This window comes from Barbus barbus (genome assembly GCF_936440315.1).
Source record: "Barbus barbus genome assembly, chromosome: 22".
Taxonomy (NCBI): Eukaryota; Metazoa; Chordata; class Actinopteri; order Cypriniformes; family Cyprinidae; genus Barbus; species Barbus barbus.
Genome location: NC_136750.1, coordinates 27,224,390 through 27,356,825, shown reverse-complemented (window position 1 = coordinate 27,356,825; position 132,436 = coordinate 27,224,390). Strand labels below are relative to the sequence as shown.

Here is a 132,436-nt window from a genome sequence, read left to right as displayed (position 1 = left end):
ATAGTGAATAGTGAAGTGACATTCAGCCAAGTATGGTGACCCATACTCGGAATTCGTGCTCTGCATTTAACCCATCCAACGTGCACACACACAGCAGTGAACACACACACACCGTGAACACACACCCGGAGCAGTGGGCAGCCATTTATGCTGCGGCACCCGGGGAGCAGTTGGGGGTTCGGTGCCTTGCTCAAGGGCACCTCAGTCGTGGTATTGAGGGTGGAGAGAGCGCTGGACATTTACTCCCCCCACCTACAATCCCTGCCGGCCCGAGACTCGCACCCGCAACCTTCAGATTACAAGTCCGACTCTCTAACCATTAGGCCACGACTTCCCCTGCAATTATTGTGTTTGTTCAGATTATGTTCTTCTGATTTACTTTTTAAAACCATTTCAGAACAAATGCAGGGTTTCAAACCAACTTTGGGTCAAATAGGGACTAACCCAATTTGGGGTAAAAAAGTATTTAAAAATTTAGGTTAGTCCATATTTGACCCAACGTTGGGTTGAAACAACCAGCATTTTTTAGAGTGTGCACACAGTAAATTGTCATATTACTTGGCTATATTACCCAGCTACTGTGTAATAATATAGGAAAGTACTGACACTAGATCTAGTCTCACAGAACTAGACTTGCAATACATCACCAATTCATTCAAATACACTCTTAAAAGTGCTGGGTTATTTCTGTAAACACATTGTTGGGTTAATTGTGCTGGGTCATAATTCTGGGTTGTTTGAGGTACTAAACACAGTTGGTTTATGCTGGGTCAAATGGACTGCAAGGGGTTCTTTCACCACTGAACACCTGGGTTTGGTTATTTTTCCTCTTCGAATTTTCTGGATTCTTCACTCGTCTCGTCGTCAGACTGTCATGCAACTCGCAGCAAGCAGGATTATTAAGTAAATTAATGTGATGATGTAATTATTTACCTCTATTTTTAATAAGCTGTGGTAAGAGCACACTGATTTCACGTTTAATGTGATATTTGATCTGTCGCTGTGCGGGTTAACGTTAGCGTTATTCTGTGAATGAAGTAGCCGCCTACATTATTTTTTAACGTCTCGTGGAAAAGGTATGAACTACAGAACGCGGTAAAGTTAGTTTTAGGTTCGATATTCCCCGCAGTCACTTTCGCGTGCCACTGTTCTATAGAGTCGGCAGTCCTGCAAAGATACCACTACCATATAAATTATAGGACTCTTTTCAAGTCCTTTTTTTTTTTTTTTGAAATCCAAAATTACATATATATTCACCAAGTTTAGGCAACCTTTCATATATCGTTATTGTAACACATTACAAATATTTCAGTGGACATTTTTTCCACTAGTCACACATTGAGCAATACCACTTGGCCTCCTGTCCAAGTATAATGTCTGGAGACAGTCCAAGGCAGCATGCATGAAACCATCTTTCACAATGTTTCTTCTAAAGTAAACAGAAATGTACCATTAAAAAGTAAGCACATGCACAGTTTTATTACTAGTACATGTTTAATACTATTTTAGTTCAATATACATACCCAAAGAGTGTTGATTTTGGATTTCGCTTTGTTCAATCCACAGTACGAACAATACTCCTCCTTGGATTCTACAGCAGATTATATTTATGTATGTATGTATGTATTTATGTATGTATGTTTAACCATAAGTTACAGAATGTACTAAACTGTTATTTAGTCCTCTTATTTTTAGATTAATACAGTTCAATAAATCTTTTGGAATATTCCAATGGATATTCTGTTGAATTACTGGATGTGTCTTATATTACCTCATCCATGAAGAATATCCTTTGCCATCTGTTGCCTCAGTTTCTTGATGTTGTCTTGATTGGGATCGATGTTGAAAGCATCAGGGATTGATGGGAATTTTTGAATCACCTCTCTTGCCATCTTAAAAGAAGCAAATGTTAAATACAAAATTTTTAAACTTTTGTGTACCTGGTTAAATATACCTTGTAACTGTTTGGGGGGGGGGGGGGGGTTATATGTTATATTGTCTGTAGAAAAAAAAATAACTTATGTCATCATGACAGTGTTATTAGTATAAATAATAAATAATTTGTATTGACTTTACAAATGCATTAACAAAACAATAAAAATCACCTGCATAACAAACATTCCACAACTTGTTGCATCTTCTTGCACTGTGTGGACAATGGTGCTTGGTTTCCGTTTTATATTTAACCAGTCCCTTTTGGCATGTAAATTGAATCATGTCTTGAAATATTGTCTAAAATGAAAACATAAAAAAAAGGGGAAGTAAATGTGACTTATGAGGAAACATGATGTTTTTGTCTCATTTATCTTACCGGAAACGTCTGGCTGCTAGTTTTGAGTCCTTAAGGTCATTCGAGACATCAGCTGGGTCAACAACAAATATTTGCTCTGACATGGCATCTATAGATAACTATAGATTCATTTCCCAGGTTGATCCCATAACAGAGAAGTTAAAAGGAAAAATAAAAGTTAATGTAATTAAAAAAATAAATAAAAAGGAACCACATAATCAATCCTAAACGATACAATATTCACCTGTTCTCTACAGTATTACTGTTAGTATTGAATTAACAATACTAAAACTATGGAATGACTCAAATTACAACTGGTTTTGCTTAACAAAAAAACCCCTTTGGTGATTTACAGTAATTGTTTTCTAAGAATAATTATGCACTGTATGTACAGTAAGGAATATATTGGCAAAATTTCACCTGTAGTAAGTCAGCCTGGCTACTAGGAATGTACTACAACCTTTGGAACATGAAAAAAAAAACCTTTAGGTGAATTACAGTAATAAGTTTTCGAAAAATATTGGTGTACTGTACATACAGTAATGGAGATATTGGCAAAATTTCACATGTAGAAAGTCAGTTTTGTAACTACAAATGTTCTACAACCTTTGGAACATAAAAAAACCATTTTGGTAAATTACAGTAATTGTTTTCTAAGAATAATTATGTACAGTAAGGAAGAAATTGGCAATATTTCACCTGTAGTAAGTCAAACTGGCTACTAGGAATGTACTACAACCTTTGGAACATTAAAAAAAACTTTTGGTGAATTACAGTAATTGTTTCCTAAGAATAATTATGTACTGTATGTACAGTAGGGGTGATATTGGCAAAATTTAATGTGTAGTAAGGCAGTCTTGTAACTACAAACGTACTACAGCATTTGGAAAATGAAAAAACCCTTTTGCTGAATTACAGTAAAAAAAAAATGTAAAAATATTTGTGTACTGTACATACATTAGGGGGGAAAAAAGTAAATTATTAAACTATTTAAATATTTTCAGTCACTTTACCCACAAGGTATTTACTATAGCTTTATAAAAATAATTTGTATTAATTATTTTTCTTCGTTTTGCACTTGGAGGTAAATTTGTAGACGGTCCCTAAAGCAGCCAGGGCGAATATCAAAATATTCTTAAATGGTATGTAATATTATTCTTAAATATTGTTATTTAAATATAATGTTGTCTACAGTATGTAACATGACTTAATCTCTCATGATGTTTGAGGTCCTTTTACTCTTCCTCTATTTTAGTGAATGCTTTTGTTGCTTTAATCAGAACACAATTAATGAGGTTTATCCAGGTTAACAGTAAGTTTGAGAGCCCAAGTAAAGTGTTCTTTATATGGCACTGTTAGAAATAATAATTTGTATTTGAGATTGATGAATAATAGGCAGATCACTGGATTTCCAGGCTGGCATACTGTATGGTTTTGCTAGCTTTTTCATCCTTATTTTACAGAATCTTGTTTTGCCTCCCCCCAAAAAATTTGAGAAATGGTGGATTTGCAGCAATGGGTCTACAAGCCTCCCAGAAATCTTGAAGGAGTTCACCAGGCTTCTAGAAAAACTTGGCATGGTAAGAAATAATTTTGATTTTATGGTTTCTTTACAGAAATTTGAAATGGTTAAATTGTTGGTGGGGTTGTGCAGATAGATGATATAATGTATTGGCGATAGTCAGAGATATCGCTGAGAGCTGATGTCTTTGTCAATAGTCAAGGCGATATTACAGGAGCTGCCCCACATCTTTAAAATTTGAGCACATTGTTTTTCTGTGAGTGTACACAGCAGCAGCACCTCTGCCAGAACGTCACTAACATCTACATATTCCTAATAAATTGCATTATGTTTGTCTCTGGAATCATTAATGTAGGCTGACTAAGTCACACTTCAGCCATGCCATTGGATCGGACTTGTTGCTTGAGGCTGTTTATCTTTTTGAAGTCCTTTTTTGTGCTTGATGATAGCTACACTAACATGTTCCTTCCTGGAAATTTCTCCAGCATGCAGTATATCATATTGATGGACATGAGTCTTCATGTGTGAAGTATTTGAGGGCAAGAGTTTTTTCTGGCCAATTATAAATTTTTTATCACATGTATTGTCTTGTTGTAGGTCTCTTTGTATAGCTTAGGTTTAATGGCACGATGTTTGGACAGATTCTCATGTGGCAATAATCAATTTATTAGTGTTATGATGCTGCAGTGTTGACAAAGAATAGGAATCTATAGTACCTAGTTTACACAGTTTTTTGTTTTAAAGAATCTTATCTACAGAAACCGTTGTTTTATTTGTGTCTGTAGGGGTTGGAGGTAATGTAACAACAGCACCCATTCAAAAATTGTTTTAAAAGGAAATGTGAAAACTCAATAAATTGATATTTCCAGTTGCATTTTTTGTGTTGTGTAATTGTATTACAGAAAAATAATAATTTTACATTCCTTTGTGATTGTTATTTTTTATTATTGGTAATATTGGGTAAATATAAAGGTAGCAAGGCAATGAGACAACAAATAACCCAATGTTTAGGTAATGTTTAACCCAGCAACACAGTTAACCTGACCCACTGGTTGGGTCAAATAAACAACCCAGCGCGTGCTCTGTCCCATAGTTACCCAGCGGTCAATGTTGGGTTATTTTTTAACCCAGCATTTTTAGAGTGTAACGGTGCAAATGTCTCCATGAAAGGTTATAGAGGTGACACCAAACAAATATACCGTCCAAACATGCCAAAATAACCACATTTGTTTGACTATTGAGAGACCTTTGGTTGTTAAACACTGTTAGCATGACTTTGTCTACCACACATGTGAACAAAGCTTATCTTCTGATCTGCCTTTAAAACAAAAACACAATAACTTACTAAAAAAAAATGGTTAGTCAAATGAAACAACCACTACAAGATACTTGTGTTACTTGATAAATCGAAGTACAAGAAACCAAATAAAAGAGCCAGCTTGCAATTAAGTCCTTAATACTCACAATACTGAGATAAAGAAAACAGTAGATTGGGCTTCAGTAAGCTCTGTGTCCTGGACAAAGGTGCAGTGTTATGAACTAAGTCTTCACCTTTTTCCCCCAAGTTCAAGAATTTTGAACTTGACAGTCAGTATGCATTTTAAAACTTTGATTTAAGACAGATTAAAACAGTAATTTGCCTTTTTACAATGTCAGGCAAATGCTTTTTTGTCTGCCAGTCTGGCTAAGATAACTAGATAACTTTCAGACATAGACAATGCAACGCAGGCTCGGCTTCATCCAGCATGTTTGCATTTTAATTGCTAGACAGTTGGCCTCTGCGCATGTTAAATGAGAAGATCACCGAATAGGTCATGATGAATAATACAACCCATGAATCATTAATTATTATTGTGAATTGCAGTGCTACTTGATACTTGGCATGCAATTTATTTTTTAAAAACTATTTTGTTGTTGCTATTAATGTTTTATTTTTTTTCTATGCTGAGTTGGCGCTTTCATCCAAATCAGTTTTTAATATGTCAAGTATAACATTACTACGTTCAACAATTCAGTCAATTTGAATTTGTTGTACAATTTAGTTTCTGCAGTAAAATAAACCAAGTTTTCTGAAAATACTCTTCTTTGGTGTTTTTGGATTGTGTTGTTCCCCCCGGAAACCCTGAATTTGAATAGTCTCTCTAAATCTTTTCTGACCTTACTGTCCAATTTCAGTGATTTTTTGGAATGCAAGCCACTGTTTCACATTGAAACATGTTTTTAAAATGAAGCATACGTGATGACTGAAAGAGAACAGAACTGAAAGAGAAGCTAAAAGAGTTGCTATGTAGCACACCCTCGTGCAAAACATCAACAGCATTCAGTTGAGCCGCAGAAATAGGACACGCAGCAGGTATCAGACAACAAACCTGTTAGATGACAGTGGTTACCAATACATTTCTCCAGCCTGCATTACAAACAAAAATGGCTTTGTTTTCATTTTAAGACAAAACAAATCAATCAAGCAGCTGAGCCCAAATTTTTTGCATTGGTATTTGACACATTCTGTTCCTGTCATTGTATGTTGACCTAGTGTTTGCCTGTTAGTCACTCATTAAGTTCACCTGTTTTTCCATGCTATTTTATTTTTTTTATGCGGTTATGCTTTATTAACGTTCCTGTTATCCCCTGGCTGTTCCAGTTGGATTAAAGACCATTTCTGTTTTGTTCTCTGCATCATGCACTTACTACACGCCTATCCTGACCAACTTTACAATAAGGTGCGATTTGTTTGCATTTAGGCATCATAAATTGCTCTGGAGGGCGAGTTTGACCTTTGACCTCAACATCTTGTTCAAAAAGCTTCCCAAAAGTTCTAATGCATTGAAAAATGACTTCATGATTGTCACAGGTTGCTGGGGCGAGATGTACAAAGGAGGCAGGCAATCAAAACAAACAGAGTCTTTAATAAATTCACAAAGGAAAACCAAGAACCACTTTAAATGACGTTAGACACTACAAAAAGAGATCTGTTAAAAATGATATGTTGTGCAGAATTTTAACACATGTATTGAGTGTGCCCAGGGACAACACGTTGTCAAATTTAACAATTTGTGTGTTAAGATGGATGACACATCTACTGTGTAATGTAATTTAACGCAACGTGTCATTTAAACACATTGTGTAACTGAAAATTAAGGTGTTAATGACAAAAATAAGCATTATCAATTTGTAATTCTACAAAATTGAAATAAAAACAGACAGATGTAAAAATGTTAGCAATTTAATTTGTCAAGTGTTGTCAGGGTAGAGAATGCATGCACAGGAGCACAGCAATGTTCTAAATCTAGATTTCATAAACTTAGATGACACATGCCTTGTAATGCACTACAACTATTAGCTACAATACAGTATTAAGTGTTGCCAACATCAATTACATTTACGGTTAACAGAAACAAGACCAGAGGATAACATGTCTCATAAAATAAGTTCAACTTAAAATCACACAAGTCAGATACTTTTTGAAACAAACAATTTTAGTTCAGACAAACATTGACATATTTTGAAATAGTTCTCAATGACAATCACTCTTATAAATATTGTAAAATTGTAAGTGTGTACTAATTGTGAAGTGATGCTTCTTGTTACATCCACTATAGTTGTCTTTGAATACATTTGGGCCACAAAAGAGGCAACACCGTAAGTAGGAATGTCAGTTTTAAAAGGAAGAGAATGGCGTTTCAATATTAGATGCCCCAGTCTTAGAAAGTGAAGACAGAACTAATCTGTGGAGGACAGAAAGTTTCACACCTAGAATCTTGTCCACAGCACGTCAGGCCGTCATCCACAGAAAAGGTAATTCTGTCAATCCTCGCAATGTATTGTCACGTTGTGCTCTTCAAACTCTCAATGTAGATTGGCTGTGGTCTGGTCTTTGATGCGGTCTGAAAACTGCTGCAGAGGGATACAATATGGCTCCAGGCGTAGAGTTGAGAAAAAAAAAAAAAAAAAAAAAAAAAAAAAAAAAAATTCCTTTCAGGAGTTTAGAAAGCATCAAGACATCATTAAAGGAATAACTGTCCATGCAAAACATACGGTACAAAAGGAAATTGAAGGAATGAAATTTCCTATTGAACACTGCAGCGACTTCCAGGCAACGGTGGCAGAAAATATGCCAGGACATCCAGCATTGGGTGGCACTTTTCATCTGAAAATTAATGAAAACAGATTAGAGATACAATAAATGTTTAAATGCAGGATTAAGGGCAGCCCAAGTAGGGTTGTTGTGATAACCACAACAATATTGCAATCCCACAATACTGACAAGCCAGCTGCATTGGATGGCAAATAATTTTTAAGGCTAAGCCCTTCTCATTTTGCACTAAATGAATGGGTTTTTAAATGTTAAATAAGTTTTTTTTTTTCCTTTAAGACTTTGTGTACCATTGTGATTTACAGCGGCTGCATAGATCTGCACTATAGAAACCTAAACACTCAGAGATAACATGTGCAATTACCTGCATCTGTCCTTCAGGTTGTCATATTAATGAATATTTGTCATAATAAATTATACATAAGATGTGTGTAAGTAAAGAGTTTTTACACATGCATACCATTTGCTTGGTCTTCCATTCCCTCTTTAAGAGATGCAAAATCATTCCTTTCCATGGTAGATTCATCTTGCAATTTCTCAATCTATCCATAAAAATAATAGTGTTAATAACAATCAGAACTTTTGCATTGTCTGTTAAAATATCTTAAAGGGATATTTCACCCAAAAATGAAAGTGATGTTACTGTTGTTGTTACTCCCCCTCATGTTGTTCCACACCTGTATGAGTTTCTTCTGACACTCATGTTCAAGATGGCGGCACACCTTGGCATGCAGCTACTTCTGGGAAAAAAAAAAAAAAAAAAAAAAAAAAAAAAAAGTTAAACTAAGTTGAATTAATATTGTGACACGAAGACAAAAACAAACAAACCAAAATGCCACGAATAAAGTCAGCAGCGTAGTTCAGGATGAGTTGGAAGAGATCAGAAAATCTCTAAACTTTGTCAGACGAGTTGAGCAAAGTTGCTAAACAACAAACTGTGTTACTTGATCTGAAGGATGAAGTTAAACAACTGAAGAACCTTGTGAAGGAGAAGACACGAAAATTGAAGGACTGGAGAGAAGGATTGACGAACTGGAGCAATATACAAGAATGAGGATTTAATTATAAGCGATGAAAGTTACTTGTGGTGTGCCACAAGGTTCGGTGCTAGGCCCCAGGTTGTTTGTACTGTACATAAATGATATTTGTAAAGTGTCTAAAGTATTAAAAAAAGACTTTGTTTGCTGATACTAATTTACTGTATATTGTTCTGGGAAAAGTATGGAACAGCTTCTGAAGATAGTGGAAATAGAATTGAGGGTTTTCAAAAAATGGTTTGATAACAGACTTACTGAATTTAAGAAAAAAAGTTTATAATATTTAGTAAATCGACAAAGTAACAATAAAGTGAAACTAACGATTAATGAGGAAATAGTGTATGAATTTTTTTTGGGGTGTTCTAATTGATCATAAGTTATGTTGAAAATCACATTAAACGGTTTTTTTTTTTTTTTTTTTTTTTTAAACACAAGTCTACATCCATTGCAATATTAAATAGAAAACATTTTTTGAATTAAAAAATAAATAAATTGTTTATTAATTTACATGCATTAAAATTTCTCGTTTTAGTTGATCTATATACTTCACAGTTAATGTACAACGTTTATAATTTACTTCCAAATTGTATTCAGAGGTTGTTCAAAAGTCTGTATAATTTAAGAGGATCATATACGTTCAAAAAAGTAAGGGCAAGAACTAATGCAAAAAGTAGGTGTTTCTGTTAAAGGGGTAAATCTATGGAATAAATAAATTGTAGTTGTATCGTTTAAAAAAATAAAATAAAAAAAAGTGTTTATTTGTTTGTTTTGAATTATGTTTGTACATTTTGGGAGATGTTTGTTATATTGCATTTTGTATGTTATATAATATTTTGTTATTTTTTTTTATGTGTGTGTGTGTGTATATATATATATATATATACACACACAGTGTTATTTAACAGTGAAAAAGTGTTGACCCATTCAGTTAATTATTGTCAGACTGTGTCTCGTGTTTCCCCTCCTCTTGTGCCCATATTTAGTTAATTTGTCCCCAGCCCTGTGTTTAATTACTCCTCACAGGTTTCTGTTCTTCCTCGTTAACTTCCCTGTGTTCTTAAGCCCTGTGTTTCCCTGCCTCAGTGTCCAGTCTGATCGTCAATCCCTAACGTCAACCTGTGTGTCACCGTATCTCCAGCGATCCCTGTACTTTGTAAATAAAGGTCTGAATATTCAAGATGTTTCTCGCCTCCTCGTTTCCCTGCTCCTACGGGTGACGTGACAATTATGTATAAAGGGTAGGCATAATAAGCAAGGCTTCTGCCTACTCCTTTTTCGGTAACAATGCATTTTATTTTGTGAAAATTTGTTTGTGAGGATCGGAACAAAATTATTATTGATTGAATGCTGGTCATCAGACAGTTGACGGTTGTCACCGGTCTGGTTACCAACATTAAGAATATCTTCTTTTGTGTTCAACAGAAGAAAAACTCGTACAGGTTTGGAACAACATGAATGGGAGTAAATGACAGAATTTTTGGTTGAACTATCCCTTTAAGTAATGGAAGAAAATAAGTAAAGACTGAACTATAATGACACCTACCACACTTGGCACATTCAAGAAGCATGGGTACACAAAGATTGTGGAAGTCCCCTTTGATATCCACGACCTGCCTGATGTTCATCTCCACTGCTGATTTAATAAAAGATACAAATAACTGAAGTACTGATCTCAACAATATGCCTTTTAACTAATTTCTAATATCTATCAAAGAGTCAGATGATGTAGTAAACCAAGTTAGTTTATCATGACAAATTTAAAGGCCAACTGACAACAGTCAAGGAATGCAACAACCAAAATGTTCTTTCAGAGTAAAAAAAAAAAAAACACATTTGGCTGTTTGACATTAATTACATATTACTTACAAATCCATCGCCTTTTCCTTTAATCCCACCCAGCAACGATGTGAAAGAAGTGACAAAAACAAGCTTTTCAGCACTTGATGGGTAACTGAAAACAGACCATGTACAATATTAAAATGCTTATCTGACAAGGCAAACACCACTGAGTGAAATAAAGTGTGGGCGAATATTTTTTTGAATTTATATACTTACAATTCACCCTTCTCCACCAAGTGACTGATACAAACTTTGACGAGCAGTCTCCTGGACTTTAACATGAATGATCCTGTTTTCCTGTGTTCCTCAGGTAACACTGCTGCTTTGCTTTGAAGTAGAGCGTGCAGCCCTCCCTGTTCATTTGGCACTGGAACATGCTGCAAACATGATGGCTGTGAATTTTACATTTTAAATGCTATTATGCACAAAATAAATCACATAAAACCACGGGATGGGAATTTAAAAAAAACCTGGATGGGGCCTCCTCTCCAGCATTCGTTTAGGGCTCCTGTGCTTGACGTGAAGACTTGAAATCGGTCTTCATTTCAGTCAACATCAGCAAATTCTTGAAAGCAAGGCCGTGTCACCCGCATCAACTGGTGGTGGTGGTGATGGCGCAGTGGATAAGACACATGCCTTTGGTGTGAGAGACCCGGGTTCGAATCCACTGTGAGACACCAATGTGTCCCTGAGCAAGACACTTAACCCCTAGTTGCTCCAGAGGCGTGCGACCTCTGACATATATAGCAATTGTAAGTCGCTTTGGATAAAAGCGTCAGCTAAATGAATAAATGTAAATCAAACAGCACAAGCACTGTCAACCCCTGATGCAGCGAAGCAAACGCTCCACGTTAAATTGTTCACTTACAATCCTCTTTTAGGTGTTTATAAAATCATCTGGTGCGCTTGACAACTTGTCTGGTCATGTTTTCCTGTTTCATCATCTCGCTTTTTTTCCCCCAGTTACACGCAGCACAGGACAAAGAAACTGGGTGAAAAGCAGGGCTAAAATACAGAACCAAACGAGATAATTAATCAAACACAGGTGGAACAAATAAGGGCATAAACAAGCACAAGGGAAAACTAGGTCAAGGAGCACATGGCACAAAGACAAACACAAAACAGGTCCATAACCTTGACAACGATAACGGAGGAATCAAGAAAAATGTTTATAGAAAATGCAGAAAAAGTACTGATAAAATATTTAATTAAAAATATTTATTTTGAAGAGCATTAAAAAAAGATGGATTTGAAAAATATATTACAAGTATATAGAGAATACACAATTATTTTATGTAAATTTGACGTAACCAGCATGTAGTTATTAATATGCATATAATTCATTTATTTAAACTTCATTGAAAAAAGACAGTGGATGAGTTAAGAAAAATATTGGAATATGGATAAAATAATTTTATTATAATTTGTCTATTTTAAAATTTTTCTTTTTACTGTAATTTATTTATTAGTTATATAGTTTATAAAAATCAAAACATTTCCATCATATGTATTGTTGGTTAATATTAATTTCTTCATATACAGTTTTAAACATTTCAAGTTGTGCAAATTAATATAGATATTATTATAAATAGCATTATGAATGAACAGGAATTAACAAAAGACTATTTAAAGTACAAATTATGATGTGAGGGAAAAATGGTGATTAGTATCAAAATAAAAACCCCAAAATATATGGGTAGTGACAAATAAAAATTGGACTGTGTCCTATGGTGTGACATAGCAAAAATGTAGAAAAAAACTTAACATACAAATAACATGAGAAAAATGAATCTTCGTTCTTAGAGTTACAAATACCATGAGAGAGGTTTATCTTCAATGTAAGGGTTTTTTGGGTTTTTTTATGGGACACATTGATACGTCGACTACCCATATATACATAAGTCATAATAAAGCAAAATTAAACTGTTCTGCTCATGGTTATTCAGTTTACACATGATAACAATAATTGCCTCAGGCAAATGTGGAGGGGTTGGATTTACTAAATATTGCATTGTACTGTGTGCGGTTTTTCAGGATTAATCACACACCATCAAAAATCTGGTTTAACTAGGTGCTATTCTCCGGTAAACGCCCTGCATGCAGCAAGCCTTTTTTATTAAATTATCATCATTCTTTTCCGCATAAACATACTTCCAGTCTATGCATGTAAAACAAATATATCACAGATATTTTTGTTCTAACTGAATTCCCCTTATGGATAACTATCAAGGAAATAATATGAATAATGAATAACCTGAACACATGCAGTTCTTCCTCAAAAGCACTCATCGTTACAACCTGTAAGATATTTTACACAGCATGTTGTCAGCAAATAGACTGCAGCAGTCTGTGAACATGATAACTGAGGTTGAGAACAGAGAAAGTAACACTGACGTTTAAAACAGTCACGTGCAATTATCTTTATGATTTATAATGCTGCAGTTCTATTGTCATGAGAAAGGCTTGGCCCGAGCTGTAGTAATAGGCTTATTATTCTTATGTCAATCAAAATACATTGACTTCATTGTTACTTCATTGTTAATTATGTAAAGAATCAGGTTTGATTTGTGGGCTGTTTGTTAATGCATTATCATAAACTAATCATAAACTGTACTTTTACAGCATTTAAAAATCTTGTTTAAAATTAATCTCTACATACACAGTTTTGTGACTTTTCAAGTTGCATAGATTCTGATATGAACAATGAATAAAGATAGCAATTATGTAAATTCTGTAAAAAAAAAAAGTTTATCGTTAGCTCCTGAAAACTAATGCATCAACTAATGTTAACAAATTGAATGTTATTTAAAATGTAACTGCTATTTTTTTAGAGATCGAATGCATATAAATATATAAACAAATAAATAAATGTTAATATGCCGTGACACTACGATGCTATATGACAACACTGTGCCTGAGCAGGTAATTAACTGAAGTGAAACTAAAGTAAAAATAACTAAACACAATACTCTTATTGTTTAAAAGGTTGGGTAGGACAAAGGACTAGTATTCTTGTTAGGATATATAAGGTTTTATCATCCCTTGGACATTAGTAAAAATTTGTCATCATATGGCATTCATCAGATCTAATTAATTTACCGCTTATACGATAACCTAAATACTCAAAATTACAGCTCTATATTCTGCCATGAACACAGAAATGCTCAAATTTTTTATTTATTTTTTTCCTGCAAGATCCGTGTAATTAAATGTAATTAAATATAGATTAGAAGGATTTGGGACGTCTCATGTAGCCAGATTTTGACTATGGGCATAAATCTGGTCCACTTTGCAACCTATTTTTGGCCCACATAAAACTGCACACATAGATCAAATTTAATAATAGGTGTTAAATTTCATTTAATGTGTGTACACTTCATGAGCATTTATTTCTTTCAAAAAGTATAAAATACCAATTATTTTACTGCTATTAAAGCATAAAACACTGAAAATAGAGATGGATAAATAAGAATTGAAATACTTTGTAAATTTTCACTTCACAAATATTCATGCAAAATACAACATTTTGTTTAGAAATAGTTAGTATGTGTGTTAGTGTGCACTTGACAGTGTCATCCGAGTTTCATTTCTAAATAATAATAGAAACTGGTTATTTCGGTTCTAGATGACTATCAATACATACCCTTGAACCTGTAGTACTTTGATCAAATTCTGAGTAATCGATAGTGAAAGATTCTTTGATCTCTCCGGTCTGAAATGATCAGATTACAGGTTTTACCTGATTGTATTTACAATGTTTTCTGCAATAAGCTTTTGCTGTTTCATCACTGGCACATCCATCACACAAAAACAAAACATATTCTTCCCCTCAAGCTGTATCTTTAATATATGATTTTGATTTTAATACAGTCTTGTCTTTCCAATTTTTATAAATTTATCAGCAAGTACTCTTCACTGCACTGTGGGTAAAGCAGGTGGCGTTTGAGAAAGCAAACAGCTATTGTTTAAATGGATGTATGCCAGGTCATTGTTATGTAGGAGTGCTGGCATTCAAGGGAAAAAATAATAGATAATAATAGAGCTAAAAATATTCAATAAGCTACTCAAATGGTACTTAATAATGGAGAGATGTCCATTTTGTGATGATATTTTATTTTTAACTCAAGGAAAATATTATACAGTATTTGACATTTCAGCTGTGCAATAAAAAATAATTTTCTAGAGCCTCTTGCCCCTAGTGGACACTCATCAATGTCATACTTTACATGTGAATTAAGAGGAATGTGCTTTGTTAAGTAAGTTCTGATCACTGGCTAGTTTCAGATTTGAATCATGTGACTTCTCAGAAGAAGCAAGTAACTACCCTCTCATTTTTTTGTGTGTGATTCAATGCATCGCACGAGAATGCTTTTGAACCCATCCCTGAATTCCTGCTCAGCTGAGATGTATAAAAGCAGGTGCTCCGCTCCATTTCAGCAGCTGAATTGAGATCAGGGGCTCAGGTACCATGATGTCCTTGGCTGTGGTGTTGAATCTTCTGTTTCTGGTGTCCATTGCTTCAGCAGGACACCATTATGGAGGCTCAGTGACCTTCAGCCCTAAAGGAACCAATGCTGATGGGAGCATGAGGGTGAGAATTTATTTCTTGTTTGCATTTCAAATGTGTGTAATTACACAACCCAACACTGCTCTTCATTAATTAGATTAGCAAAAAATTGTTGTCATTTTCTAAACATCTTTTAGAGCTGCTTGTTTGTAAAGGTTTTATATATTTTTTATTTTAAATTGATTTTTTTTAAATATTATTTAATAATTATTCTATTTTTCATATTTTATTATTCGTTTTTTTTTTTTTTACAGCCCGTTGAATTATAAATGTATCTTAATGTATTCTCAACCTACACAGTAAAACTTTAATATCTTTCAAGTTACCAGTCACAATATAATATTTATGATAATAAATTCCACACTTGTTTTTCTCCTCCGCAACCTATATCTATATTAAATTAAATTAAATGCAATAAAATAAAATAAAATATAATATAATAATATTTGGTTATTTCAGGTCAATAAGCTAAAATAACATTTATGAAATAAATTCCACTGTCATTTTGTTCCCCTGCACATATATTTAACTATATTAAAACATGGAAAATTCATTGGTAGGATGAGCTAAAAATAAAATAAAATAATAAAATAACTCTAAAGCTGCATTAAAATGTATCAATGTCAAAAGATGTGGAGAAGCAATCATGGAAATAAATCAGATGGAGAAGGTAATGTCATATTTAAAATTTGAAGAGAGTTGGTTAAAATAATGTTTATTAATTTATTATTTTGGCTGAACTTTGACATTAATTGGCCGAATAGAGATATCGGAGATGACTAATACTCTTAAAAATATATATAATTTGACCAATTTAACTTGTAAAATATTATTTTAATAATGACATATTGTGATTTTTGTTCAGATATAATGTTGTCGTTGTTGTGCATTTATTAATGATTTATCCATATAACACATACATGTAATAAGTGAAATCAAAATAAACTCTACCAACAAGTATTCTAACTCTACAAGTGTTCTACCAACAGGTTGAGTTTCGATTCAAGCGAACCTATGACTGGTGTGATAATAGTTGGTGGTACTGCGCCTCTGGAGATTGTGGCTATGAATCCAGCAGGGAATATGGTCAAATTGATAGCAGCTCTAATGGCAGAAGTGCTTACTACAATAACTGGTGCCAAGCAGAAACTGTTGTCACAAGAAACATCCACGGAAACACACCCTTTGACCTGCGGTGAGTAACTGAATTTGTTTTAAATCAATATTGAAATGATCTTTCAGCATTATCTAAAATACATTATTATATCACAGGGACTCCTCGTGCTGCTGGGTGCCCACAGTGAACGGTGTTGGTTCTTGGTTCCTCCAGACACACGTAGATCTAGGCATAAGAGCTGATACCAATGAACCCAACCGATCACCAGTCACCACTACTTTACAACTTCTACGGTAATACTTATTTTTATTCAGCAGTTTCCTATGAACAAGATTAATCACTAATGAGAATGTATGAACAATTTTTGAATGTTTGTTAAAACATCAGTCTATAAATTATGAAGTATGAAAATATGACTTTTATTTTTTTAGTGTACCCCAAAACTGTCCTCGTACATATCATCTGGTGGCCTATGACCCAGATGGTGACCAGGTCAGATGTAGATATGGAGCTCAGCAGAATGTTGAATGTGCCACATGTAACCAGCCAAGTGGTTTCCACCTAGATCAAGTAAGAAACAGACAAAATATCGCCATAATAATGTGATACTGACATGTTTTCACCAGTGGGAAGACCAGAAATCTGTGGGTGGACCTTTGTGAAATAGGATTATATTAGCGTTGGTTTTTAAATGACAATCCCAATGAGAACGCCATGAAAATAAATAAATAAATAAATAAATAATTATAATAATTATATATATATATATATATATATATATTTGCATAAAATGCATTAGGAAAAAGCTGAATATTTTAAAAATATGTTCATTTAGAACTGTCGGAACGAAACAATTCATCAGAATGATTTGGGTCTCCAGTGCTACAAGAGAGAATGTGAGCTATTTAGGATAAAACAATTCACTAGAATGAATCAAGCTTATACCCTGCATTCCATTCAGAAGGGCTCATCCCTATGCCCTAATCTCTTCAAACGGTTTACCCTCCGGAGTGAGAGCTTCGAAGGGTTGAAGGGTGTAGGGGACCAAACAACTGTTTCTTGAAGTGCCCTTCTATGTCCCGTGCCCACACAGTGGCGCCGTCATCATGCAAAGAATCTGTGCAAAGGATCATGGGGGCCTGGCGTGTCCATCAGTTGTCTTTCATTCCAAAGGGCCCTTTAAAGTGGCCAGTTTTGAGCACTTCAGTTTGGAACAACCCTTCAATATGGCGGCCATGATTGTTTTCACTCCGAAGTGCCCTTTGGAGGGCGATATATCCCATTTGGAACGCACCGATAATCTAAAGCTATGAACGAGCCGTTTAAAACGGACCAGTTCACTAGGATGCGTCAGACATACCATACGAGAGAGAGCAAGTGCGGTTGTTTACCTCCACCTGTTCAGCAGTACAGTAAATGTTGCATAACACCACTAATTGTTCGCTACTCTTGAGCGTTCATTGTCTGCGTGAAATAAAATGATATGGCTATACAAAATGTGTTTACACAACAGATGTGATTATTTTAGTAATTTTATTTTATTTCCACACTATTAGTAACATATTCTGGCAGCTTCTATCTTATATCTAGTGACTACCTAATAAAAGCCTCCAGATAGGTTTTGAAATGAAATGAACATCCACTAATCTGAACATCTCAATTCTTCATTAGCGTGCCTGCACACTGGACTACAGCTATGCCTCCACAACAGGCGTCTACGGATTTGAGCTGATTGTGGAGGACTTCCCAAGGAAACACACCACTCTGGCCTATACTGATGGCTCCAGCTCGTACAGATGCGCTCTGAGCGGTGGAAGACACAGTAGGTCAATTAGCGTGACATCGTACCCATGGTATTACCAAAGTTCCACAACTGTACCATGGTGGCAACAAACTACTCCTTCACCGTGGTGGTGGTGGTGGCAACAACAACAGTCCACCACCACTGCACCTACAACTCCATCATGGTGGTGGCAACATCAACAAACTAGTACCCCTTCACCGTGGTGGTGGTGGCAACAGCAACACACAACCACTGCTCCAACTACACCGGCCCAATGGTGGTGGTGGCTGCAGACTACGACCACAACCACAACAACAGACCCACCTCAAGATTACACAACTTCCATGACTTCACATCAGCGGTCTTATGAACCTTTCAGCAAGCTCCCTCTGCAATTCAGTGTTCTCGGTAAGGCTTTCTCAATGACCAACTAAACAAGATCACAAGGTCATCACATTAGTAGTGTGCCTAATGTTTGTCGTTCTTGAATCATTGCAGTTGATTCAGCTGCTCCTTCCTGCACCGAGGGACATTACATACCTCACTTTGTGTCGCCAACTCCACGCAATGGAGATGAAATCCAAGCTACGCCACTCCATGAAGTGGAAATCCGGGTTAAGGCTGCAGCAGTTTATGCAACGTAATGCACATGTGAATGCTATCAATGCATCCAGTTATTTAATTTTTAGATTGGTGTATAACACGTGTTTATTTTTCATTCTCAGGGTTACTGATGTTATCATCAGCGGTCCTTTGAACATAACTAAGCACGCTTTGAGCACTGGAGAGTACGCCATCAGATGGACACCAATGAGGAATGACCTCGGAGATCATTTCCCCGTGTGTTTCATTGCTGAGAGCGTGAGCGGGTGGGTAAACTATTAATCATATTCAAAATCTAGCAACTAGAAACCTTTCAGGTGAACTGAATTTAAAATATATTACTGTTTATTATTGATTTACAGAAGCAGCGTATATCAGTCTGAAATGAGATGTGTCATTATTACCGTTGGACATCAGACTGGTTAGTAATTTGCTTTTATTTGGATAAATAAAACTATGTTTTGCCAGCACAATTTTGGTAATCAATTCTTATAATTGATCTCATCAACAGTGGAAGCAAATGTGATTTGCACCGCAAACAACATGGTTGTTGAAATTGAGCAGCTGCACTCGGTCGGGCTCCACAAGGACTACCTGCGACTCAACGATCCTGCCTGCACTTTGGACTCAAACGGCACTCATGTGTTGGCAAACATCTCCCTCAATGCTTGTGGTACCATGATTGAGGTAAAACTCTTCTCATGGGCTCAAAAGAAAGGAAGTTTGTCAAATGTTTGTCATCAATTACTCATCCTCGTATCCTTCCAAACCCATTTTGTTTCCCATCTTCCATGAAACACGTCAGAATTTATATTCTCCAAACAATGAAAGCAGAAAAAAGCACCATTAAAGCATCATATATGGTCCATATGACTTAATTTGTGGTGTTTTTTGGTACCATACGCTTTTATTGTATGAAAAACAGAAGCTTAGATATTCCGACTGGAATGGCATTGTGTGTTTAAAAGTTTCATTTAGGCACAGTAAAACCATTAATATTTCATACTCCATTTCCTTCTGCAGGAGGATGAAGAATTCATCATTTTCAAGAATGAAATCTTCTCAACCGATGACCCAAACAGCATCATTACCAGAAAGCACGAGGTGGAGATTGAGTTCTCCTGTCGTTACGAGAAGAAAAACAACATCTCACTGGAGTTCACTGCACGGAGACACATAACCACAATCACCGAGAAAGGCTTTGGTACTCTCACCTACAGCTTCGGACTCTTCACAACAGCAAACTACCACACAGAAATAGACGTGACCGCATTTCCAGCGGAGTATGAGCTTGGGGAGATGATTTACATGCAGATTGAATCCCAGTCTACAATCAATAACACCGAGCTTTTTGTTGAATCGTGTGTCGCAACACCATACAGTGACCCCAACCAACAAACGTCCTACACAATCATCCAAAATGGGTAAGAACAATTAACCATAAGCTGCATACCCATTAGCACAATCAAATTAATTCTATATATAATGTCTACATCAATTATGTTCTTCAGGTGCATCTTGGATGAAACTGTTGAGTTCTACACAAGCCACCAGCCAATGGTCCGCTTCGGCCTGCAAGCCTTCCAGTTCATCGGAATGCATGAGCAGGTAAGAACTAATTGATTGCATCATGATGAAAGCAGTTTAGCAGTCAACATACTGTACAAAAACATAATGTTGCTACTGACCAATCAGAATCGAGTATTCCAGACAGCCATGACTTCATCTCTCTCTTTCTCCCTAGGTGTTCATCAGCTGTTCGGTGATTCTGTGCGAGGCCAACAATCCCAGCACCCGCTGCTCTCAGGGCTGCGTCAGCAGCACAACCGGTCCACCATCCCACCATCATCACAAAAGAGAGGCTCCCATCCAGACCGGCAGTCACTTAGTCTCCCAGGGGCCCCTGCGGCTGAAGAGGAGCGTAGAAGAGCGTGAAGGTAAAACCTCAGAAACAAGACAACATATTAGATTATTTTTTTAAGAATGTAATAATATTTTAAAGTGTTGGGATGAAACGTCTTGTGTTACAGTGATATTTCTGAAGTCTTTTCATTTAAAATAAAATAAAATGTATATTTAAATAAATTCATTTTATAATATATTATATATTTATTATATAAAATATAAATATTATAAATAATATATTTTAAAATAAAAGATATATATATATATATATAATTTATTTTTATTTTATATATATATATATATATATATATATATATATATACATACATTATACATGATGTATTAACCACACCTGTGTGTTTTCCAGTGTCCTCCATGGTCTTGAACCTGAATCTGGTTTTCATTGCCGGATGTGTCCTTGCAGCTGTCGGCATGGTGTGTGGTGTTCTCATCTACAAAACCAGGAAATCAGACGTCAAATATCAGCCTCTTAAGTCAGATGAAATTTAATAGATCTTCTCAAAGACTCCAAAAAATGTGCCCTCTTTGCTCTCTCAGGGAAGATTCTGGCTTTGAAAGACTTGGTTGATCTTTTTTTATTATTTTCTTTCCTTTAAATATTGTATTATAATCCACAATGGTTGTTAGGCTTATTTTTTTATAACTGTCACTGTTTCGGTCTATTAATGTGTATCTCTGTATTGCACTTTGGAGATTGCTGATGCCAATAAAATATATAAAGAAAATAAAATAAGTGTGAGATTGATTTAAAAAGAGTCTACCCACAAAGAGAAACAAATGAACATACCTCTTGTATTGTTATTTTAGTCTATTTGCATTATGGCCATTTTTTGAATGCAAGCAACATTAGAAATGCATGTATAGAATTGTACTCTAGAATTAGAAATGCTTTCACACCAATCGAATGAATCAAAATCAGTACCAAATGGGCTCAACAGATAAATATTCAAACATATAGCATGATGTTTATAGAACGTTGTAGTATTTTAAAGTGTTATGCTGACTGAAATATATTCAATGACCATGAAAATATCCAAAAGAAAATAATATATGTATGTACATATTTAATTCAGTAAGTTACACCATTAGATTGTATGTTACTTTATTTAAAAAGTAATGGCTGTGCAATTTTCAGCACAATGATAGTCTGTTCACTAAGTGTTTAGTATGAGCAGATGTGCTTATGCTATTGAGGCTATATTAAAATATGAAACGTATCATATAAATGATAAATATAAAAAATATATCGCCTATTTCCATATATGTGTATATACTGCATGAGTAAATATATGTTTAATATATTTTACACATGCATTACCATATCTTATCTATATAAAGTGCATTACTGAATATAAAATTACATATATTATGATATATATGTAAATATATTGTCACATATTTTTCAATATATGAAAAGCTGCAATTCCTTATGTATTATTAAATATATTTACACAATTTATTCTAATATATCGTTATGACGTTTAATATATTGATCATTCATATATTAGGAAATATATTGTGTTTGCGTAAGGGTAGTTTTGGGGCAGATCTTCATCAGGTTGAGGCACTGATGTTACACTGAGGCTGCAGAACAATTGTCAAAGCAGCTTCTAGGGTCATGACTGAGAAACTCGAGGTTGTCAGCACAGCATTGTAGGGAATCAATCAACAATTGTTACAGTATGTTTATGTGCCTTGTCTCCATGACGAAACGATCACACCTGATCATACGAGTCCTTAAAATGAAAGCAAAAATGACCAACGACATATTTTTGTTTGTTTGTTTTATTTTAAATTCATGGGTGGAAAGCACAGTCTACTGACAGGCATTCCACTCACTCGCATTCAGGCGTAAAACACTATCAACATGAAGAATCTGTGCACTCTTTTTAACAATATTCACAGATGGTATGATAAAAATAAGTTACTATCAGGGCGAGAACTGCTCGGTAAACTTACACTCGGCTGATAGCAAGTTCTGATGCAGACTGGCAATCTCTGTTCAGTTATTGTTCATGAAAGAGACTTGGCAAACATTTATTAAGCTGTCAGTCAACACTGAAAAGACTGGCACTTACTTTATTACTGTATGTCACAATGGCATTCTGCTTGTGAAACATACTTGTAATGTAATAAATAGAAAAGTAAACTAAATGTTCTGAGATGATGTAAAGCAGGAAGTCCTTTCATCTTATTTTGGATTAATTTCAATACACATCTCAATACGAATCTTAATGCAAAATACAGAGCTGTTTGAAACTGCTTGACATAAGTACAGGGTTTCTTCAGGTTTTATGAAGGTAAATTTCAGACATCCTAAAGAGTTAAGACTAATTATATATAAATTGAAGGCAACACAATACATCAATAGGGTCTCTGTATCTAAGAAGAACACAATGAAGGAACAACTTACAACCAATCTTCATTATTTTTGCATTTTATACAAACAAATAGGTTAACTAGAATATGGAAACAACTTTTTTTTAGAATACGAAATAACTAGAATATGGAAATAATACGGTTGTCTTGTTTGCCAGTTAAAATGTAAAAAGCAATTAAATCAAGGCAGATGCAAAAATGACGCATGATTAAAAAGTCTTGCTTTCTGAGAAATGTATCAAAATGAAGTGAATAATGATTTTAAAAAATATATATCTTTTAAGGCTTTAATTTGTGGAAGGGTAAATTAAGACTTTTCAGGCTCACAGATCCCTGCAAGTAGGGTTATTCAGGTCCTAAGGACTATTAATTGTAGTTAAATCATGTTTGACTTGTGCTAAAAAAAAAAAAAAAAAAAGTTGTGATCTCAATCTTCTCGGTGTGCGATCGATCATGAAAGAATTATCCACCCATCCAGTCTGAAATTCTCGGTTAACATGCTTTACCTGATGTTTCCAATTATCTTTCATTTCCTCACACAGTTCCATCACGTCATGCTGCATCCTTCATGCAAAGCAAAAAAACTAAAGTGTTAGTTTCATCTAGTACTTTTCAAATGCCGTATGATTTCAAGCCTAATGCAATTCTATGCTTCCAACTGTTATGTAAATGCATCAGCAAGTACCTTTCATTGTCTGCAGTCCAGAAAGCATTTCTGCTTGTTTTTTTATTTTCAAGTTTTGAACTCTTGGTAAACCTGGTGGCATTTCAGAAAGCAAACAGGCATTGTCTAAATGGATTTATATCTTATTTCAGATAATTCAGTTTCTCACGTGAGAAACTGAAAAAGAGCAAAGAAAACAGGAAACGTTCTCATATACAATAACCGACTATCAGAGATTGTAGATTTTCCAACCTACAGTGAACTTTGCTGTCAGACACAAGACATTTGGCACTGGACTGCAATAAATGAAAGAAAGAAAGCAGGTAGTAATTCTCTGAACCTGTTAAGCTCTACTGGAGACAATAACATGCTCTGCATGTGTGAGGATTTACACTACCGTTCCAAAGTTTAAGGATGGATAAGATTTATTTATTCATTTTCTTTAATTTTTTTTTTTTTTTTAAGTCATCTATAATTTTAGAAAAGATTTCAATTTCAAATAAATGCTGTTCCTTTTGAATTATATATTCCTCTGAATCCTAAAAACTATATGGTTTCCCTGAAAATATTAAGCAACACAACTTTTTCAACATTGATAATAATAAATATTTCTTAAGCAGCTAATCAGCACTTTAGAAATGATTCTTAAGAATCGTTTTAATCGTATAAATTGTATATGATTTAATTATATTATTGGGCTAATAATGCATGGTTTAATCCCTAAATGAAGCAAGCTATGAGATCTCTATTATGTCTTTGACATTTAACCCAAACTTTTTCTGACAAGCTGAAGTCTGATCCACACCGCAGTTTATTGCGGTAGAGAACTGCCCACTTAGAAAAGAAAAGAGTGCATGACAGACAAATGAAGTGAACTACTTGTTCTTTTTGTTTTCACATGCCACTTAAGGGCAAGTAAATAGCTGTGCTACACAACAATAAACTGGTATGGGGAAACCACGGTTAAATAAACAAATAATGTGACGTGCAAATGTGATCTGAACGTCTGTGCTGATTTCATAGAAGAAGAAAAAAGGCTCAAACATGAACATATCAACATCAATATAGAGACTGCTAGAGACTTTTACTAGAGGAAAAAAAAGCCTTTTCCTTTCAGTGATGATAACTAGCTCTGGAAAATCATTTTTGATTAAAAGATTTATTAAGGTTTCAACAAGTCCTCGTATAAGGAGAGAGTTCAGTTTTTAAAATCACTAGGACACATTTTTCAACAATTAGGTTCAAAACTGAATAAGACAGCTATTTGATACATTTCTACAGTAATATTTAAAATGTAAAAAATGAAAAACTAGCCTATCAAAACAAATAGATGAAGGGTTAGCATGGACAGTGTAAGATATACTGCAGTGAATTCTGAACAGTAGAGAGCTGTCATTCTTGTTTTGTAAATAATCTGTTATAAGTAATTTTAGCTCAGTAGTTTATGAACGACAAACTGTGATTGCTGGGTGAAAACCTTTGCTAGTGTTACTGAAGAGTGACTTGAAACCTGTATGAAGTGATTTGGTAGTTTTAGTGCATTTTCAATGCAAAATGTATTTTGGATAAAGGTTGATAAAAAGATTTAAAAAGTATTTTTTGTATTTTGTATTTGTCCACTAGGTGGCAGGCCAGCATTTTAATGCTTTTGAGACTAACAACAAAAAAAATCTAAAATAAAAGGTTGTCTGTCATAAAAGGCACTGAGCAGCCATCAGTACTTTTTATTAATATTTGATCATTTTAAGTAACTTTCACAAGAGTTATCACACTTGACCAATGGATATCACTCTATGACCTTTCTAGACACATACGTTTCAAATTCATTTGTTAAGAAAAAAAACAAATCATCTAAAAATGTGCTTTTTTTTTCCAGGTCTGACAATCAAAATATTACAACCCTCTAAGATTTCCTGATTTTTCCGCATACATATGACCCTAAATTTAAACATCTTTCAAACCTAAAATTGGATTGATATGGTAACAAAGTCATCGTTAAGAATTATGACATTTAATGCAATCAGAAAGCATGTGTATATTCTGTCCACCTGTTTCAAAAAAAAGTAGGACAGCGGTTTACATAAATGCATATTATCTTTCTATGGAGTTTCAAACTAACCTGATTTGGTATTTCTGCATTGTAAGAGAAATACTGTTCATCTCATATACTGGAAAACAATAAATTGGCAATATCAAACCAGCAGAAGTAGTAAAGACCAAAAATAAGATTTCACTTGATTATCAATTATCATTCTTATTACAAGTGAGTATATAACAAATACAAAGTAAACAAAACCCATGTAATGAATACTTGAATACATAAACTGATGCATCCACGGGGATGCAAAAGATGGAAGCTTGTGCTGCTTATTGTGATCTCAATGTGCACAAATTAAATATTAAAAAATTTGTTGTTTTAATGGTCACTAACAAGAAAACTGCTAAATTTGTTGCAACTCCTATTTGTTGACTTAACACAAAGACAAATAAAGAAATCATCATATATATACGGTATATACCAAATGTTTACAGGCATTGCTGCAGTTTCAATTCTCTCTCAGTCTTTCCTAATGAATGTTTGATACCTGCTGGATATGTAGCTTGGCCTTTAAATGGCATCGATTTTCTTACCTGACGCTCCATTCTAGGGCGCCACTTAACAAGCAGTTGTTCCAATCATTAGGGCTCCTGAGTCACACGGCACGGCGGGAGACTAATTAATCGATCAAACTTGGGTAAAAGCTGGTTATACTGTAGAAAGAGATGCTGATGATGAAATTAAACAGACTGTGAGTTTCATCACTATGGAAAATTTTTAGACAAAGACTACATTTTTCATGCACTTAACAGACATATAATTTAATTTACATGAGGAATGGTTTTATGAACAGAAAACACACAATATTAGCATTAGGCAGTAAAGGATGCATTGTGCACAGCTCAGTACAAATCTTCCTTTGGTTTAAAGAGGACTAACTGCTAATCATATTAAAAGTCAAAAATACAACGTATGGTCTGTGCCGAGGCTACGCTGTAAGACTACGCAAGTTAATTGGATTTTGAATTTTTCTATAAATACCTTTTTAATTAGTTAAGCAAGAAGTACCTGCCAACAATACTTAATCATGAAGTCTGAAAATAGGGGGATCAGAATTTAAAAATAACAATGACTACATAAACTTCACTCAAGATCTGATTGCATAAAATAATCAGCACCAACATGGTTTTCTAAAGTGCATACACCAGAGATCCGTCTATTTGCTTAAATAAGGTTAAAGAAAAGACACGATTTAAGGTACCAGAAGGCCGTATGGGATATGATACCACTCATATTGTGCAAAGTATTCAACATTATAGGTGCTTGATTAACAGAACAGCCTAAAAACCCAAACAAAACACAAGCATCATTTACTTCATTTATTATAATAAATATATTGTATATACACTAATTTAACATGAGTACAATTCATATATACAAATAAACTATTATAGACACACCTAAGGCCCATCTTCAAGAACACAAGCAGTCAAAGATGGGTCATCTTCAGAAACGGACTAATAACAAGAATATCTTGGTGTGAATCCTCAGGAAGTCAGAAACACGATGAGTAACCTTAAATACGTCACCTATAAACTGTGAAACAAATACCTGTTTAATATTCACAGCCCCCTGACAGAGGGTCACAAAAGTTGTATCTTATAGGTATTTGCCAAGTGGTGAAACTGCTATAGCGAGAGTGACAGTGACAAATTTGCTAAAATAAAAGCTTTTATGAGACAATCCCACTTTTGATAGAGATCTGTCCAGTTTTTACATTCACGGGTTGAGGAACCAGTCACGATGGACCACCAGAAGAGTTTTTAATTCTTTTGGCTATTCCCTTTAAACACTGATGCATTTTACTAATACCCATCGAGGTGATCTGCTTATCTATCTCCACACCAAGAGCCTCATAAATTACCTCCACAATTTCACAGGCCTACCGTAGCAACCTGTTGCTTCCTCCATAAGAAAATCTAAAGCGCTGAGCCACAGTCATCCAGATAACTATCTTCATCCATTATAGATTAATCACCAGGTACCCCAGAATTCCAGCTATGAGCAAAACCGCGGTGAAAATGATCCCTGCAAATACTTTCATCAACCCAGTTTCTCCTTCCACCGTTTCTTTGGGTTCCTCCTCGCAGATCGAGATGACACCAACCGATGAATTCCCAACGCTGACGGTGGATTTCAACTCGGCTCCCGCCTCTTGCTTCGCCTCGACTGCCCACGGCGCCACCTGGACCTTCATCTCCATATCCTCCATCATCTGGTCCACCTGAGCGATCTCGGTCTCCAGCTCTTTGAGGTCCACCGTGTCGATGTTCGCGTCGGCTTCGTACTTCATGTTTTGGACGCTCATGGCTCGAGCCGCGACGGTGGTGGTGCTGCCTGTCATTCCCGTCTGGATGAGGTGTCTCGTCGGCACTTTGAGAGGGAAATCCTGCCCGATCTCCAAGGACCGCTTCATGTCCACCTCCAGGAGCTCCATGCTGCTGGTGAAGAGCACCCAGAGGCGCTCGTATTCAGCTCGATCATCTTTGCTGATGTTTTTGTCCTTCAGAAGAGCCGTGAGTTTAGTCCTGTTGGCCACGGCCAGCTCCTGTGCTTTCTTTCGGGTCTTTTTAAGTTCCTCTCGGAGGTTTTGGGAATCAGATGTGCTCCCCAAAGCGATGACCAGATGCCTGTAGCAAGCTGTGACTTTGTTGAGCGCGTCCAACATGGTCTTGCATTCGTCTTTGCCCATGTTTGCAGGGAGATACGGATAAGTTTTCACCAAAAATCCACAAAACTAGTGAAAAACGCGCTGGATCTTTTAGTTTCCACAGGAGCAGAGCGGTCATACGAGTGCACTCACCATCATCATCATCATCGCAAATTCCTCACCATCCATGTTCCCTGTTGATGCAGACAGACAGCAGCAGTCGGGCTTATCACTAAATGGATCCCTAAACGGCTTTAGTTGCGCTGCCGGAGATTAGAAGGCTTCAGTATGCCCGCATCCATTTAATACGTCGCCTCTCTTCTTCTTTTTGCGCAAAGTGCTTGCATTTGAAACATAACAGGTGTTCATTTTAAAACTCCAAACAGAACGTCTACCTCCATGACGTCACAAAGGCATTCCGAGAGAGAGCGCAATGTAAACAAACCCCCGAACGTTCTAAACGCGCCGGAGCTGTTGTCGGTGATGATGCTGATAGTGATGCTGATGAAGATGCCGAGATTTTCAAATGGCAGCGATCCGTTATTCGCCCGTCGTCGTGATACGAGCTAAAATAGGAGTAAGTGCTTGCCAGTGAAATAACCAGTCTAGCACTCACATCCTGGAAGATAAGCCAAACCTGTCACGATTGGTTGGCCGATACCATTTGATACCGTTTTTTAAAGGTCTCTTAAAAGTATTTATAAGCACTGTTTGGAATTTTGTTTTTGATATACTACCAACAGCTTTGTTATAAAACGGGTTAAATTAGGCTATTTAAAAATGCTTTCATATAGAATAGCCTATAATAAACAGTTATTATGCTTTGTGCTTTGCTCGATGCCTCTCCACTGTAAATGTTTTGTATTAGTGAAGGAACAGGTGGCAGTGATACCTTTAAAAAAAGAACATGCAGTCCAATATTTAATCAGAGCTGATATTCATAAACCATTACACTGATGGCATGGCTGACAAGGTCTGAATCAAATATAGTTGTTCCTTTACTAATTTGGATACCTCTCAAGTAGTTTTGGAACACCTTACAACTTTAACCCAGCTTGAAAGTGTTGATGCTGAGTGGCTTATAGGGTTTATGTTGTTAACAAATAAAGCTTACTAGAGCTTAAATTCGGGCTTTAACTGAAATTGTGATTCTTATTTTAGATGCTGCAAACATATCATAATTAGCGCTTTAAGAGCTGTGTGCAACATATCAAATAGACCCTAGATATAGGAAACACATGATTCAATGTTTGTAAAGAGATGCTCAATACATTTTTACAGAGTTCCCCTGTGAAGCAGCTGCCCCATGAGGACTACAGATAGAATACAGTGTAAAAAAAATAAATGTAATTTTAACTGTAAAATTTTAATAGATTAACAGTAAGTTCCTGTACTATATACAGGGAAAAACTGTAAATGATCTAACCAGACATTTCATGTAATTTTACAGTAAAATGCTGTTAATTGTTCAGTTTTTAGAAGTAAAAATAACAAATCAATGTATAATTTACGGTCAAAAACTGTAAGCTGATATTCCCAGAATTCCCTGCGTGACACTCCACATTTGAAAGTATTTTGTTTAAATAATCATGTTTTTTAATAGTTTTTGTTATCAGTTATGCACATTTGGGCTTTATGTTACATCTTCTGTTGTTTAATGAAAGTTTATTGCATTATTTAAGTATCATGTGTGTTACTATGATGGTGTTTTGTGTTTGCATGAATGACTCTGTGCACCTTCTATATATTCGTATATACTTCTGCTTGTGGCGAAGCTACGTGTGATGAGCTTTGATTCTTCATGTGGCTTTCTCTTTTACCACCTGCATTAATATGGTGGTTGTCAGTATGTTAAAGGTACAAAACAAATTTTAATAGCAGTGTGTGTTGTTGAATTTAGTGGTTTGTTGAAGCTGGCAGAATTATTTTGTAAAAACTACAGTTTTTTTTTACAGTGTAGCTTACTTTTAGATACAGGCTGTCCAACAACACTAGTACAACATCAAAGTTTTAAAAAGTCTACATTCAACTTTTGCTGTATTTTAAAATAAAAGCATTTTCAAGCCTATATTTAAGTACTTTCTCTCTTCTAAGGTTTTAGAAGCACTGATTTTATTAACTTAAAGGTATAGTTACCCAAAAACTAAATTTTTGTCATCATTTACTCATCCTCCAAATCTGTATGAGTTTCTTGATTTTGTTGAACACTAAAAGACAATATTTTAATTAATGTTGTTGTTGTTTATGGTATAGTCACTGACTTAGTAATTTTTTTTTCCATACTATGAAAGTCATTATTTTTTTCCAATGTACAATTAAGATTTCTCACACAAAAATGTGATGTTGTGATGTAGCTTTCATTACAATTTCTTTCTGACCCTAGAAAATTATTAATGTTATATGCTAACAGTGTGAGTCATTCATTCCCATCGCAGAATTTGTCATGTTCATTTAGGGTTCTTTAAAATGTAAAAACTGAATTGGACAAATTCTAAGTTTACCGAAACTAGAAATATGATTTTAGATAATCATGTGTTTTATGTGCTCTGTCTGCCATTGAATGATTTTCATGGGTCACTTTCACTTAATCACCATTGGCAACCACTCAGCCATATGCTACTTTCATGTGGAGAGCATGTGGAGTTGAGAATGCCAAATATATTTGAAGGAAGGATTAGTCATGCATTAATAAGAAGGAAATATTGATTTTTGTTCTCATTTTACCCTTGCCTCAGAGCATATGCAGATACAGACCCACACAGGCTGTGCAATGGCAAGAATTGAGTCGTGAGCTGGATCCCAGACTGGGGCAACCCTCAGCTGCAGCTTTGCTTCTGTTATGTCACTGTTGTCCCTGTGAGAAAGACGCCTCACCCCAGGTCTGCTCCAGCGGGACTGTCTCTGCAATTAGCTCACTGGGAGATGCTCTGAATAAAAAGTCACTGCCAAATAACAATTAATTTACAGACTGCCTCTGCCTCGTTTTAATTGATAATCATACTGTCTTTAACATGTTTATAAAATGAATAGATATAGTTCCCTTCCAGTTGAGTTGCATATTGTTTTACTGTACTATAAGAGCCGTGATGAGACTGCACCTGCTGGGAGACCCGGAGGGAAAAACCTCCATGTTACCCTGCTGTGTGAATGCAGAACAGGATATGCCATTGCAACTGCTGCCCCATAGGGTGAAAAACAGCACGTACCTGCAGGCCACTGGCTGAGTCTGCCTCCCATCACATCTGCCAGCTGTGCCACCACAATATGCCCACCCCAAGAGACTTCATATGTAGACTACATATACAGGCCTTCTGCATCATGGTATTCTTTGAAATACCATGCAAACACCATGAATATGGTAATCATTCAGTATTTTACCAGTATGTAGTAGAACAATACAGAAGGACTACACATATGAATATTGGTATAGATTGGTAATAGTGCAATTAAAATTGAAGCTTATCTATCTGCTTAGTATTTAACTCAATTCAAATGTACTTTGTTAGAGGTATGTTTTTATACCTACTTCAAGCAAAATGTTAATTAATATGCTACTGTTCAAAAGTTTGAGGTCAGAAAATTATTTGGAATTATAAAAAGTTTCAGTAAAGACATTTATAATGTTACAAAAGTTTTCTATTTTAAACTAATTAAAAAAAAAAAATGCATCACATTTTCCACAAAATATTAAGCAGCACAGCCTTTTTTTATTATTATTTTTTACATTTATAACAAGAATAAATTTTTCTTGATCAGCAAATCAGCATTTAGAATGATTTCTGAAGGATCGAGACTGGAGTAATGAAGCTGAAAATTCAGCTTTGCATCACAGGAATTAATTCAGTTTTAAAATATATTCAAATAGAAATGAGTTATTTTAAATTATGATAATACTTTGCAATATTATACAGTTTTTAGTGTATTTTCAATCAAAAAAACAGTCTTGAGTAAAATAGATTTTTATTGATTTATTTTAAATCACAGACTAATTTAGATAAAATAAAAATGTATAATGATTTTACAGGCTAAGAGCGTGCATGCATGCACCACCCTGCAGTGCAATTCATATTTCATTTGGGGAACAAGTCTATTTCATTTAATGGTACCTCATTTGTCGCCATCTGTTCAAAACCTAATCATGACATCTGGTGCTGGCAGCTTATTGTTGTTTTCATGAGTACCTTTACAAATTCCATATTCATTTCTGCTTTGAGCTGATTTGATCTGCAACTGAGAAAATCATGTAGAACTGGTGGACTATACCTTTAAGTTTTTTGACCTGATCAGCAACCCTGTAAAGAACTTCTTGTAAATCAACTATGGAAAGAATGGCACATTTGACTGTACCAAGCCGTAGAAGCGAAATAAGTGTGTTTACTGGCCCCTTGGGGCACTTAAACATTTGCAAAGGCTTACATATTAATGAGAAACACAGAGCAGAGGAAGGCATACGGTTGCAAGTGTTTACTCAAGCAGCTTCACAGTAGATCAAATATTGAAATGGTACAGAAAACATGCTAATGCACTATAAAGATGGTCTTTGACTGAGGGGTCACCAGCCCAAACCACAGCATGATCTGGACATGCTGTAATCCAGATTACCAGGTTACTCAGGGCCCCTGGATTAACACTATAATGCTCACTAATGCCCCTTTTAATGGAAGTAGCCTTTTCCTCACTCATCTCCTGACCATGTGAAATGGCTTCTTCAGATCAAAGTTTTCAAAAGGGATAGAGCACTTAATCTGAGGCCAGAGGATATCAGCAACCAGCAAATACATTTACATTCATTTACAGTACATTCAACTACATTGACGTTAGTAATGATATGTAAACACATCATTGTTTTTGTCACGTTCCCTCTCGGGACACAAGGAGCGAGGAGACGTAGGAGTTCCAATAATCACATTTATTTGGAGAGACACACACAAGGAGACGAGGAGCTTGGGGAGAGACGAACATCAATGACGTTTCTGACGATAAACCGGACACAGGGGCTAGGAAACACAGGGCTTATAAACACAGGGAAATAAGGAACAGGTGTGGACTAATCAAAACACAGGGCTAGGGACTAATTAAACTAATGAAGACAAACGAGGACAGGAACAGGAAGGCCAAATATGGGCACGGGAGGAGGGGAAACACAAGACAAGGACTGACATTCCGCCCCCCTCCGGAAGGCGTGTCCTCACGCCTAACACCATCCAATGGGGAGGGGGGGTGGGCGCTCTGGAGGCCTCCAGGGCGGTGCCCGTTCCAGGGGCCATGGCGGGTCAGGGGACTCGGGAGGCCATGGCGGGTCAGGAGACTCGGGAGGCCATGGCGGGTCAGGAGACTCGGGAGGCCATGGCGGGTCAGGAGACTCGGGAGGCCATGGCGGATCTGGAGACTCGGGAGGCCAGGGCGGGTCAGGGGACTCGGGAGGCCACGGCCTATTTTTTTCGGGTCGTGTGGCCTTGGCCCTTGGCCCGGCCACACAGGCTGTGACCCTCTTACCCCCCCCAAAAATTTTCTTGGGGAAGCTCCCCCCTGGGAGCCACAGAGGAGCGGACTCTGTCGGGCGCTCTTGCAGCGCGGACTCTGTCGGGCGCTCTTGCAGCGCGGACTCTGTCGGGCGCTCTTGCAGCGCGGACTCTGTCGGGCGCTCTTGCAGCGCGGACTCTGTCGGGCGCTCTTGCAGCGCGGACTCTGTCGGGCGCTCTTGCAGCGCGGACTCTGTCGGGCGCTCTTGCAGCGCGGGGCTGGATGGAACCAGCAGAAATGCAGGAGGGCACGTGCGAGGAGCCGGCACGGGAGGGCACGTGCGTGGAGCCGGCACTGGGGGGCGCTCGGGAAGCGCGGACACTTGGGGGCGCTCGGGAAGCGCGGACACTTGGGGGCGCTCGGGAAGCGCGGACACTTGGGGGCGCTCGGGAAGCGCGGACACTTGGGGGCGCTCGGGAAGCGCGGGGCTGGACGGAACCAGCGGGAACTCAGGAGGGCTGGACGGAACCAGCGGGAACTCAGGAGGGCTGGACGGAACCAGCGGGAACTCAGGAGGGCTGGACGGAACCAGCGGGAACTCAGGAGGGCTGGACGGAACCAGCGGGAACTCAGGAGGGCTGGACGGAACCAGCGGGAACTCAGGAGGGCTGGACGGAACCAGCGGGAACTCAGGAGGGCTGGACGGAACCAGCGGGAACTCAGGAGGGCTGGACGGAACCAGCGGGAACTCAGGAGGGCTGGACGGAACCAGCGGGAACTCAGGAGGGCTGGACGGAACCAGCGGGAACTCAGGAGGGCTGGACGGAACCAGCGGGAACTCAGGAGGGCTGGACGGAACCAGCGGGAACTCAGGAGGGCTGGACGGAACCAGCGGGAACTCAGGAGGGCTGGACGGAACCAGCGGGAACTCAGGAGGGCTGGACGGAACCAGCGGGAACTCAGGAGGGCTGGACGGAACCAGCGGGAACTCAGGAGGGCTGGACGGAACCAGCGGGAACTCAGGAGGGCTGGACGGAACCAGCGGGAACTCAGGAGGGCTGGACGGAACCAGCGGGAACTCAGGAGGGCTGGACGGAACCAGCGGGAACTCAGGAGGGCTGGACGGAACCAGCGGGAACTCAGGAGGGCTGGACGGAACCAGCGGGAACTCAGGAGGGCTGGACGGAACCAGCGGGAACTCAGGAGGGCTGGACGGAACCAGCGGGAACTCAGGAGGGCTGGACGGAACCAGCGGGAACTCAGGAGGGCTGGACGGAACCAGCGGGAACTCAGGAGGGCTGGACGGAACCAGCGGGAACTCAGGAGGGCTGGACGGAACCAGCGGGAACTCAGGAGGGCTGGACGGAACCAGCGGGAACTCAGGAGGGCTGGACGGAACCAGCGGGAACTCAGGAGGGCTGGACGGAACCAGCGGGAACTCAGGAGGGCTGGACGGAACCAGCGGGAACTCAGGAGGGCTGGACGGAACCAGCGGGAACTCAGGAGGGCTGGACGGAACCAGCGGGAACTCAGGAGGGCTGGACGGAACCAGCGGGAACTCAGGAGGGCTGGACGGAACCAGCGGGAACTCAGGAGGGCTGGACGGAACCAGCGGGAACTCAGGAGGGCTGGACGGAACCAGCGGGAACTCAGGAGGGCTGGACGGAACCAGCGGGAACCCAGGAGGGCTGGACGGAACCAGCGGGAACCCAGGAGGGCTGGACGGAACCAGCGGGAACCCAGGAGGGCTGGACGGAACCAGCGGGAACCCAGGAGGGCTGGACGGAACCAGCGGGAACCCAGGAGGGCTGGACGGAACCAGCGGGAACCCAGGAGGGCTGGACGGAACCAGCGGGAACTCAGGAGGGCTGGACGGAACCAGCGGGAACCCAGGAGGGCTGGACGGAACCAGCGGGAACTCAGGAGGGCTGGACGGAACCAGCGGGAACTCAGGAGGGCGCTCTTGAAGCGCCGGGTTGCGCGGGTGCTCTGGGCTGAGGACAGCAGCAGTGCTGGGAAGAGTTGGGTGGCCGGAACATTTGGCAGGGCATGTGGAGGGTCCTGGCGAGCGGTGAGCTGGTGAGGCCGGGTTGTTCTCGGGTTGGGTTGGACGAAGATCAGTTTGACATTCTTCGACTTCGAAATCAATGCCATGTACATTGAGGACATAATTTATCAGCCCGATAAGAGAAAAACTGGACGTGGGGATATCGCAGCTGATGACATCCTTGTCCAACCCAAACCGAAAACACACACCGAGTGAGGCGTCAATCCAGCTCACCTCGTTGGAAAGCTCAAGGAACTCCTCAACATACTCTACCAACTCCCGACCATCCTGCCGCAGACACCAAAGCCTGTCTTCAGCCATAGTGTTGTTGTCGGGTCCGGTCTTCTGTCACGTTCCCTCTCGGGACACAAGGAGCGAGGAGACGTAGGAGTTCCAATAATCACATTTATTTGGAGAGACACACACAAGGAGACGAGGAGCTTGGGGAGAGACGAACATCAATGACGTTTCTGACGATAAACCGGACACAGGGGCTAGGAAACACAGGGCTTATAAACACAGGGAAATAAGGAACAGGTGTGGACTAATCAAAACACAGGGCTAGGGACTAATTAAACTAATGAAGACAAACGAGGACAGGAACAGGAAGGCCAAATATGGGCACGGGAGGAGGGGAAACACAAGACAAGGACTGACAGTTTTCATGTGGTTGAAAACACTCAAAAAATCTGTCCAAAATATGTATTTAAATATATGCTATAATGCATGTTGTGAACAGTAAAGCTCAATGAAATATATATGAAATATATATATTTATTTTCAACATTCATATGCCAAAATATATTTCAAAATGTATTTCGTGGGCAAGAAAATACAATTTCCAATCATCTAGTAGCCTACATTTAGGTTATTTATTATATGTTATGTGTTAGACAACACGTGTTATAAATGGATATATAGATTTTTATCAATTTGGTGTGAACTCCACTCACTCCACTGAGGGGATATTAAAAATCATGGCTGATATGAATTGTAATTAATTTGTTACATGAAAATATCAAGTTGACTGCATTGTGGGAAATGGAAATGAAAAACCAAGCTGCATTGATACCGCATCTCAAATGCAGTAGTTCTTCCGATTATTTCATGCATACAGAAAATCCACATACTATGCACAGAACGTTATGTTAAACATGTCCATAAAGTGCTTCTAAATATTCTGTTCCGTGTTTCTTCCACTAGATATCCACATAGGCTGCAGTGAATATTTAGAGTTCCTTTTAGAGTTTTTGAGTGTGCATTAAAAAGAGATGAGTGTTTTATCAGCTGAATATGAAGAAAAAATAAAACAGCACACCAGCCAGACGAAAAGAACGGTAAAAGGAGTGCTAGTCTTCTTTATTGAATTATTGATGCCGCACTCCAGAGATTCACAGACTGTGTAGTTCCTGGCAGAGTCCTACACGCAATATCTGACCTGGCGTAACCGGAGATTCACATCACCATACTAGTGCCATGTCTGGATGTCTTAATGACAAGCCTCATCATGGCATTTAAACCCAAGGTAAATCTCGTTTGCTTTTTTAATCTATTGTTAACCCTTCTTGTCTGTTTGCACATACCCTTTATTATACCCCCTTATATTCATACTCTAACTTATACTTGAATGTAAATCTCCTGAGGCTCTCACAGATTACCTTGATGCTACCTGCAGTTGCATTATGAACCATGACTTCTCTCCACTGAAAGTGATCGTCTGGACGGGAGACGAAGCATCTGTCAGTGCCAGTTTTAGAACTAATCCGATCTCATCTTTACCCGCAGATAGCTGAGAACTTGAGGTGAGAGTGAAAAGCCTACTCTGCCTCATTCCATACTATCCAATGTTCGTCTTGCAACAAACGGATATGGTTTTATCCTGCGTCATTCCAATCACACGACAAAAGATTTCAAGAACAACCTGTACTTACACTAAAGATGGGGCATATTAATACCTGGATAGTAGGCCTACATACATTAGTAATTTTTGATAAGGTGCCTCCCAGATTTTGCACTTCTTTTGAGAGAGAGAGTTTAGAAAACATATCTAAAGCCCTAAACACACTGCACGATTGTCGGCTGTCCGAGACGAAAGATTGACATCATGAAACAATCGTGGCGAATGAGAAATCACCGCGATTGCGTCACGATGCCAGTCGAAAATCGTGCAGTGTGTTTCGGGCTTGACACTGTGTGTACTAACCAAATGTGATGCAATAAGACTTCAGCAACAAGCAATATGTTTGTCCACACCAGATGCAAAGTGTCCATGATGCCCATTTCCAGCATAACTGTGACTTTTTATCTTACAGTGCAGACATTTTCTTAGTGTAATTTCATTTTTCTGTGTTTATAACTTTTTTTTTCATAATTCTGAAAAAAAGTCAGAATTGCAACTCAGAAATCACACTTTCTTTCTCACAATTCCGACTTTACGTCTTGCAATTTTGACTTTTCCTCTCTGCATTCTGAGTTTACATCTAAATTTTTGTCCCATTACAGAATAAAAAATAAAATTCAGACTTTTTTTAACTATATAGGCTATCCTTTTTTTCTTGCAAAATAGCTAGAAAAAAGTCTTAACTGTGAAATAAAACATTGTTTGATTTTTTATTACTTCATACAAAATAAGCTACAAAATCAATCAAAAATCACAGCCAATCAGAACTGTGTGTGGGCGGAGTCTCTTTGCAAGCACGCTGCACATGCAACTAAATGGATAATCTAATTCATACATATTAAATCATTTCAACATTATTTAAAAAAAAAAAAATAACTGGGTGATGATGCAATCGTTGTTAAGGAATACATTGGTTTGTTTACTCTGAGTTTATAGTCACCGTTCATATTTCCTTTCATTAACGATCTGAGACCTAGTATATTATCCATTGGTGCTTTCAGTGTAACTATAAAGATTATGCAAAACGATATTCAAACTCACATTAGATATGGTTTTAACAATAAATAAAGTACGTAATCAGTACCTGTAAGACTATCATTATCATAAAGACAATCCGGTCCTGTCTCTCGTCGAGTATTGCTGTCACATCGTGTCTAATTAGAGCGTTGTAAATTTTGTTAAGCTTCCAGAAAAAGGGTTTATCTTAATATTCTTCAAGTCAGCAAGAACAATGATATCCTGTATCCACATCTGAAAGTGTTCATTTAGTCATGACAGATATTCTCAGTGTTTCCACGTGTTCTAATGCTGTTGTTTGAAGACTTTGTGGTGAATTAATGCATTATGGGAAATACAGGCCTCTGCCATGTGGGCAATAAAATTAAGGTTTATTAAATACAAAATACACATTTAAATACTAATTTATTTAGCATTTGATATGATAAGTATAGTGAGTTTAATTCATATTGAACTTAGCAACTCTGAATCTAAAATGGTTTTGGTCAATAGTCAGTTAACTGTTCATTTTGGTTTGAAGCACATTTGCTGATAAAAAACTTAATCATGTTTGGTTGTAAAAATCAGTGTACATATTCAACCTAGCAGTTTGAGAGACCATAACAAAAACTGAAATATTAATTCAGAGGGAAACATGATGTGAGTGTCACATTACTCAAGAACTGTCGCTCAAATTATTCACTGCAAAAATGGCAAGCATCTCAATTACATGAGAGAAAAACTACTGGACCTGAATCTTGTGCGCTTTTGTTTGTGCACGTGCGTTCAGTTCTGTGCACAGAGAATTAACTTTGTCCACAGAGGCTGTTTTTGAGAGGTTTACAAAGGCTTTTAAAAAAAATAATTAGCTCTGACTAGTTCTTCTAAAACCCAGGTTTTTCATGCAGAGCGGCTTGTGGCATTAGTGGGATGTTTAATAATTCAGGTTTAGTCAAAGATGTTTTGTGCAGACTGTTACAGCACTGCCACCTGCCAAGCCTGCTGTATCTGAGTCATTATGAGCAGAAGCACTCACTGCTCACTGCTGCTTCAGTTTGGCCAGGTGACAAAATCATTATCACTTCAATGCACTTTGCATACTACAAGCAGCATGAAACAAAAGAATTATCACATGCCGTTAATTTCACACTTCACAAGTTGTCTCAAGATGGTGCCGTGCATGGCAGCCATTGTGCTTGGCTCTCCAGTTGTTTTAGTGTTTTTTATTAGTTTTTCCTGTTTTTTGTTTATCAAACATGATCAGTTTCACCAGGGAAGACTGCTGAACATTCGGCAGAACACACCAAAAAATCTCCAACCGGTTTTCGATTATTCAAATGTTTTGCTGAACATAGCAGTCGGCGGAGCTACAGCGCTGTTTAAGCTTCAGGATGCAGAGACGGGGGAAACAAGCCGGCGCACTCGTGAAGCTCAGACAGCACGGATTTCGAATGCCGTTGCCTAGCATCCATCTGGCTAATCTCTGCTCTCTACCCAACAAAATGGACGAACTCCTTCTGCTTTCCCGGTTAAACAAGGACTTTTCAAACTCTGCTGTTCTGTTCATTCATTCTCGTGAGTCTCTACATTCCTCCGCAAGCGCACGTGAACACAGCTTTACAGAAACTCAGTGATCAGATCACAGACACAGAACAACAACACCCGGACTCTGTTTTAATCATTCTAGGGGACTTTAATAAAGCAAATCTCTCCTGTGAACTGCCAAAATACAAACAGCTTGTTACATGTCCCACCAGGAACAGTGATATACTGGATCACTGTTACATAACAATAAAGGGCGCATATCACTCTGTCCCACGGGCAGCTTTAGGACTCTCTGATCACTGTTTGGTTCATCTTATTCCAACCTACAGGCAGAAACTGGAGTCAGCTAAACCTGTATTAAGGACTGTAAAGAGATGAACTAATGAGACAGAGCGGGTTTTACAAGCCTGTCTCGACCTCACTGATTGAAGTGTTTTTGAAGCTGCTGCAAACAATCTGGACGAGCTCACAGAGACTGTAACATCTTATATCAGTTTCTGTGAGGATATGTGCATTCCTACCAGGACTCATCTAACTTATAACAATGACAAACCATGGTTCACTGCAAAACTCAGACAGCTCCGTCAGGCCAAAGAAGATGCTTACAGGAATGGGGACAGAGTCTTGTATAAACAGGCCAAATACACACTGGAAAAGGAGATCAGAGTTAAAGAGGAATTATTCCGATAAGCTAAGGATCCAGTTCTCTTCCAGTGACACGGCTTCAGAGTGGAAATGTCTGAAAGACATCACCAATTACAAGACACCATCCCCCAGCACTGTGGAGAATCAACAACTGGCAGACAATCTGAATGAGTTCTATTGTAGGTTTGAAAAAACACCATTCACACCTCCTGCAACCCCCCTCTCCCCCACACCTGCACTGCAGATAAGAGAAGATGTGCGCCAGGTCTTCAAAAAGAACAAGAGAAGGAAGGCACCAGGCCCAGACAGTGTGACACCAGTCTGTCTGAAATCCTGTGCTGACCAGCTGGCCCCCATCTTTTTTAAATTATTTAAAATCATTATAAATTAAAGGCTGTACAACAAATACAACCATCATACTTTACCATTTAAATAAGTATTTTAAACATTAAAATGTTATTTTGAATAGAATAGAATAGAATAGAAGTAAATTCCAATACGGGTGATTTATTTTAGATTTTTTTTAGATTCTAATACTGTATTAAAGAAATTACTTTAATATGATGTCTTTTTTAACAAAATCTGTATAAATTAAATAGTGTACAAATAGTATCATCATGTACAAAATACATTATGATTTAAATTGTAATATAATACTATTTCTTACATTACAGTAACAAGATTTCATAGATAATTAGAATAAATTATCTTTTAATTCGTTTTTATTTATTTTTTAGAGTCTAATTACTGTACTAAAATTATTTTAGATGTTTTAATCTAAAGATGTACAACAAATATTCTACCATCATGTGCAAATACTTCACAACTAAAACAAGTATTGTTTATTTATTATTAAAATATTGTTTTTTTACATTACAAAAGAAACAGGCTACTATATTATACAATAAATTCTAATAAGGATCTTTTATTTGAGAGTTTTATAAATTCTAATTAGAATTTACTTTCATATGATGATTAAAAAAAATAGATCAGTAAATAAAAGGATTTATATCATTTATTAATATTTCACTATCTAAACTTAATATCTAATTGTAAATGTATTTATCTAAAATTGTTTATTTGTTATTAAATTATTTACATTACAGTAACAAGACTGTGTAATACATTTATAATAAAACATAATATAATATAATCATCATTCTTTTGATTTTAGGCTGAATTGTGATTTGGACTGGGCTTGGTTTTAGGCTGAATGATGTTCTGGTCAGGTTTCATAAGATTACTGATAGAACCATTATAAACTTTTACATAAATCCCAGAGGGATATTGCTAATATATGGGGTGTGTTTTAGTAGGTGCATGTCTGTGAGCTGGATGAGCTCTGCTCTGATTTGAAATGCACTGAGGATGATGTTGTGTTAAGCCCAGCTGTTGCTCATGCAGACACTGTCAGACAAGGCCTGACTGTTCCTGAGCAGAAGTGCAGTCTGGGAAACGAAGAGAGCTCCTGTCCTGCTCGCACGCTTCAGCCTCTAATCTGCTTTAGCCTCTGCCAGCGCGTGGCTGTTGACTTTTATTTATTTATTTGGTGCGACAGAGCAGAGGATAACTGTTGGGCCACACAGTTTAGGGGTGGAAGAGGAAACGGTTTACCAGGAAACAAATATTAATAGAAGAACACTAGTGATAAGCCTGATGAGGCATTAACAGCACCAAGAGGCTATAAAGGACATGCATCATAATCATACCCATCACCATTACATGAAATCTCGATGAGGTTATGATTCACTGCCATTTAAGATGATCTTCGAAACTCGAATTAAGTCATTATTTAAATTATACATGGGTTATGCTTGTATATATGTTTCTATCAATACAGTGACTTTTAATTTCGACAAATAAAGGGAAGGTGTATGAGATGATATCTGTAGCGCCACCGCGTGCTGAATCAAGTTCATTCACCCATAGGTCTTCGTCTTTTACCAAGTAGGCCTATAACCAGTGTTAACAGTACAGAGAAAGAGGCAAAATGGGAATACTATGTCAAAAGTGTATTTAATTCAAAGTATATATCTAAAAACATGCTTTAAAAAGTTAAAAGCCAAACCAAACAAAACAAAAACTTACATTTGTGACAATATTTGTATATTATCCTACTAATAATTCTTGTAAATTGCTTATGTTCCATGCATAAATGTACATTTGCATTAAAAATGCATTTTAATACAATTAAGCTTTGATAACTGTAAAACTGTAAAGCACCCAATTTTGCACAATTGTCTCAATTTCCAGTCTTTTACTTAAACTTACTTATTTGACATTTCAGTGACTGTGTTCACGACACACGTCAGTTAAGTTCAGCAGTGTTACGTTTGAGATGGATATATAAATGTATGGATTTCACATAAAAAAAAAGGTCAAATGTACTGGAATTCAAATTAGGTGAGAATAATTCAAACAATGTTATATTGCTGCTCCTTTTGACCAATTTAGTCCCATGCAAATCAATGCTGAAATAATAATGAGCCTTTTACTAATTGTTATCCAGTGGCAGACTATGGTATAAAATGTATTACAGAATTGCATATAGTTGAAAATGTCATAAAGTAACATGCATCAGGTGTTGAATCCATGTTATAACACGTTATATTAATTTGGTCCTCTGCACATTTGTCCCCTTTGAGGCCCTTCACTTAGGGTTAAAAAAAATGGTAGAATTGCCACTGAGACGGAAAGTGAGCAGAGAGCACCTCCCTGGAGGTCCTTATTAAATCAGGAGGCTCCCTGTGCGCTGCAGCGCTCCGTATCCGCCGGTAGAGGTCAGCGGCGAGCGGCGTGTTTTCAAGCCCGTCACTCATCGGACAGCAGAAGCAGCAGAAATGATCGCACTGGACCCCGGAAGTGTCTGTGACCCTCATCAGTATTTCTCACCCAAGAAACCGTTTAAACAGCTCGAGAAATGAAATGATCTCTTTATATCTGCCCATCGCTCATCTGAGAATCGCAACTGGCGGATAAAAGCTGATTTCGCAGGCGGTAAGCGAGAGAAAAAGCTCAGTATTTCGATAAAGAGAGTGAATCATGATGATGTTTGTATGGCTGCGATTTAAATGTGTTTTTAATGAGACTGTCAGAATAATTAAAGAGATTATTGCTAATATATTAGTTATAATTAAGGCAGGTTGTAAATATTATAACCAAACGATGAATTAGATGAAGGGTGTGACGGGAGATTAATCTTAAAGAGAAATAAACACATATATCGGTGTGTTATTATGATGGTTGCTATGGGAGTTTACCAAATAAAAACAAGTAATGATAGCAGACAGGCTGATTTTGTGCCTGTTTATTATTTTTAGCTGCCTGGAACAAGTATTGCAAATCAAAACACATTTCCTCATAACAGGCCAGCATCAATTTGTGTATATTGTAACGTTTATGAATGTTTTGGGCTTTTCAAAAACGTGAAACGTGATATCAGGGCGTATTTTTTTATTTAGTTACATCTGACTGAGGGAAACTGGGTTTTTAGCTTTATCTAATCTGTCAAAGAGGTGCTAAGTGAAATTTATCAGATTATCAAACTAACTTTACTCATGAAGGATCATGAAAATGTCATTATGTTGTGATTTACACACCCTTATATGACTTTTTTCCTTAGCTGGGATGAATATTAAGATTTTTCAGTCAATAACAAGTTTGTTCTGATATAAACCTTCATTGCACATTTACTCAAGTGTAGTTATATATGTATGTATATGTCATTTGTGTTGTCTATATTCATTTAACACTGAAGATAAGCGCAACATATATTTCAGGGCCCTTAGTTAAACGCAGTATTTTTCAAATTAGGTAACCTAGGCCCGGTTTCACAGACGGGGCTTAGACTAAACCAGGATTAGTCCATAGTTCAATTAGGATATTTAAGTAATTTTTATAAACATGCTTAGAAAAAAAACATGACTGGTGTGCATCTTGAGACAAAACAAAGGCACTGATATATTTTAAGATCAATCAGTGCAAGTTTATTTCATTTGAAACGGCTAAGATTTAGATTTTAGTCTAGGATCTGTGAAACCGGGGGCTCTAAACAAAACAAATATGTAATTATGTTTGACTTCACCAAGAACACATGTAATTATTTTGCAAGAAATGATCAGAATTAGTTAGTTAAAATATAAATGGACTATTATTCTGTTAAACCATGACATATAGTTGAGCCCGTGTGCTATTTTAGGTTGCAGATATGACTAAAGCTTGTTTAAATATATATATTTAACTGATTATTAGAGATGAAGGCTAATTATGTGTGAGGCTGAAAATAAGGCTTTGTGCATTGCCCCGCTTTCTGACACACTTTAATTTCTTGCCGTAGGTATAATCCCATGATTCTCTGTATGTGTGTGTCGTCTACAGGCTCCAGACTGTGGATGCCTTTGAGTTCAAACCCAACAGGGTTCAAGAGGATGTCATTGTGAAGGACACTCTGCGTGGTGAGTCATTTTGCATCACTTGAACAAACCCCTCACACTAAGTAACAAAAACATTTTAATTTGTCAGGAAAGCAAATATGTGCAGGTGAGCATTTACTGTAAAGAATTTCTCGATTTGTTTTCTGCTTTGGAATGAGTGTGCATTGTCATTTTTGGCACTGACCAGTCACATCTTACTTTTAGGCTGTTTGGCCTTTTGTTTTGTAAGCGATTTGCATCTCAAAAGTATTTATGTAAATTAGATGCTAAGTTTCAGCCCGAGCTGAAGATTGAAACTTCTTCCTTGTTTCTTTAACAAAAGACACCAGATTGGCAGTGAAGTTCCAGTGATACCAGGATAATAAAGGGTTTCCATAGCATTATAAGAGAGCTTCATTTTGAAGGCGACACACTCCCGAGTCTTTTACACACTGAAATTTTAATTACAAAAATATGAGGCTTCTTAGATCTGTTTCTAGTGGTTGGATTTGGGAATTTTAAATATTTAGTGGGTTATTATATTATTTAGATAGAAGCGCATGCTTGATTCAAAGTAAATTTCTGTTCAAAAGTTTGGCGTTCACCAAGGCTGTGATTATTTGAAAAAAAAATACAGCAAAATTGTGAAAAGCAACTATTACAAGAGTTTTCTATTTGAATATATTTTAAAATGTAATTTATTCCGGTGATGCAAAGCGTAATTTTCAGCATCATTACTCCAGTCTTCAGCGTCTCACAATCTTTCAGAAATCATTGTGAAACAAGGTTATTATAGTTAACTTAACTAAATATACTAAATAAACTAAATATACTAGATACTAAAACCATAAAAAACATTTTTGTTGCTTAAAATAAATAAAAAACTAAAAATATAATGTATAAATAAAATATTTTTAAAAAATATGCTCTCTTTTGCCAGAGCAGTATAACTTGATGTACTGAAACAATTTACTTAAACTTTATCTTAAAAAAAAAAAAAAAAAAAATCTAATTCAAAATATTAAATAAGGTTGCTTACCGACTCAAGTTCGAGCCCACCTCAAGTCACTGTGCTATTCTGGTCTATATATATATGGCTCAAGTCTTTCCTTAAATGGAAGTTGATGGCATTTTTGTACCCATTTTTTATTTTGCCATAAAAATGTACATTCAATCATTTGGAAAAGTAATAACTTATCTTTTTTTAAGACACAATTTGAGGTATAATTGAATGTCTGTAGCAACGTAAATATCAATTTATTTATAAGGCACAGCTACCGTTGACCAGTGTGCTGTACAAAGTAAGTAACCACTAACAGAATTAAAACGAAGACAAGGTCACAAATAAAAATGCAAAGCAATACGCCAGATCAAATAAAAACTATTTTAAGCTAGATTTAAACATGGATAGTGTAGGGGCGGTTCTGGTTTGTGTAGGAAGACTATTCCAAAGTCTCGGAGCAGCTACGGCGAACGCTCGAACACCCCTAGACTTGAGTCTGGTTCTAGGAACCACGAAGAGCCTTAAGTTGGCAGACCTAAGCGCTCTTGCAGGTTGGTGGTCTATCAACAGATCCAAGAGGTATGAGACTTAAAAACCAATAAGAGCACTTTAAAATTAATCCTGTAGCGCACACTGAAGGACAGGGGTAATATGCTCACGCTTTCGAGCTTCCGTCAGCCGCATTTTGAACCATCTGAAGGCAGTTTAAGGGGGATTGACTGATCCCCAAATAGAGAGAGTTACAATAATCAAACCTCGTGGTGATAAAAGCATGGATTACTCCTTCAAAATTAGTAAAAGAAACAAAGGCCTTCTTTTTTACCAGGTTCGCAACTGATAGAAGCTTGACTTGGTTGACTTGTCTATCAAGGTTTAAGGCACTGTCCAACACCACACCCAGATTTTTCACTTACTGCTTTACATAAGGTGCCAGAACACCAAGATTTAGATTTGGTATACCGTGTGTATCAGAAGGTGTAAACACCACAATCTCTGTTTTACTCTCATTCAAAATTTAGGGACATCCATGCTTTAATAACCAAGAAGTCGGCGGCCACCGGGTCTAATCCATTCTTATGTTTCAAAGGAAGATATATTTGTATGTCATCTGCGTAACAATGATAACTTGTACCATACTTCTCAAAGATAGATCCGAGGGGAGCATATACAAGGAAAATAACATGGGAGCTAGAGTAGAGCCTTGAGGGACCCCGCAGGTCAAAGGTACTGAGAAACTCCTGTTCGTAAGATAAGACCCAGGGCTCGCAAAATTTCTAAATCCCTGGTAGCCCTTCAGGCAGGTACTCTTCAGATTTTGGTAGCCCGAAAATTAATTTAACTAGCCCAAATAAAATAAAGACCATAAATGTCAATCAAAAACATTTTCAATACACAAATATCAACGAATATCAAGGAAAGAGTTTTATTTTACTATTTATAATCTGCAGAATTCTTAATTTAAGGCCATTTGAAAAATTATTTCTTATACCATTTAACATATTTAAAACTGTCTAAGGCCTTAAAACTCTTCAGTTTAGTTGTATCAAATTTAAGGACCCATGGGAGCAATGTTCCCTCTAATTTTTCTTCTTGCTGAGCAAAACTTTTCTTTATTGGGTGGACATTTCGGGCACCAGAGCAAAAGCATTCTTTATACCAGACCTGTACAGCACGCACACACATAGTGTATAACTTTTAACTTTAATGTGTTATTTATATTTGATTTGACCCTTGATGTAACTAAATGATGAACATTTTAGGTTACCTGATAATTTTTTTTACTGTACAATACACTGCAGTTCAAAAGTTTGGATAAATAAAGTTTTTTAAAGAAGTTTCTTATGCTCATCAAGGCTGTATCTCTTTGATAAAAATACTGAATATTATTTCACAAAATAATATTGTGAAATATTATTGCAATTTAAAATAAATGTTTTCTATTTTAATATACTTTAAAATTTAATTCAATCCTGTGAAGCAAAGCAGTATTTTCAGAGTCACATGATCCTTTAGAAGTCATTCTAATATGCTGATTTTTAATCAATGTTGGAAACAGTTGTACTGCTTTTTTATTTTATTTTTATACTGTATTTTTTGGGACCTGTGATATTTAAAAAAAAAAAAAAGTTCAAAAGAACAGTGTTTAGTCAAAATAGAGATTTTGTTACAATATAAAATTCTTTCTTTTTTAAACATACTTTAAAGAAAGTTCAATAAACTTTATTCAGCAAGGATGTGTTAAATGGATAAAATTGATGATAAAGACTTCTATTGTTAGAAAATATTTCTATTTTGAATAAATGCTGTTCTTTTAAACTTTTTATTAATCAAAGAATCAAAGAAAAAAGTAACACAGGTTCCAAAAAAAATATGAAGCAGCACAACAGTTTCATCACTGATAATAAATCAGCATATTAGACAGATTTCTGAAAGATCATGTGACACTGAAGACTGGAGTAAGGATGCTGAAAATTCAGCTTTGATCACAGGAATAAATGCTATTTTATAGTATAGGTATTAAAATAGGAAACCAATATTAGAAATTGCAATAATATTTCACTATATCAATGCAATGTTTTTTCTGTATGTTTTAAATGAATACAGCCTTGATGAGCAAGAGACTCAAAGTCAAAGTCTCAAAAACAAGGTCAATTATTTATCAGGTTTATAATATAGCCCTAACATAATATATTATCAAAACAAACTATTTAAACTCATAGAATACAAACTGAATCAAAACTTAAGCTGAGATCTGTAAGTTATATATAAAAAAAACGTGAACATATGAATTCTTCTATAGCTGTCTAAACATGGTTATGAAGTACAGTTTGTACAATACTCTTGTGTGTGACTGTACATGTTTCAGAGTTTTGTTATCGTTCTTTGCTCATCCTCCGCTATTTCCAGCACTTAATCAAGCCACTCTTCTTTAATACATGAGGACGTTTTATTTCACATGTCATTGCGTTTGCGTTGTCTCTCGTGTTGAGCGCACTGCAACCATTGAAGTATTGAGTTTCTACAGCGACTCATTTGGTGCACATCGTTCTCTTTCTATGAAACCTGCAAACCGCATTCACTGGTTCTAACTCTGTCGTGACATAAGCTCTATAGCGGTTTGCCCGAGCATTGCTATTCTTTCCCTTTTACTGGCGGCATTCAATCAAATGGCTTCCCAACTCATTTTTGTGTGCGCAAGGCACATTATTTCTTCTGCGCGTCTGCGGTGGAAGAAGAGCGCGGTCAGCTTAGAGGGAACACTGCGTGGGAGCCCTGTATTTAAGGTAGCCAGTCGGGCAGGGCAGTGATACATTTTGGTAGCCCAACTGGAAAACACAATAGCCCCGGGACGTCGGGCTAGCGATTTTGCGAGCTAAAATCTACTTTATTGCATTGAAGGATATACATTTTATCAGTTCATGCATTCCATGGGTTGTATAGCCTTGGTGTTGCTACAGTGTAAAAATAAACTAAGATAATTGGAGTACGTTTTACAAGAAAAGATTTCAGTTCTTCTACTTCAAAATAGTTTAATATGTTACTTGCAATTTGTAATTGTGAGATTTACTAGCAATGTCAAAAAATGCACATGTTGTGCTTGCCAATGCTTCTCCTTTATCTATACAGCAGCATTATAGACAAGCAAGTGAAACAGTGTTATGTCTGGCTGGAATGGCGATCCAATGGGAGTCTTGCTCCTCCTACTCACCAATCTTCCTCTCTTTGCAGGTGAGAATGCAGTCTTCAGGACACCGGTTGAGGGATGTGGAGCAGCACCAGCCCCTGCTCAGCGGAGGGGAGGAGGAGGTGGCAGCCAGCCGCGTCTGGTTCATTCAGGACAGCTGCGGGATGGTGTGCGCCGTCATTACCTGGTTTCTGGTTATGTACGCCGAATTTGTGGTGAACTTTGTCATGCTGCTCCCTTCCAAAAGCTTCTGCTACTCTCTCATCAATGGCGTGGTGTTTAACTTCCTGGCCATGCTGGCGCTGACATCGCACTTGCGAACCATGCTGACGGATCCGGTAAGAAAGGGCTGTTATTTTAATTAAATGCGGTAATTAACATTTTATGATGGGTGTTATTGATGTGAGGTGTGCCGTGTTTATCAGGGAGCTGTTCCCAAAGGTAACGCCACTAAAGAATACATGGAGAGTCTGCAGCTGAAGCCAGGAGAGGTCATCTACAAGTGTCCAAAATGCTGCAGCATTAAACCAGAGAGGGCACACCATTGCAGGTATCTGATATATCGCAAAGCTTTTGCTAACAGTATTTTATCTGTACATGGTCACATTCTACTGTGCACATTTGTGGCATTTTTTTCCCCCTCTTAAAATGTCAGACCAGGTTCTAGCACCGAAACCAGATAATACATGTCAATTTTGCACCCTCTTTTTGAGACTTTTTACAGTATTTGGGAGACTGCAATCATTTTTTAGGATTGTTTGAATACTAGGAAGTTTTTTTTTTTTTGCCTTGCATATCCCCTTTAAATCAAGCCATTTATATTTAAAGGCAAAGCATCTGTGACTTCTAGACGTTTCTCGTCTTGTTTTATAACTGCCATTGTCTTTTCTCCTGTTTGTTTGTTGTAGTATCTGTAAGAGATGCATCAGGAAGATGGATCATCACTGTCCTTGGGTCAACAACTGTGTGGGCGAGAACAATCAGCGATTCTTTGTCCTCTTCACTGTGAGTGTGTCTGATGCTGCTGTTTCTTCTTCATATTGCTTTATTGTTCTTAATCAGTGACCTTTACTCTGATAAATGTTACAGGCATCAGTGTACAACAATATTTAGAGGTTTTCATCATAAGGAATCAACATTTTAAAGCATTTCACATAATTTTGAACAATATTTAACTTCAGTGTGTTTTTCTTCTTCCCAGATGTACATTGCCTCCATTTCATTGCATGCACTGTGTCTCAGCGGTTTCCACTTCTTCACCTGTGTCAGAGTCCAGTGGAATGGTGGGTAATAGACATTTGAGATTGTCAATCCATTACTGGAGGACAGATGATATCATGTCATAAGAGGTCAAGTGCAAGACTTTGACATTCAGTGTGCTGTGTCATTGTAGGCTTCTTTTGCTCTGACAAGCCACTTTAAGAAAACACTTTGTGATCATTTTTGCTTACTATATGCTGTCTATAATATTACAGTTTAGAATTTATTGTTTCTAAATCTTATTTTCCTTACAGTTATTTACAATAAATGTATTCATAATTAAATTAATAACAGAATAAATAAATATTTATTTATTTTTTCAAATCTTTGCCACCAAGAATGTATATTAGGCTTTTTTTCTAATTGGCCTTTTATTTGCATGTACAGTATCTACCGCATGTAGTTGTTTTTTAATTGCATGTCACTAAGAATGTATTTGATACTTTAAGTTTTTTTTCTTCATTTTCTTTCCACTAGAATAAAATACTGTTTTTTTTTTTTTTGTAATCTGTACTACTGTTCTTTTACTTGAGAATTTGATGTCCAGCATTGGTTTTGACCAGTGTTTGTTCTCCTCTGTTCTGTAGAGTGTAGTGATTTCTCTCCACCTGTGGCGGTGATGCTGCTGATTTTCCTGTGTCTGGAAGCACTGCTGTTTCTCACCTTCACTGCTGTCATGTTCGGCACTCAGCTTCACTCCATCTGTAACGATGAGACGGTAAGTCGACTTCCACAAACCTCCAGAAGTCCTCTGACCTGGTTACTACCATTACTTCTGGTGGAACTGAACTTTGACAGCCATGGTTGTTTTATTATTTAGTGCAATGTATTATACAACCCTGCAGAATTATTTATATTAATATAGTAAATATGTGACCCTGGACCACAAAACAAGTCTTAAGTCGCTGGGGTATATTTGTAGCAATAGCCAAAAATACATTGTATGGGTCAAAATTATTGATTTTCTTTTATGTCAAAAATCATTAGGATATTAAGTAAAGATCATGTTCCATGAAGATATTTTGTAAATTTTCTACTGTAAATATATCAAAACGTCATTTTTGATTAGTAATATGCATAGCTAAGAACTTAATTTGAACAACTTTAAAGGCGATTTTCTCAATATTTAGATTTTTTTGCACCCTCAGATTCCAGATTTTAAAATAGTTGTATCTCGGCCAAATATTGTACAAACCATTCATCAGTGGAAAGCTTATTTATTCAGAATATATATATACACACACACACACACATAAATATAAAATATTTGTTTACTTATTATATTAATCATATAAATAAAAATTACCTATATTTTATGTATAATAAAGCAGTAAAACGATTTTTTCATTTTATGCTACATTTCTCAGATCTACAGTTCAAATTCACTGAAGTTCAAAATTATTTATGCTAATATGTATATATTAAAATATTATATTTGTTATTATAAATCATAAAAATACAAAGGATTTATGTAAAATAAAGCAGTAAAAGTAAGATTTTCACTTTAGGCTACATTATTTCAGTTAAATTTCTCTGCTTTTGAGTTCTGTAACAACGCTCTGACTGTACTAGCCTTAGCTATACATTTCTCGCTTGACCCGCACAGGAAATCGAGCGACTAAAGAACGAGAAGCCCACGTGGGAGCGGCAGGTGCGATGGGAGGGGATGAAGGCTGTTTTCGGCGGGCCGCCCTCTCTGCTCTGGTTCAACCCTTTTGCTGGACTCCGCCTTCAGGTTCTGATGGTTCGCGCCCGGAAGAACGGGGCCGAGTTCTCAGTCTGAGTGAAGAATGCTGTCTATAAGGCACTGCCGTCTGCCTTCATGCCTATTATCCCCCTCACATAGGACATATGACTCCTTCCTTTAATGCTGAAGCAGGTTTGGAGGTACTACGGTGAAAACCTGTTAAATAACTGATGTCGCTCCTGGAACAATGAGGCTACGTCTCGATACAGCCTGTCTGTGTCCACACATTAATACCTCGGATGGCGGATCATACTTAAGCTCATATTGTCTTCATGAACATTCACACTCATGGGTTTTGATTTGTTTTCATTTGTTCAGAAATTTACGGAACATTTGAAGGGTTGATATCCGTTATCCAGCCTGAAGTAATTGCATCTAGACCTACCATGCGGCAAAAATAATGGTTGCAATAGTTGTTTAAGGAAATAGATCATAAACCAAATGGAATGTGTTTTGTATATATAATGTGAATCTCACAAAAACTGTCAGGAAATGCCCATGTGGTCATATATCACCTCAAAATCTTTTACATCAAACTTTTTTTACATTGAAAGTAAATATTTTATTTGCATTATTGTATTGCAAAAATATATAATCTGTTATTTAAAATGTTAAGTATTTATACATGATTTTTTTGTATTGAATATAATTTATGCTAATTAGAATTTCTTTATTATACAAATGACAGTGAGATTTGTTTCACACTACAGTAATGAGAATTTGTTTAGTTGCTTGATGCACAAAAATCTTAATTGCAGATAAAATGAGCTTTTTCTTTGTGAAATATAATAATAAAAAAAATATATATTTTGATTTTAGAGGAACCGGGCATTTCCTTGTGAGATTCACTTTCTTAGGTGTTAAGAGCTTGCGGCTGCTTTAGTCACCTTGTCTTTAGCACATACCCTAAACGATAAAGTCATTTTAAAATAGTCTCATCTTCATGTATTGTAGAGATAATAATAGCCTCATTCTGTAGTCTTGAGATGAACGCCGATCCCACAAAGAACTTGAATGGACGGCGTGACTATATATAATTCTCACATTGACCTTAAGCTGCTCTGTGAGATAAATAAAGACAAATCACATTATGGCATACATAATTAAAGTACATCCTCTGTGCACATGAGGCCCACGGCTGAGCCAGGAACTCTAATTAATGTGTAGATTACAATTTTAACACACAGCAGTAAATGAGCTGACGTGGATGAGTGCCATCCATGTGATGAGACTTGGCGAGCTCGTCAGTTTGCTGCACAATTCAATGAGTCTGACTATCACTTTGTATTTTATACTGTGTTTCTCGTTGCATTGTCGTCTTCACTTTTATCAGATTGCTTTTACCTTTAGCTTAGAGTATCGTTTCATGGTGACCACTAAGTTTTCCCGGTGGAAAATATTTTCATCATATAAAGCTGGAACTTGTTTGGCAGGGTCGAGACGATGTGTGTGTTGCTTTGTCTTTCGAGGGAACCTCACAAAATCTGTCAAAAACAACTTTGTCATATTTGACCCCCAAACTGAATGATAAAAAACAAGAAATTGTATTTTGCATAAAGACAATCAGGCCCTTTCCCACAAATTCTCATTAATATAATATAAATTATGTGCTTATTTATATACAAGTACAAATAAAAAAAATTATAATTGGTGCAGCTCAAAAAATTAGGTGAAAATTAGTTTAAAAATTACTAAAAAATTTTTTTTTTTACTATTTCAAAAAGTGAAACTTTCATATATTCATTACATGTAAAGTTTTAAATTTGATGATTAGAGCTTACTGCTCATGAAAGTCAAAATCCCAGTCTCTCAAAATATTAGTATATAAATATATATATCACTTTTAAATAATAAAATCTATATAGAATATTGCAATATTAAAATAAAATAATAAAAACAAATTACGTCTTGGTATTTTAATTTACTCCCATTAATTTTTGCTGCTTCATTTTAAAAAATCAGTTATCAAAGATAAAAATCATCATCAATCACTTCTGATGTTCCTAAATATAGACTTAATTTTCTTTATGTAATATATAATTAACTTTTTTTTCTTTTGATTTTGGTGTCCTGGATATGTTTTTGACTGGCTTTGCGAGATTCACCTTGCTGGATGATTAGAAGATTAGTTATTTTTACTTTAAAAAAATATATAAAAATTAAATAAATAAATGATGGCAGTTCATGAGAATTATATCACAGCACTAAAAGGCCAGTTTGAATTGGTCTAGATGGATTTTAAGAGGCTTAGAAAACCACTCCATTTACCAAGCAGAACAGATGCATATGTGTATTAATGCTCTTGGATATTATGTTTACAATATTTGAATATGTATTGTGCTTTGGTTCTAGTATCACAGCCATTCAAGAAGTCCCATGTAAAAGATGAAGCCAACTGTGTTTGAACAAAAAAGATCAGAGATAAATGAATTTAAAAATGTGATCCAGTTTGACATTTGATTCTTCGATATCCATAATGCTAGATAAATGATTATAGATCAAGTAAAACTACAGAATTAGTAATACCTTTGTTACTCTGCCATTAATATCAGTGTAATTCCAGCATTTTATTTATGTTACAATGAGTAATGAGTTTTTGTGCCAATTTTGTTATTCAGCATTAATGACGGTCATATGACAATGAAACTTTTAGACATTCCCTTCTTATTATTATGATTGGCTTTCACGCAGGCGGTTCATGCAGCGTAACTCAGACTGAACTAGAATGGCTTGGTGTAATTTATTTTTACTTTAAAGAAGCGTTTTGAGCCTTTCTAAACAAGTCTACGAGTTACTCAGTTTTCTGTAAAGGGAATATGTACTATATGCAATCCCTGAAGATCATGTTTTGAATTTGATAAGAGAAGACTTGCCTTTTATCAGCACATCATTAAGAATGTATCTCATGCTTTTTATACAATGTGTTAATTGGGTAAAAGAGGGAGTTTTCTTTGCATTAGAATAATTTGAGTTCTGCATTCTGTGCTATTATTACTACTGCAACAGTATTTGCCTGACCTAAACTCTATTTTAAAAACATGCTTAGGTAATTTTAGATGATACTTGACTGTAAAGAGGGATGTTTGCTCTTAAATGACCTTCATTAACCTCAGAAGAATAGCATTAGGGAATAAACTCTTACACATGTTATTTCTTGGTGGTTCAACCAAGCGTATTCCCAATCATCAGTCTGATACCATCAACAAAATCTGGAAACTTTGTCTCCAACTTTCACCTTTTCCCCACATTAGAGCTTTCTAGTGCTGCAGGTTTCACCGAGCGGGAAACGGGTCATCAAGCGACGCGTCTCAAAGCTTCAAGCTCATTTTAGCGGTGTCTGAACTTGGAAACGTTGGAAACAGGGTTTACAGCCACAAAGCAAAGATCCTGAAATGATGTCTGTAATGGTGTAAACAAATGTTTTGATACTTTCAAGTGTCATGAAGTTATGTTCTTTCTTATGTAAAGTTCTTTTACATAATAAAGTCATTAGATTTAAAAGCTATTCAAGCCTAAACCTGATTTCTTTAGGTGTTTTTTAAAGAAATCTCTTATGCTCACATATTTATTCAAATAACTTTTAATATTAAGTTTATTCCTGTGATGCAAAGCTGAATTTCCAACACCAGTGTTCAGTGTCACAAGATCCTTCAGAAATCATTCCAATATGCTGATTTGCCGCTCAAGAAACATTTATTATTATAAATGTTGAAAAAGTTCAAAAGAACAGCATTTATTTGAAATATTTTATTGCCTAGAATAACAAACATCTGGGAGGAAAAAGCACTTTTGATTATTTGTTGAATACTGTTTAGCAAATCAGTTTTCTTGTGTTGCTAAACATTAGTTTTTTTAACTACTTTGTATAAGTTTGATCTGGTTTTGTGCCCTGTTTCATTTTAAAGTAATTCATAAAAATCACAAAAAATACTGTTATTTTAAAACCTTGAAGTTTTACTTTTTTGTATTTCTTTGATGCAGAAATAGTCACATACAACATGTTTAAACACAGAAAACTGCTTGGAATTGTAAAGTTGGGAAAGTCTATCAAACTTGTGTAAAAGAACATCCAGTCACCAGAATGTAATGAACTGTCCATGAGCACTGCAGATATTATATCCTCTTATGTGAGCGTGTCTTCACTTCTGATGTACTCGCCAATATCAGCCTGATGGAAAACCACAATGGACATGGGGTCGACCTTCCTACACTCCTGTGTGGTCTTCGCTGCCACTCCAAAGCCCTGAAGAGAGATCAAGGTGTGAGAGCACCATACAAGATCACTCAATACTTTTCTTAAAGGAACAGTTCACATAAATGTACAGTCATGACCAAAAATATCAACACCCTTGGTAAATATGATCAAAGGTGGCTGTGAAAATTAATCTGCATTGTTAATCCTTCTGATCTTTTATTTAACAAATTCACAAAAATCTAACCTTTCACTGGATAAGAATTTAAAATGGGGGGAAATATCATTATGAAATAAAAATTTTTCTCAAATACACGTTGGACAAAATTATTGGCACCCCTAGAAATTCTTATGAGTAAAATATCTCGGAAGTCTATTCCAATTCATTTCACAATTTTGAGCACTCCAGTGATTATGAACATGAAGTTATTCAGCCATAGCTTCCTGTTTCACAGAAATATAAATAGGAGGGAAAACAAAGCCCAAATTTCCTTAATCATCCATCACAATGAGAAAAACCAAAGAATATATTTCTGATGTGCAGCAAAAGATAATTGAGCTTCACAAATTAGTGAAGTGGCTTTAAGAAAAGAGCTAGAGCAGTGAAAATTCCCATTTCCACCATCAGGGCAATAATGAAGAATTTCCAATCAACAGAAAATGTTACGAAACTGCCTGGAAGAGGACGTGCATCGATATCGTCCTAATGCACGGTGAGGAGGAGAGTTTGAGTAGCTAAAGACTCTCCAAGGACCACAGCTGGAGAATTGCAGAAAATAGTTAAGTTTCGGGGTCAGAAAACCTTAAAAATTGTCAAACAGCACCTACATCACCACATGTTGTTTGGGAGTGTTTCAAAAACAATTCTCCTAGCTCATCCAAAAACAAACTCCAGCATATTCAGTTATCAGACACGACTGGAACTATGGTTTCAAAAAGTATTGAATAAAAGGGTGCCATTAATTGTGTCCAATGTGTATTAGAGAAAAACACTTATTTCATAAATTCTTATTGTCCAATGAAAGGTTAGATTTTTGTGAATTTATTAAATAAAAGTTCAAAAGGATTAACAATGCAGATTAATTTTCACAGCATTCTTTGATCATATTTACCAAAGGTGCCGATATTGTTGGTCATGACTGTACATTTGCCACCCCCCAGGTTTGAAGAAATTTAGCATTACATCACTTGCTCACCAATGATCCTCTGCAGTGAATGGGTGCCGTCAGAATGAGAGCCCAAACAGCTGATAAAAACATCACAATAATTTTATTCCAAACATGCAGCTTTTCGCTTCACAGGATGTTAACTGATGGACTGGAGTGGTGTGGATTATTGTGATGTTTTTAATCAGCTGTTTGGACTCTCATTCTGACGGCACCCATTCACTGCAGATGATCAGTTGGTGAGCAAGTGATGTAATGCTACATTTCTCCAAACCTGTTCTGATGAACAAACAAACTACATCTTTGATGGCCTGAGGGTGAGTAAATTTTCATTTTTGGGTAAACTATTTCTTTAGCATGACAACTGTTGCTCCCCCTTCAGTATTTTCAAAATTATCTCACCAGCGGTACATCAGCCATGGAATACACCACCACTCCTTGGTACTGTGTTGTGTTTTCTGTGATTCTCCCCAGGCCGGACTTCATGATGTGGTTTCCATACAGGAATGACTGCTCGGATCCCGGCTTTACCCACACCTTAAACTACAATGGCATACATTAGGTGCATTGCATTATGAAATATGATATACTGTATGCACATAGCCAGTCAAAAGTTTGGATGCACTTGATTATGTCCAAGGTAACTTGATTGAATTAGTTTTCTCCTGATCTTAAAAAAAAAAAACACTGATCTAAAAGCTTCTGCTTAAATTGCGTTTTATTTAATCCCACAGTAAACAAAGAGAAAAAAAGCCAAAAAAATTATATAAATGCATACAGACATAATCAAGTCACATTTACTTATATTGTGCTTTATACAATACAGATCGTTTCAAAGTAGCTTCACACCAATAAAAAAGAAAATAACTGTTAATATTGGAAAACACAAAACCAGAATTAATATGTACCTTAGCATATGGTGCAAGGAAATCGAGAGCAGTGATGTGCAGACGGAACTTCTGTGTTTTTGTGAACTTTCCGAAACACGTGCCAACTGATACCAGTTTATCTCGGGAGATATTTGTAGCCAACTTCAGAATTTTTTCACTAAAATGGAAAAGATGACATAATTAGATTACTATTCAGTTTAATGCACATTCATATTTACATTAAATCAAACTGGATACAAATGAATAGGAAACTTGCACAGGAAATGTTTATGGAGACCATATTTAATAGGAATATTAAAAACAGCTGACAACCTTACCTCATATAATATACTCGATCATTATGAAGTCTGAAACAGTAAGACCCATCTGGTCGATCAATAAGAAGTTTGATATTCTCCCCAATGCTAGAAACACAAAAATTGGCCGTACTTAATGCAATTGCTATTAAAACATACTTTAAGTCTAATTTTAAATAACCCTGGGCTATATTATGCAGCACACATACACAATACTTAATAAATAAGAGCTGTAAATAATATTACAAAACCATGTAAACATAGCCAAACATAACACCTAATAAATATCATACAACAATACATTTAATAAACAAAAACCCTACAAAGATGTTTCCTATTACAATAACATAATAGTACATTTATGATAAAAAAATACATCTTATAATAGTTTAGCTTGTTTTTTTACACATGATGTTAATACATTCCTGGTCTTACCGAAACATGTCACTTACTATTTAGAGAGTTTCTCAAACATCGTTTTTGTCTCTTCGTCTGTTAACGGACGCATGATGAAAGTAATAATGATATTCCTGCTAATGAAGCTCGAAGCGCGTCAGACACGTGAGTTGGGTTCAGTCCGTCGCACACCAGTGACGTCGTGCCGTTTAAATAAAGTTTTTGCAGGGTTTTGAATCATCAACACTTCGATCATGGCTGCCGTAGACGTGGAAGATGAGAGTATCCTGGCCTCGATCTTTAAGGACAGCTTTCCTGAGAACTGGAGGGAGAAGCCGGACTTCGCGGCGTATTTGTCGCAGCTGAGCTCTTGCGGCGTGGATGAGCTGAACCGGGAGCCGGAGCGTCTGGCGGAGGAGCGGGCGCAGATCCTGCAGCAGACCCGAGAACTGGCCTTCACCAACTACAAGACGTTCATCAGGACCGCGGACTGCACACAGCACATATACACCGACTTCAGCACGGTGGAGAACTGCCTCTCCAAGCTACTGCACAAGCTCCCCAGCTTCACTGAGAGATGCAGGTCTGTGCAGGAAACAGTAGATGATTGACAGGTTATAAGGCGTCTTAACATTTAATCTATAAGCCATACCAGTTTGCACGCTACTCGTACTTATTTTTTAGATACTGTTACATTTTCATTAAGTACTAGTACTTATTCATTAGCTACTAGTGTTTATTCTTTAGATACTAGTGTATTTAGTAACGTTACCAGTGTTTATTCATTAGATTAGATACTAGTACTTATTCCAATAGTGAGTTAGTGACCAGTGTTGGGGAAAGTTACTTTTAAAAGTAATGCATTAGAATATTGCGTTATTCCCTGAAAAGTAAGTAATTGCGTTACTTAATGCGTTACGTTACTTTCGCGTTACTTTTAAAATATGATCAGGGCTTGATTGTTTGTTTTTAATATAATAAGTTCTATTTATGGCCCTTTCACACCAAAAAGTGCTGAAGGAAGAGTAAATTCACGTCTGAGAAGAACACTTCAGCAATAAAAAACAATGAAGCACAATTGTTATCAAAGATCATCAATAATAAAATGGGATTAGATACATTTGTGTTGTTTAACATATTTTATTATTGCATGTTTGCGTCATATTCTGAGTTTTAATTCATTTTGATGAATACTAAATCTGTTTTTTGCGAGTGAGATTCACATTAGAACTAACATCATGTTCACACAGCGCACACGACGTCTCTGTACTTCTGATTTCTCCCATGTCAGTCAATAAATGGGAAAACAAAGTAACTGGTGTTACTTTTTTGAAAAAGTAACTCCGATATTTTCTTGTAAATTAAAAAGTAATGCATTACTTTACTAGTTACTTGAAAAAAGTAATCTGATTACGTAACTTGTAATGCGTTATCCCCTACACTGATAGTGACTAGTATTTAAATATAATTTTCTAAAGAAAAATTAGAACTGGTACTTACTATGAAGTAAAGATAGATGATTGACAGGTTATGTATTTATTGATTTGATAACGTATTTATGTTTGATTTTTATTTAATTTTTATTTGTTTTGATTGCGTGAATGGACAATGTTAGTAGTTATCGTTACTTAAAAGGAATAATTTTTTATTTATTAATAAGGATTTAACTTTTATAACGTTCAATAGATCATTATTAGTCTAAATGTATTGCACATTGCAGATGAATCGATATAAATGTATGATAGATTTGGTAAGTCTGATAACTTTCAGTTTATATGCATGATGTCTTTTAAATGTATGTTTCACCCACTGCTTAAAAGATCATAATATACTTTCATATAGTCAGAAAATATATCCATATTTGATCTGTTTTCATATGAATGTACACTGCTTTTCAAGTGTTTGGTAAGATTTTAAAAAAGGTTTTAAAAAAAAGTCTCCAGTGCTAAACAAAACCGCATTTATTTGATCAAAATTACAGTAAAATTATGTAATAATATTACCATTTAAAGGAACCGTTTTCTGTTGCAATATATTTTCAAATGTAATTTATTCCTGTGATTAAAAAGCTGAATTTTCAGCATCATTACTCCAGTCTTAAGTGTCACACGATCCTTCAGAGATCATATTAATATGCTGATTTGCTCAATAAACATTTCACATTATTATCGAAAACTGTGCTGCTCAATATTTTTGTGAAAACTGAAATGTGCATTCTTTGATAAATAGAAAGTTCAAAACAAGACCAGCATTTATTTGAAATAGAAATCTTTAGTAACATTATAAATGTATTTGTCATATTTGATCAATTTAATGCATCCTTGCTGAATAAAGGTATTAATTTATTTTAAAAACAACAAAAATTTTATTGTACATTCATGTTAAGCATTATATAATGTCCATTAATGAAAGTTATTATTATGACTGAATTTTATATTAGTCCCATGAGAAAAAATGCATTGCATCAGCAGCCAAGCAAACACATTAGAGTGCGCACTACTGTATAAAATATGAAGTATACTTGAAGCAACTGGTTTCTGTTTTGTCATTTCTTTGCAGAGGTTTTATAAAGGAGGCAGAGGAGATCAGCATCAGCAGGCGTATGAACAGCCTGACACTGAATCGCCACACTGAGATCTTGGAGATTCTGGAGATCCCTCAGCTGATGGACACGTGCGTGCGTAACGGATACTACGAGGAGGCGCTGGAGCTCGCCGCTTATGTGAAGAGACTGGAGAAAAAACATGCATCACTTCCTGTCATTCAGGTACATCTGATACTGTTCTGCACCAGTAATCCAAGACGATTCATTGTTTTTTTACTATTACCTTATTTTCTGAAAAATCAGTCACACTGGGTAAAAAAAAAAAAGCATAGTTAAGTCTGTCACATTTTAATTCTAGGCTAAGTAATGCAAAATTCTGGTATCTAAAATGTTTATAAACACTAAAAATGTATTTTAGTTTCTTTCACAACAAATGCTTTAAATTTAAAGCGAGAGTTCACCCAAAAATGAAAATTGTCATAATTTGCTCACCCTCATTTATTTCAAACCTGTAAAAGTTTTTCTTTCTTTTGAACACAAAATAAGATATTTTGAAGAATGTTGGCAACCGATTAATTGATGGTAGCCATTGACTTCCAAAGTATACAAAAATAATTCACTGACTTTGACAACATTCTTAAAATATCTTCTTTTATGTTCAACAGAAGAAAGAAATGCATACAGGTTAGGAACAACTTGAGGGTGAATAATTAATTACACTATTAATATTTTGGGGTGAACTATCGCTTTAACCTCTATTCAGAGCAGGATTGAAAAGTATAAAACAAACATGCATTATAGTTACATTATAAACTAAATTGACTCTGAAACTATCAGTTTGTGAGAAATGCACTATACAAATAAACTTGGGCTCACGTATATGGAGGACCAAACCTGCAAAAAATTTAAAGACATAAATAAATGCAACAGTAGGAAAACAAAAAAAATAAAGGAATAAATAGCTAGATAAAACAAACACAATTGATTTTAAAATAAATTTAGATAAAAATGACTGAAAAATTGCAAATATTTCTACTAAATAATATTTCTGTTTGTATGCTATTAGGGAATTGTGCACGAGGTCCGACTATCTGCTCAGCTCATGCTGAACCAACTTCTTCAGCAGCTGCGTAGTAATACACAGCTTCCGGTTTGCCTGCGTGTGATCGGATACTTGCGCAGAATGGATGTTTTCACCGAAGCCGAGCTGCGCGTCAAGTTCCTGCAAGCCCGTGGAAGTTGGCTGCGATCCATTCTTGCCGCCATCCCAGACAAAGACCCGTACTTCCACATTACTAAAACCATCGAAACCTGCCGTGTGCATCTCTTCGACATCATCACCCAGTATCGCGCCATATTCTCCGACGAGGATCCGTTGCTGCCGCCCGGCGGTCAGGCGTTGAACGAGAGCGCTATCTTTCACGGATGGGTGGTGCAGCAGGCGGCGCAGTTCTTGGAGACCCTCGATCGGGACCTCCAGCGTGGGGTGGGAAGCCGTTTGGACTCTCTGCTCGGCCAGTGCATGTACTTCGGGCTTTCCTTTAGCCGGGTCGGGGCAGATTTTCGTGGCCAACTCGCTCCCATATTTCAGCAGGTTGCCATGGAGACGTTCCGGAAGGCTATTCAGGAAGCAGTGGACAAGTTCCAAGAGGATATGAACTTGTATACACTAATTTCTCTGCCGTCGATATTTGGAAGCACCATTCCGCCGGCGGTCCCGAGCACCCAGCCGGGCACACTGCAGCCCCCCATGGCCCTGCTGGATTTCCCACCTCTAGCCTGCTTCCTCAATAACGTCCTGACAGCCTTCAATGACTTACGCCTGTGCTGCCCTATTGGACTCGCACAGGAAGTTAGCAGATGTGTTGAGGAAGCCCTTATTAAGGTAATTAATTACATGAATAATATGTTAGAAATATATATAACAGGTAAGTTTTTTTTTTTTTTTTTTTTAAAGAAGATTCTTATGGTCATCAAGTCTGCATTTATTTGATCAAAAATACAGTAAAAATTAGAAATATTATTCGAATTTAAATATTTGTATATTTTTTCAAATTCAATTTATTTGTGATCAAAGCTGAATATTCACTATCATTACTTCAGTCTTCAGTGTCACGTGATACTTCAGAAATCATTCTAATACAGATTTGGTTATTTATCAAATATTTATTTTCTTATCAATGTTTTCTTTTGGAAACCATGAAATATTTTCTTCAGGATTCTTTGATGAATGGAAAGTTTGAAAGAGCAGCATTTGTTTGAAATAAAAACCTTTTGTAATATTCTTTTACTGGTACTTTTGATCCATTTAATGCATTCTTGATAAATAAAGGCCTATTCACACAAAGAACGCTAACTATAAAAGTGACTTTAACTAACGTTTTAACCGTCATTAGTAACTTTGTTTATTATAAGCATGCTCTGTAGATTTGTAATCTGTAACTTTAAATTCTCAAGTTCTGTAAAGCAGGATTGGATTCTGATTGGCTGTCAATGTTGTTATTATTATTTATTTTTTTTATCATTCATCACTTGGAAAAAAGCACTTTGAAAGTGATTCCAACTTATTGTATTCCAGTATTGTTCTTGTTTGTCGTTATTGTTATAGTTGTGGACTTTTATAGTTACCATCCTTGGTGTGATTTTGAATAATTTCTGTAAAACCAAAAAGATTTAACTGAATTCAAATGGACATTGAAAAGATGTAGACATATTTACTTTGCTTCCTTGAACAATTCTTTTCACATGATCTGATGTAACAATGTTATTCTGTTCTTAGGTGACCAAGCTGATCCTGGTTTTCCATCGAGCTGAGGAATCTGCCTTCAGTAGCCGTGAACGAGAGTTATTCGTCCAGTTCTGCAGTGCATTTGCTGAAGACATGGTGCCTTTCTTGAACCGATGTTTACAAGTTCTCTTTCCTCCAGCCCAACTTGCTCTCATACTGGGTAAATATCCTCAGGATAAAATAATTTTTGTCCCATTCCAGAAATAAAAACCGGTTGCAAACACCATTTGATGTCGACTTAAAAGTTTATCTTGTATTTGTATTGTAGGTGTTCCGCCAACCCAGGTTTATAAATATGGCAGTCTTGGCTGCATTAATGTGAACATGATTCTGGAGCCGCTGGAGTTTGTTCTGCCCCAGAAGGAGCCCGTGACCTCTGTCCTGGATCTCTGCACTGATCTGAGCAGCCTGACCACAGCTGAATCCGATCCCTCGACTGCACTCAAACCCGTAACACCTCAAGAAGAAAAAACTGTATTATCTGAACAACAAGAGCCTGTGTCAGCATCTGATCCTCGTCTTTCTCAAAAAGAGACAATTTCTGCTGAAGCAGTCAGTACCGAGCAAAACAACCCGATCCTGGAGCCTGAAATGAACTTTAATGTACAGGACTTGACAGAACCAGATGATTTGTTTTCAACAGATGTTAATATTGAGATGTCAAAATAAAAAACACTACATGCAGGGTGTGCATGTTTTTAGGGGTCCTAAAAAATGCTTTGTTGATGGCAAATATCTATCTGGACATGGCTGGGTTTGCATTTTTGTTTGCAGCTTTATTTGGAGAAGGTAATAAGTAACAAAATATGGTATAATATATTTAAATTGTAAAAAAAAAAAAGTTTTCTATGACTTAGAGGTCCCAAAATGTATTTGGACACTTAATTTCTGAATGTCATTGCATTAAATAATAAATGCCTTTTCTGTTGATATTTTATTAAAGATGCACTTTAAAGCAATACATTTTACATCATGACATGAATTATTCAGAATGAAGACAAAATAAAAATTCAGTTTGAGGATCACTTTTATTTTTGGGTGAACTGTCCTTTTAAGTTTAACTTGTGTTCATAAACCTTTGTGGCATCTGTATGTTCTAGTAATTGGACTATGTATTGCATTTGACTTCTGTTGTTTTTTGTTTGCTCATATTTTTAGCTTTATTAAAAAAAAACTGGATAAAAATATTAGGCTGCTTGTTTCTGATATTTTGATATTCTTTATATTGAGTCAAAGGTGTTCCATTTTTTTCCCCGTAAAACCTTTAGCAGTCTGCATGGAATCGCAGATAGTCTTTTTATCTACATCACAAACAAGTTGGCACAAAAATAAGATTTCCATATCACAGTTTCAACTGGTACAAGGGTATAATATGGAAAATTATTTGTAATATAGAGTTAAACATAAGGTCAAGAGAACTGAAGTGGATCAAGAATTCAATGATTCAGGCTTCCAGTCCAGATTCTGCAGGTAGTGCGAGTACACAATCACTTCTTAACACATTTTTTGCGTGCTGTGTTAGGATTTGTTCGCCGTCTTCCTCCTCCGGCCTGGGTCTCCCGCAGTTGTAGGCTGGCTGACCTGCTGTAGATATCATGCTCGGAGAACGGAGAGCTGCCGGCCAGGTAATCTGGGTCAAACACATTAATCTTCTGACGAGCCTTTTTAGACAATCTCTGCTGGGGGAAATGCTGATCGTCCACCAGGTGTGGATTGTTGGCGTGTTTTCCTCCTTGCGGCAAAGGCAAAGAGTACTGCAGAGGATGAGAGAAGAGACAAACCATAAGTGCCTGATCAGTAGTATTGATTTATATGACACTATTCATGCAATACCTGCCAAATTTCTAATGCATTCAACTCATAATTTCATAAAAAACATCCAAAGCATAACTCACTCTCTTTCCCTTTGGATTCAGCACTTTGGGATTCCTGGATAAATGCATCTGCATTGTGCCGTCCTCATTGATGCTGACTGCAACCTTCTTCAAGGTGTTGTTCCCACAATTTGGACAGAAAGATTTGTTCATGTTTGTTGTTGTCCTAAAAATATGGAAACAACAGTGTCCATGTAACACACATCACTTATTAGTATAAATGTGTAATTATTCCTGCTCCAAAACATATTATTTTCCGAGGTGAATCCATCACTCACTTGAAGCAGGCATGACAGCGCAGAATGTAACTCCTGGTGTATTTAATAAGCATCCCATTAACAGACAGCACATGCAGTCCAATCTGAATCAGAACATTCTGTCAGGAAAACAATGACACATTAGGTGTTTTTTACAAAATAATGGAAATAATTGACCATATTTGCTTAATGTGCATGAAAAAGGAATCATTTTGCGTTGTTACTTGCTCACGAATGGATCCTCTGAAGTGAATGGGTGCCGTCAGAATGAGAGTCCAAACAGCTGATAAAAACATCACAATAATCCACAAGTAATCCATATGCCTCCAGTACATAAGTTAACATCATGTGAAGTGAAAAGCTGTGCGTTTGTAAGAAACAAATCCATCAAGGCGTTTTTTGAGTTCATAATCTTTAACACTTCCTCCAGTGAAAAAGTCCATCTCCTGTTGTCCTCTCACATCAAAACCATTTGCTTTGAACTGTTTTTGCTTGTAAACACTGCTTGAGCGGTGCACATATCTCTTCTGATTCAGAGGAGTTCACTTTTTGACTGGAGGAAACAATATTATGTATGACTCGTATTCTAGATGGAAGCAATGATTTGAAGTTAAAACTTCTTAATGATAGATTTGTTTCTCACAAACACACAACTTTTTGCTTCACAAGACATTAATTGATGGACTGGATTGGTGTGGATTACTTGTAGATAATTGTGATGTTTTTATCAGCTGTTTAGACTCTCTTTCTGACGGCACCCATTCACTGCAGTGAGCAAGCGATGTAATGCAAAATTTCTCCAAATCTCTTCTGATAAATAAACTCATCTACATCTTGGATGGCTAGAGAGAAGGTACATTTTCAACAAATTTACAGTTTTGGCTGAACTATTCCTTATTAATTCAGTGCACATTGTTTTAATGAACAATAATTGCTTATTTTCATAATCTAGCATCTTTCTTTCACAATTGTGACAATATAATATTATAAAATCTGTGAAAACATGTTTTAATAGATTGTTTCCAAATATGTCTAATCAATGACCACAAGTACCTGCATGGCAAAGTCTGTGGTCACGCAGCCCACTTTGACATCTGCTGTCGGTGCCCAGTTACCAGCATCCATCTGGACTTGCTTTATGTTGCTGGGAGTAATCCAACCTCCACCATCATCACCATCCTCCTCCTCGCTGCTTTCTTCTTCCTCATGTTGGTCTTCATTTGAGCCATCATGTTCTTCAGATTCAGCCAGCTGACTGTCAGCGGACAGGTCAACAGACTCTAGTTTGTCTGTGACTGTGATGGCATCTGCAGCCTAGACAGAAGGAAAATATGATTTTATTTGACTTTTTTGGTCTTAGGTGACTGTGGCAGTGTTTTGGATGTTGTTGGATTCCTCACCAGCAGTTCCAGAAGCTCATTCTCAATGCTGGGCAGAGGACTCCTCCAAAACTGAAAGCTGTTGAATTGTGAACTATCGGGGTCTTGTGGCTCGTTTGATGTAGGTGGGCTTTGGACAACTGTATTTGGATTATTTGATGACTTTTGAAGAAAAGAAGCAGAAATTAATAGGTGCCCTTAAGGTAGATCGACATCATTAATGCATATCTGCGAAGGCATCTGCTGTCTCTGTATATAAAAACACCAGCATCAAACTGGAAAAAACATGGATATTCATTTACAATAACATTACTCAAATACAATACTCGCATTTGCAAGTAATGTCTTACTTTTGATGGAAAATGGAAACCTGCAATGCCAACAGGAGTCTCTGGGTGTCTCGGTGTATTGCATATTTGGACCTGAAATGCAAACATAAATAACAATGTTGAAAAACAGATGTGAATGAATGTGAAAGAAGATCTGTATTAATCAATAATCAGTACCTTTTTCTCAGGTTCTTTCTTCAAATGCTCAGTTCCCACATTCTCGGTTTCCAGTTGATAAGTCAGAGCCAAGACCTTGATGTCTGTGGCTGAAAGACTGGGATAGTCTCCTGTCTTTTTAGCAAATTCTGTAACTGGGATTTAAAGTAAATAAAACATTTTGCGTAAATCACCACCCATAACATACTTTCAGCATTCAAATAAAGACATTCGACATAAGACATATTATTATTACCAAATTTGACGTGCTCTGGAAACGGTTCTTTTAAATTGAGCTTGTATGGCAAAAAAGCCAAACTCCTTTTTGTTGGTTTATCCCGAATTTCATCAACAACATCCTTCAGGGAATAAATGTTCTTTCCAATTTCCTAAAACATACACACACAAAACAATGTGATAACAGACAAATGTTTTAATTTCACAAAAAATATTATACATATTAAATTATAAAATATTATGAATGACTGAAAGAATTGTCTTTAAAATACACCAAGGCACTACAATGGTAGAAAACGTATTTTTTTGGTTAGTGTATTGCCTTTATGTAATCAAAAACACCACAATCTTACATACAATTTATTATTTATTCTAACTCCGCAGTACAGCACACGTGACAGTTCTGTCATTTATCCTGCGTCGTAGACATTAAAACTGACATTTCTGAGCAAAAGTATTAAAATAATCAAATAAGACGGCAACGTCATCAACAATAACTCACTTGCAGAGGAGCCCTTTTGAGAAAAGCGCCTGCGTCTGCCACAACATGCTCCACCATGATCGCCGCCATCTTGCCCAATAGGGTTCTTGCCAGAGCACTGCAGCAGCAGCAGCGAGTTCTCGCGAGATTACTCTGTCGTCCCGTTAGTATCACGTCATTTGTTGACGTTCTGGTGGGTGAAGATGGCGGCCCGCTGGAGCAGTGAGAATGTGGTGGTGGAGTTCCGAGACGCACAGGTACACAATCACTACACCTGCATGCATGCATTAGATGCGTCAGAGGAGTAGTTTTCACGAGCATTAGAGCAATACACGTGCACAGCTGTCATGTCAAAACTGAGCGACGTCTATTAAACTTAGATTTGAATGACATTCTTTGTTTATCAAGGTGTTATCTTATAAACCTACCATGGTAAACATACTATTTTCAGTTATTATGAGTTACAATAAACATGTTGTTAAAAAATAAATGAAAACCTGGGAAATTACATGGGATATCTTTAATAACTGTGGTTTAATGTAGATATATTGGCTTTAGTAAGTATATGGGCACACTTAAAATGTCTGTATACCATTGCATTGATATAAAGTATCAAATCAAGTGTGATTTATTTTTTAAAAAGAGCAGTTTTAAGTATATTTGTAAGAACTGAAGCAGGATATACAGTAACACTAGACAATATCAACGCAATGCAATGGTATACATTACATTTAGAAAGGTAAAAAGAAAATGACACAAGTATATTTGAGGGTGATGTGTTGTGTTTTCAGGCTACAGCGATGTCAGTGGACTGTCTCGGCCAGCACGCTGTTCTCTCTGGGTTTGTGCAGCCTCGGCTAATATCACATCCTCATGTGCAATTATAAACACCATCTGTAGCTTAGCTCTATACGCTGAATCTACATCCTGTTTCTTATCTGTTTATCATTTTGCATGCATTGTTTCACCACACAGTCTATTTACTCTTTCACTTGTGAATGCTTTGAACAGGAGACGATTCTTATATGTTGTAAATTTGGAGACGCCGTCCGAGGCTCCACGCAAAATCAGCCGCCAGAGCAAATGGGATGTTGGGACAGTCCAGTGGAATCCGCACAAAACCGAGGCCCATTTATTTGCAGCATCTGTGCGTAAAGAAGATTTATGACACTGTCATATTTATTGTTTCACATGCATGCATAATATTTATTTAGTAACACCCTACAGTAAGTTTCCATTAGTTAACATTAGTTTATAGTGCTGTCAAGCGATTAATCGCATCCAAAATAAATATTTTTGTTTACATAATATATGTGTGTGTGTATATATATAAAGACACACACATGCATGTATATATATATTTAAGAAAAATATGTTTATATTATATCATATATTTATATATGAATATAAATATACATGTAAATATTTTGAAAATATATGCTGTATGTTTGTGTCTTTATATATACACAGTACAAATAAGTTTTAGCTCTTATTTGTGATCCTAGATGTCCAAATGAAGTTCTTAGCATTGCATATTAATAATCAAAAATTAAGCGTTGATTTATTTACGGTAGGAAATTTTCTAAATATCTTCATGGAACATGATCTTTACTTAATATCCTAATGAGTTTTGGCATAAAAGAAAAAGTATATACAGAAAAATATTTTCTATATATAGAAAAATCGATAGTTTTGACCCATACAATGTATTGTTGGTTATTGCTATAAATATACCTGTGTGAAATATGACGAGTTTTGTGGTCCAGGGTCACATTTTATGAATTTTCTGTATTGTAAAAATACATTTTGTCATCTCCGCAGAGTAACCAGCGCGTCGACCTGTACGTTTGGCGTGATGGATCCGGTGAAGCACATACATCTTTACAAGGCCACACACGTGTTATAAGGTAACAAAGATGAAATGCTACTTAAGAAATCTGATCATTTTGTCTTATCCAAACAATGACAAGAAAATGCATGAGCCAAAAAAGTTTGGTGACTTTATATATTCACCAGATGTAAAATATACTATCGCTCCGCTCTAAGCTGCTAAATTGTGGACAATTAGGCATTAAAGTAATATACTGTAAACACTGAAATTATGAGACTTGGAAAAAGCTGCTTTGAACAAAGTGTGTTGTGAAAAGCAATATATAAGTGAAATTACTTGAATTGATCTGACTTGAGAATGTAAATATTCTCTTCTAATATGACAAAAAATTATAATAAATAACTCTTTTACTATTTCAGTGATTTGGACTGGTCGTGGTTTGAACCAGAGTTTCTTGTCACGAGTTCTGTGGACACTTACATCTACATATGGGACACAAGGTGAGTTTGGACAAAGAGTGCATGATAAAGAGTGCATTCCCCCATATTTTACACTTTTCTATTTTAATTTCCAGGGACACTCGAAAGCCAACCGTGGCGCTGTCTGCTGTGGGTAAGTGGAAAGACTCACTGAGTCCAACTCATCAATCAGTTTATTTATGCAAGGTCCATTCTTTTATTTATTTTTTTCCCCACATTTCCTCTGTATAATAGCTGGAGCCTCTCAGGTGAAGTGGAACAGACGGAATCATTATTGTTTGGCGTCAAGTCATGATGGTGATGTCAGAATCTGGGACAAGAGGGTGATTATTTTACTTGCTGCATCATGATTATAAAATCATCATTGGTATCAGTTATCAATTAAGCAATCTTTGTTTGTCTGTTAATCTGTCTGCTTACTGTTCTGTGCTACAGAAACCAAACACTGCTGTGGAGTATGTAGCCGCCCACCTGTCAAAGATTCATGGTCTGGACTGGCACCCGGATAACGAGTACATCCTGGCTACTTCCAGCCAGGACAACTCTGTTCGGGTGATTATGATCATTATTGATCATATTGTTCACATTCTATTATTCTGCTGCAGTTTAACTTACACTTGATTCTTTGTCTATTATGATTTACTCCAAAAGTTTTGGGACTACAGACAACCCCGGAAGTACCTTGATATCTTGTCATGTCAGGTGCCTGTGTGGAAGGCCAGATACACGGTACAGCAAAAAACTGTAACGCTGCGAAATATTATTACAATTTAAAATAACTGTTTTCTATTTGAATATATTTTAAAATCTAATTTATTCCTGTCAGGCAAATCAGAATTTTCAGCATCATTACTCCAGTCTTCGGTGTCACATGACCCTTTTAGAAATCATTCAAATACGCTGATTTGCTGCTCAGGAAACATTTAGTTTTTACTGTATTAAATTAATACAGATTTAGGGCGTGAGCGACTTCTTACATAAAAAAAATTCATAATTTTTGTCCAGTAGTGTACTTTTCCCCCCTTACACTTGCATCACTGTAATTGAAATATCATGTGTAATTCTAGTAAATATGAATTAGCATATTTTAAAGTACTCACTGCACCCTCTTCCTCTCGTTCTGTTCAGCCCTTCTCTAACGGCCTGGTTACAGTGATGGTTCCTCAGCTCCGGCGAGAGAACAGCCTCCTGCTGTGGAGCACACTGGAACTGAACAGTCCTGTTCACGCGTTCGTGGGCCACGACGATGTTGTGCTTGAGTTTCAGTGGAGGCCGCAGAAAGAAGGTGAGAGGAGAAACCAGTAGGTGCTGATAATTCTGTAAATGAGTGCTTCATTTTGACTTTAAGAACAGACACGTATTATTGCCTTCCACTGGCCATTCTGTATTTTAGGTTCCAAAGACTGCCAGCTGGTCACATGGTCCAGAGATCAAACCCTGAGGATATGGAGAGTAGATCCTCAACTTCAGAAGGTGATGCTCAGGAACTCAATGCTTTCAGTACAGCTGGTGACTTTATGTTTGAGACTGATTGGCTCATGTGATCTGTAGCTGTGCTGTGCCAATGACATTGTGGACGAGTTGATGGAGGGCTTGACTATCACCACAGAGACGGAGAAAACTCTGAGGTCCCCAGACTCCGAACCTCCACTCAGCCCTGGATTCACAGCGGACAACTCACAAGGTGAAAAACTGATAGAATAGAATCACCAATTAGAATAAAATAGACCCAAATCTGCACAGAAAGTAGATTGGATTGTTTATGACGTGAAATGAGTCAAGAATTATGAATTTATAACATATACATAAGTGTGCCTGTCTGTCTATATCTTATACATGTTATAATCTTTTCACTTTTATCTATACTATTATTTTATATAATATAGACAGACATACTGTACAATACCTATCAAAAGTTTGTGGTTAGTTTCTAAATCAGCATATTAGAATGATTTCTGAAGGATCATGTGACACTGAAGACTGGAGTAATGATGCTGAAAATTCAGTTTCGCATCACACAAATAAATTATATTTTAAAATATATTCAAATAGAAAACAGTTATTTTAAATTGTAATAATATTTTTAAAAATTGACACAATTTTTGCCTTCAAAAAACATTACAAAATCATACCGACCCCAAACTTGAATGGTAGAGTGTAGAATGCAATATGAGATGCACGTAAAGTAAATTGTAATCTGAATTTTGTAGATTTTTTAACTAATATTAAAAATGTATTTTGGATTTAAATTATGAACTGAATATTTTTATCATTATAACTGATTATTAAGATTATTTTTCATCCCATTCGTCATATATGGTGATGTGAAAAAAGTGTATGTTCCAGTCAGATCCTAGTTTTATTGAATATAAATTATTGTCTGTTCACAGATCAGTTTGATGGCCCTCAGTCTGGTGGTAAGAATGACGTACCAGGTTTGCCTCAGACTCTGCAGCAAGAGTTTTCTCTAGTCAACTTACAGATTCGTAACGTCAATGTGGAGGTCAGTCACTGTGATTTCTGTAAATCTGGTGCAACAAGGAATGTTTCAACAAAATAATTAGATTAATTGTCTGTTTTGTGGAGTGTCATGTTGCAGAATTCTAATAAATGGCATGCAATGCAACATGGCATGCAACGTAAATAAGACAGTGACGTATTGTTCTTGTAGATGGATGCTGTCAACCGCAGTTGCTTTGTGTCGGCTGACTGCGGAGCCAATCGTGTTCGTCTCGTGGTGAAGTTTCCTGCCCAATATCCCAACAATGCAGCTCCATCTTTCCAGTTCGTCTCTCCGACGAACATCTCGTCTTCCATGAAGACCAAGATAAAGAAGGTTGAAACTCTAACGCCCATCAAGCTATCCTTGACATTTAGTCAAAGCTTTAAACAATGTCATATTGAAGCAGCTTCATCTCTTTTGTAGATCCTGACAGATACGTCACTTCAGAAGGTAAAGAGAAACCAGAACTGCTTAGAGCCATGTGTTCGACAGCTGGTGTCTTGCTTAGAGTCAGATGGAGTCATGGTGAGTGAGATTTACTTTTGTAGTTATTTTATTCAAACACGTTTCCGAATGGTTTCCATGCTCACCGTGAAGAGTTTTTAAATCACCTATTGGATGTCCAGGAGGATGGTACAAACCCTTACGTGCTCACCAATCCGGTGACTCCTGCACTTCCTGCTTTCCCTCGAGTAACCAACACTTACGGCTCGTACCAGGACTCCAACATCCCCTTCCCACGCACCTCAGGGGCGCGCTTCTGTGGGACAGGTAGTCTGGGATAAGACCTTTTGTATTGTTTTAATTGTTGTCCATTATGCATGAAATTTCGTTCATATATAGGCCTAAAATGAAATGTGTAAAACAATACACACATATATATACTGATGATAAAAAGATTGGAATAATAAAAAAATTAAAACATTAACATATTTTTAGTCTCACTTGCTCACCAAGGCTGCATTTGATCAAAAATACAGTAATATTGTGTGAAAAATTATTGCAATTTAAAATATATATTTTTTATTTGAGTATATTTCAGAATGTAATTTATTCCTGTGATGCAAAGCTGAATTTTCAGCATCATTACTCCAGACTTCAGTGTCACGTGATCCTTCAGAAATCATTGTAATATACTGATTTGCTGCTCAAGAAACATTTCTTATTATTATCACTGTTGAAAATGATCATGCTGCTTAATATTTTTGTGGGAACCGGTAAGTTTGGGGTAATTTTTTTTAAAATAAATTAATATTTTTATTAAGAAAGGATGCTTCCAATTAATCAGTAAAATATTTATAATGTCACAGTGATGTCATATTGTTATTTATAATCTTACAATAATGTTTCTATTTCAAATAAATGCTGTTCTTTTGGAAAAAAAAAAAAAGTATCACGGTTTTCACAAATTAAGCAGCAAAAACTGTTTTCAATACTATTAATTATTGAGAACCAATAACAATTAATGATAATTGAGCATATTAGAATGATTTCTGCAGGATCATGTGACACTAAATACTGGAGTAAGGATGCTGAAAAAATGTAGCTTTGCATCACAAGGATTCATTGCATTTTAAAATATATTCAAATAGAAAATTGTTCTTAAATTGTAATGATATTTCACAATATTGCTGTTTTTTTTGGTTACTTTTTTGTTGTTTGTATTGTCGATCAAATAAATGCAGCCTTGATGGCCACAAGAAACCTCTTTTTTAAAAAACATTCCAGACTTTGGTTTTTATATGTAAATGAAAGACATCAATTTCAGCTTAATTTGCTTATTAGGTTCCTTGGTTTATTTCACTCGGCCCATATCTATGCATCGTACGGTCCCTCCGACTGAACCTACTCCCAGGTGAATATTCAGTCCAGTTTGCTTGGTGTGTCTGAAACATGGCACGTTATGCTATATATATTATTATATTATATTATTTGACAGTTTAGCTCGTGTCCTAAGATGAAGTATGTGCAGGTCTCTGTCAGCTCTCTCGGCGTATCACAGCGGAGTGATGACGCCCATGAAGATGCGAACGGAGTCTCAGACCACCCTGAGGTTGTACAGCGGGAGCCCAACACGCACAGACAAAGACCAAGTGTCCATATCGTCCTTTTACTACAAAGAACGGGTGAGACTTGTCATATAGGACTAAAATTAGTCCTGGCGGGAAGCAAATTTATATTCAGCAGCCATGGTCAGATGATTTATTGTATTTTGTTTATTTTTATTCTTCCTGTCTGCAGACAGGTTTACACATTATTTCTAAAATGTGTTTTACTTTCAAGACCTGACTGTATTGTTCCTCCTTGGTTAAATAACATGTTTTTCTACTTTTTGTTCCGTTCTGAGTTGTTATTCTTGCTTTTCACATCCCACCCGCTTGTTCCACCTGTTCAAAAGCACCATTTTCACAGTTCCTTTGCACTGTTGTTCTCTGTGCTGTCTTTCTCCTGTTGAGTTTTGGTGGCATGTGTCCCTCACTCATGTTGCTGTGGTCTGTTTTATCCAATCAGAAGCCCCCTCTGTCTGCTCCCCGCCGCTGGTCTGTGCAGACTATTCATGACTGTCCGGTATTGACCTCCGCCCCTCCCTCCCACTTATTCTCTCTCTCATCTATTTGGTCTAATGCTTGTTGCTTTAAAGCATTTCATTCACTTGCTGTCATACATTTCACATATGGCACATCACAGCTCACCATCTTGCCCTAAATTGTCTCTTTTGAAACAAATCTGTACTAATTTAGCAGACGTTTACAGATCGTAAAAATGAAAGATCATCCCTTTTTTCAATCTTTCTCATGTATTTGATGTTGTGTGTAACACTGTAACCCATCAGTTTGTTAACAAAAAAAAATGTACAGCGGAAAAAAAAATATATATATATTTATAAAGAAAAATATAAGTATATTCGTAAATATAAATATCTATGTCAATTAATATATGATAAATAAAGTATATTATAATTATTTAGTACTTTTTTTATTACTTTATTAAAGTTTTGTTAAATATTTAAATTTTAATTTCATGGCTGCTACTGAATATTTATGGTTAGTGGATATTCTTGATTTACCCACCTTTGGCAAATAATTTTAGACCCTAATGATATTTCAAATGAAGCTTTAATGTCTATGCTGATCTTAACAGTTTAACAGTTTTTTTAGTGCATTTAACAAATATGAAGCATTTAGAAAAAATTATTCAAAATAATCAATAATTATAGTAATTCTAATGATAACATGCATAATAATAATAATTCAATATATAATGATTTCTAATTATATTTTTAAAAGGGTTTTTCTCATTCTGACAACCATAAGGGTTATTTATTTTTTATTTTGATCAGAAAGTGACTGATCCTGTTGTTTGTCATTATTACGGTGTTCAGAAATCCCGCCGCTGGAAAGGCAAGCGAGAGGGAGGAGACTACAGCAGCAGACCCATCAAATTGGCTGGCAAAGTCATCATCCAGGAAGTCTCGTGTCTGCTTCCTGTGCGCAAAGCCCTCGGGGAGACATACGTGTATGTTATGTTTTCTCAGATAGAAATGCATTCCAGGTCATATTTAGATATAGATATCTGTCTGGTTAGTAACAGCGATAACTTACAGCATCATCTGCCGATACTGTGACATTCTTTTGTTCAAATGTCATCTTGATCCTCAGCGTCTTTGTTTTTCTTCACCTTAGGCTAAATGTTAATGACATACAGGACACGTGTCAGAAGAATGGGGCGGCGGCCTTAGCTGTGGGCCGCAGGGATTTAGCAAAGGTATGTAATGTCAGTCAAGTGTTTGGAATAATTACGATTTTTTAAAATGTTTACGCCAGAATGAACAAAATATAAAAAGTATAACAACAATATTTAAACATTATGTGTTACATGAAAGTAGTGTGATAAAATCACCTACATACACAGAAGTGAGTACACCCCTCACATTTTTGTAAATATTTTATTATATATTTTCATGTGACAACACTGAAGAAATGACACTTTGCTACAATGTAAAGTAGTGAGTGTACAACTTGTATAAATATGTAAATTTGCTGTCCCCTCAAAATAACTCAACACACACCCATTCATGCCTAAACCGCTGGCCACAAAAGTGAGTACACCCCAAAGTGAAAATGTCCAAATTGGGCCCAAAGTGTCAATATTTTGTGTGGCCACCATTATTTTCCAACACTGCCTTAAGCCTCTTAGGCATGGAGTTCACCAGAGCTTCACAGGTTGCCACTGGAGTCCTCTTCCACTCCACAATGACGACATCACGGAGCTGGTGGATGGTAGAGACCTTGCACTCCTCCACCTTTCATTTGAGGATGCCCCAAAAATATTGTAAAATCAGTAATATTGTGAAATATGATTACAATTTAAAATAAGTTTTTTTATTTTAATGTATTTAAAAATGTAATTTATTCCAGTCTTCACATGATCCTTTAGAAATATGCTTATTATTATTATTATTATTATTATTAATGTTGAAAACAGTTGTGCTGCATAACACTTTTGTAAAAACTGATAAGTCTGGAGTAATTTTGTTAATTTTTCTGTTAATGTGTTTTTTAACTTTAAACCACATAAACATATTGCATTACACCAAATACACAAAATATTGTTCTTTTTAGTAACATATGACCCCTTTAAAGAAGCATGGACTAGATCAGCGTGCTGAAGAGAGCTTTAAAAAGGTGTTTTTTACACTACCATTGAGAATTTTTAACCAAAGTATGTTATAGACTTTTCATTAAGACCCTAAAGAATCATATCAACTTGTGGAAAATGGGCATCCGATGACCCCTTTAAATATCATTGAAAATATTTATAATGTTAAAAAAAAATTTTTTTTTCAAATAAATGCTGTTCTTTTGAACTTTTATTTATATAATGAAATAAAAAAAATCATGATGTCAACAAAAATATTAAACGGCAAAAAGCTGTTTTCAGCATTGACAATAAGAATGAAAAAAAATCAGATTTGTATCACAGGAATAAATTACATTTGAAAATACATTTATTATAAATTTTACTGTATTTTTAATCAAATATATGCAGTTTTCGAGCATAAGAGACTTCGTTCAAAAGCATTAATAATTCTTAATTATTCCAAGGTTTTGACCTGTAGTGTATGTGTGGGCATGATTTCCATACGAGCCATTTTTAAAGCCATTTCTCCACGCTCTGTCTCTAGGTATGGGCGCTTGCCTCGGCTGCCACGAATCTTGACCTCAGTCCTGACCCTGACCCTGATGCTGGAACTCCCTGGGCCAAACACCCATTTGGGCGGCACCTGCTGGAGACATTGTGAGTTGCAGCTTTCAATCTGTGAAACCATCAGAAGTGCATTATATCCAGCTAGAATTGATGAACATGTCCTTGTTTTCTCATGATCTTTGACTTTGTCTCTTTCCTCCACAGGCTTGAACACTACAGTCAGATGAGTGATGTTCAGAGTCTGGCTATGCTGTGCAGTGTGTTCAGAGGTCACAGCAGTCCTCAGGAATATTTCACTCTATACGGACATCAGCAACCTCGACCGGCGATCTTCACGTCACACCACTCCCGCTACGTATGTTTGAAAACCTAACTCATCAATGTCTGGATTCTGTTGTAATTAATTGTGTCTTTCAGTTAAACTAGGATCAGTTGTATATTTCTTTCTTAAATATGTTGGAAATATTCATGTATATCGAAGATATATTAATATCTGTGACCCGCATCTGTGTTTATTTGTTTGCTTTTGTATTATTAATACTGTATTATTTAGCCCAGTTTCACCTCTAGTTCTGTCACATCCGGATCATGTTCAAGTACCTCAGACTCTGCAAACACTCCGTGGACCATGGGTGAGCGATCATGAGTTTATTCATATAGTCGTTTTTAATAATATTATAGTATTTAAATTTTTTTTTTTTTTTAGAAATGATGATAACAATTATTATTAGCAATTTTAGAATTTTAATAATAATAGTAGCATTGTAAACATTTATTATGATATTAATATTATTATTTATAAATAACAACAATAATAATAATCTGATTGATTAATTTACTAAAATTATATTTTTGCTATTATTCTGTGTAGTCTATATATTTACTGATTTCCTATAATTAATAACATTAATATATTGTTTTCATAATTAATGAAAACATTAGTGCCCAATATGTTACACATTCATATTGCTCACCCATAATGTAATTTCTAAGCTATTTTCAATGGTAAAAATCCACCTTCCCTTACAGCTGTATGTGAAATGTACCAAATTTTTCCGCATCATGACAAAATGTTTTAGTTATGAGTCTGTTAGTAATAGAACTGTTAGAGAAAACAGCTCCATAACTTCTGATCGTTGTGAAAATATGGATCTTTTCTCTTTCAGCTGGACGTGAATCAGAGCATGCTCCTCCCTGGGGAGAATCGTCTCCAGATGACTATCGCTATGCAAACCAGATATACACCGACCCCCGAGAACGAGAAAAAGAACAACACGACATGAACAAAAGGTGAAAGTCAGTGACTTTTCCACTTATCACATTAACACTGCATCCCCAAACTAACACTAAAGAGGTGCTTCTGATCCACAGATTGCTGGACCCCTCCAACTCCTGGCAGTTTGACGACTTCAAGAAGTGTTACGGTGAAATCCTGCACCAATGGGGCATGAAGGACAAGAGGGCAGAGGTGCTCAAATTTGTCTCCTGCCCTCCAGAGCCACACAAAGGCATAGGTATGTTAAAGAAAAAGGATTCCAAACAGCTTCTGGGACAGACTACCAGACCGCCTCAGAAAAAGGTTTCAACTCAGTTTGTTAAAACAAGCAAAAGGTGTGTTTCCTGTAATGCACATATAAGTGAGCGTAGAAGTAGATATGTGCATCTTCTATTGTTATTACAGCACTTATAATTATTTTTCACATAATATGAGATGTAAAGATGTTTAAATTCTTAAATTGTAGACGGTTCTATAAAAGCTTCTGGTTATTTGTATTTGTTTTGTGACCAAAAAAATTTAAATCCTACCTAAACGCTACAATTAAAAACTATTATTATTATTAATATTTATAGTGTAATTAATACAATTGATATACAATTCATTAGACAATTATAGTTATTTATAAACAATAAGAATACTAATAAGAATTAAGAATTTTTATAATACTAATTAATTATTATTATATTAATAATGATTTATAATATAATAATTATAAAAGTAATAATAATAATAATAATTGGAGTTTAATTTCTAATAGTTATTTAATTATGTTGGTTTGCACAAAAATATGAATCAAAACTGTTTTCAACATTCATTATAACAACAATAATAATAATAATTGTATGCAATTAATAGTTAATCAATTTATCAGATTATTATTGTTTTTGTTATTTATAAATAATAGTAATAATACTTATAATAACATTATTATTATCATACTAATCATTTACTAATTGCTTATTATTTTTAATAATACTAATTGTTATTATTAATATTAATAATTATACTAATCATTTACTAATTGCTTATTATTTTTAATAATACTAATTGTTATTATTAATATTAATAATTATACTAATCATTTATTAATTGCTTATTATTTTTAATAATACTAATTGTTATTATTACTATTAATAATGTTAGAATATAATTATTATAGTAAAAATTATTGTTTTATTATTTATTATATTTATATTAACTATGCACAAAAATCTTATAAGCATCACAGCTGTTTTCAACATTGACAATAATAAATGTTTCTTGAGCAGTCATGTGAAGTCTTGTTATATTTTCTAAACTGTATGTTTTACATTTATTCTGGTGCAACCTTCCTTTGATCAAATATAAACTATTTTCTGTGATAATCCATAAGCATTCCTTAAAGGAGCGAAGCATTTCTGGAATGTCGATCAATGTTTAACTCTTGAACAAATGTTTAACACCCACATTTATGAGCCTGCATCGTGTCTTTGCTCTCGTATGCAGAGTTTGGCGTTTACTGCTGCCACTGTCGCAGTCAGGTCCGCGGCACCCAGTGCGCCGTCTGCAAGCGCTTCACCTTCCAGTGCGCCATCTGTCACGTGGCCGTACGCGGCTCTTCTAACTTCTGCCTGAGCTGCGGGCACGGAGGACACACCAGTCACATGATGGACTGGTTTCGCTCTCAAGAGGTCTGTCCCACTGGCTGCGGGTGCCACTGCCTGCTGCAAAGCACTTTCTGAACATTACAAACAATAAAAACGTCAAGATACGCCTCAAAACTCTTAGTACTGTAGCAACTCCTCTGTAGAGAAACGTTGAGGAACATCAGCGTCATTCAGGATGGTTTAACGACTGTTCAAGTGTAGAATTATGTTCTAACGAGGAGCTGCAAATATCAACCTTATAATAGGTCAAAACCAGCCTAGTTAGTAAGTGAAATTGTTATACAGTGCTGTTTTTTGCGCTTTTATACCTGTTGATTTGAGTAGAGCTTATATTTGCCATGGAAATCGATCTGTGAAAGGGAAAAGGGAAACGTTGCTGATTTTTATGGTTATGAAACAATTTTTTTTTTTCAAATGTGTTTTGATTGCTCGTTTCAGTTGAAAAGGAGATTTAAAAAGTTTTGTTTCCCTTCAGAAGAGAACTGCTGTGTTTTGAAGGATTAACAATGTACAGTATGTGTGCCATAAAAATATGAATAAATTTCACAATACAGTGATTATTGGTTCATGTGCCATTGCAGGAACTCTCTTTTATGAAATGTGTTCATAAAAGTGTATTAACTGTCATGACTACCTCATAAATAAATTACATATTACATTTTTTAGCTTAATGAATAAAGCTAGTAAGATTGTAACAAACTAGTTTACTATGAATTTCTGTACTGATTATGGTCAACAGCTAATTTTTGAATAGCTTCTTATCATTTTTTTCATTATAGTAACCCACAGAAATCAAGAGTCAAATGATTTTTAAAAAGTATTTATCCAAAAGGAGTTTTCCTCTCTGGGTTTGAGGAAAAGGGTTTTTCTTTAGCCTCAAGCATGAAGTGCTCCCTGGCAGAGTGTGACATTTTCAGGAATAGAATAGAAAAGTGACATCTGACTCAATATATATATATATATATATATATATATATATATATATATATATATATATATATAATCTTAAATAAGGTTATTAAGGTTAAGGTTATTATAATAATTTTAACTAATATATTTATTATAGTAACAACAAATAAAACAAGTTATATAATATAAAAGCAAAGAAAAACATTTTAAACAAACAAACTTAATGCAGATTAAATTGTTTTATATGTAACACCACAAACAGCACATGATTTCAGTAGTAAAATCTTTTTATGATCCCACTACTGCGAAGGCATAACTGATGAATATTAATTTAGACCAGCAAACGTTGCTTGGTAACCTTCCTGGATTTTCCACTTACTGCACTTACTTAACTTATTTAATATTCATGATCCATGCCTTCCTCACAGTAAGATTCGTTTATTGGACAGGTGTTCGAGGCTTATTTACAAACGTCAGTAGTCCAGCCAATCAATAAAGCGTGCTGGGCTCGCGTCACGTGGCGTCATTAATATTCATGAGCAAAGCCTTCGCCGTGCTAGGTTCGCCCGGTCAGCGCGGAGTCTTCGGAGGCAGAGTGAGTGGAGCTCGGTTCAGCTGTTTGTGGTTGAAGATGGCGGCGTGTGGACGTGTTCAGCTGCTGCTGCTCCTCATGTCTCTCTGCCTGCTAACCGTACAGGCTCTTAAACCTCTTCCAGGTTTCGGGAATGTCCATCCTCCGGCTGCCGCCATGCAGTTCAGAGCCGCGCTACCGAACCCCGGGAATAACGCCGCCGCCGCCGCGTCCTCCGGTGCTCAGTCTAGAAGATCCACCGGCTGGAAGCTGGCAGAAGAACAGGCCTGCCGGGACGACATGACCCGTCTGTGTCCAAAACACACCTGGACAAATAACCTGTCTGTACTGGAATGCCTGCAGGACAAGAAGGAGGTGAGCAGCACCCCTAATGATGTTGAGTGTAGCCTATATAATATAGCTAATAATTAAATAATAATAACAAAAACAACAGTAAAAATAATATATAATAATTGTAATATTTAACTTTATTTATAATTTATATATTTGATGTATAATTTTTATTATATGCATAAATGTATTTTATTTAATTATAATAACTATATTAATATATAACGAATATTTATAATTATAATATTTTAATTTAATTTATTATTTTAATGAATAATAATAATAATAGTATGTATTATTGCAATATAATGTATTATTGATGATAATATAATTTGTGATTGTATTTTTATTATTATTATTATAAATATGAATTCTGGGTAGGTACTTTTACTTCATTAGGCTTTGTGAATTTCAGACTGATAAGTGAAGTAGAGAAGATACAATCTGTCCAGATTTAAACTTTATTGAAACATTTCAGTTTAATTATCATCTATGTATCTATTCATTTTATGAATTTAAAGACTCTGTGAAATGTCTTGTTGTGCATGGAGGTCCATATAGCCTACCTGATGAAAGCTATCTTCGCATTGCTGTTTATCTCAATTTCGGTTTGTCAGGTCTGCTGCCAGGTTGTTTTCAGCCAATCATTTGAGCTGTAAATACCATGTGACTAATTACTGTGGAGCTGCAGGAAAATGACATCCTGACGATGATTGGCTCTCACAAGCTTGACTAGAGTCAGTTTTGTCATGGAGTCTTATTTCAAGCTCGACCACAGCATCTGAATTTAAATGTAAATGTATATATAAGCATGCAAATGTTCTTATGTTTCTCTGCCTTTTATACAGCCGTACATGCACAGACCTTTAATATGGACTAATTTAAGAACAAGCTGAAAATCTTCTAACTACATTTGTCTTTTGTAGTTTTCCGTGCCGTGCTTGTTGACACAGTGACCTAGTTGTGCGGATGAGGAAATTATTATAGGAGTAACTTTTGTTCAGACACAGCAGATGCCCTGTGAGAAGTTTAATTTTTAGAATAAAATTTGATCGGCATGATCAAACTTTCAAATAATCCAATAAAAGAAAAAAAAAAATCCATCTAATATGTAAAAAAAATCTAAAAAAAAAATAAGTTTTAAACACTTTTGAAGGACTCGGTGACCATGGGGAGTGCCTAGCACCAAAAATGAGTGCTTTTCTGAAGCCATATATTTTTGTGTAGTAAACAGACTAAACCAATAATTTTTCACTGAAAATCGGCTACTACACATGCAAAAACCAATGGTTTATTACACATATCACTGACGTGTTTTGATGCAATGTATTTGAATATATGCAAATTAATTTTAATGCGAGAGCTACTTTCTCTTTACACTCTCTTTAATATCTTTACGCTTTATACACTCTTTGCACAAACTATATTTGGCTGCTCGCCTGTAATATAGTCTCGTGCACAAGTCTGATAATATTTGGAGTTGGAATTTGAAGTCCCTGGCATGCATCTTTCTCATTTGTGTTCCACAGAAACAAGAAAGTCTGGCTTTGTCTGTGCAGTAGATCTAAAATGTGTATGCATATTAAACCTGAGCCATATTTCTTAAAGATTAGTTTTCTGCTGTTTTGAGCTGCTCCTCCCTGACTTCTTGGCTCTGACGGTGCACCACTTTTCATCTGGCAATCACAAGGGCCAAGGTTCATTTGCAGCTAGACACAAATTAATTTAGGCTGAAAAACATCTTAGAGCAGCAGTTTTCTTTACTAGACTTTCACAACCTCTTGAGCTTCTGTTTAAATGTCTCTTATATCAGAGTCTCTCCCACAGTATGCTAAAATCCAGCTCTCATTACAGTCACAGCTTTAAACCCGTATTGATGGCACTATGCCTCGCTCTCTTCAGTAATTCACAGACTCCGGCCTCTCATTAGTGTTGAAGCGAGGTCTTGCTCTCTGGTCCGTGATAACTAATTTCAACACCTGAGGGACATTTCAGATAGCGGTCTGTCTGAAGCACGACTATTATGCGTGTCCCATTTAGGGTGTCAAATCTTTGTTTCGTTAGCCTTGAAATGCAATTGGATGTACGCTTTGAGTTCATTTCTTTTTAATCATCCATTCCTGCCTCTGAAAATTAAAATGAGGGTGGCTGAATGTCTTGCTCTGATGTATTCAGTGGTAATATGCTGGTATTAATTGGTCTAAATGCTGTCTAAAATGAGCAGTATGTGCACTTGGTGTGTGTAGCTTGCAGAGAATCTCTGAAATAGTTTCAAATCATTTCAAATTAAGGAAAATACCCTTCATACGTCCACAAATGACAGTGATGAACCTACATTTACAAAAAAATTACAATTGTATTCTTCTTTGGACATAGTGTATATAGATATAATTATAACGAGGTGAAATATATGTATAGTATTTATTTATGTATTATTATTAAGTGTCCAAATACAGTATATACACACACTGCTATTTATTTATTTTTAGAATTGGACAAGTATCATGGTAGTACCAATATGCATAATACTAATTTTATTTTTAATTAACTTTTTTGTGAGTAGAATTATATTGTTATGTTGGTGGTTGTTGTTGTTTTTTTGTTTTTTGGGGGGGGTTGCAATACATTTTTGACAAATATCATGGTAATATATACAGTATGTATACAATTAAATTTTTTTGGGGAGGATTGCAGTATTTTTTACAGTAAGTTTCATGGTAATATATATGTGTAGTATTTTTTATAAAAAAAAAAAAATTGGGGGGGGGGGGTTTCAATACATTTTTGGACACGTATTGCTGTAATATATATGTATAGTATTTATTTATGTTTTACAAAAAATTTTAGGAGGATTGCAATACATTTTTGGACAAGTACATACAGTATGTATAATATTTTTATGTATTTATTTGGAATTATAATAGATTTTTAATGAAATTCAAGTTTATTTGTATTGCGTTTTTCACAATGCGAATTGTTGCAAAGCAGCTATACAGGAAATTTAAGTTTCTACATGATATTTAGTAGTAGTTTATCAGTGGTGACTCAAGTTGATGCCCATATGGCTGAAATGTACAGTAAAAATCAAGCAGTTAGTTAATGACACATAATCAAACAGATGGTGAACACTATTAACAACAGTGATTTTATGTTGCGATCAAACTTATAGCAAAACTTTGTAGTTAGTTTTTTAACAAGGTAATATATAAGTATAATATCATACAATGCAGTGCTATATATACAGAGAATCCACTACAAGCTTTCAAGCCAAAAGCAACCCATTGGTTTTGGCATTGGCAGCAGATAGAAGATGATAATTATTCTAGCATGAATGAAACATCAAGACAAGCTGTATACTCGTCTCGCAGTCTCTCCTCCTGCACCGCATGCCAAGTTCATTTGCCTACAAACGGTTGCTTCAGCAATTCTGACTGCGGCTCTAATTATTGGGATAATTGCTTTGCAGAGGCTCGGTAACAGCTGTGGCCTTCTGAAGAGGTAAATGATGTCCATAAATCTCTTCTCCATCTCCCTGAGGTCAGACCCCTCCGGGTCGGTCTTTTTTGCGAAGGCACCCTTGCAAACGCTCGAAGGCGGGAGGTAAGGTGGTCGTGGCACAGCTGCAGCACGTCTTTAATTTGCATTTTTAGCAGGTTCCTCTACTGGTGGGACGCCGTGGTGGGTTTGTTGTAAACAAAGCAGCTAGCGTGACTGATATGAGACCCTCCCGCAGGGATCCGGGGCTGAGATCCCGATGAAGTAAACCAAAGAGCTTAGCTCTTAGTCAAACATGTTTGATATAACAGAATCGAATGAATGAGGCAGATAAGCTATTGTGTCCTTCCATTTTTTTCAGACTAAATGTAAGATACCATGTTTTTTGTTTGTGTATGTTTAGTTGGCTGTAAAGCTGTTAGTGTGGAAATATCAGTCTGAGACTCTAATGAATCTAAAATGAAGTGGAATGAACTCATTTTGTGCACCGCTGAGGGGGAGACCTCATGTTTTATGGCTTCGACAGCTCTTTAAGACCCCATAGCGTGATGTTGATGTTGGTAGATAGTTACTTATTTAGAAAAAAAGTCATGTGTTAACTGAAAAGAAAGGACTAATAACTTTAAAAATCATAAAGGAAAAAAAAGAAATTATATTTGTGGAAGAAAAGGATGCCTGTTTTGTCATTTTCATGTCAATTGAAAATGTTTTCTGATTTGTCATTAATGCTTATGTGCAAGTTTATTGTATTTTAATTATTATTCTCAATTCTGATTCTTAAAAGATTTTCATTTCTCTAATTCAGTATATTTATTTAAATCAGCCTAAATAAAGGCAATATAACAAATACTGTCCTAATATATTTTACAATTTGTTTACAATTTTTCTCACATTATTGCAATAAGATTTGGTTGGGAAATGTGATTATTTTCCTGCAAAAAATTGGCAAAGATAATTTTTTTCTTTCTTTGTAATTTTGGAATTAATTTATTTAATTAGTTTCATTATTGCAGTTATTGCGATGAGATTTTGTATTTCATAGACATTTTCTTGCATTATTGTAATTGTAATACAAAATAATGGCAATAATGGTTCTAAAATAGGTTTATTTTTCTTTATGCAAAATCCATTTTCCTTTTTCTGTCTTTGGAATTTTGCAAGTTTTTTCCCCCCTTTTTTCATTATTGAAAAGAATTTTCTTGTTTCATAGTTTTTTTGTTTTGTTTTTTCATTATTGCAATAAGAATTGGGTGGAAAAGTTTAATAATTGTAATGCAAAATAGTGTCAATAATGGTTCTAAAAATTGGGCTTAATTTTGAAGAAAAATCTAGTTCCAGTTTTCTTTCTGTGGAATTTTGGGATGAAGTGTGACCCAGACATGTTCTTGACAGGTTTCATAAGATTCACTTTGTAATTGGTCAGGGTCAGTGTTGAATAATTGCTTTAATTTTGATTAATGGTGCAGAAATCCTGTAATGGCTTGAACAAAGGCTGGTCACTGACATCTATTGTCAGAGGAAAATCGTTTTGATTTTGACTGTCAGTTTCAAATGTGGTGCAATCTCAAAAATGAGCTTGCAGGACTGCAATCATGTGGTTGTTCTTCAGCCAGTCTTCAGCCAGTCCTTTTTTGGTTGTCGGTATCAGTCAAAGGCATGACATGTTTTTGACCTCTCAACTGATGTTTGGCCAACTTTTGATGCTTTTTGATGACAGTGAAAAACTTTATAGAATTGCCAGCCAATCTTTGTCTTCCCTGGTAAGGACAAAGAGGTTGCTGCTATTCTCCACCGCAGCTTTGATCCAGTAATTTAACAGACTCAAAAGATTATTAAAATAGAAGTCATGGGCCTTTTCTTTTAAGGGCTAGAATTCTACCTGATGTGAAGATTATTATACAGTGTGACTTCCAATTCTTTGAACTAAGTTGTCACCTAAAAATAAAAATCCTACAGGCTGTTTCCGTCTTGTTAGCTTTGTCACATGAAAGATTTAGCACGCATGGCAATGAGAACATCTGTTTACCTCTGTAGTGTAACAGGTGTAAAGCGTGTAGCACTCAATATTTTTCAGAATTTTTTCATGTCTTATAGTGTATGTGCAATATCAGACAGACAATCCATTTGTGCGCGCGCGTGTGTGTGTTTGTGTACAATATTAATACAAATCAAAAAATGCTGATCGTTAATATATTACACATACACACACACACAAGAAAATGTTAACACAAATTAACATTGCATAATCATGAATAAAAATGCATAAATTACATGCATTTCATAAATTACAATTATATATACACGCATGACACATTTTGATTTATAATGTACTATATACACTATAAATAATTATAAATTCAAAACACAATAAATTACCATAATTTCATATTTTTAGCTTATTTATTGTATTTGTGCATGCATGTTTATGTGCATACGTATGTGACTCTACCAAGTAAATCTGTTTTCTTGAGAAAAAACTATATTATAAATATGCTATATTGATTAATATACTTTTTTTCATTTGAGTCAGTAAAACAAACTTGGTTTTGAAAAAAACAGACAAAATATTAGTGAAGGCTACAACATTTTTTACATAAGAATTTTTATTGTACTATAATTGATAAAACAGTTTTACTAACATGCACATGATTTTATTTTGGGTCTTTATATGCAGTCTCGTTGTCTGTTGGTATTTACAATGGCAAGTTAAACATTTAGTTTTTTTCCTGTCTGATTTTTAGTGTATTAGCATTCAGCAGAGACTTTTTTTATTTGTCGCATAAGCATTCAGCTTGATTAATGGACTACAGACGTAAGTCTTCATTTGAATATTTTAATGTAATGTTTTCTTTTTTTCCTGCAAGTAAATAAAGAGAATGAGGGACCTGCTGTTTCTCACTCCGAATACAGATAAGCTCCCTGTAAAATCACTCACTCTGTTTTCCTGCGTTATCTCCACTTTCACTCTCGCACATGAGGACGGATGTTTTATTCTCTAAAACTGCATTTCAGTGAACAGAAACCAGAGCCCGTTACATAGGCGAACAGGCACTGAGTCATCCTCTCTGGGCTTTTCACATCTTTCAGAGTCGTGCTGTGATTATTGCACTTGGCAGGCTGTTAAGTGATTGTGCTACAGCATATACTGTTAAACGAACGCAATGCCACTGTTCCCGCTGTGTCTGCTTCTCTTCTGACACTGCACACAGTTTTAGATTTGCAGAAATGCTTTCAAATAGTGTAACAAGAATATAACAGGTTCAGTACAAGTTAAGCTCAATTACATAATTTACAGCATATTGTTTTTAACCACAAGAATTTATCTTTCAAAAAGCAAAAATCTGGTTTATAATAATATTATTTTAGTATTATTTATAAAATGTAATAATATTTATACTGTTATGGTTTTTATTACTATTTTGAATTAGCTTTTATTTTTATGTTTTTCGGCTTTTTTTGTTTTATATAATTCTTATAGATTTATCAAATCAATTTTTACATGTTTATTTATATTTTTTTTTATTTCTATTTAAGGTTAATTTCCATTTCAGTTTATATTTTTTATTATTTTCATCTAATATTTAAAATGTATTTTATTTCAGCTTTATTTAAATTAAATGTTTTTAATACATTTAGTTTTAGTTAATGATAATAACTCTGATGTACAGAGTGACATATACAAGTGAATGGAAGTTAGTTTAAAAATATTCATGTTTTAGTGTGAAATCATGTACTAAGCTGAATTATATCCAATTTTACAACTTACAACAGGATTCCATAAACAAAACAATAAAAGGTATGCGAAAACGATGAGAACAACTTAACAGCTCAAAAAAATACACAAGTTTGAAATGCTTTTAGAAAATGATAAATGGCACATTTCTGCTATAAAATCCTTTTGAAATCAGAAATTCACTTCTACTTTAAATGCTTTACTGTAACCTACATTTTTGCTTTTTAAAGGAGACAAGGGATGAGTGAAAATTAATTTATGGTAATCAACATTATAATCACAAAGAGTTTTCATCATAATTTGAATTTCATAATCCAGTGCAAACAATCACTGCTCTGCTCTCCTACAGGTGAAATGACTTTAAAAAGGAGTAACAACATCACTCCTGATCACACAATCACTGTTGATAGATGAATATTTCACGTGAAGCAAGTGCAGGAGGTGGTTTCCTGGGAGGTGAAAAGGTGCTAGAGGTAGTAATGCTAATATGGTAGTAATGCACTTGGGTTTCTCTGGAGGCAGAGATTTCAAGGCTGGTGTCATGAAGTCACTCATCTGTGCATGAATGAGGTGAACGAGTGCTTAATGCGTCTGCTGCTAGCAAATCCCTGACGGAGTGAAACTTCACCTTTTTTATCAGGTCTCAACCTGACTGAAGCTGGGTCTTGTTGATGATGCTTCACCCGTGGCTTGTTTTCGTCTTAATACTTATGACAAATCCAGACCCTGTGCTCTACACAGAGGAGAGAGTTCTGTCCCTCACAGCTGCTTTATTTACCAGAACATTAAAAAAGATGTGAATTAAAGGTACAATACGTGATTGTCTTCACGTATTGTAACATTTTTTTGTTATGCTGGTTGAAAGTCTCTTCACATCCTGATAGCAATCATTAAGTTAAGTGGTCTAAATGTATTTATATATTCTGTGGAAGGTGTAGGACTAAGAAGTGTTCGTCCAATCAAAACGTTCGGTCCGAGCGTTTTAATTGGCTTTCCTACTTGCCTGTCAACGTATGTATTTGCATAACTCAGCGCACCCTGTTTGCGCAGACAGGATACGTCATCAGCACGTTCACGCACGCTGTGCAGACAGAGCAAGAAATGGCAAACATCAACAACCCAATCTTCCTTCCTGGTATTGTAGTACTTTTACTAACTGTGCTATAAAGTTTTCTCACCGGTGAATGACACACGATGTAACCCAGCGGTTCCCAATTCTATTCCTCGCGCCCCCCGCTCTGCACATTTTGCATGTCTGTCTTAGTTAACACACCTGATTCAGATAACCAGCTCGTTAGAAGAGAGCTACACGCATGAACTGTGTTTCGATTGACATGCTCCCTGAGCAGTGTTCATTGCTCCCTACTCCCTGAGCAGGGAAAATTGAAGTTGAAGTTTATTTAACTTCGTAACATTTATTCATGTATTTGCGCTGCGCAGCGTCTTCACACACATACGAAACTTACTAGAGAATTGTGAAATAATATACCTCTGTAAATAAATACAATTTAAATTCACATCTCGCACACTTTATCAGGCTAAAAGTTAGCATTTTTCGAAATCTCCTATTGCACCTTTAAGTGTTATAAACTTTGTCAGAAAATAAATATGTATATTTTAGGCAAGGTTATGAGTATACGGTCGTAAACAGTAAACAGTCGGGGCGGAGTCAGCAGAGCTCATTAACATTTAAAGGAGAATGACACAGTACGGCTTGCTCTGACAAGAGCTGTTTTTGATACGGTAACAAAGTGTTTTTTACACTACCAATGAAAAATTTTAACCAAACTATGTTACAGACTTTTCATTAAGACCCTAAAGAATCATATCAACTTCTAGAAAATGGGCATTATATGACCCCTTTAAAGAAATGGATACCTTTCTTCAGCATGGATGCATTTAAAATTCTCTCAAATAAATGCTGTACTTTTGAACCTTAAAAAAATGTGTAAAAATATATCACAAAAATATTAGGAAATGTTTCTTGAGCAGCGAATCAGCATATTAGAATAATTTCTAAAGGATCATGTGACTCTGAAGACTGGAGTTATGATGTTGAAAATTCAGCTTTGGGTTTTTTTGCTCAAATAATGTAGCCTTGGTGAACATAAGAGACTTCTTTCAAAACTTTTAAATGGCAGTGTAGATGAAGTTAAACATTGTCTTACTAGTTTAAGAAGGAAGTTTGGGAAAAGACTTTGTCCCTATTGTAAAACATTCCTCTTCCCTTTTAATTATTTGTCAGAGCATCTTATTCTGTAGTGCTGCAGTGAAACTTCTTTCATACTTAAGCGCTCTTTGGCTTTTTGAAGACATTTTTATCAGAGCGGAATCTCACCAGGGACTGTGATTGTGAGAAACTGGAATAGAACAGAAAAACCTACATTTGATCCAGAGTTAATAAAGAGCTGAAGAGTTGGTTATTATTTTTCGTTTTTCTTTTCTTGTGAAAGTCATAAGAAACTCGTATTAGGATGTGAGCTGTGTAAAACCTCAGCTATGGCTCTTCATTGATAAGAAGTAAGATGGATGGCCAAAAACAAGCAGACATCTTTGAGAAGCTCCTAAAAAGTTTGCATTCACACACAGATGTTTACAAGCTGAAAATTGATGTGCGTTATGGGCAAAAATGGTCCAGTGGTTTATAATATATTTCCTCCCACTTCTTAATGAAACAGAATGACTTCTAAGGTTTAAAAGATTCTTCGCAGATACATTGACATTTCAACTGTTCCACCCGCCTGACTACCTCTCATTGATGTGTGACTCAAAACACATGCCTTGATATTTTTACTTCTTTAATCTCAGGATGCATGAAACAAATGATCTGAAAAAGAAAAAGTCACTAAAGATTGATGTCGCTAATAAAAACCGTAGTGATTTTACTGTAGGTCCAACAAGCAAATCCCACTTCTGTGAACTCTTGTGAGCGATGATACAAACTCTGAATCGATAATACTTTTTTATTGAGCCGGTTTATTGAACCAAACCGTCCAAATTCAACCTTTATCACATTAATACAGGAAAGCAAGCAATGTGGAATCTCACAGAATCAATAGATGATCCATGTACGCCCCGACTAGCCTGTAATCACAGAGCCCTGACGTACAAATAGAAATATCCTTCTGGCTGGCGACGAGGAACCGGATGATTGATCTGGGTGTGGTTCCTGAGCTCAAATATCGGCCTGTTCCTATTTAGGGCCTGTGCTGTGTTATGTGCTTCTGCTGTGATATCATCTTCTGATCTCCTTCAAGAACACTGACCATGAACCTGTTTAGTCGTTTTATGTGGGGTACTAGTTTTGTCAGCTGTTGCTTTAGAGCTATGAAGATTTACTACACGTTTCTTTATTTTTAATGCATGAATGTCACGAAAACACCCCTAAAATCGAGAGGAAAATCATAAAGAAATGCATTTCTTTTAATGAAATACTGGCATGATAATAATATCTATCTATCTATCTATCTATCTATCTATCTATCTATCTATCTATCTATCTATCTATCTATCTATCTATCTATCTATCTATCTATCTATCTATCTATCTATCTATCTATCTATCTATCATCTAATATAAGTATTATTACCATTTTTGTTGTTTGTGTATATATTTATATTGTATTCATTATAGCTAGAAGGAAATCAATCTATTGTGTGTGTGTGTGTGTGTGTGTGTGTGTGTGTGTGTGTGTTTAATCCATTTAAATCCAGGAGCACATACTCATCAGTCTATGCACCAGACACCTTTACTTAAAAATATTTTTACTTTGTAAGATTAAGATTAATCTAAAAGCACCTGTTCTAATTTCCACTAACTTAATTAAACATGTTTTTGTGTCCACACTAGCAAAATGTCTTTGCTTTGATGTTCGTCTTATCGAGGGCAGCTGAAGGATGATGCATTATTGTCAAGCCATTGTTAGGGCGTTGTATGTGAATGCACATTGATTTTTGCCTGTTTGACTATGTTGTTGTCGTCTCCTGACAATTGCTAATTGCATTTTCATGCTCTATGAGTCACTCAGCAGTTGTTTACTGTGCTCGGTTAGAGACTGTGCTTATTGACAGTTAGCAGTCAGTGGTCTAACCCAGCCAGAATGAGAAGAAACAGACAGGCTGCTGAAAGGATGAGTATCGAGGGAGGAAAACTAAAGGTTTGAGAGGTCACAAGGCATTCTGTTTATCTGCTTGAATTATTAAGAGACTATTCTTTTATCATAGCTGATACTATATTGTGTGCTTCAGAGCGATAGGAACTAATTCCATATACAAACAACAGCATCTTTAAGTGTTTAACTTTTATTTATGCTGTTTTCTGGTATTTGTGCAAGTATGTGGTTTTGTTGGTTTATTTTATTTGTAAAACAAATGTGTTTATATTGGAAGAGATCTAATGAACTGTTTTTGTTTGTTTTTTTTATATTTAATTTTTTTTTTTTTCATAAATTTGGGTTTTAAAAAATTGATCAGTTATCAGTTGATATTCAACAGTGTGCTGGAATGTCATTTCTCCTATTTTTTGTTTTATTTGATCAGTTTTAACATTTATTTTTATGATATTTGTAAATAAAATCAGTCTATTCTTAATAAATTTGGGATTTTACAAAATGTGTAAGTATTGGAAAGTGCCATTATTTCATTTTACTTTATTTTATTTTATTAGTTAAACAAATATATATATATATATTGCACAATGCACTTTTACTAAATCACCAAATTATGAAATATTTTAACAAATTAACAATAAATGTATATGTGTATGTAATATATATATATATATATTTATTTATTTATTTATTTATTTATTATTAAAAAACTTTTTTTTTTGTTAAAACATTTGATAATTTGGTGATTTAGTGCATTGGATTGTGCCATTATTTTATCTAGTTTACTTTTAGTTTTATTTTATTAGTAAAAGCATTTAGATATTTTATTAATTTGGTATTTAAAATGTGTCCATATTGTTTGATATTGGGCAATTTAATGTAATTATTTTATTTTAAAATAATATTTTATTTTATTATCAATTGTATGATTGTTTATATATATATATATATATATATATATATATATATATATATATATATATATATATATATATATATATTGCTAGATTGTTATATGATTGTTTATTATATATATATATATATATATATATATATATATATATATATATATATATATATATATATATATATATATATATATATATATATATATATATATATATTGTTGTTGTTGTTGTTTTTACCTCCATTTACTGCCAGTAATAAAGCTTTATTGGCATGAGTAACAATTACAATTCTCAGAGCGTAAACTTCAGTATTGGAAGTCATACAGAATTAATAAAGAGAAGGAAATGACGGGAAAATGAAAAGATTATAAATTCCCTTTCTCTTTTACAGGACACAGAGATTGCTGCAGACTGCAACCATGTAAGTACTCAAAAATGCCTGACTTAAATAATAATGATCATCAACGTGACTCCTCTTCTTCACAGCTCCACACATCTTATAGGGTGATGATCCGTATTTACAAGACCCTCTGCGCGCACTCCATTCTTTCAGACCGATTCTTTGTAGGTTTACGAGAGATTGCGTCAGTAGGATTTAGAGACCAGTAACATCAGCAAGTCATTTCAGAAGAATAATGGCCTAATCACCATCTAATGATAGCTGCAGCCAGCAATTAATTTGGTGGGGTCCCGAGAGAGGTATCTGTTTCTGATCTCCTTCACTAACATTCGTGGCTTTGATGTTCTCATTAAGGCCGCAGCGTGATACCTGGTCCACAAATCAGAAATGAGGAAAATTTAGGCGTATGATTCAGGCCTCAGTCACCCATCTCATTAAGCAATGCTCATAGTTGAGCAATAATTAAGATAAAGAAATTATTCTGGCATTTTTGGATCTTCCATTTATCAGCACTTTTAGTTAGTGTCACTGTTAATGTGCAATCACATACAGAGAGCTTTCGAGCTGTGGAGTGTGATACAGTAACTACAAGGCCATGTACTTCAACTGACATCTTTTTGTTTTGAAGAGAAAGTTTCATTTTTCTCTCTGAAGTGAAATCAGTTACTTTCTATTGAGCCGTTACTTCATGCTCAAACCATAAAACGAAGAAAGTATTATTTTCTTTTTAACTGCATTGCCAGACTTGACCTTGGTAAATTTTGTTTAGGTTCTTTTGAAAGAACTGACTCGAAGGAACAGTTCACTTGAACATTAAGATTGTCATTATTTACTCATGCTTACGTCATTCCAAACGTGTAATGTGGAACACGAAAGGAAGAAATAGCGGACTGAAGACTGCACTAATATTTTCAGAACAAGGAAAAGGATGCAAAAGCATCATAAAAGTCATGCGTACGACTAGTGTGCTCTATTTGAAGTCTTCTGAAGTCATCCAATAGCTTTGTGTGAAAAATAGATGGAAATGTACATCTTTATTTGCTGATAATCATTCTTCACAGTGAGTTGAAACGGTCTGATTCATAAATGAACCATTTATACTTGTGAACTGAATCAAAAGATCACACTCGAAGGAATTCACAAACACAGGAAAAGTCACTTTATGTATATTTTTAATGTTTCATATTGTTGCCAGCTGTTGTGGAACTACAAGCTGAATCTGACCACAGATCCGAAGTTTGAGTCCGTGGCGCTGGAAGTGTGTACGAGCACCATGTTAGAGGTCAGTTTCTGCTGTTGTTTTGCTGAGTCGATTTTCTTTTGGACCTTTGCTCTTTAATGGGTACTCACAGCATCGGACTGGAATGCTGGAATGTTCAGTTAGCCTGCAGCGTTGCCGATTTAGCCAATTTTATTGCACTACCCTAGTAACTTGTTTTTCAAGCAACTAGCAGCAAATGTGGCGATTTAAAAATTAAAGTGGTGAAATAATGTTTTTTTTGTCCCCAATAGTTTAATCATGCTTTTAACTCGTGTGTGTGTGTGAGAGTGTGTTATTTCAGTTAGGGCTGCACAATATAACAAAATACAGTTGAACTTGCAATATGGCTTAATGATCCGTTGATTATTTAAAGGTGGGGTATGTATTTTTTTCAAAAACGCTTTAGAAAACTGACTCGGGCCCAGTACCAAATCAACGTGTAGCCAATCAGTAGTAAGGGGCGTGTCTTCTCATGATGCAGAGGAGAGAGCGCGCTCAGTGGACATGACGGACATTAGCCAAGCCGAGCGACGACAGAGATGGCGGATAAAAAACAAAAGAGGAAAACGTCTGCGGAACAAAAGAAGGCTTACAAAGGCGACAAAGCGACCGTTGAAAATCATTTGAAATTTGTGTCGATACGTCATAAATAGAACGCGGCAGCAGTTTACTGTCGGGGATTTGTCGTGTCCCGGCTCGGCATGCATTGTAGATAGCATCACTGATTATAATGAGTCCTATAGTTCGCATCCAGTGTAGACATGGTGTTACGATAAGGCAAGAAGTAGGACCCGTGTAAATATCGAATCAGCTTTCCAGCACTGGAGAGAACTCAAGGAGCGGAAGGCCTGCGATCGGACACCGAGGTTGCTTTGTTTCTTCTAGATAGGTGAGTAACATTGGTTTTGCTTGTTTCACAGAACTAATCGTTGCCGTATGTATGTGTGGGGCGGAGCTATCAAAATAGGGGCGAGACCCTTTTGGGGTAGGGGCGTGCTTGTTTTGGTGATTTCAAATGTCAGCATTGGTTACCAGAAACCACTTACCCCACCTTTAAGTGATTCAGAGTGTTTTGGTTCATTTACTGTGAATTAACATACTGAAACACTGTTATCCTGAGCTGTGCGTTTGGTAAATAAAGAGCGTGCCACTGCCACATTTAGTTTTGAAACGCACAGATACAAAGACTGTATTTCTTTGGCGGCAAACAATTAAATTAAAAGCTTGATAGTTTAAACTTTGAAAAGAAATGTATTCAGTTCAATTTTTTTTAAATCCTTTTTTTTGTGTTATTATAATATATTTATTAGTTTAATATTTTATTTAACAATAATCTTAATAAAAATCATAGCCTAATTATAATTTTAGTCATATTGACTCTGTTCACGTTATGGTTACTGAAAGAGGTTTGAGTTGGATTTCATAAGCATGAACTACCACATTTTTCAAGTTATTTCCCAAATAATTGAGTCCTCAAAGGAGAGTTCACACTCAAAAAAGGTTTTATTATTATTAATACATTATTAAAATCAAAAATATATGTTAATGTTATTTAATGGACCTGAGCCAACAAGGACTAACAATAAACAGTTGTATTTTTATTAACTAACCTTAGCAAAGATGAATAAATACTGTAACAAAATGTAACCTTATTATAAAGTGTCTCCAAAAATTCCTGTGTTCTTTTATATATATTTCAGTATATATTGCTGGAAAAATGCCTTTTTTCCAATATCCTGCAGGCCTAATTTCAATGCAGAGGAACCGAAGTCTACATTTGTAATGCAGTGTGATTTTATGTTTGACTGCACTCTGAGCTGCCATAATGTAATTAAAATGAATCTCAATAGACAAAAGTTTCCCACTAACCTCTTCACGAGTGTGTGTGTGTGTGTGTGTGTTTTGATGCACATTTGTGGTTGAATACACAATTTAATTACCATTAATGAAATTGACTTGATATTAAATAAGGAATGTAAATTCTTCATGTCTGCAGCATTGATCAATGACTGCTTCTTCTCACGGATAATGAAAAGAGCCTTAAATCTGTTTCTCAGCTGAAAGAGTGTGCAGATGAAGAGCGGGGGAAAGGCTATCTGATGTCCTGCCTGGTGGACCACCGCACCAACATCACAGAACGCCAGTGCCATCAGTACATCACCAAGATGACCAGCATCATCTTCAGCGACTATCGGCTCATATGTGGCTTTATGGACAAATGCAGAGAAGACATCAACACGCTGCAGTGTGGAAGCATCACTGTCGGAGAAAAAGTAAGCTTACGTTCCAATAATAGCTATGAACGCTTTGACTCTTTGCCCACTTAAAACCGCAAAGCTCTAGAATATCCCTTTGGGAAACCATAGGATGTTGGCTTGGTACCAGATGGCTCTGTGATGTAGTGACTCTGCCGTTCCCGAAATGTCCACATTCCTCCGGGCGTGCTGGAACATGGGCACCCGTTCACCGCACTTGCTTCCTTCCCCCGGGTGCACTCTGCTGAAATTAAAAAAGTTAACTTTAGACTTGTCTGCTTGTTGACTGAAAATAGCCTAAGTAGGCTCAGACTGCCAAACACACAAGATGGCAAGTGAGGAATGAAGATTATATTTGGCTGCTTAGTTGGTTTAGGCATCTTTTAGATGTCTTTTAGATCACGGGTTATGCAGTAATTAAGTACTATTATGTGGGTAACTGACAGCTCCCTTTCTGTAGTGCCTTTTGCCTTTAAATATCACAAAGTAATTTTGTGTCAAAATTTAAGGCATGCAACTTAATGACAAAATAATTAGCATGGGTATTTGAATATCATCATCAACGCTATTTTACGGCGTTATTTGTTTACAGTCGCCTTGGATGGTGTTTTCTCCCGGACCTCAGGAAGTGTAGGTTAAACGCGTGGCTGTCACTTAAATTCACAGACCAATGATCTAAAATTGGCAACATTTTTTAAACTTTTAACTTAATAAAAAAAAAACGAAAAAAAAAAAAAACGTTTTTTTAATTTTGTTTTGATATAATTTAGTTTTGATTTGTATTTATTTACTGTATTTATTTATATATTTTCCTCATTCTAACAGTATTGTTATATTGTTATTAACTAAAACTATTAGTTTTAAATAAAAATAAAATAAAAAATAATCGGATGAAAAGAATTTATATTAGAAATGTTAGAATTGTTTCCTTGGAAACTAGCTGAAATAATTTTTAGGGATGCACCGAATGTTCAGCAACCGAAATAGTTGAAAATAGCAAAAAAAAAAAAAAAACACTTTCGATGTTCGGCCGAATAAACAAAAAGACCGAAGACCAATTTACAACATAAATTGTACCGAACAATGACGTGATGTGATCAAACGTGTCTGCAGTGTGAAAGTATTTAAAACTGTTTGCGAAATGGCCTCAAATGATTAGTAAATAAACTGCAGAATGTTTTGTTTTCTAATACACGTACAAATTGCATTTATTTGTAAAGCCTATTTATTTTAAGTCCTCGTGATTTGTAAAAGTTCAAAGTCCAAATCACGAGGAAAATCTGCGCTGAAACGCTGTAGCTCAGTAACATTTTTACTATTTTTTTTAAAGGCATGTGACAATGCGATGCGTGCGACAAACATCTTCCTAAATTCGTAATGAGAATCATTTAAATACAGTTGAAGTCAAAACTTTACATACACCTTTCAAAATCTGCATAATGTTAATTATTTTACCAAAATAAGAGGGATCATACAAAATGCATGTTATTGTTTATTTAGTACTGACCTGAATAAGATATTACACATAAAAGATGTTTACATAGTTATTTTCTCACAAGAGAAAATAATAGTTGAATTTATAAAAATGACCCCGTTCAAAAGTTTACATCCCCTTGATTCTTAATACTGTGTTGTTACCTGAACGATCCATAGCTGTGTTTTTTTAGTTTCGTGATAGTTGTTCATGAGTCCCTTGTTTGTCCTGAACAGTTAAACTGCCTGCTGTTCTTCAGAAAAATCCTTCAGGTCCCACAAATTCTTTGGTTTTCCAGCATTTTTGTGTATATGAACCCTTTCCAACTATGACTGTATGAGTTTGAGATTCATCTTTCCACGCTGAGGACAACTGAGGGACTCATATGTAACTATTACAGAAGGTTCAAACGCTCACTGATGCTCCAGAAGGAAAAACCATGCATTAAGAGCCGGGGCCTGAAAACGCCATCAACATTCATAAATGTTAGTTTTTTTAATTTTACTGTTGTTCTGTAAAATTAAATAAAAAAGACAATGATAATGATAATTACCCTACAACAGCTCTATACATTTATTATAACATTCACACATAGTGTTTAAATTGGGATCTGTAATATATTCTAATGTTTTAAATGAAGTCTCTTCTGCTCAGCAAGGCTGCGTTTATTTGAACAGTAAAAAATACATGCCTGATTCAAGAAGGGGGTCTCCAAAAAATATTATTTTAGTAACTTAATTTTAAGTTAAATTGTGCTTTGTTGGTATAATGTCTGATAGAATGTTAAAAAAATGTTCAGTGTTAAGTAAATATTTTTTAATTGTTGATTTGTAATTATTTTTTTTTTTTTATATATATATTTTTGAAAAGCAGGACAAAACAGTAAAAAGCACATTTTGGCAATTTAATTTATGCAATGGTGAAAAAAAAAATGCCAAAATAGGCCTACATGGGGGGAAAAATGCAAAAAAACGTGTTTGGTATTCGGCCCAGTGTTTCATTTTGTTCGGCTTCGGCCAAGAATTTTCATTTCGATGCATCCGTCATAATTTTATACTTTTAATTTATAAAATTAAAATTATAATTTAATAAAATTACACCGTCTAATTAGTACTTCATAATTGGTTGAAGTACTAATATTACTAAAACGGAAATTAAAAATAAATAAAAGATAAATGGAAAAAAACTAATAAAATTAACAAAAGCATTTAAGACATTACAAAACCGAAATTATAGTTAAAACAAACTATAAAAATATAAAACCATATTATTACTAATTTAATCATATTTTAAATTTGATCAAAAATGTAACAATTAAAATTTGAAATAATAATAATAAATACTATAATAGTATATAAATAATACTAAAATAGCACTGCTCTTTTCTGTCTTTTCTATATAAAAAAGCTAAAAAGCTCATAAAAAATTTTTAACCAAAAATTGTAATAACACAATTTTTTACTTATACACATATAAGGAATTTGTCATTTCCTCTTTTGTCTTGCATGCAAAAGCATCATTGTTATTCTATTTGGTTTTCACATTCTTTGTTATATATCTTACTAGTTGACATTTTTCCTTTGTGATTCATTTTTACTTCCTCCCTTTTATCCCTTGAGTCTAACATATCTGTTGTCCCAAAATAAACTCTAAGCCAAGCTGTCCCGAGTTCCGAGGCCAAATATTTTGTCTTATTTTTTTTCTTCTGGTTAGGACCTGCATTCTCAGGGTGAGGTGATTGCGTGTCTGGAGAGGGCTCTGGTCAGGGAAGCAGAGCAGCAGGATAAGGCTCATCAAATCAAGGATGTCTGCAAAAAGTCCATCATGAGAGTGGCTGAACTGTCAGCCGATGACTTCCACCTCGACCGCTACCTCTACTTCTCCTGCCGAGATGACCGGGAGCGCTTTTGTGAAAATGTATGTCAGCTTCTCTAACAGTTTCCTCTCATCCATCACGATAACTGCAGCCTAATTTGCATACTTTTACTACTTACTACAAGTATATACCTTACTGGAAGGGGGCAGGCTGGTTTGATTGACAGCTGCCTCTGATGTGCTGTGAGTCAGAACGATAGGATTAAACCACACAGCTGCTTCGTAGAGGAGGGGCCGATGTGTTGATGTGCGAACATGAAGCATTGAATATCTCCCGATTGACCTGAATTGATCTGTCAATGCTTAACATTTTATACATGTTCTTTTTTTTGTGGTTGCAGACCCAGGTGGGAGAGGGCAGAGTGTACAAATGCTTGTTCAACCATAAATTTGAGGAAGCAATGTCAGAAAAGGTGCGGCACATTTTAGTTACCAATATATTGAATTTAATACCACGGATTATGGGAAATAAACTCAAATTGAATGTAAACGTAAGCAGTTTTTTGTTTCTCAACCAAATCCATGCAACATTATGTGCATAAAATGTCCGTTTCTGATCCAAAGTCAGAAGAAGCCACAGGAATGTTGGTGGTCAGTTTAGTGTATGTGTTTGTCCTGTCTGAGTGTCTGTGTACTTAATAAGCATCTCTGTCCACAGTGCAGAAACGCCCTGACCACTCGGCAAAAGCTCATTGCTCAAGATTATAAAGTCAGTTACTCCCTTGCAAAGGCCTGTAAAGCCGACCTACGCAAATACCGTTGTAACCCAGACACCAGCATGCCTCGCGCACGAGAAGCCAGACTCTCCTACCTCCTCCTCTGCCTGGAGTCTGCTGTTCACAGAGGTCTGTTCGTGTCATTCAGTATCATACTACAGTTGTACTCTGATATTGGCCAATCCACGTGTGTGTGTGTGTGTGTGTGTGTGTGTGTGTGTTCACTACTCACTGCTGTGTGTGTGCACAAATTCTGAGTATGGGTCACCATACTTGGCCACATGTCACATCCTTTCCTTTTCCTTATCTTTTTATTTTTCAGTATTATTTGATATTGGATATATCATTATGCATGTTAATTTTTAATTCTAAATTGATTATTACTCATTATTATCATTCATGTAAATATCAATTATTATAAATTTTAACATTTGAATTAGTTCCAGATCTTTATCTGCCAATATAATTTTTTAAAATATTTTTCAGTATTGTTTGATTTTGTTATTATTATTATTATTAATCATTATTTTTTACATTTATAATAGTACCCTATCGGTTGTCTGCTACTAATAATTTTTTTTTTTTTTTTACTTTATTATTATTTATTATTCATATTATTATCCTAAGATTATCATTCATATTTACATTTAGAATAGTACAATATTGCTTATGGGCCAATATTAAAGATTTAGTTTGGTTTTAGTGTCGTTTAATATTGGATATTTAATTGTGCATTTTTAAATTTAAATTTGATTATTATTCATATTATTATTGTTATCATGTGAATACTGTTCATATTTTTTACATTTAAATTAGTACCATATCAGTTATAGGCAAATACACTAAAGATTTTTGTTTGTTTGTTTTTCCAATATAGTTTGGTATTGGGATTTAATTGTGCATGTTTTTTTTTTTTTCATTAGTAGTAGTATTACCATTTGATTATTACTCATATTTACATTTAGACTAGTACCATATTAGTAGAAGTACTAAATTCACTTGTAGTATTAAATTATTTTAGTTATTTTCCTTTTTTTTTTTTTTTTTTTTTTTTTACAAAATGGTATGGAATTTTAATATCCGCCATAAAAATAATAAATAATAATCAGCACCATAGGCCAAAATATTAAACCAATATCAATCATTATAAATTATGAATCTAAAGTAATTAAATATTTAGTGACTATCACACAAATACGTTTGAATTGGGTTTTTTTTAAACATGAAATGCAGTATACTGTATATTCTGTGCAGTAAATAACACGCTTGTATTCTGTTCCAGCCATAGGCTTTGCTCTCATTCATGCATGTTGTCCTCTTCAGGGCTGTTTACTGATTTGCTGCAACCTAATAAGTTTGTTCATTGTTACGTTCCTTCCCGTGGGTTTTACCGCTGTCATCTCAGGCCGTACGGTGACCGGAGACTGTCAGGGTGAGATGCTGGACTACAGACGCATGCTAATGGAGGATTTCTCTCTGAGCCCTGAGATCGTGTTGCATTGTCGAGGAGAGATCGAGGCACACTGCTCAGGACTGCACCGCAAGGGACGAACCCTACACTGCCTCATGAGAGTCACCCGCGGGGACAAGGGCACGGTGGACAACCTCTGCCAGACAGCAGTAAGAACCCTTGGGAATGTGGGAAAGGGTATTGGATGTTTAATTGAAGTTTGTACTTTTTAAAAATAAGTTTAAGTTTTTGTACTGCTTTTAACAATTTAAAATAACTGTTTACATTTTGAAATGTAATTTATTCCTGGAATGCAAAGCTGAATTTTCAGCATCATTACTCCAGTCTTCAATGTCACATGATCCTTCAGAAGTCATTCTAATATGTTGATTTGCTGCTCTAGAAATCAGTTTTTTTGGGGGGTCTCTTGTAGCTCCAGACTCTTATCCAGTCAGCAGACCCCGGCGCTGATTACCGGATTGATCGTGCTTTGAATGAAGCCTGTGAGTCTGTGATCCAGACGGCCTGCAAACACATCCGCAGCGGAGATCCTATGTGAGTTATGTCCATATAGTGTAAATACTTGCATGGAAGCTTCAATGAGCGTGTTGTATTGTACTCTGTTAGTGGAAACTACTAAGCAGTAGGTAACTGTAGTCTGTCACAGGATTTATTTGGGTGAGATAACACTCCTGTAGAGATTTAGACTCTTTGTTTAAAGCACCAATACTGTCTTTCTCTCACAGGCACCATATAAAACTGCAGTGGATTTAGAGGAGAGGGTGAAATCCAATTAAGTGTGTGTGGAGTGTAAATGTGTCACTCTTTTTCTAAGAGGACGAAAGATGAACAGGGATTCAAGCTGTAGAATGCAATTCAGTCAAGTTTACACAGTGTCTGCATTGGAAAAGGCTATGTAATACAAAAAAAAAATATTTAATTTATTATTAATAATTTTTTTTTTTTTTTTTTATGAAAAATTCTTAGTTTTTGAAAATTATTTATTAAATGTTTTTTTTCTAATTTATTTAATTTCTAATTGGTTGTTTTAAAATTATTATTCATTTTTCATTGATTTTTATAATATTTGTCAAATAAAATATTAAAAATGGTCCTGCATCGGAAGAGACTCAAATAAGGGATTTGTTTGTTTGTTTATTGATTAATTTTATTTATTTGGATCTATTTTGAAAAGGTTATATTTATTAAATATTTTTTTCTTATTTGTTTTATTTAATGTATTATTATTTTTAATAACATGTTTCATGTAGTGGAAATATTGTAGTATGTGCCAGCTTATTGTATAATCATATAATGCCATCCGTGTTTACAGATAAAGCTGATTTGTTGAATACAAATGTACTATTTCAATTTTTTTCTTTTATTTCTGCAGTAATGCCAAGCAGTGATTCCTTATATTACGTATGATATAAAGCTGTTCATTTTATTTGGTGGATTAAATATTAAAAACATGTATTTGTGTGTTTGTAGGATTCTGTCTTGTTTAATGGAGCATCTTTACACAGAGAAGATGGTTCAAGACTGTGAACACCGTCTTCTGGAGCTGCAGTACTTCATTTCAAGAGACTGGAAGTAATCAACCTAACCTTTCCTTTTTCCTTTTTCCTTACCTGACCTTACCCGATGACTCATACAAAATAAGACCCTTGAAACCCCCTCTTACGCGTTCAAGTTGATGTTTTCGAGTGTGTTTGTGTAATAATAACGATCAAATCCATTCAGTCAGTCGGAGGTCGTCATTGTAGGTGTTTAATAGCTCAGCACTCGTCTGCAGTTTGATTCGCGTGCCTGATGTGACCTTCACTGTGTGTGTCTCTCATCTGTTCGGTTTGAAAAAGATGCCCACACAGTGCCATTATAATAAATCCATTAGATGGTCATAACTTCATTCACAGCCCATTAGATTCAAGTGGTTTTTAATTAGAACAGTTTGAAGCAGCAATTTGGTTTGATGGTCCATTGTGACAGGCTGGCTGTGTGATGCTTTGTTTGTTACAACCCTACGGAGACTGTTATTCTCTTTTCTATTGTGACCAAATCTTGGCAAAAGGTGGGTTTTAGATGCTGATTCATACTAGCACTGTATCTAACAGACACTACAGTGCAAAAGAAGCCTCTTCTTTTATTTGAGCAAAAATACAATTAAAATAGTAAAATATTATTACAATTTAAAATACCAGTTTTCAGTAACACTTGTAATGCACCTTATAATGCTTTATAATCTCAAATAACTGTAATTAGAGTTAATACATTATACACTTATCAATTCATTGTTACACTATGCATTTTAAATTCAGTTATAATTATTTACGACAAAATATAATGTTTTACAACGCACATTATGAATAATTATAATGCATTATAATAACCCTTTATAATGCATTATACTTGAAGGGCTATAAATAGTGTTATCCAGTTTTGTATTTGAATACATTTTAAAATGTAATTTATTCATGGGATGCAAAGCTGAATTTTCAGCATCATTACTCCAGTCGTGTCCAGTATCAATGTTGAAAACAGATGTGCTGCTTCATGTTTTTGTGGAAACGTGTTACATTTTATTTTTCAGGATTCTTTGATTAATAGAAAGTTAGAAAGAACAGCTGAAATATTTATTATTATTATTATTAATGTTGAAAACAGTCACGCTGCTTCATATTTTTCTGGAAAGCAAAACATTTAAATCAAACAGAATTTTTTTTATTTGATGATTCTTTGATGAATTGTTCAAACATGTAGTGTATGTTATGCTATGCTATATGTGTATATATAGTTATGATGACAGACTAATTTCAGGTGTAGACCCAATTCTATTTCATGTCATGAGGTCAGAGGTTGAGGTTAAAATCCAATTAGGCATGTGACTCATTTTTTGTCTCCCGTGTAATTTTTTTTCCTTCAGGCTTGATCCTATCTTATACCGTAAATGTCAGAACGACGCGTCCAGACTGTGCTACACACCTGGCTGGAATGAGAGCAGTGAGCTCATGCCTCCTGGTGCTGTGTTCTCTTGCCTGTACCGCCACGCTTACCGCACAGAAGAGCAGGGCAGACGGGTGAGAAGCACAAACAATCTGCATTTTAGTCAGTTCTTATTAAGATACTAAAGAGACTATCAGCATGAAGTGTGGTCCACCTTACAGTTTATTCTGACTCGGAACTACGAAAACAAATAGAAAAGTCAACTGTCTTTGGTCATTTTATACGAGAGAACAAACGTGTAATGTGATTTTGTATTCATCCATTGAATTTGCAAAATAGATACTATCAAAATAAATAATTGGACTGCTATTTTGATGTGGAAAAAATCACTTTCGTGTGCAGCTCACCAGGGACTGTAAGGTGGAAGTCCAGAGAATTCTTCACCAGAGAGCTCTGGATGTGAAGTTGGACCCTGAGCTCCAGAAACGCTGCATGACTGACCTGGGCAAATGGTGCAGTGAGAAGACAGACACCGGACAGGTACAAAATGAGTTTTTGGAATGAAACCCCTCAGTTTTGCAGGAGTATCAGTACATTATGAGCATTTCTAGGTCATGGATTCAGAGTTTGTTTTGTCTGTTTCAGGAGCTGGAGTGTCTTCAGGACCATCTTGAGGACCTGGTGTCAAACTGCAGAGACGTGGTGGGCAACCTGACAGAACTGGAATCTGAGGTACGTTTCCTATTTCACACCATAGCATTACATAACCCTTAGAGAGGATAAGGCCATAAAGGGTGAGGGCGGACAAGAAATTCCTTGTATGTTAGGATCTTCTGTACTGTTTTGTTACTGTTGTAGTTACTGTTTTGTTGTACTGTTTATATATATTATATATAACATGAAAAAGTTTGGGGACATTAAGTACTTTTTTAAAAAGAAATGAATGCTTTTATTCAGCAAGGATGATCAACAATTACAGTAAAGACATTTATAATGTTACAAATGTTAGAAATTTCCATTTCAAATAAATGCAGTTCTTTGGAACCGTTTATACTCAAAGAATCAAAACTCAAAAATGACTGGCGTAATGCTGCTGAAAATTCAGATTTGCATCACAGGAATAAATTCTGTTTTAAATTACATTTGAATAGAAAACATTTCTTTTAAATTATAATAATATTTCACTATTTTTGTTTACTGTATTTTTTTTTATTAAATAAATGCAGCCTTGGTGAGCATAAGAGACTTCTTTCATTACATTAAAGGGGTCATATGATGCGATTTCAAGACTAAAGTCTCAAAACCAAAGAGATATTCTTTATAAAAGTTAAGACTTGTCCACGCCCCCCTAAAACGGCTCATTTAAAAACGCCCCACATGTCTACGTCACAGTGTGGGAAGATTTGCAAAACACTCCCTAAATGTATACGCAAAGAAAGAAGGCGGAACTATTATTCTGGCAATGCAAATATTAGAGTGTGTGCAGCGCATTTTACAGAGGACTGTTTCCTGAACCTGGGAGAATAGCCTACAATGCCAGCTGTGCACAAAGGCTGTTTCTATAACGTGGGGCAATTCCAACTTTGCAAGGACAGTCTGGCGCTTCTGACAGCCTGTAAGTACGTTTCAGCTGCTTGCTATTCAAACGCGAGTTTTGAGCAGTGTAGCGTAGTGCTTGTTGTTTGTCGTTTCTCAGATCACAAATGCATACATGGTAATGTTTACGCGATGCAACGTGACGTGTAAAAAGACAGTATAAGTCATAATCAGTAATTATGTCCCCACTGGATGCAACAAATGCCTCGTTTATAATGGGTTTTATTGTTTTTCATCGAATGGCAGACTATAAAAATACGTTTTTAAGGTTAGATTTAAAGAACACATGTTTGAGCCTGTCTAATGTAGAGGGGCAAGCTATTCCAGAGCTTCGGTGCCGCCACTGCAAATGCTCGGTCACCCCTGCTCTTCAACTTTGCCCGAGGGACAGCCAAAAGCAAATGGTCAGCAGACCTAAGTGCTCTTAGCGGAGCATATGGCTTTATATGGAATATGGCTTATTAAGTCGGACAGATATTTAGGTGCTACCCCATTAAGAGATTTAAAAACAAAAACCAGAATCTTAAAATTAATCCTAAAATGGACAGGTAACCAATGAAGAGAAGCGAGAACAGGGGAGATATGTTCCCGCTTTCGTGTACCAGTCAGCAGGTGAGCAGCCGCATTCTGGACCCTCTGCAGTCTGGAGAGAGAGGCCTGACTAATGCCTATATAAAGGCCATTACAATAATCCAGACGAGTTGAAATAAAGATATGTAGAATTCTTTTAAAGTCTTTACTGTTGTGTTTCCAGGACATTCAGATTGAAGCCCTGCTGATCCGAGCCTGTGAGCCGGTCATCCAGAGCCACTGCCGCGTTAGTACTGACAACACACACATCTAATTATTCCTTTTATTTTTTAACTCCGTATTCCTCACGCTGGTCAATTTTCTCCCAGGACGTAGCTGATAATCAGATAGACACTGGAAATCTTCTGGAATGCCTGGTGCAGAACAAACATCAGAGGGAAATGAATGATAAATGTGCTGTGGGCGTCACTCATTTCCAGCTGGTAAGCCAGTCACACAACCAATGTTAAATTGGAATGATGACAAGTTCCCAAATGTCATTGCTGTCCCAGCAGAGAGTGTACTGAATGGTTTTGGGTTGGTTTGGGGTATTGATGGATATGTTGACCATGCTAATTAATCAGCCAATATTTGCCATTTTGAGATTGACATCACATTTTTTGAGTGTATTTTGCATATATAGATATTGTGAAACTTAGACGCTATCATTGTTATTATAGTTAACTAATACTAAAACTGAAACAAAAATAAAACTTACAACATATCTAATATATCTATTTTAATACATAATATCTATCTAGCTATCTAAACTAAATAAACTACTAAAAAATTATTCATTACTAAATATTTTAATAAAATCAAAATGAACAGAAAATATAAAAATAAAAAACGATAAAAAATATTAATCAAATATTTTCCATGTCAATGATGCTAAAATAACACCACTATCACTTTCAATAAATTGCATTAATTTATATAATGAATACAGGCTCAGTGTACTATCAAACAGTTCATATAGGATTTGAGATATGGGATGTATTTTTGTGTCTACTGTGTTTTTGCTCATCTACCCTTCAGCTTCAGATGAAGGACTTCCGCTTCTCCTACAAATTTAAAATGGCCTGTAAAGAGGACGTACTCAAACTCTGTCCCAACATTAAGAAGAAGTGAGTTCACAAATCCTGCAGCTGTTTCTTCAGGCTTTGAAACGTTCTGCTTAAACTCTGTTTGGATTCTGTCATTCAATTTTGATGGTGATTTAGTTGTTATATAACATCTTTTCATGGAGGCTTAAATCATCATGGCCTGTCTGTGTGTCTCCTCTTATTTTGGCACTTTTGCTCTCTCTCGCTCACACAAATTCATCCTCTTGAACCACATATTTTTTTATCCTCTGCCTCAGTGTCTCTTTCACCTTCTTCATGTGTCATTTGGTTATTCTTCCACCTCAGGGCGGATGTGGTCATTTGTTTGAGCACCACAGTGAGGAACGACACTCTACAGGATGTGAAAGATCAGCGAGTGTCTCTCAAATGTCGGAAACAGCTGAGGGTGGAAGAGCTGGAGATGGTGAATTCACTTTTCTCAAGTTAAATCACACACTCCATGTTGTTCAGACCCTTTTTACTGTACAACAAAAGTGGACTGTAATTTATTCGATCAAGGACCTAAAAGTACCATTAAAGTTTCATGAAGCTTTTTCTTATATTACTCACGCGCTATATTCCAAGTCTTCTAAAGCTATAAGTTCAGGTGTCACACTCTCTGTCCTCTTCATTTGCAGTCAGAGGACATTCGACTGGAACCTGAGCTGCATGATGCTTGTAAGAAGGATATCAACAAGTTTTGTTCCTCTGTCGCCTATGGAAATGCTCGGGTAACGGTTTACTTTGATCATTTACTTTTCTAGATAGCTTTATGCAGCTGCTACATGCAGACGCATGATGAAACTTGTCCAGTTAGAGAAAGAAGATAACAAGATTCCCACACTCATGGAGCACCTATAAATAGTAGAAAAGTTTAAAATTGACATTTCCAGGTCATAAAAATGTCTCTACTTTTTTGACTAGCAGTGGCAATTTATATTAAAATAACTAAATACAATAATTATAAATAATTAAAATTCCAGAATTTTCTAAACACTTAATTTTCCTCTGGGTTTACACTTTTTATTACCAATGACTTTTATAATCATATGTAATTATGGGGGATTAAAAAAAAAAAAAAAAGTTATTCACATATAGCAATAGTGTCCAGATAAAATGTAACTCTGGACCTCAAAACCAGTCTTAAGTGTCAATTTTTCGAAATTGAGATTTCTACATCATCTGAAAGCTGAATGAATAATCTTTCCACTGATGCATGGTTTGTTATGATAGGACTATATTTGGCCGAGAGACAACTATTTGAAAATCTGGAATCTGAGGGTGCGAAAAAATCTAAATATTGAGAAAAATCGCCTTTAAAGTTTTGATATATTTATGGTAAGAAATTTACTAAATATATTGGAACATGGAACATGATCTCTACTTAATATACTAATGATTTTTGGCATAAAATAAAAATCTATAATTTTGACCCACACAATGTATTTTTGGCTATTGCTACAAATATACCCCAGCGACTTAAGACTTAAGGTTTTGTGCTCCAGGATCACAAATATCTTAGAACAAAACTAGAAAAAGGCTTTAGAATTTTTTAAAGATTTTAGAAATTTAATTTCCACGATTTTTTTAAAGATTTTATTCATTTCAATAACATTCTCAGGTCTAGAAATGAATAATAAATTAATAATAATAAATAAAAACGATAGAATTAGAATTTAGAAATGTCAGCTTACATTTTGATTCTGTTCTAGCTTATTTTAAAGTTTTTGTCTTATTTGAGTTAATTTCATGACGTCATTAGTTCCACTTAAATGTTGCTTTTTTAAATTTAACTTTTCATTTTAAAATTAAAATGAAGTATTGGTACCTAAAATACAGTACAAATGGAAAACTCCTCCATCAGTCTTTATAATATAATTAAAAACCCTTATTGGGTGATCATGAAAGACTGATCTATTGATGTAGAAACCCTGGGGAAAATCCTACATTACAGCCAGATGGTTTTAACCACATAGCAAATTACAAAATGCATATTATACAGAGTGGGATTGTTAAACGTTATGCAAAGCCAGGTGGTTTGAAGCATGCAAGTTTGCACACATGCAAAATACATGTTATACAAAGTAGGATTTTCCTTGCACTTTATGGAAATACATTTTCAATGTGTAACGCTCTTTCTTTCTTGCCCAGTCCATTAAAAACCTAGCTAAAGAAATGATTCAGCCATAAATCATGTTGACACAACCGTGAGCACATTAACATATGACCACACATGTTTACATAATTACAGTTATTCAGTAGTCAGCAACATGGTCCTGTTTAGTCAGGGAACAGCTTAGGTTAGCTTGGGTTATTCAAAATAATAATAATGCGATAAAATATTAATGCATCTAATCATGCCCTCTGACCTACATGAAAATTCCATAATAAGAATTTTTCTTACTTTCAACACAATTCCAGCTTTAACTAACACCTATGAAATGCATAGAAAATGTGTAGAGCTGTAGTGTTAATTTAATGTGATTATTTAAAAAATGCATCTAATCATGATTATTCACAAGAAACCTTGACTAACCTTACCTTGACAGCATAAGTGAAAAAATAAAATGCTGCAGCAATGAAGAATACAGCCCTATTAACTAACTATCGGAGAAGACCTTCATAACCTGTTTTTTTAAGGCCTCTATCTGTCCTCTTCTTCTCAGATCACTGAGTGCCTCAAAGAGAACAAGAAGCAGCTGTCCCAGGTGTGTCATCAAAAGGTCTTTAAGCTTCAGGAAACTGAAATGATGGATCCAGAGCTGGACTATCAGCTCATGAGAGTGTGCAAGCAGATGATCAAGGTGAGTTGTTTTAGCAGGTGACTAACTTCTGCAGTTCCCTTAGGTCGTATCCTGACATTTCTTCCATTACCTAAAGCTTTCCTGTCAAACAGAACGAGCTGATGGTTATAAACGTACTCTGTATTGTCAGAGATCAATAGTAATGGCTCAACCCCCATGTTTTAATGAACTTAAACTCAAGATCAACATGGGGCCAGAGTGAAGCGGCTGATGGATCGGACCTGATTTGGAAAAGTGTTAAACATTTAAACCACATAACCTTGTCTTTGAGCGAAATAGCATTGAATGAACAAATACACTTCCGTTCAAAAGTTTGAGGCGAGTAAGATTTATATTTTGAAAGAAATGAATACTTATAATCAGCAAGCACACATAAAATTGATCGAAAGTGAGAGAAAATACTTTTATGTTACAAAAGATTTATATTTTAAATACTGTTATCTTGTACTTTTGATTCATCAAAGAATCCTGAATAAAACGTATCATGGTTTCCACAAAAATATTAAACGGCACAAACAATGATATTATCGTCATCATCAAATCAGAATATATGAATGATTTCTAAAGGATCATGTGTAGTCGTAGTGTACATTTTGCTTTTTTTTGCCACATTACATAACTGAAGAGCAGTGGTGTGATGTAGCGGTAAAAGCCGAAGGCTTATAATCACAAAATTGCTGGTTCATTTGCCAAAATGACTGAGCCATTAGCTATCTCTCTTTTGCCCTTGAGTACAGACATTGTAGAGCGATCTAATGTGCAAGACGTTTTGGCTAAAAGCGCATGCTAAGTGACTACATACTTGCTTTTCAAAGAGTCTGTAAACTTCCATACGTTTCCTATAGATAGTCCAGTCAGCAGTTAAATCTGTTTCTCCTTTTCTTTGTCCTTCGCAACCTATTTGTCCTTGGTTTAGCGTTTTTGCACAGAGTCGGATGCTAAGAACGTGCTGCAGTGTCTGAAGCTGAACAAGAACAGTGAGCTAATGGATCCCAAGTGTAAGCAGATGATCACCAAGAGACAAATCACTCAGAACACAGGTGAAGACCAAACACATCTGCACTTCATTTACACTTAACTACAGTTAGTTGAGTTAGTTCATTTGAAACTGACATCTAAATCTCCCAGTTTTGGTTCTGAAACACTCTGAGGCTAGTTTCTGTCTTTACCTCATGGCCTTGAATCTAATATTTAATGGCCTCCTTGTTTTGTCTTTTCTTAAAGTATCTTTGAATTATTTCAACTTTTGTAATGCTAGGGTTTTAATTTCTTTGCTGTCTTTGTGTTTTCAGACTACAGATTGAACCCAGTGTTGAGGAAGGCTTGTAAAGCAGATATACCCAAGTTCTGTCAAAGCGTACTCAATAAAGCCAGTGACGCCAACGAACTGGAGGGTCAAGTCATATCCTGCCTTAAACTCAAGTATGCAGACCAGGTATGTGTGTCACTGAATATTAGCAACAAAAATGTAAGGGATAATGTACAGTCAGCCCAGTAACATAGCAAAATTATAGTCTTGAATCATACTGAAGGGGTTTATGTTGCGATAATGACCATCTGACTGTACATTATCCTGCTTATTGCGCAACTACTTACTTATATCATCGCTGTTACTGTTATTTATTTTAAACTAAAACTATTAAAAATTGCTTGAAATAAATATAATAAATAGATGAAAAAATAAAAATAATAATTATAAAAACGTGATAATAAAATGTTACCTGAAATTTGTGCAAAAATGTACTAAAATTAAAACAAATACAGTAAAATATATATTTAACTCGTATAGAAATAATAATAATTTCATCTTAAATGAAATAAAGCTAAAATAATTCATATTACATTAAAGTATTAGATTAAAAATATTAACTTACAACATTTTAATATAAAAAACATAATTGAAAATTATAAATGTTGACTAAATGTTTTGCTAAAATTACTATAACTAAAATAAAATAAATTAAAGCTATGGATAAGGTTTTTTTTTTTTTTTTTTTTTAATTACAAAAATGTCAAAAGCACATAATTTCTAAAATAAATTATTAAATGATTAAAAAATGCTTATTCAAAATATGAATAAATAATGATATAGAAATAATACTGTAGTAATAATGAAATATTCATAGGCAAGTTGAAATACTGTTATTTTTGGCTAAATATTCTACAGAGTTGTGTATTAAACACATGCTGGTCTTTGTGTGCAAGTCAGACATTGAAGTTATTTTATTAGCATGCGAGTGGGAGTGTTGTGATGTGGAAACGCAGACTGTTTAACAGTTTTAAACCGGTTAAAATTGTCTTTGTTCCCAGCGATTGTCGGGAGACTGTGAGGATCAGATCAGAGTGATTCTTCAGGAGTCAGCGCTCGACTACCGGCTCGATCCACAGCTCCAGGTTCACTGCAGGAACGAGGTGAGTGGACACACGGGCTCTGTCCCAAACCCTAGTGAGCCATCTTTATGTACACTGTCTACGGAGGTCTGAGTAGCATCTAGAAATGAAAATGAAAATACATGAGTGACTGATTTAAAGCATTCTTTTCTTTATCTAATTATTCATACTGTATTTTTCATTACGGAGTAAAACAGAATGGACATTTCCTTTGATTCTGTCTGTCAGCTCATTCCAGTGCATTTTGGGATTGCATTATCTGCTAAGGATACATACATGAACTTTAAACTTCTGGCAGACTGCTGATATAAATCAGTATAATTTTGCTGCCTGCTGTTTTAGTGATGCCTAAAATGCTGTCTAGGTAGGGAGCTTGCAAGTGTTTGGAACGGAGCCCATGGCATTCAATACGTAGCATCTTTATGAGATCTAACAGTCTGTTTAAACATGTCAAGACACTCATTTTGAGCTGTACAGAGAGAGTGAGGGGGCGTCTGAGAATCACTCTAAAAGATTGTTTTTTTGTTGTGTTTTTTCTCTCTCTGTCCCTAAAGAGAATCTCTTGAGTGAGGAAGAAATGTCCAACTGCCTCATGAATGACTGATCTGCAGTAATATTTCAGTCCTGTTTTTGAGGGAATGGAAGGAATTCATATGTAATGTCACAAGACAGGAACTGGATTTCCAATTCAAAATAGTCACGTATAGCACCAGATATTTTCATCGATATAGTGAAAAAACTCTCTTATGCTCATTAGCGCTGCCTTTATTTGATCAAAATACAATACAATTAGTAATATTGTGAAATATCATTACAATTTATTTTAGACGCACTATTGGATAAAACGGATTAATAGTTTTTATTTATTCATTAATTGGTAATTTAATATTAATTGAATTGCTTTTTTATTTAATTCTCTCTTTGTGGGACAGGAAACTGTAGAATGGCATTAACTTATTAGGATTTTATGTAGAAATGACAGTCCAAATGAGTTACTCTGTGATGACAATATGCACCAACTGCTGCACCAAGGCTTAGCATTTACATTTACATTTATTCATTTAGCTGACGCTTTTATCCAAAGCGACTTACAATTGCTATATATGTCAGAGGTCGCACGCCTCTGGAGCAACTAGGGGGTTAAGTGTCTTGCTCAGGGACACATTGGTGTCTCACAGTGGATTCGAACCCGGGTCTCTCACACCAAAGGCATGTGTCTTATCCACTGCGCCATCACCACCCCAATATTAGCAAACTTGTTATTAATGAAAGATTTTTCATAGTGTTATTGTATTAGGTCTTTTTGATCTGCTTTGCTGCAGAGAATGTTGCAGATGAAAATGGCTTATTTGTAATGCTATGGGACAGGAACAGGGACCCCCTCCTACAGCCTGTCTAAGAAAAGCCCTTTATTTATGATCTCCATGAGCCATAGACTCTCAGGGAGCAATCAGGCAGAAATGGTGTGATCTGGGTCTCTTGATGGGTCAGTAAAGAAAATTGACTATGATCTCTGGGTGATATTCTGCTGACTGAAGGCCACATGAACAAAGACAAGGCAGCCTTTAAAAAAGAAAATGGAGATTTTATATCTTTAGTAACTTCGTAACATATCTGTGTGTGTGTGTGTGTGTGTGTCTGTTTGTGTGTGTTAGATCACGCGGCTGTGTGCTGAGGAAGCTACTGCGCAGGAACAGACGGGTCAAGTGGAGGAGTGTCTGAAGAACAACCTACTGAAAATTAAACCGGAGGAGTGCAAGACGGTACAGAACACATCCTTAAACATGCTTCATCTGCTACACACTGCTTTCCTCTGCATCTGTTGCTATAGAAACACCATCAGTTTTTATAAACCCACATCTGCCATTCTGATAAGAGGAGATTCCTCCATTAGACACATGGGTGGTTGCATAGGTATTAACATTAGATGTTAGATTTATATATAATACATCTACCTCCAGTATCACAGACGAGGCTTAAGGCTAGTCCCAGACTAAAATGCATGTTTGACTCAACGTGGGTCATATTAGATATGTTGTAATATGTACACGAATTTTAAATTCTTTTACTATTTAAATTTTTACTATTTTGTTTTATTTAGCTACTTTTAGTTTTATTTAGCTTCAGCTTGGACACTAAATCTATCAAAAGAGACATTTATTAACAGTTTGCACAAAAATATGAAGCAGCACAACTGTTTTCGATAACAAGAAATGTTTCTTGAGCAGCAAATCAGCATATCAGAATGATTTCTGAAGGATCATGTGACACTGAAGACTGGAGTAATGATGCTAGTGATTCAGCTTTGCTTCACAGGAATAAATTGTTAAAGAAACGCCTTCATTGTGAAATGAGCAACAGTCACTGCACTCACACACAGCTATATTAATCTGACATGGACAGGTTGAGTGTCTGATTTGATCCTCTTCTCCTCATGTAGGAGGTGTTGAACATGCTCACAGAAAGCAAAGCGGATATATTTGTGGACCCTGTCTTGCACACGGCCTGTGCTCTGGATTTGAAACACCACTGTGCAGCCATCAACCCTGGAAGAGGCAGACGTGAGTGTGGCTTTTGTTTTTTGCATATTACACAATACATTCACACTATCAAAAATTTTAAAAACTCAAAATTCAAACCTGACCATTGACTTTTTTTATTAAATATCTTGCTCGACATACAGGTAGCTGCATGCATATTAAACCTCAAATTTCTTCTTAATGTCACTTCTTACGTTATTTCTCACTGAATGTTCTGTCCCAGTGAAATGTGTTGTAAATGCCATTTTGTGTTGTTTAATTCATGATGCCCAGTTAGGATAACTGGGTTGAGGGTCTATTTGAGAGACTAATGGAAAGTTATGGGACTAACGTGTGTGTGTGTGTGTGTGTGTGTGTGTGCCTGGTATTTATCACGTCCTGGGGACCAAATGTCCCCACAAGGATAGTAATACCAGTAAATCTTAATCTTGTGGGGACATTTTTTGGTCCCCATGAGGAAACAAGCTTATAAATCATACAGCATAAAGTTTTTTGAAAATCTAAAAATGCAGCAAGTTTCCTGTGAGGGCTAAGTTTAGGTGTAGGGTTGGTGTAGGGCAATAGCACATACAGATTGTTCAGTATAAAAACCATTGGGCCTATGGGATGTCCCCATAAAACATGGAAACCCAACGTGTGTGTGTGTTTGTGTTTGTGTGAACTCTGTAATTTGGAGCTCCTGACTCCCTGTATTTGAAATTCTTTCCCAGAAATGTCCTGTTTGATGGAAGCTCTGCAGGACAAGCAGGTGCGTCTGCAGCCAGAATGTAAGAGAAGATTACAGGACCGCGTAGACATGTGGAGCTATGCAGCGAAGGTCAGCAAACGCATCATCCAGATAGATAACTATTAAGAATTTTTCTTAAATACATTTACTACATAACAGCCCAACTTCTAGCTGTAAAATATGTCTTTTGTGCATTAAAATTATTATTATTATTATTAATAGTAGTAGTAATGTAATAATTACAAGAAACTGTTAAGTTGTCTTCTAAAGTTGTCTATTAATAATAACAATAAATAAGAAATAAATTAAGTAAAACAAATTCTAATTATTAGTAACAGAATTCAGAAATAATAATTATTATTATTATACATATCTCTATAATAACTTTATTGACATAAATGATTATAATAATTATTATTATTAATGCAATAATAGCAAGAATAAATTATTCTGTTAAAATAGGTTAATATTTCTTTTTGATTTTTGACTTAATAATAGTATTAATATTAAACTTTGTTTCAATTTTTACTGTTACAATGACATTTTATTATAATTATCAAAATAAACATTTTATTAACATAATTATTGACATTATTATAAATAAATTATTATTTTTATTACTGTTCTTACAAATATATGAATGCACTTACAAACTTTTAGTAGATTATTTTTATTATTAAAAATGTTACACTTGATATTTATTATTATTATTATTATTGTATTTATTATTGTATTCACTTTGAGAATGTACCCTAAAGAATGTTATGTCAGGTTTAGCAAAATTCCTTTTAATGAGTTCTAGTATGTGATTTCCCAGGTGGCACCAGCTGAAGGTTTCTCGGACCTCGCTGCACAAGTTATAGCGTCACCTTCGAAGAACTACATCCTGTTCGTGATTGCGCTGGCCGTGTCCATCCTCTTCGTCTTGGGCCTGCTGTGTGGCCACATCACTAAACGTGTGACCCGAGAGCTGAAAGACAGGTAGAGCGAGGATGCCGCCCATCCGCCATTTCACGCATCATTTCCTGCCCTCGCTGTTCTCTGTACTTACACCTGCGAAGACTCTGGGAGCCGTCAGTGGACCTTCTGTGGGCCGGTCCATGTTTGGAACCCTCTCGAGCCCATCCTGCCACTGAAACTCACCTCAATCCAAACATACAGACTTTGAAACGCTTCTCAGACAGGATCAGGATCGTTTGGGGACATTATGCCTTGAGTATGTTTTTTTTATTTTATTTAAATTTTTTTTGAGTGACAGCCTTACTTCTTGACTGTAATATAGTCATGTGTCAATGCAGTAATTTTATCATTGTGTCTTTTTCCATTTTTTGAGAATGATGGGGCTGAAAAATTTAGAAGACCTCTTTATATTTGTTTTTTAAATCACAAGGTGGAATTCACTTTGGGTGGGATTAGTTTTTGGGTGTCTCTGAATGTTTTGTCACTGGGGAGGGAAGATGGTTTTTCTATATGAATATGATGAACTCTAATGATCCCAACACATGAAACGGTGGTCTTTATTAGTCAGGACAAAGACGTTTAAGATGCATTAGACATCAAGTGCTAAACTTGCAAAGTATGACATATTAATAGACAGTCAAGGGGCGAAGACAAACAGAATAATATTAAACGTGTCTTTGAGTGAATTTCATTAAAATATGTTCATGACAACTTCCCTCCCCAGAATTCCCATTATATCTGCACATTTCACTTGTTATTTTTTAATTCCCATTATTCGCAAACATTTTTTTATTGCTGTAATACAGTATCTTCACTGTTTTGTTTTGTTTTATTTATTTAAATCAACAAAGGCAGTACAACAAAAGGAAATAATGTTATATCATATCATTTTCTTTAAGCACAATTTATTTTTATTTTGGTCTGAAATATGACAAACATGGTCTTGGACTGGTTTTGTGAGATTCCCCTACTTGAGTATTTCATCCAGAATGAGAAACATTCTGGTTTGCACAATAATAATGCATTAGACATTAAATGATTAATATACGAAGAGTACACAATTCAAATAGAGCTGTACCTCTGTCAGAAGGTTTAATGTTAAAGATGCTTTGATCGTCCAGAGCCAAGTTTCTTACGGACCAACATTGTGACTGAACTAGAATATATACCCCGTTAGAGGTACTTTGAATGTTCACAGGACGATTGCACTTTTTTGATGTTTTTTTGTGTTTGGCTTAAGCCTTATTTGTTTACAACAAATGTGCTGATTTTGGTTCAGATTTGCGTGCCTCTGTGCGTGCGATCGAGTATGTGTCTGTGTGTATAGAGATAAATATGTTTTAGAACTTATTTCATAGCTAGTTCTAATGTTGCCTTTTCTCTTTCTCTGTCATACCAGTGAAAGGAAACATTCATTAGTCCCCATGGATGATGGCTCTGTATTTTTTCAAAGCTGAACCCACAGACAGTATGAAAAGGAATGACATACTTGTCTTTTTAATTTGTTACTGAGTTACTCTGACAATAACTGTGATTATATGCATAACATTTGCTGAATACAAAAGGTTTTTCTAAAAGTCGATGCATGCTTTTTCCCAGATCTCTTTCTGTATAACCTCATATATGTGTTGCTATGGGAAAATGTAATTGGGTGATTCTCATGAAATCCTGTTCAGGTCAAATTTTACCCCAAAATCAAAAGGAAAAAAATATATATTTTTTTAATCACAGTATTTTTACAGTTAAACCAGTTGTCATCAAAATAATAGTGCAAAAACTGAATGAAAAAATATATATATATATACACACACACACACACACAGATGAAATATGATCAAAATTTCACCCCAAATTAAATGAAAAAAATTAAATAACACCTTTTGCAGTAATATTTTGATGGGTTTTGTGGGATTCACCCTTTCATTTTCTTATATTTTCTTGACGAGAGCTGTACCACTGTTGAGAAGTTTTCTATGGATTCAGTTTTCTAAATCATGCACATTTGTATATGCTGTCTCTCAAAGAGTGTGCAAAGCTCTATGAAACTAATTTGCCCACTGTCCTTGTATTAAAGGGATAGTTCACCCAGAAATGAAAAATCTGTCATCATGGCCTTCATGTTGTTCCAAACCTGTATGCATTTATTTCTTCTGCTGAACGCAGTATTTTAAAGATGTCAATGGGTACCAAAACAGTTTAGTTAGCAACATTCTTCAAAATATATTTTTGTTTTACACTGAAATGTTTGGCACAACATTGAGTGCGAGTAAATGAATTTTCATTTCTGAGTGCACTATCCCTTTAACAGATTCAAAAATATCTCTGACTCCAAAATTTGGGAACAGATTTGTTCATTTGAATATTTAGCTTCAGAGCTCGAGAGGCTACAGGTTTACTGCGTACCTCTAGCATTGATGACCTCAATGTTATTCTGTAAATAATAGATCTAATGTGCAAATCACAGACAGAGTCCGAGATTTCTGCTTGATTGAAATTTGGACTGTAAAATTCTACTGATCATATGATCATGTTTGACTATATATTGTAGATAAGTAAATGTTAAAAGTTAAGTTATTCCAAATATATTCCTCCTAAATCATGTTTTTTGAGACTGGTCATGATGGACGGTTTTGGTTCTATTCATTCTTTTGTGTTTGGTTGTTTTACATGCATTTCTTTTACATATAACTGGTTTATAGTGGGGGGGGGGGGTTATCTCAAAGATGACAGTGATGGGTCTGTGAGCCTGTGTTCTGTTCCATCTGGACTCTGTACTAATGTGGAAAATAAGTGATCCTTAAACAGTTTTGGAGGAGGTGCATGGAATATCAAGTCTTTCCAACTTTCTCTTTTAAAAAAAAAATACTTTAGCTTGGACAATGTTTTTTTTTTAATACTTTTTTTTTATTATTGTGCACAATTCACATTGCCAGAGACCGTTTTTTGTTTCTTAATAAACATCTTTTGAAGCCACAAGCAAAAGCAGAATCTGTTGACATGGCAGATCATAGTGCAAAGCCAAAGATGATCCTGCTTTGTTTAAAATGGCCTTTCTCTGCTCCTCTGGACTGGAAGCGGCTGTTTGTCGTGTTTCACATTAACTCCAAATGGACTAAACATCGTAAAAGGTTATGGCTGTGATATTTTCTCAGTTTCTTCTTCTTGCCATGTAACATTAATGTGACAAATCAGACTTTTTGTTGGTTTCCCTAATTCTGTACAGATGAATTCAGTTTAATAAAATGCTGTAGATTTTCTTAGCATTCTAGTTTTGTTTTATTCATACAGTATGTGACTCAGAAAACAAGATTATTAATGCAGTTCATTATCAGCTACACAAAAATTATAAAAGCACTTTCTGACTGGCCTTGCATTTTTAAATATTAATTTAATTCAGAGTCCATGAAGCATGCCATATGTTAACACTGATTTTAGATCAAACTTGTTTTCTAAAGCAAATTTGCTGAGAATGTACTCGCCCTCAGGCCATTCAAGATATTGATGAGTTTGTTTTTTCATTGGAACAGATTTGGAGAAATGCAGCATTACATCACTTGCTCTCCAATGAAATCCTCTGCAGTGAATGGGTGCCGTCAGAATGAGAGTCCAAACAGCTGATAAAAAATTCACAGTAATCCCAGTATGGTTGGATGGCACCCATTCACTGCAGAGTGAGAGATCCATTGGTGAGAAACTGATGTAATGCTCAAAACAAACTCGTCTACATATAGGATGTCCTGATCTTGAGCTTTTCTCCATACATCAACATGTCATAAATGCCTCCTATTTAAAAGAACATCTGCATTGATCTATGGTTGGTGGTACTGGTCTACCTAAAAGAACTAATTAACCACAGATGAGAAGTTTAGGATGCCTCATTACAGTCAGTATGGCAGACACTGCAGAGATGGTCTCTGGAAGATCGGCAGTATACAGTCTTAAAAATACAGCTTGCAGAAAGACAAAAAAACTGACGTTTTAGTTCATATGTTTAAAGATGACCTTTTTTTAAAAAGGGCTTCTTTACAAAAAGAGTTCAGTTCGAATCCAACTGATGGTTACTAATACAACTGTACCAGGCCTCAGCATTGCTGTCCCTTGGGCTGCTGCCTTCAATTATTATGAAAATGAAATAGGCTACTCTGTGCATAAATCAATGAGGCACTTGTCTTAGTCAAAGCCAGTCTTCCTCTGCATTAAGAGGCTTATGTAACCCAGGAGGACCTGGATAATGAGAGTCCCAGAACTCAAAATGGCAAAACATGAATATCAGAATGTCTTTTTACTGCCGCCTAGTGGGTTTTGATCTGAAATACTTTCAGAGATGTGGCCAAGGTTTGTGATGGATCAACGGGCAAAGATTAATGACATCAATCCAGAATGGCTTAGATATAAATAACTACTGGACAGCCATAAACGTCAACTAATTTATTACCCACTAGTCATCTGTCATCCATCCATCCAGAATTACCAAGAGCTCAATACTGTCTGTCCTGCAGCCTGTTCAGCCTTCATTCTTTCTTTATATTTGCAGAACGGACATCAAGGACGGATTTAGCCCATATGTTGAAACATGTAATGTTGCTAACTGTTATCGGTGATAAAGTGTATGAGTTAGTTAGAAGAATATATCTATAGTGCAATATCTGAGATGATGTTATGAATATACCCAGCCAAAATTCTTACAAAAAAAATAAGACAATTCTTTGATAAATAGGTAGTGACATTTTTTCACTGCATTATCTAATATAAGGGAATCTATGCATCACCAAAAATAAAGATTTCTTTCTTTTTTTTTTTTTTTTTTTTACAAAAACTTGCCAATACACAACAAACAAGGCATCTATACTGGCTTTTTTTTAAGGATTTTATAAATTTCTTTTAATTCAATGCCACAAGAACAAGAGGTATTACACAGTCACATTATAAACAACATAAGCCATGAAAAAAAAAAAAAAAAAAAAAACATAAATTTCAGTGCTTTTAAAACATTGCGTTTCTTTCGCTCTTTCTTTCTTTAGTTTGTTCCAAAAGGTTTATGGTTAATTTAGAGTCACAAAAGATATCTATCAGATACCCTATAGTTTTCTGTTAATATATGTTTCTAAATCCTTCCAAAACAATGAGTAAAACATCTACACACAAATGTAAAGGTGTTTATTTAGTCTTTTTGCTACATGTAGCTTCCCTGTTGTCTAAGCATGACACTCTCTCAAAAGCCCCGCCCCCAGGAGACATGTCAGCCAACCCGATGTCTGCACACACCTGACTATGTGCAATGACTGACAGGCAGAGACAGCTTCTAATTGGTTATGAACTCTTTTGTGTTGCATGCAATGTGGCAGAAAGAAAGTTACAAGGGTTTGGAACAACATGAGGGTGAGTAAATGATGACATTTTCATTTTCAGATGATCTATTCTTTTAATATATTTCATGCAAAGTAGTTTATTTAATTAATTTTGGGGGTATTATGTGAATACAGTGTTAGATAGATGCAGTTTTACTTATATGTCCCCTTCATTCACTTTCCAGCAGGAGTTTGAATTGTTAATATGATTGCACTTTGGCACTGTTTGCTGGTTTTATTCACAGTGTAATTGATTTTGTTGGCATGTTTAATATATGGTAGTATATTGTAGTCTGGTGGTGTCAGATTGACTTTGTTCCTCTCTACAAAACGATCATTTATTTGATTATTAACTTTGTGTTTCATGTGTAACAATGTGTTTTTTTTGTATAGTATAAGTGATAAATGCCTCTGTGTCGTTTTTATTGGTTTATTGCTTTTTGAAAGCATCGAAAAACATTCAAAATATGTGACCAAGAATATATCATAATTCATATTTTATATGATGTACTTGTAGTCACTGTTATGAACCTTAATTGATTGGTGCACAATTGTAAACAGTTGAATTATACAAATGACCAGTTCAAGAAAAAGTACTTTAATTATCTACTAAATTTTCATTATTCAACCAAACAGTAAAGAAAATGCATGTTTTCTCAAATTAAAAATTAACCCCCGGTTCCACAGACTAGGTTTAAGCCTAGTCCTAGACTAAAATGTAAGTCTGAGCCATTTCAACTGAAATCAACTTATTTGATATATAAATATATCAGTGTCTTTGTCTCAAGATGCACCCCAGTAATGTTTTTTTTTTTTCTAAGCATGTTTATAAAAATGACTTAAATATGACCTAATTGAACTATATGGCCTAATCCTGGTTTAGTCTAGGACCTGTCTGGGAAACCGGGCCTAATTATATTGTGGATCAGTTGTTTCAGTCATGTAGTTGTTGTTGCTCCAGCAGATGGAGCTCTGTGTACAGATTTCACTCACTTATTTTTCTCCACATTTTCATATGAAACAGCAGCTCGTGTAATTTCTCACAGTCTGTCATTGAGTTTAACACATAGTTAATCTTAGATACATATAAACCCCGTTTTCGGATGCATTCGCATTTAATTCCAGTCCTATATAAATCTTCCCCGTCTGTCACATTTGTTTTCTCAAATTTCTTGTATTTAAAGCTATAATCTGATTTTGCCATATTTATTGATGAATTGGCTGAATCTAACTAAATCTGTTATCCAAAAACACATGTTTATTTGCCTAAGCAAATCATTTCGACTTGTCTGCCCTTCTAATCATTTTATACCGTTTTTATTCCTCTGTATAGTAGTGCTGCTTTAATCCTATAACTCTTGGGACATTTATTTGTTTTCTTTAAATAGGCTAATAATTTGAGCATGCATATCTTTGGAGATGTTGCATTTGGGGCAGGGAGGCATTTTACATTGTTCACATATAGTAGCTATAGCCTATATGCTTCACTGTTTGTTAGCATTATTAATATTGTGTTTAATTATAGTAGCCTATGTATAACATGGGCAATGCTATATAAAGTGTATAATGCCTTGGTATGGTAACTGTGAGTGTGAGGGGCAGCTCTGGGCTTTTGTCCTGGGGTCGTGCACTTGACCTTTAGTCTGAACTGAGAGCAGCTGCAGCATCACGAGCTCTCCAGATATATGAGCACTAGAGAAATCATTGACCAGCGGCTCTCACATGGTTAAAGTTCAGAGACCGTGCACTTGATTCAAATAGTTCTTGAGATTAAGTCGAATGACACGCATTCATACTGTTTACATGAAGCATTAGAGGATTGCATAAGGCTCAGTATTAGAGATTTTTACATTTTGAATTGATTCCTACTGAGATTCTCTCTCTCTTTCGTTCGTTGTAACTACTTTAATTCCGCCTTTATTTCTAAAGAATTAATATTGAGAGAATGCAATGGACATATGAGATAATTTAGTAAAATCAGACGTCGGTGAATCAAATGTCTTCATAAAAAACCTTTTAATAAATAACAATGTTACACATTTTGATTACACAACAGAAGGTGGTTTTATTTTTGAGAAGAACGGGACGAAGTAAATATTTTCCAAAGGGTACCAATATGACTTCATACAAAATATAAGCTTCAAAATAGGCTAATACGCGTATAGCGTAGCCTAATAGCTCTGAAAATAGAAGGGTAATTATCATTTTATATTTATTTATTTTGAATTATAATTATCTAAAGTACTATTTGTAAAATAGAATTAAGTTGAAGGTGTTTTAAGAACGAACGAGCATCTTATTGACAGGTTAGATTCATTCTCATTTCAACAGCTGTTAGCAATATAGTTGTAGCAGTAATATAATAATAACAATAATAATAGCCTAATAATAATAAAAGCAGAAGAGCATCACCTGTTAGATATAGGCTGCTTTAAAAGATTTGCCTAAAATTTGAATAAAATGTTCATTGTTGAATAAAAGGCCCGATATCAATTATAATAAACTATAAATCGTAATTACACGCTGCATTTTAATTCAGAAGATTTCAGCACGTGGCACAGATGTTAAAATGCATGAACATTAAAAAAAAGATGAAATTGTGCCGGTAAGAAGAGGATTCTCAAAGCATGTTAACATTCAGACTGTAGTTTTCTGCGTCTTCTGTTCATTAAAATCCCCGAAAAGCTGATCCTGTCATTTATAATTAGGCTACATAATATAATTCGATCATATACCAAAACACACTAACAACACGTGAACGGGCTGTGTCCAGATTGCTGTCAGCGACGCGCAAAATCCGACAATTAAATGCTTAAAAATATGGCTTGATAGTCTATGACATTAATCAAGGTATGAAATATAAAAGAAACGGCAGAGCTAGATGTATAGCCTATAATATAATTGTCATATATAAGTGAAGAAACAGTAATTCAGTGACCTTTCTGATCCTGTCCGATCAATGCATAGTGATTTCCAGTCAAGTTCATGTTCACAGCACCTGAAGCTCATCTAGATTTTTATAGAAGAAGAAAAATACAAGCAAGAAAGCTAAAGAACTTACTGTGATGAAAATAGAGAGATTTTTTTTCCCAAAGGTTATTTTACTTCATATATTTATTCAGGCTGTTATTAATTTCACATGCTCTATCAATTAAAGCCAGACATAAGGCCTGGTCTTAACACAAATACCAAATACATATAAATGATGCGACAGAAAACAGTGTAATGTAAAAGGACATTAAGAATCAATCAAAATGAAAATAAATGTAGCTTTCTACAGGAACAGATAAATATATTCATAGCATAGAAATTTATTTACAATTTGGACTTACCTTAAAAAAAAAAAAAAAAAAAGCCAAAGCAGAGCAGAGGGCTTGTGGTTGTCCTGTCTGGGGATTTTTGAGAGGTTTGAGGAGCAGACGCTGTGAGACGGGTGTCGGGCTGCTGTTTGAGGTTAAGGTCACGGGGTCAGCAGACAGACAGCAGTCAGGGGCTTTAACCGCACAGCACATTGGATGTCATATGGAGGGTAGAAATTGGGTGGGTTAAATAAGGATTTACAATTCTATGAATAGCCTCAAGATGCTTCAATCTCCACAATTTGACATTTTGAGCAGAGCTGTGAAGAAAGTAAATGTGATTTTTTTTTTTCCATTAATGCAAGATTAAGATGAATTTTCAGTATAAATGTGTCCGTGTTCACCAGCACTTTCTTTCTGAATTTCTTCTGAATTCTGAATTAAATAGTACAGTTGCATACTAAATATCTCAAGTTAAATGTAAATTCATATCAATAAACAGCATCTGTGGCATTCAATCAAAAATAATTGAATTATCCTGAAGTTTGTATACAGTAAAAACAGAATTTCATATAATTTTCTATTTGCATTAATTGAGTTACTTTTGAGAGTTTGAAGTATTTATATTTTGCTCAGACTTTACTGATGTACTTTCTATTTCAATAGCTAACAAATGGTGTAAAAACAATATTCACTCACAATAAATTTGCTAGTAATTTTTACAAAAACTGAAGTAGTACATCTCTTGTAAAATGTATCACAATAAATAAATATTTAAATACATTTAATAAATATAAAAAATCATCAGTCAGCAATAAATGCTAATAAAAACTTTAAATCAAAATGTCAGAGAATATTCATTGTAATATCAATCTAAAGTCATTCAATATAGTGGTATTTGACAGAATTTAAAGGCCTTATTCTGAATATAAAAAGTATGAATAAACCTATAACTAACATCTTAGAAAGTTAATATATGTCTAGACTGGACTACAGCTTATCAGGACAGTTGACTGAATCATTTATACATGCATATGTGTCATTTTTAGATGTGATTTTGTCAGTCCATCTTTTTCGATTTTAGAGGCTCTGTGTTGAACCCCAGTCGTTCTCTCCAAAAACTCAAATAGAGGACCGTGGTTGCCATATCAACCGGCCACCTGACGTGTTACTGTGGCAACAGCAGTATTAGACAGAAACCGCTTATTAGATGTCCCATCTAAGGGTGAGAGGGAGGGGTGAAGGTGGAGGGACATCTAGATTAAAAAAGAATGAAACAAGGAATAATACTGGCTACTAATGCTACTAGTAAAAAGAGGAGAGACTGATAACAGCTAGTTTCAAATTGTGCAGCGGATATTAATTCCTTATAAGAGTATTAACCCTTTCACTGCAGCACTGCTCTGAAGTAGAGCATCTTAAGGCAGAGAGAGGCTCGCTGA

At 35.6% G+C, this 132,436-nt stretch overlaps 9 protein-coding genes across 9 annotated transcripts; 6 read left to right on the top strand and 3 right to left on the bottom strand.

The window, feature by feature from the left end:
- The first annotated feature begins 15,130 nt into the window (after nucleotides 1-15,130).
- On the top strand, nucleotides 15,131-21,542 carry LOC306888287 (uncharacterized protein). Its single transcript, XM_079446485.1, has 13 exons — nucleotides 15,131-15,372; nucleotides 16,338-16,543; nucleotides 16,621-16,758; nucleotides 16,897-17,035; nucleotides 18,137-18,656; nucleotides 18,747-18,888; nucleotides 18,974-19,117; nucleotides 19,214-19,272; nucleotides 19,363-19,538; nucleotides 19,875-20,275; nucleotides 20,363-20,459; nucleotides 20,596-20,788; nucleotides 21,124-21,542. Exons 1-13 carry the CDS (start codon nucleotides 15,250-15,252, stop codon nucleotides 21,264-21,266), a joined length of 2,481 nt encoding a protein of 826 aa, XP_079302611.1. The 5' UTR covers nucleotides 15,131-15,249; the 3' UTR covers nucleotides 21,267-21,542.
- Nucleotides 21,543-25,534: 3,992 nt separating this feature from the next.
- On the bottom strand, nucleotides 25,535-28,907 carry LOC306888099 (regulator of G-protein signaling 9-binding protein-like). The gene has a single exon (XM_079446244.1). It carries the CDS (start codon nucleotides 28,608-28,610, stop codon nucleotides 27,882-27,884), a length of 729 nt encoding a protein of 242 aa, XP_079302370.1. The 5' UTR covers nucleotides 28,611-28,907; the 3' UTR covers nucleotides 25,535-27,881.
- Nucleotides 28,908-43,984: 15,077 nt separating this feature from the next.
- Nucleotides 43,985-54,930, top strand: LOC306888297 (palmitoyltransferase ZDHHC7-like). The gene is made up of 8 exons (XM_079446495.1): nucleotides 43,985-44,161; nucleotides 45,542-45,618; nucleotides 50,309-50,602; nucleotides 50,690-50,814; nucleotides 51,173-51,269; nucleotides 51,466-51,547; nucleotides 52,112-52,242; nucleotides 53,131-54,930. The coding sequence occupies exons 3-8, from the start codon at nucleotides 50,315-50,317 to the stop codon at nucleotides 53,305-53,307; spliced, it is 900 nt and encodes a 299-aa protein (XP_079302621.1). The 5' UTR covers nucleotides 43,985-44,161; nucleotides 45,542-45,618; nucleotides 50,309-50,314; the 3' UTR covers nucleotides 53,308-54,930.
- Nucleotides 54,931-56,841: 1,911 nt separating this feature from the next.
- On the bottom strand, nucleotides 56,842-60,783 carry LOC306888298 (60S ribosome subunit biogenesis protein NIP7 homolog). Its single transcript, XM_079446496.1, has 5 exons — nucleotides 60,268-60,783; nucleotides 59,837-59,923; nucleotides 59,538-59,676; nucleotides 59,032-59,172; nucleotides 56,842-57,514 (listed from the first exon to the last, which is right to left on the bottom strand). Exons 1-5 carry the CDS (start codon nucleotides 60,321-60,323, stop codon nucleotides 57,395-57,397), a joined length of 543 nt encoding a protein of 180 aa, XP_079302622.1. The 5' UTR covers nucleotides 60,324-60,783; the 3' UTR covers nucleotides 56,842-57,394.
- LOC306888295 (conserved oligomeric Golgi complex subunit 8-like) lies at nucleotides 60,438-66,724 on the top strand. The gene is made up of 5 exons (XM_079446493.1): nucleotides 60,438-60,794; nucleotides 62,771-62,978; nucleotides 63,823-64,641; nucleotides 65,536-65,704; nucleotides 65,813-66,724. The coding sequence occupies exons 1-5, from the start codon at nucleotides 60,466-60,468 to the stop codon at nucleotides 66,211-66,213; spliced, it is 1,926 nt and encodes a 641-aa protein (XP_079302619.1). The 5' UTR covers nucleotides 60,438-60,465; the 3' UTR covers nucleotides 66,214-66,724.
- Nucleotides 66,124-70,373, bottom strand: LOC306888296 (RNA-binding protein NOB1-like). Its single transcript, XM_079446494.1, has 9 exons — nucleotides 70,279-70,373; nucleotides 69,796-69,928; nucleotides 69,561-69,694; nucleotides 69,405-69,476; nucleotides 69,076-69,216; nucleotides 68,729-68,989; nucleotides 67,697-67,794; nucleotides 67,440-67,584; nucleotides 66,124-67,298 (listed from the first exon to the last, which is right to left on the bottom strand). The coding sequence occupies exons 1-9, from the start codon at nucleotides 70,345-70,347 to the stop codon at nucleotides 67,032-67,034; spliced, it is 1,320 nt and encodes a 439-aa protein (XP_079302620.1). The 5' UTR covers nucleotides 70,348-70,373; the 3' UTR covers nucleotides 66,124-67,031.
- A 67-nt stretch (nucleotides 70,374-70,440) lies between these two features.
- On the top strand, nucleotides 70,441-76,929 carry LOC306888578 (GATOR2 complex protein WDR59-like; the record flags this gene model as incomplete). The annotated part of the gene is made up of 17 exons (XM_079446998.1): nucleotides 70,441-70,514; nucleotides 71,049-71,098; nucleotides 71,269-71,404; nucleotides 72,079-72,164; nucleotides 72,508-72,588; nucleotides 72,663-72,700; nucleotides 72,802-72,890; nucleotides 73,003-73,119; nucleotides 73,219-73,296; nucleotides 73,696-73,852; nucleotides 73,961-74,040; nucleotides 74,119-74,251; nucleotides 74,958-75,070; nucleotides 75,239-75,403; nucleotides 75,494-75,595; nucleotides 75,697-75,841; nucleotides 76,856-76,929. Exons 1-17 carry the CDS (start codon nucleotides 70,461-70,463, stop codon nucleotides 76,927-76,929), a joined length of 1,698 nt encoding a protein of 565 aa, XP_079303124.1. The 5' UTR covers nucleotides 70,441-70,460.
- Nucleotides 76,930-80,259: 3,330 nt separating this feature from the next.
- On the top strand, nucleotides 80,260-83,760 carry LOC306888579 (GATOR2 complex protein WDR59-like). The gene is made up of 6 exons (XM_079446999.1): nucleotides 80,260-80,368; nucleotides 80,483-80,633; nucleotides 80,849-80,910; nucleotides 81,445-81,568; nucleotides 81,650-81,792; nucleotides 83,043-83,760. The coding sequence occupies exons 2-6, from the start codon at nucleotides 80,509-80,511 to the stop codon at nucleotides 83,276-83,278; spliced, it is 690 nt and encodes a 229-aa protein (XP_079303125.1). The 5' UTR covers nucleotides 80,260-80,368; nucleotides 80,483-80,508; the 3' UTR covers nucleotides 83,279-83,760.
- Nucleotides 83,761-84,695: 935 nt separating this feature from the next.
- LOC306888778 (Golgi apparatus protein 1-like) lies at nucleotides 84,696-124,127 on the top strand. The gene is made up of 26 exons (XM_079447222.1): nucleotides 84,696-85,058; nucleotides 97,671-97,700; nucleotides 98,875-98,961; nucleotides 100,998-101,213; nucleotides 104,383-104,586; nucleotides 104,886-104,957; nucleotides 105,203-105,389; nucleotides 106,666-106,880; nucleotides 107,144-107,265; nucleotides 108,202-108,303; nucleotides 109,634-109,787; nucleotides 110,056-110,193; nucleotides 110,299-110,385; nucleotides 112,004-112,066; nucleotides 112,149-112,262; nucleotides 112,858-112,946; nucleotides 113,232-113,349; nucleotides 113,564-113,656; nucleotides 115,592-115,729; nucleotides 116,646-116,769; nucleotides 117,022-117,164; nucleotides 118,040-118,141; nucleotides 119,776-119,883; nucleotides 120,561-120,681; nucleotides 121,371-121,477; nucleotides 122,205-124,127. Exons 1-26 carry the CDS (start codon nucleotides 84,744-84,746, stop codon nucleotides 122,370-122,372), a joined length of 3,417 nt encoding a protein of 1,138 aa, XP_079303348.1. The 5' UTR covers nucleotides 84,696-84,743; the 3' UTR covers nucleotides 122,373-124,127.
- Nucleotides 124,128-132,436: the final 8,309 nt, after the last annotated feature.

Coding starts and splice junctions, on each gene's coding strand:
- LOC306888287 (XM_079446485.1), top strand. CDS start 15,250: ATGATGTCCTTGGCTGTGGTGTTGAATCTTCTGTTTCTGGTGTCCATT. Junction 15,373..16,337: donor ATGCTGATGGGAGCATGAGG/GTGAGAATTTAT, acceptor TTCTACCAACAG/GTTGAGTTTCGATTCAAGCG. Junction 20,789..21,123: donor GAGCGTAGAAGAGCGTGAAG/GTAAAACCTCAG, acceptor TGTGTTTTCCAG/TGTCCTCCATGGTCTTGAAC.
- LOC306888099 (XM_079446244.1), bottom strand. CDS start 28,610: ATGGGCAAAGACGAATGCAAGACCATGTTGGACGCGCTCAACAAAGTC.
- LOC306888297 (XM_079446495.1), top strand. CDS start 50,315: ATGCAGTCTTCAGGACACCGGTTGAGGGATGTGGAGCAGCACCAGCCC. Junction 50,603..50,689: donor GAACCATGCTGACGGATCCG/GTAAGAAAGGGC, acceptor CGTGTTTATCAG/GGAGCTGTTCCCAAAGGTAA. Junction 51,548..52,111: donor TGTCAGAGTCCAGTGGAATG/GTGGGTAATAGA, acceptor TCTGTTCTGTAG/AGTGTAGTGATTTCTCTCCA.
- LOC306888298 (XM_079446496.1), bottom strand. CDS start 60,323: ATGCGTCCGTTAACAGACGAAGAGACAAAAACGATGTTTGAGAAACTC. Junction 59,924..60,267: donor TTTGAGAAACTCTCTAAATA/GTAAGTGACATG, acceptor TTGTGTTTCTAG/CATTGGGGAGAATATCAAAC. Junction 57,515..59,031: donor CCATGGCTGATGTACCGCTG/GTGAGATAATTT, acceptor ATCTCTCTTCAG/GGCTTTGGAGTGGCAGCGAA.
- LOC306888295 (XM_079446493.1), top strand. CDS start 60,466: ATGGCTGCCGTAGACGTGGAAGATGAGAGTATCCTGGCCTCGATCTTT. Junction 60,795..62,770: donor AGCTTCACTGAGAGATGCAG/GTCTGTGCAGGA, acceptor ATTTCTTTGCAG/AGGTTTTATAAAGGAGGCAG. Junction 64,642..65,535: donor TTGAGGAAGCCCTTATTAAG/GTAATTAATTAC, acceptor TTCTGTTCTTAG/GTGACCAAGCTGATCCTGGT.
- LOC306888296 (XM_079446494.1), bottom strand. CDS start 70,347: ATGGCGGCGATCATGGTGGAGCATGTTGTGGCAGACGCAGGCGCTTTT. Junction 69,695..69,795: donor TCCAGAGCACGTCAAATTTG/GTAATAATAATA, acceptor TTTAAATCCCAG/TTACAGAATTTGCTAAAAAG. Junction 69,477..69,560: donor AGAAAGAACCTGAGAAAAAG/GTACTGATTATT, acceptor TTTGCATTTCAG/GTCCAAATATGCAATACACC.
- LOC306888579 (XM_079446999.1), top strand. CDS start 80,509: ATGTTCAGAGTCTGGCTATGCTGTGCAGTGTGTTCAGAGGTCACAGCA. Junction 80,911..81,444: donor AAACACTCCGTGGACCATGG/GTGAGCGATCAT, acceptor TTTCTCTTTCAG/CTGGACGTGAATCAGAGCAT. Junction 81,569..81,649: donor CAACACGACATGAACAAAAG/GTGAAAGTCAGT, acceptor TCTGATCCACAG/ATTGCTGGACCCCTCCAACT.
- LOC306888778 (XM_079447222.1), top strand. CDS start 84,744: ATGGCGGCGTGTGGACGTGTTCAGCTGCTGCTGCTCCTCATGTCTCTC. Junction 107,266..108,201: donor ATCCGCAGCGGAGATCCTAT/GTGAGTTATGTC, acceptor GTGTGTTTGTAG/GATTCTGTCTTGTTTAATGG. Junction 112,947..113,231: donor TGTCCCAACATTAAGAAGAA/GTGAGTTCACAA, acceptor CTTCCACCTCAG/GGCGGATGTGGTCATTTGTT.